Below are 144,179 nucleotides of genomic sequence, written 5' to 3'. Positions count from 1 at the left end.
GTAAATATTCTGTTCATATCCTCTCTCCATTTTGGAATACCAAAAGATATATAAGATGGAGCTCCCTCTTGAAGATGAATATGCAAAAAAGGAAATGGGAAGTAGAGTTCTGTATAACAAAACTATTCTGCATAATTATCTAATAGGCCACAAGCCACTGTCGTCTTCTAGAAAGTTCCTTCTACATGTTTAAATGTCTTATTTCCTTTTGAGATTACTATTACTAACTTGGGGGATGAGAAGATAGTACATTAATGGAGCACAATTATGCAGGTGTCCCTATATGATGGACACAGGCTCAAACCTAGGTCTTCACTCTACCAGTTGAACTGTCTCCCAGCCCCATAGTTGTTCTTCTTTCACTTTAGACTTAAAGGCTCAGATTTTCTTATCTCCTTGAATGTCTGTAATTACACAAAATGGATAAGCTATATTGCACGAGGCTAAAGTCAGTGTTGAAAGTGTGAAGTGATGTGGGAGAGGGGTTACATATTCAGTTGGTGGATTTGTTGGAGCAACCAGGCTTTCACATAAGGGTTAAGAGCCAATCATAAATGGATACGGAAAAAAATTACTGAAAATATTGCTCTAAGTATTAAAAACCTGTTCATACTGTCACTGTTCACTTCTTGATTTCAACACTTTTTTCTGAGAATCATATTGTATTACAGAACTATTGGATATCATTAATCTACAATACCCATAAATTGTTAGGGTTGATCACCATGGAGTTATTATCATCACAAAGAAATATTTAGTAAATCATTGCATGCAGGAGTCTTGAAATGGTCTGAATGATATACTAAACAAATTAGGAAGATCCTAACATCCAGGACTCTACAGTTTGAAATAATCGCTGATGTCAAATGGAACTGCACAGAGAACAGCAAACTTTTTTTTTATTATCTTTTTTTTTTAATTTACTTACTGGATAGAGACAGCCAGAAATCAAAAGGGAGGGGGTGATAGAGAGGGAGAGAGACCAAGAGACACCTGCCACACTGCTTCACCACTTGTAAAGCTTTCCCCCTGCAGGTGGGGACCAGGGTCTGGAACCCAGGTCCTTGAGCATGACAACATGTACACTCATGTGCGCCACCATCTGGCCCCAGAGAACAGCAAACTTGACAAGCTTACTACTTGAATACAGCAGTAAAAAACAGATGGTTCAAAGCTCTCTAAAAAATATAGTCATTCTCTACTTCAAGAGATGTATTTGAATGTTTACAGGATTCTTGCTAAAATAAGGCTAAGTCCTTTGCAGACACAAAGTTCAATAGTTAAATCCCTTTATAATGCTATTTTTACAGATAAACAGCCACATGGTAACTTTTTAAGAACTGTAGAAAGGCATGTAAAACAGTGTTATTTGTCTTTGTTACAATGCAATTAACTTGTTTATAAATCAAACCTGCAGTTGAGATCCCTGAATGATTAGACCTACATCTTAATTCTGTTTTCCCCTTTTGACCTCATTGTATTATAGGGGCCTCACTCCAGGGCTTCGCATCCTAAGCAGATGCCTCAGGAAAGAGTGAAACAAAATTGACAGAATTGCTGCTGAGTCACAGATGTTTTTAAAGTTTTAACAAACAATATATGGCTGTGCTAAACAGCTAACACCCATCACAGTTGGTTTTACAATCCTATACTTAGGCTGTAGGTTTATCACACTGAAATTATAGGTTCTTGTGAACTGGCACCATCATTAATAATACATTTTGTAGTTGTGTTGCCATGTTCATTTAAGGTTTTTTGTTTGTTTGTTTGTTTGTTTTCTTCTCATCACCACAACTTCACTACTCCAGGGTGACTTTTAGATAAAGAGACAGACAGACCAAGAGAGAAGGACTGACCACAGAACCATAAGCTTCCAACATCACTATAGTAGTCCTTTGTGATATATTGGGAACTGGGTCACCCACATGGCCCTGCAGGCACCCTATCATATGAGAGAGCTCATTAGTTCTCGTTTTAAGGAATTTTAAGCAAGTATCAACATTTGTACAATGAACATCATCACACATGATTCCAGTTCCTGCCAAAAAATACATAACCAAAAATGCCATTATTGATCTGTCAGTTGAACAGGGGAGTATTGGGATTGTCATATCAAACATAAAATGTTGATCAAGCAATTAACTACACTTCATTGCTCACTTTAGCAAGAATGAAATAGGTTAACTATACTATATACTGTATTAAAAGCTTATAAGGACATTCCTGGAGTTAAGGAAACAATTTGAACTAACATATAAAACCACTGGAATATATTTCAGAATGAAAGAGGAATCTTGCAAACTTGCAAAATTAACTTTAAAAAGCACAGTCATATATATGTGATATTTAATATGAAATTTTGCCATGTAATGCAGAGGAGGTATTTTCATAACTGAGAGTTAAATCAATTAAATATGATATAAAATATTATGCATCCAGAACTGAAAATTCTTAAGTGCATTTTTCTAAGCAAGACCAGCAAAGGATAAATGGATACACAGGAGTATTGACAGACTGGTAAAGAGAACCAACATTTGTTAATGTTCAAGCAACACTGTCCAAGACAAATGGGTCCCTTATTCCAAAAATGTACTCTTCCAATTCCTACAGGAGACAAACTCTTATACAAAAACTCTGAACTGTCCTTACTAAAGAGCAGTTGTCTAACAACCGACTAAATGAACTCAAGGCATGCAGACATTATTACTTTTTAATTAGTGATTTAATATTGACTTACAAAATGATAAGAATAATTTTACACTTCATTGCTCACTTTAGCAATTACACTACACTTCATTGCTCATTCAGCAAGAAATTAAATAGCTTAACTATATTATATACTCTGTCTTACAAGTTTGTAAAGACATTCCTGGAGTTAAGGAAACAATAATTTGAACTAACATATAAAACCATATAAGTCTGCACCTTTCCCACCACCGGAGTTCTGTGTCCCCATTCCCTCCACTGGAAACTGCACTAGTACTCACAAGGTCACAGATAAGGTTGACTATTATTTCTTTAACTATCTGTCTATATTTATATATGTTTGCCTTTTTTCCTATGATCTTTCTCTTCTTTTCTTTTTTTTTAATTTATTTTTTATTTAAGAAAGGATAAAATAACAAAACCATAGAGTAGGAGGGGTACAACTCCACACAATTCCCACCACCCAATCTCCATATCCCATCCCCTCCCCTGACCTTCTCTTCCTTCCTAAGTCACACCTACTACTTGTGAGAATACTTCCCTTACTTTTTTCCTTTTCTCTCTCCAGGTCCTGATGGAATTCAGAGTTCAGAGCCCTCTGATCATCTTCCCCTAACATTTACCCCTCTTGGAGTATGGGCCAAAATTCTTTATGAGATGTAGAAGGTAGGAGTTCTGGCTTCTACAATCATTTCTCTGCTGACATGGGTATTGACAGGTCGATCCATACCCCCCAGCATGTTTCTACCTTGTCTTAGTGGGTATGCAGACATCTTTGGCAGTTGTATATCTCAATATGAATTGCAAGTCTCAAATTGGTCTTTAAGTTCTATAGCACGATTTCCTTTGGTTTGAATAGTGTAAGCCTCCTCTATGGGAGGCAAGTCTGAGATAAAGCATGTGTATTGATCAGGACAGGAGTAGAACAGTCAACTGATTCCCCCGGGCAACACTTCTATGAATACCCAACATTAACAGCTACGAAAATTTAATGACCCTGTCATAATTTTAGATTTCTTCATGCATTCAACCATACAAATGAAAAGTAAATATAAAATCACTTTGAAAGATATTATCAACAATCTTGTATAATATAATCATAAATTTTATATGCCAAAATTATAAATCTGGCCCTCCTAAAGATTGGCAACTTTATAGGTCTAGTAAAATACCTTTTGTAAGTATGTTTCCATTGCTTACAGCACCATTTCCCTTCGTAATAAAATGTTTGCACATGTTTTGAATGATAATGCCTAACCTTAAGTAGCACTTAACTGTTAAAAAAGCAAACTATGTTGATCTCAGAGTGGATCTGATTTTGAGGAACAGTGAAAAGTCATTTAGAAGTATGCTCAAGAGGAGTATGGGATGATCCCACTCATAAACAGAAACTGAGAAAGAAGAATAGAAAAGGAAATGCAAGCATAATTTGACTGAGTTTGGAATATTGTACCAAAGTAAAATATTCTGGATGGGGTGAGAAGGGTAGATCAACGACTGCCACCTCTCCAGATTCAAAGGAGGTCTCAAAACTTTACATCAGGCTCAACCTGACACTGTTGACTGGTTACAGAAGAAGGGCAAACGCTAGAAGAAGAAGAACTGAAAGGTGGTAGGGGGAGGGACACAGGCCTTTGGTGGTAGGAATGGTGTTAAGACACACCTGGAGTTAAGGATCCCGGTTCGAGCCCCTGGCTCCCCACCTGCAAGGAAGTCGCTTCACAGGCTGTGAAGCAGGTCTGTAGATGTCTATATTTCTCTCCCCCCTCTGTCTTCCCCTCCCCTTTCCATTTCTATCCTATCCAACAATGATGACATCAATAATAACTACAATAAAAAAGATACACTCCTATTAATTTATAGTCTTACAATTAACTATTTAATCAATATGAGAGGAGAAAATAGATTGAATATCTCAAACTTTTTTATGCAATAGACCCCAGTTCTGAGTATATATTCCTTTAATCTAAGCACTTAGTCTTCAAATTGGTAACCTGATTGAATTTTAATTGTGGACTTAAATTGCTAATACAGTTCCAATAATGAGTTTTTGGTTGTTTTTTTTTTTTTCAAAATAGTAAATTAACTATAATCTTGGATGTGAGAGCCCAGAAGCAAGGAGCTGAGTCACTATATTAGATAGCTATTTACATATGTAAATAGCATCAAATGACATAAATCATGGTGAGGTCTTGTACGATACAGAAAATCCTAACAATGGGACTTTCAAAGTCAATTAAATTCCCAAATAACTTGGTTATAATAATAACTATCTACTGCATTCTTAAATCCTCAGACAGCAAGAACTCTCTCCATTATTCATAAAACCCATATTCCTCCCAGTCCTGGAACCTCTGGGCTGTAGCTTGTTTTTCTTGACCCATACCAATTGGTACTGCATCTGCTGATCTCAACCTAATCAATGCAACCAGTACCACCTCTACCTGTTTCACTTCAGACCGTGTCCACAGACAATAGGCCTGCGATATCAACCCTTCAGCTCCAGTACTCTGACACCAAGTTGAAGATGCTACCAAGAAGCCAACCTGACTCCCCTAGGCAGATAACCTCATCAATGTACCCTGGAAATCCATCTCTCTGGAGCCCTGTCCCACTAGGGAAAGACAGAAACAGGCTGGGAGTATGGGCCAACCAGCCAGCACCCATGTTCAACGGAGAAGCAATTATAGAAGCCAGACGTTCCACCTTCTGCACCCCATGATCCTGAGTCCATACTCCCAGGGAGATAAAGGATAGGAAAGCTTCCAGTGGATGGGGATGGGATATGGAAGTCTAGTGGTGGGAAATGTGTGGAATTTCACCCCTTTTATCCTATGGTTTCGTCGATATTTTCTATTTTTTATAAATAAACTAAATAAATTTAAAAAAAAAATTTTAAGTATGTTCAAGTGACCAGACTGGTTATACGATTTTTGTTGTTGTTGTCGTGTCTCCAGGGTTATTGCTGGGTCTCGGTGCCTGCACTACAAATCCACTGCTCCTGGAGGCTATTTTTTTTTCCCTTTTGTTGCCCTTGTTCATCATTGTTGCTGTCGTTGTTGGATAGAACAAAAAGAAATCAAGAGAGAGGTGGGGAAGACAGAGAAGGGGAGAGAAAGACAGACAGCTGCAGACCTGCTTCACCACCTGTGAAGCAACCCCCCTGCAGATGGAGACCCAGGGGCTCAAACCAGGATCCTTATACCAGTCCTTGTGCTTCGCGCCATGTGTGTTAACCCACTGTGCTACTGCCTGGCCCTCAGTAATACGATTTTTAATCAAAAAGCTATGACTGAAAAATACATACTACAAACATGTCTTACTTAATCTGCAAATGTTTAACCTTATAAAAGTTGCACAAAGCACCTATTTTTACCAAAGTGTGTTTAACAATGAGGACTCCAGTATCCTTTCTCTTCTTCTATAGGTGACACTGTTTCCTAACATCATGGCAGGTGTAACTGCTAAATATAAAACATTAACAAGGAAGTAGTAAATACAAGAGAGTGAGATATTAAACCTGATGGCAGACCAAGTATCTTCTCTGAAGATATATTTAATAAGTGGTTGACTTATTAAAAACTCATTCTAGACTCCATTGTGAAGTAGGGTCCTCCCTTATTAGATTGCCATGCTGCTTGGTTTACAGGCATTATCAGCTCCCATTACCTTAGAATATATGTTGTAGAAGACCATTTTCATGAAGTTATCACAAAAAGTTATACCCATAAAAAAGGGGTAAAAATTCCAGGGCATAGGACCTGGAGCAACCCATTGTTTGAATAGAAGTTACAAAATCTGTATAAGAATATTAATCTAAAATATTTTACTCTTGAGTGTGACTAACAGACAGCATTAGAATTTACTAAAAGAAGATCTAATCAATAGAAAATTAATGATCAGTCAATTTGATCTTTACCACTTTAGCAGGAATTATAAGAACCCCATAAATTATGTCAATGGCTCTTATAGGTATTATCAGAGGAATCAATCCCTTAGATCCAAATACAATAAAGAAGTAAATGTTCTTTCTAAAAAAAATTATCCTTTTTATTTCAAATCATCTTACTATGGAAATTATAATTTACAAGACAGTTGAAGACAGTTGTCACATGGACACAATTCCTCTTTGTTGTTTTGGTGGTTTTTTATTTGTTTTTGTTTTGGAGGTTGCAATGGAGTTTATTGTGTCATTAATATTAACCTAAGTCAAAGGAAATCTAAGACTAAATACAGAAATAGCGGCAAGGTCAGCTATAGAAACACAGGAACAATGTCATATGAGAGTGAAGTATTTGTCTATATGGAAAGGAAATACATATTCAATAGCAAATTAGTCGAATCAAACCCACGATTTAGGGTGATTAGCAAGAAGTTTCAAAATGTTCTGATGGGTAGCAATATAAGAAGCAATATATGAAACATCCATTACCTCATCCGAGGAATGTTAAGAAGAAAAAATATAGACAAAATCCAGAAAATATGACAAGAAGAAAAGCATTATCTCATGACTCTAAGATATGAAATTGCATGTAAGAGACTTGGTAGTAATAGTCACTGATTGTCAAAAATGTAAAGAAAGACAACAATTCCTGTGATAATGTTATACATCAGAAAGAACAGTAACAATAAATGCTGGAGAGAGTGTAGGGGTTAGTGAGTTGCACTGTTAGTGAAAATGTAAACTGATTTAACCCCCTGTAGAGAGCAATCTGGAAAATGTTCAGAATGCTAGAAATGAACCTACCCTATGACCCTGCAATCCCTTTCCTAGGCATATATTCTAAGGAGTCAAATACACACATAACAAAAAGATCTGTTCAGAGAAGCATAACTTGTGATCAAAACCTGGAAGCAACATTTGGTATCCAACACCAGATGAGTGGCTAAGGAAGTTGTGGTATATATACTACTACTCATCTATTAAGAACAAGAAAAGAAAAAAAAAGAACGATGAATTCACCTTCGTCACCCCATCTTGGATGGAGCTTGAAGGAATCATGTTAAGTAAGACAAGTCAGAAAGAGAAGGATGAATATGAAATTATCTCAGTCATGGACAGAAGTTGAGAAATAAGGGAAAAGACAAAGTAGAATTTGGACTTAGTTTGGTGTATTGCACTAAAGTAAAAAACTCAGGCAGTGGGGGAGGAGGCTCAGATCAGGTACAAAATAGTGGAGGAGGACCTAGGCTGGGCGTGAAAGTGTTCTGGAGAACTGAGAAATTTTACATGTGTACCAGTAACTGTATTTACTAACTAAATCATTAACTGCCCCCCCAAAAAAATAATTGTATTCCATTACAAAGATAATATTTTAAAGATTCTGATGTGCTAAAAGTTCTCTAGTCTAATTTGATCTGATAAGGTCTATTACTCTATATTTTATTTTGATTATCACTTATTTCAGATACAACTTCTTATCATCTCATGATAGGTATCTGCACACCATTCCTCCACCAACTTAAGTCTTCCTTCAGCATAGCACTATACATAAAAACTACAGGTCAGTCAAAACACAAGTAGATACAGAAGCCTTAAATTCCCTGCATGAACATTTAGGAAAATCACAGCTTAATTCTATGACTACTTATTAAACAAAGAAACATAACTTTTCACATAATGGATGTATAAAGCATTATTAATGCACGTATCCTGTGTTAAACAGTTAAAATTTTGCCAGAAAAGACCCTACCAGTCTTTTTTTTTTGAAGGAATTTTATACAACTCTCACAAAGTCCTCATCTTGAGTACATATATAACCGATAATACACTTATTTTCCTATTTAAGTTTATGACCAATAATTCATGTAATAGGAAATAAGATTATTTTAGAAAATAAGATTTACTAGAAAACCTTGTTAGCACAAGTCAAATTCTTGATTCCTTCATGCCTATGTGCACTAGGGAATTATGAGATAGTATATATAAACTGTAAGTTTCCCTATTTTGAAAACTTGACTTCATGAAGACTTGTAAGTCAAGTTACAGGTGTAAACATTCAAAGATGTAATATGATTGTCTGAACTGATGTACACCTATTGAAGTCTTGAAAGTCTGCCCAGGAAAGAAAAATAGAAAGACAGAACTATTTGAATACCACATTGCATACTGCTGCCTGTTCTCCAAGGGACAGTGGCCAGGCATTCAGATATGCATCTGGTGGTTAATATCTGAGGCATATCACATAGTCTTGCTGCTCTGTTTCTGAATTCTTTTTCAGGGGACAGTTAATATATCTGCCAGCTTTTGGCTAATAGTTGGTGGTTTCACCCCATGTCCCACCTTGCTTTGATCCCCACCTGTTGGTTAGCTATAGCTGAGCTGATGACAGAGACTCTATTCCCCAGGAAGTACCCACCTACATTAGGACTTCTTTCCCTCCCTGCAATTGTCATTTGCTTTCATTTGTGTGATATTTAATAAATAAATCTACTGGCAACATGGAAAGGAGGAAATATATGTATAACCTGAGCAAAAGCTTGAGTTTGCACTCACAACACATCCACTCTTACGTATAAGTTCTAAAGCATTTTGTCTTTAATCTTTCATTATTTTGTGTTTCATAATTACAAAAGTATCTTAAACTATATTTATATTTATTTATATTTATATTATGTAATTATTTGCTGAATATTCACCTTGGATTCCAACATTATTTAATCTTCAGCCTTACTTGAGAGTACCTGTATAGTTTATCCAGGGGCTCTATATCCAGTCTTATAAGAGATCTATGACACTGCACACTTAGATTGTGGGGGTGGAAGGGTGAGGGGGCTTCAATTTTTATATATACATATAGGCTACTGGTACAGATGCCATGATTAAAATTCAAACTGTGTCATCTGACACATGGTTTTATGGACAATCTAACAGCTAAACAACATGTGGGAAATTCAGGCCCTGGGAGAAAAGAAAAAAAGAAAGAAAGAAAGAAAGAAAGAAAGAAAGAAAGAAAGAAAGAAAGAAAGAAACTGAATAACTACTTTACAAGCTATCAGAAAAAGAAAAAAGAAAAAAAAGACCTGGGAAAATGCTCAAAACTGGAAAGTATAATTTACTGATAAACAATTTTAAATCAGTCCCACTGATATTCATACCACAAATTCTCTGCAAATTTCACACCTCTAGTTTAAAAGTATCCTCCTAACTCATAAGGCTTTAAGTTAATATACTTACTTTCCATGATGTTAATAAAATATTTTATTTTGTTGTAAAATTCTCTTCTAGATTATATATATATATATTTAATATATAAACTTGCATATGTAACATATTTACATATGCATTGTGACAACTAAGATGTTGTGCTTGATGTGAATGGAACTCATGCAAAATTAAGAAATTACTTAAATTTTCCCAAACTTTATTAACTTGAAGTGCCTAAAAAAGAATTTTTCTAGAAGCCAGCTGGTGACACAACTAGCTGAGTACATGCATGAGGACCAAGTTTCAAGTTTCAAGCTTCAAGATTCAAGCAGTGTTGCATGTGTCTCTCCTTTCTGTCTCTCTCCCCCTCTCTCTTTCACCTTCTATTAAACATAGAATAAAAGAGTAAAAATGTTTTTAATATTTGAAATACACTTTCGAATAACAATACCTAAACTTAAATATTATCTGGCTACTAACAAAGCAAATTATGCTAACAATATATTGATATCTCCAGGGTCAAATCTGATTTTGAGGCACAATCAATAGAAGTGAATTTATCATTTATCAATAGAAGTGAATTCATATGACTTAAAAGAGACAGTGGGTGTGGTCCGGGAGGTGGTACAGTGAACAAAGCATGAGGTCCTCAATTCAATCCCCAGCAGCACATGTACCAGAGTGATGTCTGGATCTTTCTCTCTCCTTCTATGTTTCTCATAAATAAATAAATAAATACTTAAAAAAAAAAAAAAAAAAGAGACAGTGGGTAAGATAAATTCAAAACCCAAACTGTAACATTGTTATTCTGTTATGTCTCTGAAACTATAAGGTTCATATTCAGAAAGGTAACCTCTAAGGCAGTTAGAATGTTGCATATTTATGCATCTAATAACTTTGGATTTCCTTACTTTGCAAACATATAAATGAAATGTAAATATAAAATCTCTGTGATGGATTTTTCAGCAAAATAATTTGTATTATAAATGCATTCCTCCTCAAAACTGTCATCTTTATGGATCTTTCACAGCTTGAAACAGATAATATCCATTAAATATGGATCTCAATTTCATTAACATATTTTTCCATGTATCTGCTAAGAACATGCTAGGTGAGAGTAAACCTAAGCTAAATTTACACACAGACTTATTTATTGCATCACGACTAATAGTCACAAAAATTACATTCAACAAACATGAGTTGAATATCTTACAAGGTGAATGGTAAATAGAAAAAATGCAAAAATATGATGATTGCAATAATAAACAGCAGATAATATTTACTGAACCAAATACTTCAAATGTATTTTCTCAACAGATTGACCCCTATGGCATAGGACCTATTTTAAAGTCTTTAAAAAGTCAAGTCACACAGAGATGTTCACTCAGAATCCAAAGCCAAATGCCCTGAACTACTTAGCAGCACTGTTTAACCTAAGGCAAAAAATAAGCTTCTTATGCTCTTAGAATTGGAACCCAAAAGGAAGTTTCTAATCACTGGTACTCTGGGAGATTGTCAGTTCCTATAAATAGAAAGAACTTGACTTTTTTTAAAATATACCTATTCTTAGAGTAACTTATTATGAAGTGTTTTGAAGAACAAGAATGAGTGTACTCTTAACAAGTTTGGTGGCCCTTATAATACATATTCCTTAAAAATCAATCCAAGAGTATTTTTAAAATATACTAAAATTTCTGAGATGGTCTTTTTAAAAGTCTTTGATCAACACTGACCTAATTTAAATCAATAACTAACTTAAAGTTAGTATTTATAATTTAGTAGTAGCAATGAAACATTCATTATGTTTAGATTGATAAGCATTTAGATTTCTCAAAGCACTCTGCCAGTTAGCATTCTGATTTTCTAATTAGTAGGAATATGGATCAATAAGCAATTCAGTTCTCATTGATGGAGTAGCAAAATGTGCTTTAAAATCAACACTAGCAGTGATTCCAAAGTAAATTATCCCATCCACAGGGAGGAGCTCTCTTCTATGGCCTCTAGTTAGCACCTGAGTTCTGTGCTCACTGATCATCTATGATAAAACATAGAAAAGCTACAAAAGCCCAATCCTTCCCTGTACACACATAGGTATATTTATAATAGATTTGGCTTTTCTGATACCTAAGTATGCTGATTCACTGGATAATTATGAGTCAAGTAAAATCCCATGAGAGTTTAACTATTCATTCATCCACACAAGTATAACAGGAGCAAAGTACTGTATCCAAAGAACACTTCAAATATGATGTACTACATCTAATTACACTTTGCTTAAGACTGAATTTAGACTCTATTTTTAATTTTTTTATCACATGAAGCTTGCAAGTTTTTATGACTTGATACATGCATAATGGGGAAAGGTACAATTGTTAAATATCAGACAAATATAACTTCAATATCAATTCCCACTGATTTCTCTTTTCCACGATAATCCTGAGAGTCTCCTTTTCCATGTATAGCTTATAAAATGGGCAGTTTTTAAAGGCAGATATTTCAAAGGATTTGCTTTCATGGAAAAAAAATGAAGAGTATTGTATTGAACATGTGGTATATACTTGCTATTGTTATACTTGCTATATTGTTTCTGAATATTATAAGAGTAAATATTTCATTTACCTACTTCACCCTCTCGCTAAAAAAAAGTTCAAAATTTAGTCAACAAGTGAGCACCCATGTGTGTCAAGAAGACATTTGAATTTCCAAGGCATAAGGTGGGAAAATAGCAAGCCAAACTAAAGTATCTGTTATTAACAAGTTTATAATTGATAATTTATTAGAAAAAAAAAACTAATGAAAGAACTGCAAGATAGTTCATTTTGGGTCTCGCGAGTACGGCTTCCATTGCAAGAAGTCTTAATTTCAAACAATTAGCTCTACTGTAACCTCTTTTTTTCTCTCCTTAATGTTTTCTAATTTATGCCACAATTTCGAATTCTCGACTATAACAATGAATGATAGAGCATCTTTTCTTATTCTTTTCTTTCTCCCTCCCCCCTTTTTTTTTAAACTATTCCTCTTTCCCCAAAACCCAGCCCATACACACGCTTTCCTCCTCCTTCTTGGGCACGTGTCCTTCCAAAGCTCGGCCGCAGACACTCTCTCACCTGAAAAAAAGTTTGGAGATGACGCTGGCCTTTTCCAGAGGCGACCTCTGCATGGTCACTGGAGGGGGCCGGGGTCCCTGCTGGGGCAGGCTGGGCTCCAGTTCCTAATTCCAAACTTCCTACTCGTCTCCGTGCATGCCTCTCGCCCCTTTTTCTCTGACCTGCTATGATGTCACTCATCCACCCCCCCTACCCTACAGACCTCCCCTTTTCTCCAGCTTTTTCCCCGCCTCCCCCGCCCAGGTTAAAAGCCTGGCGTTGCCTGGTCCGGGTTTTGTTCTGACTGCTCTCTCCAGCACCCTCCGCACCCCAAAAGCTCTCTCCCTCCCTGCGAGCCCTGCGCCTCCTTTCCCAATTCTGATTCCCACTTCCTTTCTCGCCCAGCGCTCTCCCCAAATCCGTGTGTTCTTACCTGACAGCCCCAGCCCAGCCTGCAGATGGGGACAGTCGCGGTTGCTCTCCAGGTACAACGCCCCGGAGCTCGAGATCAGAAGAGCCGTGGCAGGAGCAGAGTCAGCCCCCGAGCAGCGGGCCTGGTTCCTGGGGACCCGGAGCTCGCCCCCGCCCGGAGCTCGCCGCCGCCAGCAGCTTCCAGGAGACTTCTCCTGTTTCTTTTTCTTTTCTTTCTTTTTTTTTTTTTCCGAGTTTCTAGCCAGGTTTCACGTTTGTTAAGTTTGCAAGGTGTGTTTGGAAACGGAAACGCAAATATGTCTCTCCTATATCAAAATGCAGCCTTAGCCAGAAAGTCTAGAGGCGGCTTGTGAGGTTTGCACCTTGCGCTGGTTTCAGGCTTCCTAGTGTGGCGTAGACCCCTTAGGGACCCGGGAGGTGAGGTGCACTAGAGGTTGGGGCTGGTGGGAGTGGGGTGTGGAGACCCCCTAGGAGAAGATAAGAAGAGGCACTGCTTTCTCCTTTATCAAGCCAAGACTTGGTATTGTGGCCCTAAGTTTTTCAGACTTTGAGTTTTTCACGGAAGGCTTTTGTGTTAGCAATGTTGATGACAAGTGAAAGATGGTGTGTAAACTAACCCGCCCTCCTATAGATTTCCTAGTCTCAGTCTCGGCAAAACATCTTGACTAATACACTGAAAGGAATTCAAGCACTCTTTAGAGTGAAGGAAGCATGTTAACTCTGGCCTGACTCATAAAAACGCCATCTTCGACTCTCTGGAGGGTCATCTAAGCTTTCCTAGGTGTGGACGCCTTAGCCTTGAAGGTTCTGGTGCTTGGATTGTGTGCCTTAATTGTTGTTAAAGAGCCAGGCCCTTAAGTTCTTAAATACGAGTGTGTACAACTAAGTGCACTTTGAGTTTGAATTGTAAAGACTCAAATGAAAGTAATAAATTTAGTCTGATTATTTTATTGCCTCTATCTCCAAGGCAAAGGTAGTTGAATTTCTTTACAGTTAACTAACTTGTGGTCACCCAAACGTAGTACAAAATAGCCATACATTCAGAATAAAGAGACAGGAACATGTATTTAAATTAGTGAATTCTGTAAAAACAAATAGCTCTAATTTGCATTTCAATGTCAACTTTTTTTTCACTATCATAAAATGGTTTCTATCAACACTTAGATTTCATTATGTTAAAGTTTGACAGTAGATAAAATATAGCAAAAAGATATACCAAATTACATAAAGTTAAAGACTAAGAAAGAACCTCAGAATTTCTAACTTGGGATCTGTTGCTTTAAATCTTGTCTCTGTTTTCCTCACTCTAGTATGACATAAAATTTGAGACACTGTCTTCATTATTGACTTTTCCCAGGTATGTGATTGAGCTCACTCCATCCTCTTCCCCACCCCACATTCTGTTTACTTTTATAACTGCTAGTGTTGCCCATCAAATATAACACACACATTTTTTAATTAATCTATAGTCAGTTCCTCTATTATCAAAGAGCAAGTGGCCACAAAAGAATTAAGTTATTTAAAAAGATCTTAGAAGCTGACCAAATTATATGGTAAAAGAGACATCAAATATTTGGCAATCACCTTCCTTGGGAAAAAAATAAATGAATGATATTTTTTAATTCTTATTTGCCAGGTATTATCTATATAAACTTCATTACAACTCTGTGTGTGTGTGTGTGTGTGTGTGTGTGTGTGTGTGTGTGTGTTATTCTTCTTAATTTTCAATTGGAAGATTCAAGCTCAGGTTTAATTCTAAACCATCATTCCTATCAGTTTGTAGTACTGACTGTAATTAAGCCATCCCTTATGTATTCATATACTGTCATTTGCATACCAAACCCATCTCTCTTCACATAAGTTTCTTGAAACCATAACTGCTAGATCTGTTCAAGAATGATACAGAGGAGTGGGTGGTGGCACACCTGGTAGAGCACATACATTACCATGTGCAAGGACTCAGCTTCAAATCCCCAGTCCCCTCTTGCAGGAGGAAGATATGGAGCAGTGCTGCAGGTCTCTCTCTCCCTGTCCGTCTCCTCCATGCCCCATCTCATTTCTCACTGTCTATCAGAAAAGGAAAGAAAAAAGAAGGGAAGAAATGGGCCCTGGAGTGGTAGTCTTGTGTAGACACCAAAACCCAGGAATAAATAAATGAATAAAATTAATAATAGAAAAATGAATGAGAGATCTTAAAATCAGGTGGGTGCTGGAATTCTATACATTTTAATAAATGATGTAATACTCTATTACACACACACATATATATATATGTGCACATATATGCACATTTCTCTCTTAGATTTTCCTTATAAAACATTACATCCCAAATTTGTTCTTAGCATAAGGAAGACTTCATCATTATTCAGGATGTTAACATAATTTATGTTTATTCCATGAAATCATTAGGAAATTCCATAAGGGAACTACATGTGGTGGTTAAATTTATGGGTTCTGCCATAAAGTAAACATAATTGAGCTAGTTGATAAAGTCAAGACTTTTTTCTATCTATCGATATTTATTGTGAACATGTAGAAACTGAAGTGCAGAAAGCTAAGCAATTTTTCCCAAACAAGTTACACATTTAATAATAACAGAAGACTTGGGTAGTGACACACCCAAAGTGTGAGAACCTAGCTTCAAGTCCCAAGGTCCCACCTGCAGGGGGAAAGTATTGCAAGCTGTGTTGAAGTGTGGCAAGTATCTCTTGTCCCTCTCTGTGTCAACTCTATAAAAAAAAAAAAATTCTTCAAGAAGAAAAAAATGGCTACCAGAAAAGGTAGAGCCATTTAGACACCAAGCCCCAAGGATAAACCGAATGGCAAAATGAAAATAACAACAAAGAAAGGCAAAATGTGAATCTCAATAGTCTAATGGAAGAACCCATAAATTTAACCACCACATGTAGTTCCCTTATGGAATTTCCTAATGATTTAGTGGAATAAACATAAATATAGAAGATTAAGTGGCCATTTGTGTGAAATTATTTTTATGGTAATATAACACAATATTGATAATCTTAATTGTACAGTGATATTAAATATATTCACATTTGATGTACAACTAGCACTGTAATCTATCCTTTTCATTAATTCTTTTCGTTAATAAAATTGCAACTCAGTACCTATTATACAATAACTCATCATACTGCCCTTCCCACAGTAACTGGAAACCACCATTATACTTTCTGTCTCTGATACTGAACACTCCAAATACCTATATAAGTGGACAGTATGTCTTTCTGTAACTAATTTCACTTACTATAATATCTTCAAAGTTCATCAGTGTTGTAATGCATTCCAGAATTGCTTTCCTTTTTAAAATTGTGTAACATTTATTTTATATATACTATGCTTTGTTTAGCCAGTCATATATCATGGTTACCCCAGTTTCTACTGTCATAGATAATGCTGCTCTTGAACATAAATGTGCACATTTTATTACATAATTTTAAAGGTATATGAAAAGCAAAAAGATTAAAAGGAGAAAGAGAAAGGGAGCAACTATTGAGTACCTACAATGTATTTGATTATGTACTTCTTACAGTTGCTCTCAATAGAAACAGCCATCCTGTCATGAATTTCTGAATCTGTCAGGTAAGAGATGAAGCTTCACCACTACATATCACTAGACAGGATGGCTGTTGACTGTAAAACATTAATCCCCCAATAAAGAAATAAAAAATAAAATAACCGTTATGAATGGAAAAAAATTGAAATTCCACTTTCAACACTATTTGGCCCCTAGTTTGCTGAGGGGTGAAAAAAAAAATTGCTCCAGAATCACTGAGGAACATCAATCAAATTTGATACCTAAAGCAAACACAAAGGTCTGATAACTTGATAAGCATTCTACAAATTTTAGAAATGATCATAAGTATCACTGGTGATAATTCAGAAATCATTGTAATGAAAAATGAGTGCTACAGTAAATTTAACCTAAAGGCTGTCATAATTCTCAGGGACATTGCTTGCACTTAATCTAGGTAAAAGGAGAAATTTAAGTACCCTTTCAGTTGTAAGATAATTTTAATTTAAAAGCAGAAATACGTATATTTTGGATATATATATATTATATGTATTTTGGGGGGTACATCTTTACTCATACAACAAAATGGAATCAGAGCCCTCTATTTTTCAGTTCCTCTAGTTATCAGCTCAACCCCAGTGATAGATTCTTAACAACTGTGTCCAGGGGGAATTTGGCATCCTGATAAGCTTTCTGTAACTTCAAAGTACTTCTTCATAAGGAAATCTTAAAGATCCTCAATCTGTACAAAATAGAGGCCTATTAATGCTACTGGCAAATTGAAATGATTATGAATAGTACTGAGAATATAACTTGCATGAGTATAAAAGCTAATTATGTGAGGTTTTCTGAAACTGCTGTTCATGAAATGTTTTATTATTTATATTCAACCTCTTTCCATTTTCCTACTGTTTTGTTGCTGTTTTAGAAACAAGAGAATTCCACAATACTAGTTTAAATTTTCATTGGTGATTTCATGCTGAAATCCAGCTGCTAGCTACAGACTCAGTTTTTTTTTTTTATTCCCTTTTGTTGCCCTTGTTGTTTTATTGTTGTAGTTATTATTGTTGTTGTTGTTGTTGGATAGGACAGAGAGAAGTGGAGAGTGGAGGGGAAGACAGAGAGGAGGAGAGAAAGATAGACACCTGCAGACCTGCTTCACCACCTGTGAAGCGACTCCCCTGCAGGTGGGGAGCTGGGGTTTGAACCGGGATCCTTATGCCGGTCCGCTGCGCTACAGCCCGACTCCCCAGACTCAGTTTTATGTATTTGAACTCTATGAAAAAATAGTGGTGGTATTTTAGCCTCAGATGAATTCTATAGTGATTTAGATGCTACAGAGAAGAGTTACATAGGAAGACACACAGTGAGTACAACAGCTAGATATTTACTTATTCATATTGCTACTTCCCTAAAAAATTATAGTTTATAATCAATAATAAGAGGAACAGGATGGGAAATTTTTGTCAAGCCATTATTTATGGTTAATAGTGGTTTATAAAATAATAGTTCTCACAGTCTTAAAGACTATTTGCTTCTGTTTTGGTTATTGTTGTGTTTTTTTGGTTTTTGTTTTTGTTTTTGCAAGTTCATGTATTTTAGTACTCGAGATTCCACACATGAGTGAAATAAATGGGAACTTTTTATTGCACCTGCAAACTAGAAATAATTGTTAATAAGATTATCTTAAAAGTGCAATTTACAGGGCCCGGGTGGTAAGCACAAGGATTGGCTTAAGGATCCTGGTTTGAGCCCCTGGCTCCCCACCTGCAGGGGGGGGTCGCTTCACAAGTGGTGAAGCAGGTCTGCAGGTGTCTTTTTCTCCCCCTCTGTCTTCCCCTCCTCTCCGTATTTCTCTCTGTCCTATCCAACAACAACAGCTATAACAACAATAACAATAACAACCAAAACAAGGGCAAAAAAATGGGGGAAATAGCGTCAAGGAGCAGCGGATTTGTAGTGCTGACACAGAGTCCCAGCGATAAGCCTGGAGGGGAAAAAGAAAAGGAAAAAAAAAAAAGTTCAATTTACGTAAACTTCATAGCCTAATATTTGATAGAAGGTAATATATAAGTACACCTAGAAAGACAAGCAATCCTCCCCTCCACCTCAGTTGCAAAAGAATTTGCCATTTTTAATGTCTTACTGAATTATCACTAAATGATATCTTGGATAGTGTTTTGGATTATAGTTTTCTCAGAAATATTTATTTAGTCATTTCTTGTACCAACCTATGATTAAAGGCAAGGGGACAACAGTTGTCAAGGAAGGCTGTGACCTGGGAAACCAGAATTTGAGAGTTCCCAGGGTCACAGTTTCCTTTCTGACTTATTTTAACCTGTTGGCATAGATAAATTATAAAATATGTTGTTTTAGGACACTCTGCTAGCCAGCTATTGATCTTTACGTTCAAAGTGATCAGTGCAACTATGGTGATTAATCCATATGGTTAAAAGGGCAACCCATTCCTGCTTTAGTGACCGTGGCTTATTGTCCTCCATAGCCTGTGTCTCTGTCTCTCAGGGTGACTACAGTTCCTCATTTCAAAAACTGTTGAAAGGTAGCACCAATGAAATAGTGGGGTGGGGGGCGGGGGAGAATTGAACTCCCATTTATACATTCAAAAATTTAGTTTAAAGACACATAAAAAGGATCTACATCCTTTTTTGAATAAGGTACAACATGCTAGTTAAAAGAAAATCAAATTGGGAGTCGGGCAGTAGAGCAGTTGAGCGCAAATGGCGCAAAGCGCAAAGGCCGGCTTAAGAATCCCGGTTGGAGCCCCTGGCTCCCCACCTGCAGGAGGTTGCTTTACAAGCGGTGAAGCAGGTCTGCAGGTGTCTATCTTTTTCTCCTCCTCTCTGTCTTTCCCTGCTCTCTCCATTTCTCTGTCCTATCCAACAACAACAGCTATGACAACAATAACAGCTACAACAACATGCGCAACAAAATGGGAAAAATAGCCTCCAGGAGCAGTGGATTCTTAGTGCAGGCACAGAGCCCCAGCAATAACCCTGGAGGCAAAAAAAAAAAAAAAAAAAGAAAGAAAATCAGATTAACAAACATGGTCTATGATTTTCTCTAATTAAATTTGACCAACACAAAGTTCTTAAAATTACAAAAATTGTAATTTTATGATGGCAAATTAAGTTTAGCATGACCAGTCTTTGTACATACATGTTTGTTGCATAGTTTACATTGTATCCTCTGAAAGAAAACAAAGTTGGGTGGGAGTAGAGAGCATAATGGTTATGCAAAAAGACTCTCATGCCTGAGGTTCCAAAGCCTCAGATTCAGTCACAGCACCACCCTAAATCAAAGCTAATCAGTGCTTTGGTTTAAAAAAAAAAAAAAAAAAGGCTGGAGTCGATTGACCAATGGTTATGCAAACAGACTCATGCCTGAGGCTCCGAAGTCCCAGGTTCAATCTTCCGCACCACTATAAGCCAGAGCTGGGCAGTGCTCTGGTGTTTCTCTCTCTCTCTCTCTCTCTCTCTCTCTCTATCTATCTATCTATCTATCTATCTATCTCTATCTCTCTCAAAAATAAAATAAAACAATATATATATATATAAGACACAGAAAGGAAATGGACTATTTTTTCCTATCGCTGGGGTTCCGTGCCTCTGCACCACGAATCCACTGCTCCTGTGACTATTTTTCGATTTTTTTTTTGATAGGAAAAAGAGAAATTGAGAGGGGAGGGGAAGATAGGGAGAGAGAAAGACACCTGCAGACCTGTTTCACTGCTTGTGAAGAGACTTCCTTGCAGGTGGGGGGGTGGGGGTGGGGGTGCTCGAACCGAGAACCTTGCAGGGATCCTTGTGCTTCTGCTTCCTACTATGTGCCACCACTCTGCACCAAAGTCGATTTATTTTTTATTTTCACTGTCATTCCATTTTGAAAATGAAAAAACTGAAGTACAGAAGATTAAATACACGTACAATTTCAAGAAGAGGAGCCAGAACCAGAATGAATTTAGTATAGGTCAAGAGGCTGATACTGAATCACTGTGCTCTGTGTTTAATTGAGCCATATAGAAATTTTGTTTGTTTAACCAAGAGAAACTGCCTTTTTATATATTGTTCACTTGTTCCTCTGATTAGGTAAAAATAGATCCTATTAAGAAGTTTTGCTCTTGTCCCTTATCAAAATCTTTTGAGTGGACTCTTTGTAGTAGGAATATAAAGCTGGGAGGAGGTATTTATGGGGAGAGAAGGAATGAACAAAATCTTTTCCATATATTTTTTAAACATCAGAGATTGATAAACTGTCTTTTTTTTTTTTTTTTTTGGCCTCCAGGGTTATTACTGGGGCTCAGTGCCTGCACCATGAATCCACTGCTCCTGGAGGCCATTTTTTTCCCTTTTGTTGCCCTTGTTGTTTTTATTATTGTTGTGGTTATTATTATTGTCACTGATGATGTTGTTTTTGGACAGGACAGACAGAAATGGAGAGAGGAGGGGAAGACAGAGAGGGGGAGAGAAAGACACCTGCAGATCTGCTTCACAGCTTGTGAAGCCACCCCCCTTCAGATGGGGAGCCAGGGGCTCAAACTGGGATCCTTACGCCTGTCCTTGAGTTTCAAGTCAAGTACGCTTAACCTACTGTGCTGCCACCAGACCCCCAAGATCTTTTCTTCCTTTTTAATGATGTTCAACATAGTTAAAATCTGTTTATGGACTGAGATAAACTAAATACTCAGATATGAACACCAAGTGGTCTCAAAGGCAACACAACACACCCTGAGATGAAAGGTTTAATGTTAATGTCTACCACTTGGGGGGAAGACAGGTCTCTACAGCAGGAACTGGGAAGCTCTTCTTTAGCTTCCCATGATGGGATGCTATAGAAACTACTAAAGTAACATCAGAAACCTAAGTGTAAGGTGCTACTGGCTGAGACTAATGCTAAGGGAATGAACTTCAGCTTTCTTTATCTCATCTGCTATAGTCTTCCCTTTAGGTTCCTGCTTATTAAATGATATGTTCTGCTTTATATCTTAATGCTTTTCAGCCATCAAGTTGCAGATGCTACCATGATGCCAACCCCATTTCCCTAGGCAGGTGACCTCAACAGTGTGTCTTGGAACCCCACCTCCCCAATGCCCTACCTTACTAGGGAAAGATAGAAACAGAGTATAGATCAACCTATCAACACCCATGTCCAATGGAGAAGCAATTACAGAAGCCAGACCTTCCACCTTCTGCATTCCATAAAGATCTTTGGTCCATACTCCCAGAGAGATAAAAAATAGGGAAGCTTCTAATGGAGGGGGTGGAATATGGAATCTGATGGTGGGAATTATATGTAATTGTACCCTTCATATCCATCAGTTTTATCGATCATTATTAAATCACTAGTAAAAAAATAAAAATAAAAAGTGGTGGTTGGGTTCTGGCACACATGGTTGAGTACACATGTTACAATGTTCAAGGACCCAAGTTCAAGCCCCCAATCCTCATCTACAGGAGGAAAGCTTCACGAGTGGTGAAGCCGTGTTATAGGTATCTTTCTGCCTCTCTCCCTTTCTGTCTCTCCCTTCCTCTCGATTTCTCACTGTCTCTGTCCAATAAATAAATAAAGTTAATAAAAAATTAAAAAATTAAAAAGAAATTACTATGACCTGCACAGAGGTATTTCCAACAGTGTGCTAATCACAGAAATGAAGAAATATGTGTTAGATTTTATGATGATGCCAATTTTCTTCCAATTTTTTTCTAATAATGGGTAAAAGACAGAGATAGGAAGGGAGAGAGACAGAGACAAAGAGAGACACTTGTAACATTGCTCCACAGCTTGTGAAGCTTCCCCCTAAAGGTGGGGAATATTGGTTTAAACTTGGATCCTAGCACATGGTAACATTTACACTGTACTGAGTATGCTGATGCTTGAACCTGTGTGCTTGGTGATAAAAAGGAAGGGGGGGTTGGGTTGTAACACAGTGGGTTAAGCACACATGGCGCAAAGCACAAGGACCAGTTGTTGAAGGATCCCGGTTCGAGCTCCCCACCTGCAGGGTAGTCACTTCACAGGAAGCAAGTCTGCAGGTGTCTATCTTTCTCTCCCTCTCTCTGTCTTCCCCTCCTCTCTCGATTTCTCTCTGTCCTATCCAACAACGAATGACATCAACAACAACAATTGCCGGGCTAGCTTCGCGGGTGGGAGAGAAAGACCACCAGGGACTCATGGCTGAGTGGTAGGCAGTTCAGTCTTTATTCATGTGGAACGCAGCACAATCTAAGCTATTTCTAATCACAATCTTGTCCTTATACATACTGAGGCTGAAGAGTCAGGTCCGAAGAGGATGTACTAGGATAGGGGATGGGGAGAAGGAAAAAGCATGCAAAACAGCAAGGATTAAACCAATGCTCTGGAGGCAGGGCGGTGCTTAGTTAACAGTGGTTATGTAAATAGAATACAGTGTTAAGCAGGGGGGATTAAACCAATGAAACAGAAGGGGTGTAAGAAGCAGAATTTAGAAGCATTCCAACTAACAGTAATAACCACAACAAGGCTACAACAACAAGGGCAACAAAAAAAGAGAGAGAGAGAGAGAGAGAGGCAGTAGACTATATCTAAGACTATTCCTGGTAACCTTTCAGGAGCACAGAACTTTAGTGGGTATGGTGTGAAACTATTCCCTTGTAATGTTATAATCTTGTAAAGCACCATTAAATAACTAATACAAATTAAAAATAAATAAAATAGATACTTCAACCAGACAAGTGATTCAATGGGTAGAGTATAGGACTTGCATGTATGAGTCCTAGATTTGTTCTCTGGCTCCACATACACCAGAGCAGAACACTGGCCTCTAATTCTATCAATAAATATAAACAAACAAACAAACAAAATCTGTGACTTTATTTGTATCCCAAGAAGTAGAATCTTATATATGTATGTTTGCAGTCGGACTGAGCAAAGACTAAATGATATACGTTATAGTCATCTTATGCAGTTCATTTTGAAACTATTCTTTTTTCAAAATCAAAAAAGAAATTCATCCTTTAAAGTTAAATGACTGTTTCTACTCCACAAAAAAAATTTTTTTTGAAAAGCATATATCATTTCAGATCTATCTCAGGAAAAGAAAAAAAAAAGTAAGACAGAAGTCTGCTACAACTTTTAATAAGGTTTCTTTGATCGAAGTTGTTACTAAGACTAAAAAAAAAAAAAAAAAAATCAAAACACTAGTTGCCTGAACCCAAAGGAAATTGCCAGGATCAGTGTCTCTTTGATTCTACTTTTCAGTAGTCTGCAAAATATTACAATGACTCCAAAGTCTCCTTCAGCTACTTTCTTTTGCTCCCACCTCAAACCTGCTTCTTTCCCCCATAGCTAATTCTAGGATTGAAAACAAAATAGTATTATATAAAGTCATAAAGATGCCCTGCTTGAGGAGAAAAAAACAAAAACTTCTATCAGGTAGCATTAAACATTTGATCCAAGTGGGAGTAGATAGCATAATAGTTATACAAAGAAATTCTCATGCCTGGGGCTCCAAAGTTCCAGGTTTTATGCCCATGCCACCATAAGCCAGAGCTGAGCAGTGCTCTGGTAATAAATAAATAAATAAATAAATAAATAAATATTAAACATTTGGCCCATAGCCTGCTATCTCCACCTAGACTAGTTTGTTAGAAATTAATATTCTCATAAGTCCTCTGAGTTTTAACTATGTGCACTGCCACACACTGCATCTCATTTTTTGTGTCCTAAAAGCATAAGCTACTAAAGTGTCAAGTCTTTTAATAAGGTCTGGTGGTTTTTTGCACCCAGTTGAGTACACATATTAGTATGTGCAAGGACTCAAGTTCAAACCCCTGGTCTCCTACACCTGCAGGGGGGAAGCTTCACAAGTGATAAAGCAGTGCCTGCAGGTGTCTCTTTCTCCATTTCTATCTCTATCTTCCCTCTCAATTTCTCTCCATCCCATCAGATAAAAGAACGGGGAGATATCCTTTAAAAAGACACAACTTTTAGAACTTTAGCGTGACAATCTTTTCCTTAAAACAAAACAAAACAAAAACTAGACATCTCCAAAACAGAAGTGTCTTAGTACTCTATTTTTCCAAAAGGCCCTATGAACTTACTGCAGTCTCACAGTTGAGACAGAGGGGTATGAGGAGTCATGCAGGTCCTGCCATACCCCTCAAGGCAGTGTCCTCGACCACAAATAAAGGAGGAGCTTCACTCCTCCTGCTCCTCAGGGCCTACATGGGTGCTGGGCTTATTTCCTGTGGCATGACCTGCATTCCCTCAACAAAACTGGCGAACAGAAACTTTGAACCTTCCTGCACCTGGCTAGTGCTTGGCACTGTGGGAACCCAGAGACTGACAGCTCCCTGGAGGAGATCCAGGTTGGTGGAACACCCAGTCCCCTGCTGCCTGTTCATTGCCAGGCTCCCAGACAGCCGTCAGCTATGATTACTCTGCTTTGTTTTTCAAGACCAGTTTGGTCATGATTCTAATTATCTTCAGGAATCCCGTTCTTACTATCTATTAAATAAAAAAGCAAGTTATTCCTGGAAACTTTTTTTTGTCTGATGTAAATATGGAGCAGGAAAAAAGAAACAGCCTGTTTGATTATTACATCTTATTTTCAAGAAAGTTCCCCAAAATCCTGAAGTAAAATAAATGTATATGTAAAAATATGGGGGAAATTAGACCTCAGGGCTGGGAAATAGATCACCTGATAGTGTGATTAGAGTCCTGGTACTACATGGGAGCACTGAGGACTACATCAAGGAAGGGAGCTTCATGGGTGGTGGAATCTCTCTTTCTTCTCTCTCTTATCTCTTTTCGAACAAAGAATATAAAATTGAATTGGGAGGTTAAGCATTTGTAGTAAAAAGGAGGAGGAGGAAGAAGAGGGTAAGGAGGAAGAGGAAAAGGAGGAGAAGGAGAAGGAGGAGGAGGAGGAAAACGAGGAGAAGGAGAAAGAGAAGAAGAAGAAGAAAAAGAAGAAGAAGCAGCAGCTGCAGAAGAAGAAGGAGGAGGAGGAGGAGGAAGAGGAGGAGGAGAAGGAGGAAAACGAGGAGAAGGAGAAAGAGAAGAAGATAAAGCAGCAGCAGCAGCAGCAGAAGAAGAAGAAGAAGAAGAAGAAGAAGAAGAAGAAGAAGAAGAAGAAGGAGAAGGAGAAGGAGAAGGAGAAGGAGAAGGAGAAGGAGAAGGAGAAGGAGAAGGAGAAGGAGAAGAGAAGGAGAAGGAGATGAAGAAGAATGGAAAAAATAAATCTGGGGGCTGGGTGGTAGTGCACATTGAGTGCACATAGTATGAAGTGCAAGTACCCATACAAGGATCCCGGTTCGAGCCCCCAGTTCCACACCTGCAGAGAGGTCACTTCACAAGAGGTGAAGCAGGTCTGCAGGTGTCTCACTGTCTCTCTTGCTCTCTATCTTCCCTTCCCCTCCCCTTTCAACTTCTCTCTGTCCTATGAAAAAAAAATTTTTTTTTTAATTGGCCACAGGAGCAGAGGATTCCTAGTGCAGGCATCAAGCCTCAACAATAAACTGGAAGCAAAAGGAAAAAATCTGAGCATAAACTAGACTAAAGAAGATATAAAGATGGATTTAGCAAAAAACATGTGAAAAGCTGCTCATTTTTGGCATAGCTAGAATTCCAGATGATTATGAATTTTGGTGAAAGTACAAAATGGTATAGGAATTTTGGAATACAGACAGTTTTTTACAAAAGCACAGTCTTAGCATGAAATCTGGCAATCAGATTTTAGATATTTATGAAACAGACTAGAAAATTTCAGCCCACAATAAAATATCTGTGTTTCTGTTGCAGTTTTATTAGTAATTGTAAAAACTTACAAGTCCATAAGATCTACTTCAGTCAGTGAGTAGAGGATCAGACCTTAGCTCATGTATAAAATTAAATACTATTTCATAAAAATGAAGTGTCAAGCCATGAAAAGCTATGGATGAATCTTAAATGCATGCTGCTAATCAAGCCATGTGAAATCTCTCTGCTGTGTGACTGTCATTATATGTACTCTGAACAGGTTACAACTATACAGAGATTGAAGGAGCTAAAGATTTAAATAAATGAAACGCAAAGATGATTTTTAAACTCATTATGCTATTTAGTAAAATATTATAATGGTTCATCAAAACCCATAGAACGTTATAGTACAATGAATAAACTGCATATTATTTTTTAATATTTTATTCATTTATTATAGAGACATAGAAAAATTGAGAGGAGGGGGGAGGTTGAGAAGGCAAGTGACAAAGAAACACCTATTTGTGAAACATCCCCCCTGTAGGTGGGGACCAGGAGCTTGAACCTGTATCTTTTTGCACTGTAATGTGTACACTTAATCAAGTGCACCACCTCCTGGTCCCCTTGCATATTAATTTTTTAATCACTTAAGATACCAGGGGTAAAAGAAAAATACCGACACCAAGATTAATTTCAGTATAGATCAAAATAATCTAACTCTCCTATAAATGTATACATCAAAATGGCTGAAATGAGTATTTCATATTAATTAGTTTTAGAAATGTCCAGTCTATAAAAGTAAAAATGAAAGGGTAGGGCGGTAGTTCAGCAGGTTAGGAGCACATGGCACAGAGTGCAAGGACCCACTTAAAGATCCAAGTTAGAGTCCCCTGGCTCCCCACCTACAGGGGGGGTCGCTTCACTGGCGATGAAGCAGGAATTTCATGTTCATTGCATGACAATTTTTTCTTATAAGCTGGTTTTTAAATTTGTGATTAATATTAGTTTACAAGATTGTAAGATTATAGGGTTTTGTTCCACAGGCTGCAGGTGTCTCTCTGTCTCCCCTCCTCTCTCCATTTCTCTCTGCCCTATCCAACAGCAGCAACAGCAATGACAACAATTGTTGGGAACATGTGTAGGCCTGATAGAGCTTAGGGAGAACCACCCCCATCTTTGGATGGAGGTCTGAGAAGATAACCTCTTGGTAAGTCTCTCTCAACCGAGGTGAGCATAAGGGGGGAAACTCAGACTTGGTTCTTTCCTTCTTGACTCTCAGGCCCACAGATACCCCAGTACTTCCCTCCATTAACCACAAGCCACATGGCTGCAGATTCACTTATTCAAAGTCACCTTCTGATCACAGAAGAACACACCTTATCACACACTTCATCACACACCTCAGACCCCAGACAAGAGAAATTCCAAACTATACGGCCTTTTGATATCCATCTTCTTTCTGTCTCACCCTACAGGTTTAACCCCTGTGCTTCTCTCAAATACCTTTGGATAATTAAGTTGCTGTGTTAATGGAGAATAACTGTCTTGTATCTCATCAATTCCTGTCATACCAGCCCTCTACCTTAGGGGCATGCTGACTGTTAAGAAACCTGTAATTTCTGTCATATTTCAACAATAATTGACTTCATTGCTTTTCTATTTAACTCATGTCCACTTTGATAATAAACGGACTCTAGGATTCTGGGACTCTAGGACTCAGATTCTAGGCACGCTAAGAGTCCCCTGGTGTCTTTTACTTCGTGTCACCCCTGTCGTGAGCAAGCAAGAACCAGCCCGTTACCTTTCCCCTGGAGACCACCCCCCCGGAGAGAGGGAGAGAGATACCCCCAAAACCAATAATAATAACAACAACAACAAGGGTGAAAACAAAGGCAACAAAATGAAAAAAATGGCCTCCAGGAGCAGTGAATTCATGGTGCAGGCACCGAGTCCCAGCAATAACCCTGGAGGCAAAAAAATTAAAAAGTGAAAAAGACTATGTAGACACTACTCTAGCCAATAAAGTTTTATCTTTTTTTTTTTTAACAAATGTTTTGTTTCATTTCATTTTTTAAAATTTCTTTATTGGGGGACTAATGTTTTACTCTCAACAGTAAATACAATAGTTTGTATATGCATAACATTTCCCAGTTTTCCACATACAACCCCCACTAGGTCCTCTGCCATCATGTTTCAGGACCTGAACATTCCCACCCAACCCACCCCAGAGTCTTTTACTTTGGTGCAATACACCAACTCCAGTTCAAGTTCTGCTTAGTGTTTTCTCTTCTGATCTTGTTTTTCAACTCTGCCTGAGAATGAGATCATCCCATATTCATCCTTCTGTTTCTGACTTATTTCACTTAACATGAATTTTTCAAGGTCCTTCCAAGATCAGCTGAAAATGGTGAAGTCACCATTTTTAATAGTTGAGTAGTATTCCATTGTGCATATGTACCACAACTTGCTCAACCACTCATCTGTTGTTGGACACCTAGGTTGCTTCCAGGTTTCAGCTATTACAAATTGTGCCGATATGAAAATAAGGTACACAAATCTTTTTGGATGGGTATGTTTGGTTCCTTAGGATATATCCCCAGGAAGAGAACTGCAGGGTCATAGGGTAGGTCCATTTCTAGCCTTCTGAGAGTTCTCCAGACAGCTCTCCATAGGTGTTGGACCAATTGACATTCCCACCAGCAGTGCAGGAGGGCTCCTTTGTCCCCACAACCTCTCCAGCATTTGTTGTTGCTACCTTTTCTCATGTATGACATTCTCATAGGAGTGAAGTGGTATCTCACTGTTGTCTTTATTTGCATTTCTCTGATAATCAATGACTTGGAGCATTTTTACATGTTTGTTGGCCTTTGGGATCTCTTCTGTGGTGAATATTCTGTCCATATCCTCTCCCCATTTTGGATGGGGTCATTTGTTTTCTTATTACCTAACTTGATGAACTCTTTATATATTTTGGTTATTAGCTTCTTGTCTGATATATGGCATGTAAAGATCTTCTCCCACTCTGTGGGAGTTATCTTTGATTGGCTAGTGGTTTCTTTTGCTGTGCAGAAGCTTTTTAATTTGATGTAGTCCCACTGGTTTATTTTTATTGTAGTCTTCTTTGTAATTGGATTCACTTCATTGAATATGTCTTTAAAATTTATGTGGAAAAGAATTCTGCCAATATTTTCCTCTAAGTATCTGATAGTTTCTGGTTAAACATCCAAGTCCTTGATCCACTTGGAATTTACTTTTGTGTCTGGTGAAATATAGTAGTAAGTTCCATTCTTCTGCAGGTTTAACCCATTTTTTCCAACACCATTTGTTGAAGGGACTGACATTGTTGTGAAATTACTGTAGTTCCAAACACTTCAAAAATTACAACAAAGATTTAAATTTTATTCATTTATTGAAAAAATAACATTTGGGGTGGTGGGTGGTGGCACACCTGGTTGAGTGCACATATTACAAGGCACAAGGACCCAGGTTCAAGCCCCCAGTCCCCACCTGGAGGGGGAAAGCTTTGCAAGTGGTGAAGCAAGGCTGCAGGTATCTTTCTGTCTCTTTCCTTCTCTATCTCCCCCTCTCAATTTCTGACTGCTTCTATCCAACAAATATAGTTTAAAAAAAAAAGAGAAAGAAGATTATTTTAAAAAAAGAAAAGAAAAATAACATTTATTTATTTTAAAAACAAAAAGAGAAGAAGTGTTGAGATGATACATTTCATACCTCAGGCTCTGAAGTCCCAGGTTCAGTACCCAGCAGCACCATATGCTAGAGCTGAGTAGTGCTCTGGTGAAAATACATAATACTTACACAATACATAGTATATAATACCTATATGCAAATGGTTTTAAACAATAGGGAGAGAATCAGATTGTCATTCTGGTGTATACAGTGCCTAAGAGAAAACTCATAACCTACAAGCCCTGCATGCTACCAGTTGTTTTAATTTAGAAAACTGTAAATTTTCTGCATCCCACAATGATCTGGGTCCACACTCCCAGAGGGTTAAAGAATAGGAAAGCTACCAGGGGAGGGATGGGATACGAAGTTCTGGTGGTGGGAATTGTGTGGAGTTGTACCCATCTTATCCCAAGGTTTTGTCAGTGTTTCCTTTTTATAAATAAAATTTTAAAAAAGAAAAAAAAGAAAACTGTAAATTTATGTATTTTGTGAAATGTTATGAATTAAAGCCCAGCTTTTTTATTTACAAAGACCTGATGGAATTTCATGTTCATTGCATGACTTTATTTTTTCTTATAAGTTGTTTTTTAAATTTGTGATTAATATTAGTTTACAAGATTGTAAGATTATAGGGTATTATTCCACATCACATCCAATACCAAACTATGCCCCTACCCTCTAAAGTATATTACTTCCCAAACCTATAATTTATCCTTTACTGCTGATGCCAAGCACAGCCCTAAACAGTGATTTCAGCTCTGACTCGAACTTTTGGGTAAGATGTATCACATCATTTGGATTTTTTTCTGAGAGTGGGAAGGCTATGAGAGTGATGTTCCTTAGCATTCTCCTTTTACCCTTTGCTCTGTAACATGGACCTCTTGGGACTCACAGACTTCTTTGCCTAATGCCAAAAGTCAGTTAAATTGTACAGTTCAAATGATTTCATTGACATTACATAGATGGTAGCTTTCAAAAAGCTTGATCACTGAAAATCTATTAACCATGTAGGAAACTAATTTTTACAGTTTTCATTCTCTATCATTTTGAACTGGGTAATGTCTTACACAACAATGTAGTGAAAGAGAGTAGTCTTAGAATTAAATCTAATTTAGGACCTCCTATATTAGAATAAGGGTATAGATTCTTTTGAATCATATTTTACTCAAGAATAAAATGGGAGATCAACTATTATCTTATGATAACAATAGAATTAAATGTTGACAGGATCACATAAAAAAACTTAGCACATTAAGGATTCAATACTAATTAATTTCCTGTGTTAACTTACTCTAGATACACAGTAGGTTTGATTTAGACTGGGAAAAAATAATGTCAAATGAGGAAAAATGATACATGCTTTTTTGTGCCTTAGTGTGAAAATACTTATTTGTTCAGCAAAGAAAATATTTGGTTTTCAAAATACATTTTACTACACTTTCCCCGATAGAAATGTAAAAATGTTGACTGTAATTTCTAACTAGTTTCCAAATATCTTTCTTGAGTGAATCTATGATAACTTATTCTTAGTTAGAGGACTGCCAGGTAAACGTTTAAAGCTAAAAGTAATGTTAAGTAAAGAAGAGAGAAGACTGAATAGAGAGATAGAAAGGGAATCAATCAGATAGTATATCGTTATTTAAATAAAATATTTTCCTAGGGAAAAATGATCAGTATAGTACTAAGGTTGAATCTATTTTAATTCAATATTTTTCTGGAATATGATTTTTTTTGTAATCTAATGGATTAGAAATATGTCACAATACTGTGGTTAAATCTGCTTTTTTCATACAAGTTTTATAGCAAGCAGATAGTATTAACTTGAAATTTTATCAAATTTTATAATGTTTGATGTATTCTATCTTCTTAATTTTAGATGCAGATTATTGGATAATTGCAGTTTAATTTGAGTCTAGTTTGATGGTCCTGAGTTGACCAGGGAATATTAAGATTATTTTGTTTGTTAGTTTTTTACCTGAGCATTGCTCAGCTCTGGTTTATCTGGGACCTTGGAATCTCAGGCATGAGAGTCTCTTTGCATAACCTTTATGCTACCTATCCACCACCCCTAAAATTGTGGGTTTTTTTTTCTTCTTCTGAATTTTCTTAAGATCAAAAAATTAGTAGGCTTTGCTTTATTTAAAAACAATACTCTTTGACTATTTTTCCCCCCTGTGATTTATCTCCCAATGGGTTTAGAAAGTTTTTTTAAGGTCATAGAGTGACCCAATTTGAAGCTAGTTTTTTCAAACTTACGCAGCTCATGCTCTAAGGCCTAGATCTGAAGGCAACTCTTGCAAGAGAAATAATTAGAGAACATAAGTGCTAAAATTATTGATTTTTAAAATATTAAGCACAAGATGACAGAATCTGATTAGCTTTGCTAAATAATTATTAAGGATTGTTGAAGGTTTAATTTCAAGTTTTTTGTAATTTTCATAGAAAATGTAACAAAGATTAGTAAATTTTTTTCTTATTTTTATTTTAATGTGCATTTTATTAAAAATATATTCTTAGATTTACAAGAAAAATTGTGAAGAAGCTCTATAAGCCCCACACTCAGGTCCCCTATTATTAACTTCCTATCTTAATAGAATATATTCGCCACTCTTAATGAACCAGTATTAAGATATTATTCATTGTTAAAAAGTTTTCTTATTGCCACCAGAGTTATTGCTGGGGCTCAGTATCTGCAAGATTAATTCACCACTTCCAGTGGTCTTTTATTTTTCTTCTTTCTTTCACTTGTAGGAAAACAAAACAAAACAAGCAAACAAAGAAACAAAATATGTCTGATGTGTGTGTGTGTGATTTTGCTAGGGTTATTTGTTCTTGTGGGTATGTGGTGGGCTGGGGGGAGGAACACAGACATAAAGTGCCATTTTCATCATATAATGTGTGTGTGTGTGTGTGTGTGTGTGTGTGTGTGTGTGTGTGTGTGTAGTTAAAGTAACCTCTTAAAATAAAGTGAATTGTGACTGGATGGTGGTGAGCCTGGTTAAGCACACATATTATAGTGTGCAAGGACCCAAGTTCGAGTGGTGAAGCAGGGCTGCAGGTGTCTCTCTGTCTCTCTCCCTCCCTATCATCCCCTTCCCTCTCAATTTCTGCCTGTCTCTATCCAATAAATAAATAAAGATAATTTTAAAAAATTAAAAAAATTAGAATGTCTTCAAGAGGAGATGCCACTGAAGGTCTTGAAGACAGCTGTTGACTATCAGAGGTGAGTGAAAAGATATGAGATGAGAGGTAACATACTTTGAAGGAATAGCTCTTTGTTATGTGAAAATGAGGAACGTGAAAAACAAGATTGAAACCATATAGTTGATACTTAGTCATAAATGGGATGGTGAAGATTCCTACTCCTATTATCTTTGGCAAAAAGAAATTGCAGCACTACATTGTATTATAGGAAAATAAAACGGGAATTAATACACAGTCACCAGGTGGAAAAAGAAGAGATATTTAATCAATGAGGAGGCTGTCAAAGCCACACTAAACCTGAAGAATAGCTGCTCAGTCTTGAATGATAAGAATTCCTTTTTTCTACCATGGGAGGGGGTGGGTTATGGGGATTGGGTGTTGGGAATTGTGCGGAGTTGTACCCCTCCTACCTTATGCTTTTGTTCACTAATCCTTTCTTAAATAAAAAATTAAAAAAAAAAAAAAAAGAATTCCTTTTTTCTTCAGTCATGAAGACCCCACTCCTTGTATTCTTTCTCCTCTCATTGTTCAGGCTATAAGCTTACCTTCAAGGGAGTGATAAAAAATTCTTTTTTAGTCCAGTATTATTGTAACATACCTTGTTAAGATGAAGCAGTTCCCTCTTCAAAGATAAAATCTCTTTTTCTCATCCAGCTTGGTCCCTTTAAAAGGACTAGGTCTTACCCTATCTCACATTCATTAAACATAGGTAGGGAATTCAATACAGATTCACAATACGAGGAAGCATTCAGATGAAGATAATTAAGTGACATGTTTTACTGTTCTCATTTACTCAGTAAAGTTAAGTGTAAAGAGTTACTCAAGTCAAAGTATTTTTTCCCTTTGTAGATATGGAGAATGGAGTTATATGTTCTGAAAATGAGGATATTTTTCTAGTTTTTACTTTGACTGGAGAATAATTTTTATTATTATTATAGATTACCCCTTAGGCTAGTTTGAACAAATGGACTACATTTAAATATAACACCCACTATATGAAGTGGTATAGTAGTTAGTATATAAACTAAGCACTATACATACCTGCTTGACAGTTGAAAAAAGGGGAAAAGGTTTTGTAGACAAGAGGGGGAAATACTTTTGCAGGACAGGTCTACAGTAAGAAGACTAATGCTTGGATAAGTACTGTGGAGATTTATGTTTCTAATGATATATACTATTTTTGTTACTTCAAGAAGAAAGACATTATTTCAAGTACAGAAGACCAAAACCAAGCCATCACTGCACTTTACATTTAGCAAAGCTACACATAAGATGCCCTGAGCTGTTGAATTACATATTTTATCATATTATCTAATGTTATGAAAAGAATATGTTAGTATTTATCCAATAAATTTACTGTCACAGAAGCAAACATCTCAATATACCCACTAAAACTGTATTTAAATAATGGTGGGTCAGAGATAGCTTCCAAGTAGGTAACATGCTTTGCCATGCGTGCAGGCAAGGTATGAATGCCAGTACCATACAGAGTGTCAAGGTGATGCCAAGGGAAGCTCTGGTGCTATAGTGTCTGTCTGTCCATCTTCATATCTAGCTAATTAAATACTCAGCTTGGTAGTGGTTCCAATTTTATGATAGAGAAAGAATGAGAGAGAATCAGGATGGTGGTGCCGCTGGTTGAGCGCACATGTTACAATGCACAAAGACCTGGGTTTGAGCCCCCAGTCCCCACCAGCAGGGGGAAAGCTTTTTGAGTGGTGAAACAGTGTTGCAGGTATCTCTCTGTCTCTCTCCTACTCTATAAATCCATTCCCTCTCTATTTCTGGCTGTCTTTATTCAATAAATAAATAAATAAAGATAACTTGAAAAGTTTTAAAGAGAGTGGAAGGAAAAAATCTGTATTACATTGCACTTGAACTTCCTTCTGTTTGGCACAGCTATATACAAATAATATTAAAGGACATAAATTATGGTGATGTTGTGTATGATACAGAAAATCCTAACAAAGGGATTTTTCAAAGTTAACACATATGCCAAATAATTTGATTATAGCAATAACTATCTATTGCCTTCTTAAACTCTAAGACAGCAGGAACCTCTCACTTCATCTGTAGAGCCTATATTTCCCCAGTCCTGGAACCTCTAGAGTGAGGCTCGCTTTCTTGCATGATTTTCTCAATTCATACCAAATGATATTGCATCTGCTGATACTAACCAACGCGACGAGTACCTTGGTATGTATGCTTCACTTCAGACTGTGTCCAGAGACTTCAGGTCTGGAATGTCAGCCCTTCAGCCTCATTACTTGGGTGAGACCTTTCCTTTCATAGGATTTTCTAATTCCTTTCCAGGTGGTTCACTTCCTAACAAGGTCCCAAAACATAGATATAGATCAGGTTCTATGAGATAGAGCTATGTTCACATGTATCCATAAATTAGGGCAAAATATATACTTGAAAGCAAAAGTACACAATAGTCTGCAGTGAGTCAGTATAAACTTCATAATGAAATAGTGTCTACTTAGACTTAGATATCCTCCTCAACCATTTCTTATTGTACTTCCTTCACTCACTCCCAAGCTATTCTTATCAAAGCAAGGACTGCAAAAGCTGAATAAGGGCAAGAGACTGGCATACTTTAATGATGACTCTTTAGTCACTATCAGGCCACCCCATTAGCTGGGGCCCTATTCAGGGAGTCCTGAGATCCCCAAACAGACATGATGGGCCTAGACCTCAAATAATTCCTTCTCTCCATTGTTACCGGTCCTCTTTATCAGGAAAAACAAAATAGTCCCCTTTGTGGGCCCCCCATAGGACCTTGCCCACAACTTGGATCAACAGCAGTAGAGAATGTTCCATTCTCCGAAGGGAGGTTGGACAATATACTCTGTGCTACACCTGAGGAAAATAGGTCCTGATATTGGGGCAGCTTGGAATGTTCCTACTGATGATCACAGAATGTGAGGTCAGATCTACAGGGATACAGAGGTCACATAGGCTCCTAAGCTGAATATGGGCGCCAGATCAGATCACATCAAATCCATGGGGTTTACAGTCAACAGTTCTTATATAGCTTTCCCATATTTGGGAGCTACTCTCTTCCCTAATCCAGCTTTCTTGTCCTTTTTCTAGCCATGACATCATCTCCCCAGATAATAGCTAGCATCTGCATATCAGATTTCAGTCTCAGGGGAAAAAAAAATAGTGTAGCTACAGGCCCTTTGAAATATAACTAAAATATGCCTACTAGCTATCTACAGAACGGAGACCTCCCCCCCCCAACTCTTCATCTGCACTATTCCAGCCTTTAGGTTCATGATTAGTCAACAACTTGTTTGGCTTTGTATGTTAACTCTCTTTTCAGCCACCAGGTTCCAGATGTTAGCATGATGCCAACCAGACTTCCTGGACAGACAATCCCACCAATGTGTTCTGGAGCTCCAATTCCTCAGAACCCCACCCTACTAGGGAGAGAGACAGGCTTGGAGTATGGATCAACTTGTCAATACCCATGTTCAGCAGGGAAGCAATTATAGAAGCCAGACCTTCCACCTTCCGCATCCCACAATGACCTTGGATCCATACTCCCAGAGAGTTTAAGAATAGGAAAGCTATGAAGGGAGGGGATCAGATATGGAGTTCTGGTGGTGGGAATTGTGTGGAGCTGTACCCCTCTTATCCTATGGTTTTGTCAGTGTTTCCTTTTTATAAATAAATTTAAAAAATTGATAAATAGGGACCGGGTGGTGGTACACCTGGTTGAGTACACATGTTACAGTGCTCAAGGACCTGGGTTCAAGCCCCGGTCCCCACCTGCAGGGGGAAAGCTTTGCAAGTGGTGAAGCAGGGCTGCAGGTGTCTCTCTCTTTCCCTATCTATCTCCCCTACCCTCTCATTCTGGTTGTCTCTATGCAATAAATAAAGATAATAAATTTTAAAAAAAACCTGATAAGTATTGTTGGGATATTGTAAAGATGTGGATGAGTTAGGCAGGACTCACAAACCACCATATTTCGATGCGAGTATTATTATTTACTTATCAATCTTCTGCCTTGTTTTAAAAATGACTCCTCTGCCACCACATTACCCCCTTAGGGTTATCGCCCATTCCTGCTAGCTAAAAAACTATAGCAACCATTGCTATGGAAGCTTTCTACCTTCCCAGAGTGCCTTGTTTTCTCCACCCTCTCTCCTAGCCAATTCTGTCCCGACTTGCCACTTCTGGAATTCTCCTATAAAAGTCACTCCTATTTCCACTCTTTTTTTTCTGTTCCGCATCCCGACCTGGAGAAGGGCTGGCGTGCATAGCAGGAGGCAGCCATTTTGCTAGTTCCACATGGCCTAAACCAGCTGTGCTCACACCCGACTCAGGGGCATCCGCATCAATAAAGAACTGTATTACTATACAGTCACAAGTTCCTCGTCTCTCCCTCCAGCGAAGCAAGCCCAGCAAAGTATGCTAAGCATACTGAAATAATAGCCATTTTCTCTTTCTTATATTTGATAGGACATAGAGAAATTCAGAGGGGTGGGTGAAAAAGATATCTGCATCACTGCTCCACTACTCCGGAAGCTTCCTCCCTGCAAGTAGGGGCCAGGGGCTTGAACCTTGGTACTTGAGTATGGTAACACCTGTGCTTAACCACATGAACTAACACCTGATTCCTTAATAATCAAATAGCTGTATTGAGGTATATATGGAAAAATATCCTCATACATATATCTATAATTGAATTTGAAAACCAAGATGGGGTGAGGAGATAGCATATGGCTATGCCAAAAATTTTCATGCCTGAGACTCTGAGGTCCATGGTTCAAAACCACTGTGAGCTAGAAGTATGCAGTATCCCAACCTCTCTGTATCTCTATCTTTCTCTCTATCAATAAACAAATACATATTTTAAAAAAAAAGTATTTAAAAAAAGAAGTGGACTGGGGAAACAGCATAGTGGTTATGCAAAAGACTTTCATACCTGATACTCTGAGATCCCAGGTTCAGTCCCCAGTACCACCATAAGGTAGAGCTGAGCAGTACTCTGGTCTCTGTGTATCTTTGCCTCTATATGTTCTCATTAAAATATTTTTTAATTATTAAAAATAAAAAGGAGTGAAATTAATCAGAATTATTCAGAATGAGAGTAGTCATTTTACATGCAGAACTCAAAATATTGAGACTAATTTTAATATAATCACTAATTTATAAATCATTAAAATTCAATATCAAATTTCATGTACAATTATTTAATTCAAATGCATCAGTAAACATTAAAATTATACTTAAATAAGTTATCTTTAAAACAGAATAGTTAAAAATAAATAACTTCGTTTATAAATATTTCAGAAAAGTGTTTTGTTTGAATTCAAGACTAGGCAGTTGCCTTTTTCTTTTCTCTTTCTTCATCTGCCCTCTGCTGGCCAAATATAACATTGTATATTTCACTTGCTCAAAAATGAAGATAATGTATGCTTTTGTTATTGATGTATAAAGCTGCAGATAGAAGTAGAAACTGTTGTATCTATCCTTTAGCCAACTCATCCAGTTTTAAGACTGTGACTACAAAATGTCCTATGGGACAGTATAATTATTCTTTATTCCATTTTTCTAAAGAAGTTAGAATTGCACTCTAATGTAATGTTATTTTTCTCTTACAGAACTCATGAATCCCTATAAAATCTTATCCGCAATAATTTATATTTCCTGTCTCTGTGGATCTACTTTTTAGATAGCAAAGTAATTTTATCAACTTGAATTTTTCATTTTGAAAGTTTTAGGGAAATTTTCTACTTCTAATATTCCAGAATTCTTCAGATAGCATTCTACTTATTCTAAATATAGCCTACGAAATTTAACTCCAGTCCTTTCCCTTTCTACTTTTATATAGTTACTATAATTCTCTTACTAAGATAATTAACTGCTAAACTTTTTATTCTACATAAATAAATGTACTGACCTACTGTTACTGGTTTCTAAGTCAATTCCCAAATTTTTTTTTCCTCTTGGGATGTATGTGTATGCATTGGAGTTGTGATATGTGAGTAACGTGATAGGACACTAAGAGAAAAGGAACACTTTGTCAAAGGTATTTTCTCTACTGTTAATAAGTTACAGCTTCTGGTTCCTCTTTTTGCAAAAACCTATTTATCATTTCAATGAACTCAACTTGATTGGATGGCATGGTTTCCCATTACGTAAAGCATACTGTTCATTTACAAATAGATCAAGTTTATTTAAATGTTTAACTATTGTACCATTCATTACAAATTCAATTACAAATTATCAGCTTCCATGACCTTGAAACAAAAGTAAGCCATTTATAACCAAAAGGGACCTCCAGTGGAATGTTTTGTCTGGATCAATAATACAGAAGTTATTCATAATGATAAGATGTAGTCATCCAGTGGTAGTAAGTAAATATGTGCTTAGCAAAAAGAGGTCTTTCATTAGCAGCACCAAGTGAAATCATCTTTCTTCTGAACCTACTTTAGTATTTATTTCAGTTCCAGGTCAGAAATCTTATAATGTGTCCTTACTTTTCACACTTTAAAAATCTGAACATTTAGGAGATTTTGTTCACAAAAACTATATGTTACTTTTAATACTACATTGAAAAAATCTAGGATAGAGGTGAAGCGGGTTAAGCGCACGTGGAGCGAAGCATAAGGACAGGACGGGTCTAAAGATCCCAGTTCCAGCCCCCCCACACCCACCCCCCGTTTCCCACCTGTAGGGGGTGGGAGAGGGGTCGATTCACAAGTGGTGAAGCAGGTCTGCAGGTGTCTATCTTTCTCTCCCCCTCTCAGTCTTATCCTCTTCTCTCGATTTCTTTCTCTCCTATCCAACAATAACAATAACAAAGGCAACAAAAAAATGGGGATAATGGCCTCCAGAAGCAGTAGATTCATAGTGCAGGCACTGAGCTCCAGTCATAATCCCAGAGGCAAAAAGAAAAAGTGGGGGAGGATTCATTCTCTTCCATAGAACCAAATTTTTCTGTTAATACAAAGTACTGCAATTTTGTTCTTAATGAAGCAATTTTTATTAATATAAAAAGTACTATATTAAGCCTAATTCTATCAAAAAGAATAAATTCTTAAATATTCACTGGACATCTGTGGGCTAGCAGTTCACATAGATGATTACAAAATGTATGTATCTTCAGGCTTAAAAAATCTCAGTATTAAGAGCATAGTATATGTATAGTGTAAATTTTTTTATTTAGTTATTAATGAGACAGAGAGAGAGAAAGACAGTAGGAGGAGAGTGAGAACCAGAGCAACCCTCAGGCACATGTGATGCTAGGGATTGAACTTTGGACTTCATGCTTGAGAATCCAACACTTTATCCACTATTCCAATTCCCTGGCCACAAACATAGTATATTATCATGCAGTCAATACAGGTCTGACCTAGTCCTCACTATCCTGAAGGTAAAATAAGTGCTGTGGTGTGCTGCTCATTGTCTCTGTCTTTCTATCTGGAAAAAAGTCACCTTGGGGTGTCTGGCTGCAATGCTGAGGAGAGAGAGAGAGGAGATCCGGAGTGGAGAGGGAATACAATTCTTTATTCACGCGGGCATCTCAGAGTTGGGTGAGAACGCAGCAGTTCAGGCCATGTGGAGCTAGCCAAAATGGCTGCCTCCTGCTACACGCCACACCCTTCCATTCACCAATATGAAAAATGGGCAAGAGAGTGAGGGGCAGAAGAAGAAGGGCTTTATAGGGCAAAAACCAGGAGTGACAATCCGGGACAGGATTGGTTGGGAAAGGCACTCCGAGAATGTCCCAACTCTCTTGGGAACTGGCAATAGCCTGAGGGGACAACATGGCAGATGTGACTGCATCTGCACAATTTCCCAGCATCTCCCCCTTATATCTATCTAATGGACACAGTATAGGAAATTTAGAGTGGAGCAGGCTTAAATGTTTTTAAGAAATGCCATGCTCAGGTGGGAAGATGTAGGATGTTTCTGTGGGGGAGGGAAGACTTATATGGCTGCCAACCTTGTGAGATTTATGTGTTACCCCTGTGCTCAACCCCTCTGTAGAGAGAGAGAGACTTACCTGGAGGGACTCATCTCATAGGTTAAACTCTGCCAGGCTCTACCATCTCCTCACAATATTTCTATATCTTTCCCTATCTTTCTATCTAGTCATTGCATTAAGATGGGTCAATGTCTGTAAAAGACTCCATCTGTGACAGAGGAATAGTAGTGTAGGGGTGAGCAGAAACCTTTTGGGCATAAACCTGAATGATAAAACAGGAAGGGACAAGTAGGGGAGCAGTAAGAGCCAGTGTAATGCCAAGGGAAGGCTGTTGGGCAAGGGGGCGTTTCCTGTCTCTGGGGGCATCTCCTGCCTCTGGAGGCAGGACCTAGTAATGAGGGAAGGGCATTTCCTGCCTCAAAGGACAGGACCTGCAGGCGGAAGGACGTGGCCTGCCAAGCGGAGGGGCTATTTAGCGTTGTATAGTCCTCAAGGCAACAGTCTGCAAAGTCCATGAACTACTCCAGGTCAGTCTTTGAAAAAACAGCAGCACGAAGGGAAGGAAGCTGCTGTAAAACTGTGTAAAGTGTCCAAAGGATATACCAGCAAGTCTGATAGAAGTCTCAGTCCAAAGTAGGCAACTAGGGGAAGAAATGCCAGGGGATGAAATGCTACACGCCTATCTACATGGGGAAGGTCAGCCACTGGAATTCTGCTTTACTGTAGAGATTGAGCTGGAACTGCCAAAACGTGACAGGCAAAGCAGAAGCAGGAAGGGCAGACAGGCAGTAAGAAAGTTCTGTCCTTGGAGTCTGTGAATCAGGTTCTTCAGATCATGTCAGGTTATGTCATGGGTTTCAGGGGGTGTGCCACTGTAGTCATGCCGTCTAGTGGGCAATGTCAGAGTGTGCAGGGGTCCAGATGGTTTTCAGGATTCCCTGACTAGGGGGGCCCCAGATGATGGGGTGGCCTGGTAGTGACCAAAGGAGTCATCATTAAGGTATGCTGGTCTCCTGCCTTTATCCAGCTTTTGTAGGCCTTACCTTGTCTGACAAGGTTAACCTTGGGGTGATTGAAGGAAGTGCAATAAGAAGTAGGTGAGGAGAGTATCTAGGTCTAAGTAAAATTATTTGATTTATGTAATTTATGGTATCCTTTCTAGGTCTTTCTACTTGCTTGCTGCACTTACTGAGTCAGTGCAAACTCTTTTACTTTGAATTTTCCTACACAAGAAATTGAGAGAGGGTGGGGGAAAAAGAGAGGGAGGGAGAAAGATAGACACCTGCATACCTGTTCCACTGCTTGTGAAGAGATCCTTCCCTCTGCAGGTGGGGTGCCAGGGGCTCCTACTGGGATCCTTGCACCTGTCCTTATGGTTCCTATTAAGTGTGCTTAACCCATTGTGCCACTGCCCAGGCCCCCACAAGAACACATTCCTCCTCAGTCTTTTCAAATCATCACTCTACTACCATGACCTCTGTGCTCCTTTTGTTCAAGCATCTTCCTCTGCTGCATTTTTCACTGTACTATTAAGTGCTTTCTGTAAGCTGATATTTTTTTTAGGTCACTCATATTTACATGTAAATAAGTTAAAGATTATTATGTCTGCCTGTCATTAACAAATAATAGTTTCTTTTTTATTTTGCAAATAATAGCTTCTCTTTACTTTCTAAAGACAGAAAATGTAGTGACTGTATTCCAACCAATATTTTAAAATATATTTAAATACATTACAGCAAAATGTTAAAGATTACTCCTTTATGTGTCTCAAAGTCTATTTGGACAGTTAAGACTTCAAGTCCAAGTTCTGATGTAGAGTTTCTGGTAGAAAGTCAATAAATTTGGTGAGCCTCCATGCAAAATGGTGCTGACGCATAGTTCTCAGAGTGGTTTTCCAACCTAAATTAATAGTTTAAAAAAGGCCACACACCACAGGTGCTCAGTGGAAATTCCATTTTCATTTCAAATAGATTATTTTATGCTGTTGCTTTTGACTTATCTGAGTTACAATACTTCAGCACGAGTTTATGAAGTTTCAGAAAAACTATTATTTAGCATAATGCATATTAATAACTCACTATTATTTAGCATAATGCATATTAATAACTCACAAAGACCTGGTCAACTTGGGTATTATAGCAACATCAGTAAATAGTCATAAAGTAAATATATAATTGTTTTTCTCTTTCTGAATAATTTAATTATCTTTCAAATAGCCACTATTTAAAGATGTGCTTTTTTTCTCAAATAACAAATTATATGAGCTACATTTCTAAAGTTTTTCTTGCAGTTCAATGTGACAATTCCATACACAGTTCTAAGCAAACATATTCAGGTCATAACACACACATATAAATAATTTAAAAGCTAAAATAGTATTGCAAGAGGTTATTTTCTATAAGTTCATAGTAATTATTTTGTGAACATTCTAGGGCAGCAATGATAAAATAAATTTGTTTTTAGAGTTAAATTGACATTTTCTATATTCTTGTAACAACTGGCAAAGGAAAACTTTATCACGGTAGCATACAAACAAGTCTAGTAAATGGTAATATTCATCTCAAATTTTATTTTACTTACAAAATTTTAAAAAATTAAATCAATATTGTCTGTTAGAATAGAAAGAAATAATAAGGAAGAAAACTGTATAATTTGATTATAATAATATTTTTTTAATTAGGTGTGACTATGGAGTAGAAACCACTTCATACTGAGCTTCTGATAAACAAGAAACAGCCACGAAAAATCACCTGAAAACTCACAAAATACAACCAGAATATCTCTAGAAGCTCACTACACTATAGCCACTAGGTTGCGGATGCTATCACAATTTCATCCTGAACTCCTGGGCAGATGACCTCACCAATGTGTCCCAGAACCTCACCTCTCCAGAAATCTACCCAACTAGGGAAAGACAAAAACGTGATGGGAGTATGGATAGACCTACCAAGGACCTGGTCCAGCAGAGAAGCAATAACAGAAGCTTCCACCTTCTGCACCCCATTAACACACACACACACACACACACACACACACACACACACACACACACACACACCTGCAGGGGGAGTCGCTTCCCAGGTGGTGAAGCAGGTCTGCAGGTGTCTATATTTCTCTCCCCCTCTGTCTTCCCCTCCTCTCTCCATTTCTCTCTGTCCTAATAAGGACAACATCAATAACAACAATAATAACTATAACAATAAAAACAAGGGTAACAAAAGGGAAAATAAAAATTTTAAAATAATAAAAAATAAAAAACATGGGCAAATATATGTAAATTTAGATAGTTACAGAAATAAGTCAACTCATATCTGTGATCTTGTAGTTTTTAATGGAGGGGGATGGGAACACAGAACTCTGGTGGTGAGAAAGGTGTGGAATTATACCCCTGTTATTTTAAATTTTTAGAAATCAATATTAAGTCACTAATAAATTTTTAAAAGATTTTAAAATATCAAATAGAAAAGCATACATGATGTAAAAGAGTTTTTAATTTCTTTCAAGCAGTAATAATGAAATGTAAAATTCATTTCTTCCACAGAATTTGTAATTACTTGGGGTATTACATGACATAAAATTGTGTCAGAATTTCAAGTAACTATTTAACTAGTTTTCATAAAGTATAGTACCTCAGAGACATTAGAAAATAAATTCTTAATGTATATTTAATAGCTCAGTTATAAAGCTTTAGGCTTTTTCTATGTGGGACATTTTGTAATGTAACACCAGTTTCAACACTTTTGTACATTTAATTAAAATTTATACCAAAGTAAAAACATTTATAGTTGCAGGTGTCTAATGAAATAAGAATGACTCTATAAACATCTGAGTTTGAATCTTGGATCAATTCTGACAAAAATCTTAATCTAGTATTACCAGTTATCAAAAATAAATGATCACCTTTACCTCTATTTCAGAGTTTATGAAGAACGACAGATAACAAGGTTTGTGTGGAAAACAGACTTCTTTGAAAGAGTGGCTTTACAAGTTTGAGTTAACTGTGTTGTTTTTAAATATTGTTTTAATAATATAAGGACAAAGCAAACTAGTATTTGATTTTGAGGAAATACATTGCCACTATAATAAATGTTGTACCATCCTAGAGAATATCAGAAAGCTATGTGAAAGACCCCTTGCAGAAGAAAGCAAAATGTTAAATCTGTCTAAGGCTTTACTTCAATACTGTAGTGGAGTGGGTGTGAAGTGAGTAGACTCAAGGCAGAAAACCTGAGTTAATTCCTAGCTGAATTTTCTTTTCATTTTTCAACCTGGGTTCATGTTTCATAACTGCTCTTTTATATTTTTTACATTTTTTGTTTATTATCTTTACTTATTTGATAGAGCCAGAAATCAAAGGGTGGGGGATTTATAAAGGGGGGGGGGGAGACACATGCAGCCCTGCTTTACCATTCATGAAGATTTCCCCTTGTAGGTGAGGACTGGAGGCTTGAACCCAAGTCCTTGACATTGTAACATGTATACTCAACCAGGTGCACCACCACGCAGCCCCTGTTGCATAGCTTCTCTAAGTAATTTTTCCCTATTAGATAAAATGGTGATAAACAGTGATATCAATTTAGAAATGTTTTCATAAGATTTACATGAGTCTGTGCCAATTATGTTCACTGTCTTACCCAATAAGAAAATACCTTCTTTTACTGTCTCTTAGTCTGCTATAAAAAAAAATCAGAAACTGGATTCCACAATTTCTCTTGCAACTTGGGGTCCTAGGTGGCATTGTCAGCATAGGAGACAAAAGTAGACATCAGTTGGAATTTCTGATAAAGTTTAAACAGACATATCTGTCTAGGACTATCCCTTCAATCTTTTTTCTAGCCTTCAACACAAATAAGACTACTTGGAGCAGACAGAAATACCTTGCAAGTAAGAGAACTAAGCTAAGAAATAATGAGCTTGAATTGTAAGTTATTAGTTTCTTTCCTTTTCTCTCTTCTTTTTTTCTCACTATGGTTATTGATTCGGTTTGGGGCCTATGACACCAAATTTTCCAGTCGCCATTTTTTTTTTCTTTTGACAGAGAGTGAAAAACAGAGAGAGACTTGGGGAAAGAGAGATGAGAAAAAGAAAAAATAAAGAGATATACCTATAGCCCTGTTTCACTACTAATGAAGCCTCTTTCCTGCGTGTGGGGACCAGAAGCTTGAACCCATGTCCTTGCACATGGTAATCTGTTCATTTGACTGGGTGAGCCTCACCCAGCCCAAGTGCTAGCTTCTAGTAATTTAATGTTGCAAGCAGTCAATTTAACATTCATTAATCTGTAATATGTATATGATTTACATATTTTTTTTTATAATTTCAATATAAAGTTATAGTATTGTTTTAAATAACAGTATATTTTAATACATGATAAATTTGTCATTTATAGCAGCAGTTGGTCTGTCTGGAAGCTCATCATTTTCTGTTTCAAGAGTCCATTAAATCTGCTGGGCCCCTTTCAGTATTCATCAAGGAAATTTTGTTTTAATTTCTTTTGGCAATGCCAGGGTGTCCCAAACATATTGTCACCACAGGTCCTTTTTTTTATTCTTAAACAAATTTTTCAGATAATGAATTCCACACATGGAGTTCCACTGGTACAGTTCATGGTATCCCGATTAGATGACAAGACTCAAACTCAGGACCTGTTGCTTGGCAAGGTGCACGTTCTAACCAGTAAGCTATTTCCTAGCCTATGTTAAGTAAATTTTGAAAACAGTGTCTGGAATTTCAGTTTAATTTTTATTTTAAAAAAACCTATTCGTGATATGTTTAACAGACACAGAAGTTTATTTATGAGTTACTACTACATTCCAGCAGTCTTCAACTACAGTGCTTTTAAAAAATTTTTATTTGTGATAGTAGTGGATTTACAAGATTGTTCGATTACAGTGTATAGCCCCATACCACACCTCCACCTATAGTGCTCTGTTTTAAAGTGTAAACATTCTCCCTAAAGCACTCTATTCCTCCCTATCTTCTCTGCAATGCAGTCAGTAGCTCTGTGAGTAGACGTTAAACAAATCTAGAAGGAAAAACAAAAAAATTACATGGATGATAAAAAAAAAAATACAGAAAGTATGCCTCCTTTGTAAGTAAAGTAAATAACTGAGTAATTACTTTAATTAATGCAATTAAGAAAATGATATAAAATCAAAGAAAACTATTCCAGGAAATTCATCATCCAATTGTGAACTTATATCTAACTATCTACTTAACATCTCATTTAATAGTACCTTAGCATAAATGAATAACTAAATAAAGTACATGAGCACCATGATAGAACTTATCACTACTTAACACTTAGTTATACATGTGTTTGTTTATCTTGCAATCAGTACTCTGAGGTGAAGGATCTTGCCATTCTTCTTTATAACTTCATCCTTTATGCCAAGTGAACATAATAAGAGCACATTAATTTCTCCTCTTTCTCTTCAGCCTTCTTTTGTCATTGCCAGTGTTTCACTGTTCTAGGAAAACATTTTCAGGTACGTAGAGAAAAAGAAAAACAGAGAAAGAGGGAATGACACCATAGTCACCAAGCCTCCCACAGTGCAGTGAGGGCCAAGTTGAAACCTAAGCTATACCCATGGCAAACCACACATATTCCCAGGTGAGCTGTTTTGCTTGCTCAGCTCAGAATACACTGATTATTTGTGGACTAAATAACGGTGCCCTTTTTTTTTTCCACTTTTTCCCTTTTTATAATTTTTATTAATGGTGTACTTTTAATTGCTTATCTATTCCCCTTAACTATATTGTGCTGATGAACTTTAATAGCTGAAATATTTACCATTTATATGCCTTCAAGAGTGATTGATTGGATAGAATCAGAGAGAAATCAAGAGGGAAGGGGGTGTTGGAGAATATGGAATGTCAAACGTGGCATGAGTACAGAGAAATGGGATGAAGAAAATGGCAGACTGTACATTCTTGCAAACAAGGAACCTGAACATAAGCCACTCTTGCTTTTGCATTATTCCTAGATGTTCCTTAAATTACTATCACAAAAAAAAAACATCTGCTTCCTGTGTCCCTGAGTAAAGTAGTATATTCTTGGAAAGACATATTTGAACCCTTGGGCAACCATTATCCCAGTCACAGTCCCTTGATTATACACTCAATAAATATGCGTTGACGGCAGTCTTTTGGGCCAGTCTCAGTAGGAGATTGTGGACCTTTGTCTCCCCATTTGTACTCTCTCTTGTGTCTTGGTCTCTTTTTCTCAATTATTGTCACTCTCTCTAAGGCTCCTTCTCCTTTGCAGTACAAGACAGCATGGTAGTATAAGGAGGGATAGAGTGGAAGAGGAAGAGAGACACCTGTGGCACTGTTTCACCATGCATGAAGCTTCTTTCTTGCACATGAGGTCTGGAGCTTAAACCAAGGACCTCGCACATGGTAATGCTTGCACTCTAGTCAGTGCTGAATTGCTGGGCCCACCCTCTAAGATTATTTCTTTTTCTTTCTTTTTTTCTTCTTTTTCTCTTTTTCTCTCCAGGGTCATTGCTAGGGCTCAGTGCCCGCACTGTTAAGTCTACTGCTTCTGGAGGCCATTTTTCCCATTTTTGTTGTTCTAAGATTTCTAAACTACATTAGTTAACTAGATCCTAGACACAATTAAAAAAGATTCCAGTATAATTTTTCAGTCATTGAAAATAATATCATATGTATCATTAGAGAAAATATGCAGCAACTATAAAAACATAACACTAAATTTAAAACAAGTCCCCCACAAAATACAGGGTCATCATGTGTAATGGTAAAGTGAGCTGTATTAGTTCATCATGACTAATATATGACTCAACACTTACAAATTGAAAGAAAAAAAAATCCAAGAAGTAGGGAAAACCTAAATTTGAGTAATATTTATTTTTGAGATTCAATTGGTTTCTTGCCCTCTTCCATTTACCAATTTCCTGTCATCAGTGAACCAAGCAGAACACTGAAGTCATTAACAAAGTGAGTAGGTGGCTTTGTGACCCACTCCAGGAAGTCATCCTGGGGGAATTCCCAAATCCTTTCAGACAAAACCAAATTACCTATTCTTATCTGGTCCGGAATAAAGCTTATGGTTTACCTGTAAATGAGTCAAAGTTTGTTTTGAGTTTTTCTTGAATCTACTTGGGAAAGGAGGGCTTTAGAGTCAGGGTGAGAGGGAAACATACTGGAGAAACAAGGATCCTCTGAAGAGAAAGTGCTTTGTTGTTCATTAATTTCAGAATTAAACCTGAGCCCCATTCTGGATTTGGGGGGGGGGGGGGCTGCTGTGAAGCCTGACCTTCCCACTTGCAGTCAAAAATCACAGGCAGTTCAAACAAGCTTTCAGTTCTTCAGTCTCCTCATGTGTAAGATGGAGATAATGACAGAACTTACCTCAAAAAGTTAGAAAGGGTTTCATGAATTAGTTGATGCAAAGTGCTTGAAAAATGTCACTTAAATGTGATATGGGTTAGTACAGTTGAAACATGAGTTGCAAAGTTACCTGTTTCCTGTAGTTTTAGCCCCAGCCCTACTAAGTAGAGGTTCCTTGCTCAGGTGGTTTTGTGTCTCTATTTCCTCTTCTGTAAAATTGAAGTTGTGTTTACTGTAATAGTATTGTATGAGTATTAAGGAACTTAATATAAGTGAAACTCTAAGAATGATTGGCAGGTAGGCAGTACCATAAAATAAATTTGTCTCATTTTTGCCATTATTGTTATATTAAATTACAATTCAGTGCAAGGTATTTATTTATTTTATATAAAGACAGAAAAGGGGGGGGGGAAGAAATCACAGTACTGAAGCTTCTTTCAATGCAATAGGAGTCAGGCTTAAACCTTGGTCATGAACATGGCAAAGCAGTAGTACACTAAGTGGGCTGTTTTGCTGCAAGATTTTTGGGACACTGATCTCTTCTAGATCTTGGTCTCTCTCTCTATATATATATATGTATATATGTATATATATGTGTGTGTGTGTGTGTGTGTGTGTGTGTGTCTCTGTGTGTGTGTGTGTGTGTGTGTATGTGTATTCCTTATTTAAAAATATATGTTGAGCTCAACCAAAACAATGCAACCAGCACCACCTGGACACATTTCCCCTTGGATTGTATCAAAAAAATGCCAGGAATGGAATGTCAACCCTTCAGCTCTAGTACTCTAGTGAGACCATTCCTAGCTCCTAAGACTCCTCAATTCCATATCGGGTGCAGCCTAGAATATTCTTAGCTATGATTACAGAATGTGAGCTCAGACCTACAGGGATGCAGAGGTTACACAGGCTCCTGTGCTGAATATGGGTCCTTGATCAAAGTAATGGGATTAGCAGTTAACAACATGTACATACTTTCCCTATATTTGGTAGCTTTTCTTGTCCCTGATACAGTTTTCTAGTCCCATTTCCAACTCTGACATCATCTCCCCAGACAATACCTTTAGCCCACCTGCATGTTAGCTGTCAGGCTCAGGCAAAAAGTAGTAAAGTCATGGGACCCTTGGAATACGCCTAAAATAGACCCATTTACTTGCTTTTTTTTTTCCCCAAAATGGAGACCCCAAATCTCATCTGCTAGTCTTACCTTTAGATTCCTGATTATTAAACAATTTGTCCTGCTTTATGTCTTAATGCTTTTTCAGGCACCAAGTTACAGATGCTACATGATGCCTACTTGACTTCACTGGACAGATGACCTCACCTATGTGTCCTGGAACCCCACCTCTCCAGAGCCCTGCCCCACTAGGGAAAGATGGAAACAGGCTGCGAGCATGGATCAACCTGTCAACATCCATGTCTAGTGGAGAAACAATTACAGAAGCCAGACCTTCCCCTTTCTGCACCCCACAATGATCCTGGGTCCCTGCTCCCAGAGGGATAAAGACTAAGAAAGCTTCCAATGGAGAGGATGGGATATGGAGTTCTGGGGGTGGGAACTGTGTGGAGTTGTTGCCGTCTTATCCTATGGTCTTGTTGATAATTATTAAATAAATTAAAATATATATATTGAAATACATTGGTTTTTGACAATATGTATTGACAGATTTTTAGGTACAATCTCTGTATACTACTTTGTTATCACCACCAAAAAATCTAGTTATCATTCTGCGCCATACATATAACTGGACTCATTTACCAGATTTATTCAAACTCACTTCCTTTTTCCATCCAGTGATACTATTTTACATTCATGGTCTAACATTTTGGATATGTTTTATTTATTCATTACTCTAATTTCTTCATCCTGCACATCTAAGTAAAATCATATGATATTTGTCTACTTGACTTATTTCACTTAACATAATTCCCTCTAGGTTCATCCTGTAAATAATAGAATTTTATATTTTATTAATTTTTATTGTTTTGCCAACAGGATTATCTCCTGGGGCTCAGTACTTGCATGACTCTACCTTTGCTGGGTCATGTTTTTGTTTTGTTTTGCTTTTTTTGTTTGTTTGCATTTCTGAAAGAGAATGAAAGGCAGAGAAAGAGAGAAGAGAGACACCGCAACACTCCATTGATCCTGAAGCAACTCCCCTGCAGACACTTTGATGTTATGGTTAGGGAATTAAACTCAGATAACTGTATTGGCCTATGGTATCTAAAAGTCCATAAGGTCCTTTTGTCACACACTCTTTGCCTCACAGCGTGCCAATCTCAGACCTCCTTACTGGCCCATGCAGAGAAAATATGAACGTAAAGTAAATGAGGTGTTCAGAATGTAAGGCTCAGTAAGTACATCTTTAAATCTTCTGCCCTAGGACCAGGTGGTGCTCACACATTGCCATGCTCAAGGCTCTGATCCCCACCTGCAGAGGTGAAGCAGTGCTTCAGATGTCTCTCTCTTTCCCTCTCTATCCCCCCCCCCACTCGAATTCCTCTCTGCCCTATCAAATAAAAGAAAAAAAGGGGTGGGGGCTAGCTGCTGGGATCAGTGGACTTGTGAAGACACTGAGCTCCAGTGATAATCCTCTTGGCAACAAAAATAGTGTTCTAAGAATCTAACTTGCCCCACTCTAATGCTAGTCCTACACCCATGTTTTCCCCTCCCCTTCTCTTCCACTCCCCTGCACTCCCTTTCTTTTCCTTTCCTTCTTTTTTAATTGATAGAAACAGAGATGCAGACATAGAGGGTGAAAGAAACCACTGCTTCCTTATTTTTTTGGCTCCCTTATTTCTTTGGCTTCGCTGGGACTCGGTGCCTGCACTAGGAATCCACTGCTCCTGGAGACCATTTTTCTCATTTTTTGTTGCCCGTGTTCTTGTTGTTATTGCTGCCATTGCTATTATTGTTGCTGGATAGGACAGAGAGAAATGGAGAGAGAAGGGGAAGACAGAGAGGGGGAGAGAAAGATAGACACCTGGAGACCTCCTTCACTGCTTGTGAAGCAACCCTACCCACTGTAGGTGGGGAGCCGGGGGCTCCTTATGCTGGTCCTTGCACTTTGTGCCATATGCACTTTGCCCACTAGCTACTTAACTAGACACTTTTCTTAATTTAGGGCCTTGTTGTGAGACATCTCTTCTGCAAAGAAAGGTCTGTTCTTCCACTTTTTATGCCAGACTCTTCTGCTCTATTGTCCTATCAAAACTAGCATGAACAGTAGTAGCAGAAATGGGTTTATTTACCTCTTACATTGAAAAAGGCCCTACTCCAAATCCATTGTTTTATTTAATCTTTCCAGTGACCCAATTTAGTGGATGCTATCTTCATTTTAAGATAAAGAAACAGCTGTGTAAGAAAGAGGTCCAAGGTCACACAGCTACTAGTGGTAAGTGAATTAGCTAAGAAAGAAGTCAAATGACTTGATTTCAGAAACTGAGGGTATTTACTTACATTGGGGTAGCTACAATCTGCAAATGTCTTATTTGTTTATATTCTTTTAGCATTTAAATGTTAGCTCCACAGAGGAAGTTTGGTTTGTCTTTGATGTTGTTTCCTCAAACCTAGTTTTGCCTGGCTGTGCTTAGTGATTCATAGCATTTATTAAATGAATACATCGGGGCTTGCCCATAAATACTAAGCTATTTAAAAAAATTCATGTCTTGGTAAGTTTCTTTTTTAAAAAAATATTTTACCTTTTTAAAGTATTTATTTAGTTACTTGATAGAAAAGAGAGAAATTAAGAGGGGAAGGGGCAATAGAGTGGGGAAAGAAAAGGACACCTACAGCACTGCTTCACCACTAGTGGGAACTGGGGGCATGAACCTGAGTCCCTGTGCATTGTAATGTGTGTACTAAACCAGGTGCGCCACTGCCCAGCTCTAAGTTTCTTTCTCTTTCTTTCTTTCTTTCTTTCTTTCTTTTCTTTCTTTCTAATTATTTATTTTATTGTATTTATTTACCTGTTGGATCAAGACAGCCAGAAATCTGGGGGTCAGGTGTTGGCGCACCAGGTTAAGCGCACATAGTACAAAGAACAAGAGTCCAGGTTGGAATGGATCCCTGATCCGAAGAGGGTTGGGGTCATTTCACAAGTGGTGAAGCAGCTCTTCAGGTATCTATCCTTCTCCCCCAACTCCTACTTTCCCCTCACTTCTCAATTTCTTTCTGTTCTATCAAAAAAAAAAAAAAAAAGAATAGAAAAAAAAAAAGAAACGAAGAGAGAGAGAGAAATATCCAGAAATAGAGGGGAGGGGATAGAGAGGGAGAGAGACGGGCTGGGTACTAGCACATCTCACTGAGCACACATGTTATAGTGCATAAGGACCTGAGTTGGAACCCCTGGTCCCCACTTCCAGGCGAAAACTCTACAAGTGGTGCAGGTGTCCCTCTGTCTCTCTCCCTCTCTCACTTTTTAATAATGACTTTTATTAATACTTCTTAAATTTCTTATGTTTTATTTATAATTGGATAGAGACAGAGAGAAAATGAGAAGGAAGTGGAGATGGAGAGGGAAAGGGAGAGGGACACCTGCAGCCCTGCTTCACCACTTGTGAAGCTTTCCCCCTACAGGTGGAACCAAGGGCTTGAACCTGGATCCTTGTGCACTATAATGTGTGCACTTAACCAGATGTGTAACCACCTGGCCCCTCTCTCTCCCCTTCCTTTCTCAATTTCTGGCTGTCTCTGTCAAATAAATAAATACACTTTTTAAAAAAGTAAAAAAGAGAGAGTGAGAGTGAGACACCTACACTCCCTGTGCAGGTGAGAACTGTGGGCTTTGACCTGGGGGTCCTTGTGCATTGTCATATGTGTGCTCAACCAGGTGCATCACCACATGGTTCCCAGCCCTAAGTTTCTTAAGTAAATAATTTCAAACTTTTCAAAGAAACCCTGAGTAAAAAAATTATTGCAAATACATTCAAAGAACAGTGATGTCTTTTCTATAATTATCTTAAGGTATACAAACATACTCTGTTTTTGAAGGATCTGCTTGTTTGGGGGGGGGGAAATTGTTGTGATGGGCATGGCAATTAGTGTGTTACCAATACATATTTTTATTTTATTTATAAAAAGGAAACATGGACAAAACCATAGAATAAAAGGGGTACAACTCCACGCAATTCCCACCATCAGAACTCCCTATCTCATTCCCTTCCTAGTTTTCCTATTCTTAAACCCACTGGGAGTATGGACCCTAGGTCATTGTGGGATATAGAAGATGGAAGGTCTGGGTTCTGTAATTGCTTCTCCACTAGACATGGGCATTGACAGGTTGATCCATGCTCCCAGCCTGTTTCCATCTTTCCCTAGTGAGACAGGATTCTGGGAAATCGGAGCTCCAAGACACATTGGGGGTTGTCTGTCCAGGGAAATCTAGTGGGCATCATGCTAGCACCTGGAACCTGGTGGCTGAAAAGAGAGTTAACATACAAAGCCAAGCAAATTGTTGACCAGTCATGAACCTAAAGGCTGGAAAGTGCAGATGAAGAGTTGGGGTGGTGGTGGTCTCTGTTTTGTAGATAGCTAGTAGGCATATTTTAATTATATTCCAAAAGGCCTGTGGCTATACTAGTTTGTTTTTTTTTTTCCTCCTGAGCCATGAGGTCATGGCTAGAAAAAGGACCAGAAAGCTGCAACAGGGAAGAGAGTAGCTCCCAAATATGGGAAAGCTATATAAATATTGTTGACTGTAAACCCCATGGATTTGATGTGATCTGATCTGGGGCCCATATTCAGCTTAGGAGCCTATGTGACCTCTGCATCCCTGTAGATCTGAGCTCACATTCTGTGGTCATCAGTAGGAACATTCCAAGCTGACCCAATATCAGGACCCGTCTTCCTTATATTTGGAAGATAAAGTATGTTGTCCAGCCTCCCTTTGGAGAATGGAACATTCTGTACTGTTATTGGGGGTAAGGTCCAAGTTGAGGGTAAGGTCCTATGGGGGGCCCACAAAGGGGACTATCTTTTTGTTCCTGATAGAGATGACTGCTAATAATGGAGAGAGGGATATATTTGAGGTCTAGGCCCATCATGTCTGTTTGTGGCCGAATAGGGCCCCAGCTGATGGTGTGGCCTGATAGTGACTAAAGAGTCATCATTAAAGTATGCCAGTCTCTTGCCCTTATTCAGTTTTTGCAGTCCTTGCTTTGATAAGCACAGCTTGGGAGTGAGGGAAGTATAATAGGAAGTAGGTGAGGAGGGTATCTAAGTCTAAGTAGACACTATTTCATTATAAACTTTATGCTGACTCATTGCAGACTATTGTGTACTTTTGCTTTCAAGTATATATTTTGCCCTAATTTATGGATACATGTGAACATATGCTCTATCTCATGGGACCTGTTCTATACCTAGGTTTTGGAACTTTGTTAGGAAGTGAATCACCTGAAATGGAATTAAGAATCCTATGAAAGGAAAGGTCTCACCCAAGTAATGAGGCTGAAGGGTTGACATTCCAGACCTGAAGTCTCTGGCCACAGTCTGAAGTGAAGCATGATGAGGTGGTACTTGTTGCATTGATTAGGTTGGGATTGGTGGATGCAATATCATTTGGTATGAATTGAGAGAAGCATGCAGGAAAGTGAACCCTACCCTTGAGGTTCCAGAACTGGGGGAAATATAGGCTCTATAGAGGAAGCAGGAGGTTCCTGCTGTCTTAGTATTTAAGAAAGCAATAGATAGTTATTGCTATAATCACATTATCAGCAAATGGGTTAACTTTGAAAAATCCCTTTGTTAGGATTTCCTATATCATACACAACTGTCGTATGCTTTACATTGGTTTGTTCTAGCCCTCCCCCCGCTAAGAGAATTGGATCAGGCCTGCTAATTTCGCGGGCCCGCTTGGCCCCGCCCCAAGGAACCCCGGGAGAGGGTTCCTGAGTTCGAGAGTGCCAGAGTTCCTGAGTTCTGGAGTTCGAGAGTTTCAGGGTTACAGAGTAAGAGAGAGTTCCACAGTGGAAGAGTTTCAGAGGGTTCCCCAGAACGAGAGTTCCAGAGTTCCAGAGTTGGAGAGTTCCTGAGTTCGAGAGTAAGGGAGAGGGTTCCTGAGTTCTAGAGAAAAAGAAAGAGTGCTTGCGCCACCGCAAAGAGACAGCCGAGTTCTGTTTGGTGATTAGTTTGTCTTAGTTTATGAATCGTTGTTCCTGAATAAAGAAATACAGCTGCCCTGCCCAGCCGTTGTCTCCGCGTCTCTGTTACCCGCCGTGAAGCAAGCCAGCCCGGCAAGAGCTACCGAATTTTAACAACACACAACATCACCATAATTTATGTCCTTTGACATTATTTGCTTATAGATGTGTTACCGGTTGTTTCTGTACTCCTTGGTCTAAGCTTTTAAGAGGGTCAACATATCAAAGACTCGGCCTACGGTCTGTGCGTTAAGTAGTTTGAGACATTCAATCAAGTTTTCCCCTTTCATATTAATTAAATAGTGATATATATTACTACAAATTAATAGGAGTGTACATAAACATCACTCACATCACCAAAAAACTATGTCCCATCCCATCCTCCCCCTCTGCCCTGTGAAGACAAACATCCATCCCTCACCCTCAACCCAAGGTTTTTACTTTAGTTCCCTATTCCAATTCCAATCAAATCCTGCTTTGAGTTTCCCTTTTTGTTCTTCTTTCTAAACTTCTGTTTATGAATGGGATCATCCCATACTTGTCTTTATCTTTCTGACTTAGCTCACTTAACATAATTCCTTCTAGCTCCATCCAAGATGAATCAGAGAAGGTGCGTTCATTGTTCTTAATAGCTGCACAGTATTCCATTGTGTATATATACCACAGCTTTCTCAGCCACTCATCTGTTGTTGGGCACCTGGGTTGCTTCCAGGTTTTAGCTATTATGAATTGTGCTGCTATGAACATAGGTGTACACATTTCATTTTGGTAGGGTGTTATGGAGTCCTTGGGGTATATCCCTAGGAGAGGAATTACTAGGTCATATGTAAGGTCCATGTCTATCCTTGTAAGAGTTCTCCAGACTGCTCTTCACAGAGTTTGGACCAATTTACATTCCCACCAGCAGTGCAGGAGAGTTCCTTTTTCCCCACAGCCTCTCCAGCATTTGTTGCTGCTGTCCTTTTTGATGTATGCCATTCTCACAGGGGGTGAGGTGGTATCTCAATGCTGTCTTTACTTGCAATCTCTAACCATCAGTGACCTGGAGCAATTTTTCATGTGTTTGTTAGCCTTTTGGATCTCTTCTGTAGTGAATGTTCTCTTCATATCACTTACCATTTTTGAACAGGGTCATTTGCTTTTTTGTTGCTAAGTTTGCTGAGCTCTTTGTATATTTTGGTGATTAGTCTCTTGTCAGATGAATGGCATGTGAAGATCTCCCATTTTGTGAGGGGGGGTCTCGTTGTTTGTGTGATAGTTTCTTTGACTATGCAGAAGCTTATGAATTTGATGTAGTCCCACTGATTTGTTTCTGCTTTAGTCTTCCTTGCAATTGGGTTTGTATCATCAAAGATGATCTTGAGGTTTAGGTGGGAAAATGTTCCACCAATATGTTCCTCTAAGTATTTGATAGTTGCTGGTCTAATATCCAGGTCCTTGATCCATCTGGATTTGACTTTAGTTTCTGGTGAGATAAAGTGGTTCAGTTTCATTCTTCTGCATTTTCAACCCAGTTTTCTCAACACCATTTATTGAATTTTCTCCATTTAATACTGTGACCCCCCTTATCGAAGAATAGATGTCCATATGTGTGGGGGTTTATTTCTGGTCTTTCAATTCTGTTCCACTGGTCTGTGTGCCTATTTTTCTTCCAGTACCAGGTTGTTTTGATGATGATGGCCTTATAATATAGTTTGAGATCTGGGAGTGTGATGCCTTCATTTCTATATCTTTTCCTCAAGATTGTTTTGACAATTCTAGGTGTTTTCTGGTTCCAGTCAAATGATTATAGCTTTCGTTCTATTCTCTTAAAGAAGCTTGGTGGGACTTTGATGGGTATTGCATTATATTTGTATATGGCTCTGGGGAGAATATTCATTTTGATGATAATTAATTCTTATAGGAATGTTACTTCTTTTAAGATCATCCCATATGTCTCTTGTTGTTGTTTTCATTGTCTCTTAAGCTCTTTTTTAGCTATTATCTCTTTCTTACTTTTCTCTAGGTCATCCTTTCTCTGGCTAATTCTGTTTTCTGCTTCTGTTAATTTGCTTTCCCTTCCCTCAGCTTCTTTCTTCAGTTCAGTTATAGTATTAGCTTGTGCTTCTAATTGGCCTTTTAGCTCAGCTATTTCAGCTTTCAGGTCTCTAATTACCTTGAGGTAGCTATTATTTTCCCTGAGGGTCTCATCTGTTGTTTCCCTAATTCTGATAGCCCTTTCCTTCATAGTTGTCTTCATTTATGTGATTATTAGGTTTACTATTGCTTGCAAACTTTTCTTATCTATTGTTACTTCTGACTGATTTGGAGTTTTTTCTGGCTTCCTGTCCTGATTCATTGTGGTAGCAATTTTATTCGCTCTTGATTTAACCATTTTTTTTATTGATGTGGTTTTTATTTTTCTGTTCTATTGTTCTTCAGTTGTTGTGTTTTGAGTACAAGCCACACTATACTAAAGACCTTTCACAAATGCAGTCACCAACCTCAGAAATTACAATAGCAACTGAAGCAAGGATTGATGCAGTTCAACTACTAATAGTTAGCCAAACAACACCTCCTGCCCAAGAAAAATATAGCAACCAAAACCAAAAGAAAGAATAAGGAAAAGGGAAAGCAAGAATAAACAATTATGCAAATCTACTGTCCACTACAGATTCTAGGGATAGCAAGAGGAGAAAGAGAAGTAGAAAAGAGAGACACACACACAGAGTCCACTCTGAGTCAGATTTCTTCCCCAAAATAATTAACAAATGAGTATCAGTGAATTCAGAAAGCAAAAGAAGGAAGAAGGAAGAAAATTAAAAAAAAAAAAAGGGCAGTGAAAGAAGGTTTTTTTTTTTTTTTTAATTAGCTAGGAGGATGATAAAAGGAGGGAAGTGGGAGAGAGAAACAAGTTCCTCTCACAACAGATAGGACACCCAGTCACCTATCAATGGAGAAAACAACAAAAGTTAATTTTGGTCAACCTGAAGAAGGGGGAGGGAAAAAGGACACATGTATGTAATAATAAAATAAAATAGAGTAAACAACCCTAACAATCAGTCAGTCCGCTGCTTGGACCACTCCAGATTGGCTGCAGACAGCCTGAGCAATGCCAGCCAAGGTTGAGGATCTGATTGGTCAGGTATTTTGTCACTCAAATTAGAAGTCCAGCCAACTAAGGAAAAAAAAAAAAAAAAGGGAGTCAGGGTGTAGCACAGCAGGTAAAGTGCAGGTGGCGCAAAGCGGAAGGACCAGAGTAAGGATCCGGGTTAGAACCCCTGCCTCCCCATCTGCAGGGGAGTCACTTCACAAGTGGTGAAGCAGGTCTGCAGGTGTCTATCTTTCTCTCCCCACTCTGTCTTCCCCTTCTCTCTCCATATCTCTCTGCCCTATCCAATAAGGATGACATGAACAACAACAACAATAATAACTATAACAATAAAAAAGGCAACAAATGGGAATAAATAAATAAAAGAAAAAAGGCTTTGAATGACATCCCTGGTGAGCCAGAAATCTTGGTAAAGAAAATAACTCAGCCGGAAGCCTTCTAGGAGTGGCTGTCCACCCCTTGGGGCTGGTTCTATGGTAGGGGTGAAGGGTGAATTCAGAACTAATCAAGCCAAAGATTTCTTTTTTTGTCCTCCTGGCCTCCATTTGTCAGCCCAAGAGTGGGTCATAGGACTCTTCCTTGGTGTCACCCTGACCACCCCTTGTCCAACTTCCCACTGACGGTCCAGTATCTTACCCTATCCAGAGAATCCCAGGTCTCAAGCTGCTTTTTTTTGATGCTCATGCCAGCTGCTGCTTCCAAGTTGCCATCTTGGCTCCGCCCCATTACCAATATTCTATGTAGCAGTCAGACACAGGGGCATAAGTTTGAGCTCAGGGTGCTTTTACCTGGAGTGGCTTGTATAAGTAGTCATTTAGCCCACACCTCTCTTCTGAGGAAGTTCCAAAGGATACTTGCCAAGCTTGCAGTAGATGGATCTGCAGCCTCACAGTACCCATCTCCTAATATGGTGTCTCTGCTATTGCAAACAACCTTACAATAAAGTTCATTTTATAAACAGTAAGAAAGTAACAGTAATAACAACATATAGCACTACACTGTGAGTTTAGTGAATATGTGTTTTCTCTCAAAATAACTTAGGCATATATATTCAAACAGCAGTTGATAAGCGTAACTGAAATGACTAAAAGCAGAATTGGAAATAAGGAGGTTAAGATTGTATTTATTTGCTTTCTGAATGTTAACGCTCTGTCATAAACTCTTTCCACCCACTCTTTCGCTCTTTTCCTTAATGTTTTCTTTGGGGACATTTACACTATATAGCATTTTCTCTTAAGTTTCCAAATTCAAGCTGAGATTTGAAATCACAGGAAAGTTAAAGAAAGAATTCCTTGGGAATACTTCTGGATCCTTCCTTAAAACCTCATTTCCTGATAGCTCCTGGAGTATGAGACTCTCCTCAGGGGTGCATTCTGGCTAATACTTTTTCCCTATGCGGAAGGACTAGTTGACCCTGGTTTGGCAGGAGAGCCAAAGAAGGAGGTGTAGGCGAAAGTCTAGTATTTCTCAGGGTGAAATCTCTATTTGATCGTGGCCACAAACGGGGCATTTCTTGAAAAGCGAGAAATTTATCAAATACTTTCAAAGGAATGAAGGGCAAGCCCTCAAAAGGAATTAGAAACACCTGTTACTAATTTAGCAGACAACGCTAATCAGCCAGAACAACGTTGCCAACGACACAAAACCTTCCAACTTTTCACCTTCCAGGACTGGGTCCTGGGATAAGGAAGCAGCCTGTTGTAAGGCGCCTGCGCTCTGAGGCCTGAAGCCCCCGCTCTAACCCCACCCTTGGAGGCTCCACTTCCTGCGCAGCTTTTCCCGCGCTCTTCCACTGCGCAGGCGCACAGAGCTGGTAGCGCGGTGCCCTGTGGGTAGAGAGAGAGACGCACAGTGAGCATGGCGGCGGGCACAATACGTGGCCTAGCTGTAGCCGGCGGAGGCGAGAGCAGTGACAGCGACGATGATGGCTGGGAGATTGGGTATCTGGATCGGGCAGCTCAGGTACTGCAGGAGTACTTGTCTGGACTATCCTTGGGCAAGCCTCCTCTGTGTTTCTAAGCAGACATACTGTCCTTTGGACGACACACGCAGCAACACTTATTTCCCTCGATTCCCAGTTGTGCTGCTTTAGATCCTTGGTGTAGCGCTGGGTTTGACCAGCCAACCCCCGTCCAATTCAAAGTTAATTTTAGACTGAATTCTTTACGAGCTTTGTGTGTTGCCTTCTTTCTCCCGATGACGTATCTGCTGTCAAGCATTGTTTTCTGATGCAGTAGAAATGAATCGAGAGTTTTGTTGTTGTTTAACATTCTCCTTTTTTTTTTTTTAAAGAAATTGAGAGGTCCCTTACCCACTGAAGAAAAGAATGAAACGTTTAAGAAAGCATTGACCACAGGAGATATTTCATTGGTCCAGGAACTCCTGGATTCTGGTGAGAGATGAGGATAATGGCAAGCTAACATAGTTTTCTTTCAGTTCACCGGATTCTTTATTTTTAAAAGGTTTGAGTTGATTTTCTAAGTGCAAATAATACCACTTTATCAGAGAGCTGGCACTGTTTGCGTTTTCACTGCCTTGTTTTCTTCCTCTATTCCCAATTTTGAAGTGTAATCTCAATTACCTTTTGTGAGTTCTACCTCCAAGAAGTTTTCTCTGAATGACCCTATTCCACTGGTACTTCCTTTTTATCTTTTTTTTTTCTTTTTCCTTTGAACAGTGACAGAGAAATTGAGAAAGGAGGGATAGATAGAGAAGGAGAAAGCTACCTTCTGTACTGCTTCTGAAGCTTGTTCCCTTCAGGTGGGGCCAAGGACTTGAACCTGGGTCCAGAGCATGATCATGTTTCTGCTCAACTGGATGCACCACTACCCAGCCCCCACTGATGATTCTTTAACACCAAATAATGTAGAAATATTGTATATAGCACAGTGGGATGGGGGCAAGTCTGGAGCCTGGGTGCATGCATAACAAAGCATTGTACTATCCAAATGAGCTATTTTATTGGTCCTATTACTGATTTTTATACTGGAGGGGAGATAGCATAATGGTTATGCAAACAGACACTCATGCCTGTGGCTCCAAGGTCCCAAGTTCAACCCCTTGTGCACCACCATAAGCCAGAGCTAAATAGTATTCTGGTAAAAAAAATAATAATAATGATTTTTATACTAAATGACTCAGGCAGCTTAGTAGGTAGGTAGAGCAAATGATTTGCATGATATCACTGAGCAGTATCTCCAGTCCAACCATTAGTCTATATTTTTAAGATAAGGAGAAAGGGAAAGAGAGGAAAGTACAGGGGCCAGCCAATGATGAACTCAGTTTACCTCACATGATACTATGTGCAAGGACCCAGTTCGAGCCCATGCAGTGGGGTGTTTCATGAGCAGTGAAGCAGGTCTACAGGTGTCTTTCTCTTTTCCTCTCCATTTCCAGCCCCCATCTCAGTTTCTGTCTGCACAGAGTAAAATAGAAAAACAAAAATTTAAAAAGAAAAGACAGAAAAAAAATGGCCTCTGGGACCAGTGGATTAGTAGTAGCACAAGCACCGAGCCCCAGTGATAACGCTGGAGACATAGAAGCACCATACACTTTACCATCTCTTAGCACCCAAACTGTATTCAACTATATTTATAATTGTACCCTGACATACCTTTTGACCCTATGTGTTTAACCAACCATTCATGGGTAAGTTATGTGTTGAGAAGAAAGTTATGGGAACCTTAGGAATGTATGTTGTATTTGTCAATAAAAGGTATGTATGACGATATTCTCATTTCAAAGACACTATTTCTGTGAAACATTTCTAATTCCTCTAGAGAAACATGCTAAACCAGTTCTAATATAGATATTTTAAACAACATACATAAAGTATCAGTCAAATCTGGCCTCTTAGAACATTAGTATCTGCTTTGAAACTAAACAGGGGCCAGTCGGTGGAGCACCTAGTTAAGCACACACACATTTCAGTGCACAAGGTCCTGGTTCAAGCCCCTGGTCCCTGCCTGTAGAGGGAAAGCTTCACAAGTGGTGAAGTAGGGCTGCAGGTGTGTCTCTGTCTTCCTCTTGCTGTCTCCCCAACTCCTCTCAATTTCTCTCTATCTCTATCCAATAATAAATAAATAAATAAGCTAAAGTTAACTATTAAAGATAGTACCTTTCTTATTTTTGTAAAGCCATCATTATGGCATTTTGTTCTGGTGAAAGTGCATGGTGATGTCATTATGCATAGTATTTTCCACATATTGAGTTAACAGTGATTTGGAGTGGGTAACACTTTTTAAAAGCTTGTTTTTATATTGACAGGCATTAGTGTGGATACCAGCTTTCGATATGGATGGACTCCCCTTATGTATGCAGCTAACGTTGCCAATGTAGAAATGGTTCAAGTCCTTTTGGATAGGGGTGCTAATGCAAGCTTTAGTAAGGGTAAGATGTTTCTTTATTAATTTTTTTATTGAGAGGATTAATAGTTCACAGTAAATACAGTTGTTGGTACATGTATAAAATTTTCTCAATTTTGGTGGCTGGGCGGTAGCACAGTGGCTTAAGTGCATAGGGTGTGAAGTACAAGGACTGGCGCAAGGAGCCCTGTTCCAGCCCCTAGCTCCCCACCTGCAGGGTGGTCGTTTCACAAGCAGTGAAGCAGGTCTGCAGGTGTCTTTCTCTCCCCAACTCTGTCTTCCCCTTTTCTCTCAATTTCTCTCTGTCTTCCCCTTCTCTCTCGATTTCTCTCTGTCCTGTCCAACAGCAATGACAACAATAACAATAGCAATAAAAACAAGGGCAAAAAAAAATGGGGAAAAAAGGCCTCCAGGAGCAGTGGATTCATAGTGTAGGCACTGAGCCCCAATGATAACCGTGGAGGCGAAACCAATTTTTTTTTCTCAATTTCCTGCAAAACTCTCACCTGAGCTTCCCTCATGCCCCCCCTTTTCTTTGGTGCAATATACCAGACCCAGTCCAATTATTTTAAATAGCATATATGAAAATTTACTTGTATATTTATGTATATATCTGTTTCTGTTTATATCTTCAAGTTTATAATTTCTGTACACTATTTTCACAACTCACTTTTGTTCTTGAAAAAAGTAAGGGTAAGATGCCTGAAATAACTAATTGTGTTTAATATTACTTTATTAATTCCCAAGTTGTCATTCCAGAAAGTGACAAATATTAAAGCAGTTTTTCAAAAAAAACTTCCTGTCATTGAATCATGGTAATTAAATACAGAATTTAATTTAAAGTGGTAGTTATTTTGAAAAAAATTCAGAGATTTCACTTATATTATTTTTAAAACTCGTTATATTGTTAGATACCTTTCATTTCTATACTAGAGAGCTTAGATAATTTTTTTTAATATTTTTATTATTTATTCCCTTTTGTTGCCTTTGTTGTTTTATTGTTGTAGTTACTATTAATGTCGTTGTTGGATAGGACAGAGAGAAATGGAAAGAGGAGGGAAAGACAGAGGGGGAGAGAAAGATAGACACCTGCAGACCTGCTTCACCACTTGTGAAGCGATTCCCCTGCAGGTGGGGAGCCGGGGACTCGAACCAGGATCCTTATGCTGGTCCTTGCGCTTTGCGGCATGTGCGCTTAACCCACTGCACTACCACCCTACTCCCTTAGATCATTTTTGAAGGAAAATAAGTTTAATGGAAGTATCAGAAAACTAATTTTGTGAAAAATTAACCGTTGTAGTTTAATTCCCAATTCTGAAATGTATCAATTAAAGTTATTTCAAAGATAGTTTATTAACTCATTTTTCTATCCTGTGCTTAAGTGCTTTTGAAAAGCTAGAGTGTACATAAAAACAATTGAATTACTATATTGAATTAGTGCTTGTGTATTTTAATAGACTTCCACTAGACAATTAATTTAATAATTTCTATTAGATTTTATTTTAGATTTAATATTCACATTAATTTTATATATCTTTTTATAAAATAAATGTATATAGTCTATCCTCATTTCTTTGTTTTTTATATAAATTCCCACTTATTAACAGTTTTACTTTTTAATCTGCTATTGCAAAGGGGTCTTTTGACTATGTGAAATATGTTTAATGTTCTATTTAGGAATGAGATTTTTAAAAGTGTTTAAAAATTCTGTGGGGATGGAGGGGTGGCACACCAGGTTAAGCACACATAGTACAAAGTGCAAGGATACAGGCTCTAGCCCCCTTCCCCCGCCCCCAGCTCCCCACCTGCAGGGGGTTTGCTTCACAAGTGATGATGCAGGTCTATAGGTGTCACTCTTGTCTCTTTCCCTATCTCCCCATCTCTCTCAAGTTCTCTCTGTCCTATTCAATAAAAATGAAAAATGGCCTCTAGGTACAGTGGATTTGTAGTACAGGCACCCACCGAGCCCCAGGGATAACCCTGGAGTCAATAAATAAAGAAAGATAAATTCTCCCTATTATTAATATTTTTATGCTTGTAAACAAAGGAATACATTATGATCATAACACACTGTATTTTCTTTTTTTTTAATTTATTCCTTTTTGTTGCCCTTGTTGTTTATTGTTGTAGTTGTTATTGATGTTGTCGTTGTTGGATAGGACAGAGAGAAATGGAGAAAGGAGGGGAAGACAGAGAGGGAGAGAGAAAGATAGACACCTGCAGACCTGCTTCACCTCCTGTGAAGCGACTCCCCTGCAGGTGGGGAGCCGGAGGCTCGAACCAGGATCCTTACTCCGGCCCTTGCACTTTGTGCCATGTGCGCTTAACCTGCTGCGCTACTGCCCGACTCCCAATACACTGTATTTTCACACATGTTCATGAAAAAATTTTATGTACCCACCTACAATACATAGGGGGTCAGTAATATGTAAATTATATCTACTAATTAAGATATATGTGTATGCATATATGCATATCATTATGATATAACTGGAGTCACAATTTATCAGTGACCACACTGGGATTAGGATTTTTATTTTACACTCTTGTCAGTCTTACTCTGTATCACCAATATATCCCAGGGCTACCATGACCAATTTAGAATTTCAGGTATTATCTAAGTATTTTTTAATACCCTGATTTCTAGTGGTACCACAAGATCTAAAATCTTAACCACTTTCCTATTATAAAGAAATGGTGAAACAATTAAAAATGAATTAATAGTTATGTTTTGGAGGGGCATTAATTTCTGATCTTCCTCTCTCTCTCTCTTTTTCTCCCTTCCTCCACCCTTCCTGGAACATAGTGTTGTATACTAAAAACAAGATGTCTTTTTTGGGGATATGCTACAGAATTTTATTAGAGTATACTAAATTTATAGTATCTCTTGTATTGTGAAAAAAGGTGTGTTTCCTGATACGTTTTTCACATTTCTATTTATTATAGACAAGCAAACAATTTTGATAAGTGCATGTTCTGCTCGTGGTACAGAGCAACAGATTCTAAAGTGTGTAGACCTGTTACTTTCAAGAAATGCTGATCCAAATATGGCTTGTAGGTAAGTCTTCCTGTCTCCTCAAAAATTGAAGGCATTTGTCTTTCTCAGCCTGTTAAATGTTTTATTTTATGTTTTTCTTTTAAAAGGACGTTTGTGTGACTATATAATTGAAGGAAAATAGGTCATAAAATTATGGTTCCAATTGTAATTGTACAGGTTTATATTTTTTCCACCTCCTTCATTCATGTGTTAGTTCCCATATTTATCCCTGCAATCTCTTGGTACTTTGTACAGGAAACTAAAGCCACTTAAAAAAAGAGATGATTTACTTTATTAAAAAATTTTAATTCCTTTATTTGGGATTGATGTTTTGCACTCAATAGTAAATACAGTAGTTTATACATGCATAACATTTCTCAGTTTTCCAAATAACAGTACAACCCCCACTAGGTCCTCTGCCATCCTTCTTGGACCTGTATTCTCCCCCCCACCCCACTCCTGAGCCTTTTATTTTGGTGCAATATACCAACTCCAATTCATATTCTACTTGTGTTTTCTCTTCTGATCTTGTTTTTCAACTTCTGCCTGAGAGAGAGATCATCCCATATTCATCCTTCTGTTTCTGACTTATTTCATTTAACACGATTCCTTCAAGCTCCATCCAAGATGGGCTGAAAATGGTGAAATCACCATTTTTAATAGTTGTGTATTATTCCATTGTGTATATATACCACAACTTGCTCAACCACTCATCTGTTGTTAGATACCTGGGTTGCTTCCAGGTTTTGGCTATTACAGATTGTGCTGCCAAGAATATATGTGTACATAAATCTTTTTGGGTGGTTATGTTTGGTTTCTTAGGATGTATCACTGGGAGAGGAATTGCCAGATCAAAGGGTAGGTACATTTCTAGCCTTCTGAGAGTTCTCCAGACTATTCTCCACAGAGGTTGGACCCATTTACATTCCCACCAGCAGTGCAGGAAGGTTCCTTTTACCCCAGAACCTGTCCAGTAATTGTTACTGCTACCTTTTCTCATGTATGACATTCTCACAGGAGTGAAGTGGTATCTCATTGTTGTCTTTATTTGTATTTCTCTGACAATCAGTGACTTGGAGCATTTTTTCATGTATTTCTCGGCCTTTTGGATCTGTTCTGTGGTCACTATTCTGTCCATGTCCTCTCCCCATTTTTGGATGGGGTCATTTGTTTCCTTGTTCTTGAGTTAGGCAAGCTCTTTATATATTGTGGTTATTAAACTTTTGTCTGATGTATGGCATATAAAGATCTTCTCCCATTATGTGAGGGGTCTCTTGGTTTGGATAGTGGTTTTTTTTGCTGTGCAGAAGCTTTTTAATTTGATGTAGTCCCATAGGTTTGTACTTGCCTTAGTCTTCTTTTTAATTGGATTAGTTTCATTGAAGATGTCTTTAGAAAATTTTTGTGGAAAAGAATTCTGCCAATATTTTCCTCTAAGTATCTGGTCTAACATCCAAGTCCTTGATCCACTTGGGATTTACTTTTGTATTTGGTGAAATATAGTGGTTCAGTTTCATTCTTCTGCATGTTTCAACCCATTTTTTCCAACACCACTTGTTCAAGGGACTCATCTTTCCCCATCTAATAGTCTGGGCCCCTTTGTCAAAGATTAGATGTCCATAGGTGTGGGGGCTTATTTCTGGGATCTCAGTTCTATTCCACTAGTCAGTATGTCTATTTATGTTCCAGTACCAAGCAGTTTTGATGACAATGGCCCTATAGTACAGTTTGAGGTCTGGGAGTGTGATGCCTCCAGTTCTGTTCTTTCTTTTCAAAATTGTTTAGGCAGTTCTAGATCTTTTCTGGTTCCAGATAAACATGCGTAGCATTTGTTCTATTCTCTGAAAAAATGTGGTTGGGATCTTGATGGGGATAGAATTAAATTTATAGATGGCTCTGAGTAATATATTGATTTTAATGATGTAACTTCTGACCTATGAACATGGAATGTCTTTCCACTTCTTTGTGTCTTTTTCTCTTCCCTTGAGTAGTGACTTATAATTTTCAGTATACAAGTCTTTCACTTCTTTGGTTAGGTTTATTCCTAGATATTTTATTGCTTCTGTTGCTATAGTAAAAGGAATTGCTTTCTGGATTTTATGTTCTTCTAACTTCTAACTTTCTGGATTTTATCTTCTTCTAACTTCCCCTTCTATGACTGTGTTGCTGTTAATATATTGCTGTAGCTCTTTTAGTAGATGTTTGATGTATTTATATGGCTTCTCATTGGTTGCATAGATGTTAATAATTGTTAAGTCCTCTTGACTGACTGGTCCTCTAATCATTAAGTAATGTCCATCCTATCATTTTTAATTTTATTTATTTTAAAGGTGATTGTGTCAGATATGAGAATAACTGTTCCTGCACTTTTTGTGGGCTTATATGATAGTTTTCCTTTCACTTGGAGTCTGTGTTTGTCTTATGAGTTAGGTGAGTTTTTTGTAGACAGCATATTGTTGGGTTGTGTTTTCTGATCCATCTTCCAACTCTGTGTCTTTTAATAGGTGAATTCAGGCCATTGACATTTACTGATATCATAGATTGAAGGTATTTTAACACCATCCTTGTATGTTTTTAGAGTGTTCTGATATATGGCATATTTATGGTGGTCTGACTCTTTTTAGGAGACCTTTCAGAACTTCTTTCAGGGCAGGCTTGGCAATAGTTGATTCTTTAAACTGTTGCTTGTCTGAGAAGGTTTTTTTCTTTTTTTTTTTTCTTTTTTCCTCCTCCAGGGTTATTGCTGGGCTCGGTGCCTGCACCATGAATCCACCGCTCCTGGAAGCCATTTTTTTCCCCCTTTTGTTGCCCTTGTTGTAGCTTCGTTGTGGCTATTATTATTGCCCTTGTTGACGCAATTCGTTGTTGGATAGGACAGAGAGAAATGGAGAGAGGAGGGGAAGACAGAGAAGGGGAGAGAAAGATAGACACCTGCAGACCTGCTTCACTGCCTGTGAAGTGACTCCCCTGCAGGTGGGGAGCCGGGGGCTCGAACCGGGATCCTTATGCCGGGTCCCTGCGCTTTGCGCCACATGCGCTTAACCCACTGCGCCACCGCCCGACCCCCGAGAAGGTTTTTATGTCTCCATCTAGTCTTAATGACAGTCTAGCAGGATACAGTAGTCTTGGTTGAAAGCCTTTCTCATTGAGCACTTGATAAATATCTTGCCATTCTCTTCTGGCCTGTGGTGTTTGTGTGGAGAAGTCTGCTACTAATCTTACGGGTTTTCCTCTATAGGTGACTGTTTTTCTCTTGCAGCTTTCAGGATCCTCTTTTATCCTTATTCCTTTCCATTCTAAATATGATGTGTCTTGGTTTCTTTAAGTCTGGGTTAATTTTGTTTGGGACCCTCTGGGCTTCTTAAATCTTTATGTCTTTGATGTTGTCTAGACTAGAGAAGTTCTCAGCTGTTCTGTCCTGAAGAATACTTTCTTTCCCTCCCTCTCTTTCTTCCTCTGGTAAACCAATATATATATAACACATATATATATAACCAATATATATATAACACCAATGTATATATAACACATATATTATTTCTTTTGAATTCATCCCATATGTCTGTTATTGTTTTCAGTATCTCTTAATCACATTTTGAGATCTCTTACTTTTTTGATGTCTCTAATTAGTCCTCGATCTTGCTATCTCTTTCTTCAGCCTCATTGATTCTATTCTCTGCCCTCTACTGTTTTCTGGAGTTCATCTATTTTGTTACCCTGTTCTGATACTGTTTTAGCTTGTTCAGCTAGTTGTGTTCTTAGCTCAGCTATTTCAGCTTTCAGCTCTCTAATAACCTTGAGATAATTAGTGTTTTCTTCCAGAGTCTCATTTGTTGTTCCTGTATTTCTGATTACAATTCTTTCAAACTCTTTACTCACTCCTGTGATTATTTCCTTAGCTAGTGTTTGGATGTTGACCTCATTATTTTGTGCTTCAACCTTTGTGGGGCTTTTAGCTGGACTCTTGTCCTGGTTCATTTCTCCAATATTTCTTCTTGTTGGTTAAACCTTTCTATATAGTATGTTATGAGATCCCTCTCTCAGTACTTTTATTTCTTTTTTTTAAATTTATTTCTTTATTGGGGAATTAATGTTTTACATTCAACAGTAAATACAATAGTTTGTACATGCATAACATTCCCCAGTTTCCCATTTAACAATATACCCCCACTATGTCATTTATCATCCTTCATGGACCTGTATTCTCCCCACCCACCCACCCACCCCAGAGTCTTTTACATGGGGGCAATATGCCAATTCATTTCAGGTTCTACTTGTGTTTTCTTTTCTGATCTTGTTTTTCAACTTCTGCCTGAGAGTGAGATCATCCCATATTCATCTTTCTGTTTCTGACTTATTTCACTCAACATGATTTTTTCAAGGTCCATCCAAGATCGGCTGAAAACGGTGAAGTCACCATTTTTTACAGCTGAGTAGTATTCCATTGTGTATATATGCCACAACTTGCTCAGCCACTCATCTGTTGTTGGACACCTGGGTTGCTTCCAGGTTTTGGCTATTACAGATTGCTGCCAAAAACATATGTGTACACAGATCTTTTTGGATGCATGTGTTGAGTTCCTTAGGATATATACCCAGGAGAGGGATTGCAGGGTCATAGGGTAGGTCCATTTCTAGCCTTCTGAGAGTTCTCCAGACTGTTCTCCACAGAGGTTGGACTCATTTACATTCCCACCAGCAGTGCAGGAGGGTTCCTTTGACCCCACACTGTCTCCAGCATTTGCTGCTGTTACCTTTTCTGATGTATGACATTCTGACAGGAGTGAAGTGATATCTCATTGTTGTCTTTATTTGCATTTCTCTGACAATCAGAGACTTGGAGCATTTTTTCATGTGTTTCTTAGCCTTTTGGATCTCTTCTGTGGTGAATATTCTGTCCAAGTCCTCCCCCCATTTTTGGATGGGGTTATTTGTTGTCTTGTTGTTGAGTCTGGCAAGCTCTTTATATATGTTGGTTATTAAACTCTTATCTGATGTATGACATGTGAAGAGCTTCTCCCATCCTGTGAGGGGTCTCTTGGTTTGGGTAGTGGTTTCTTTTGCTGTGCAGAAGCTTTCTAATTTGATGTAGTCCCATAGGTTTGTACTTGCTTTAGTCTTCTTTGTAATTGGATTCGTTTAATTGAAAATGTCTTTATAATTTATGTGGAAAGGAGTTCTGCCAATATTTTCCTCTAAGTATTTGATAGTTTGTGGTCTAACATCCAAGTCCTTGATCCACTTGGAATTTACTTTTGTATTTGGTGAAATAGAATGTTTCAGTTTCATTCTTCTGCATGTTTCAACCCATTGTTTCCAACACCATTTGTTGAAGAGACTCTGCTTTCCCCATGTAATAGTCTGGGCCCCTTTGTCAAAGATTAGATGTCCATAGGTGTGGGGCCTCATTTCTGGGCTCTCAATTCTATTCCACTGGTCAGTGTGTCTATTCATGTTCCGGTACCAAGCAGTTTTGATGACAATGGCCCTATAATACAGTTTGAGATCTGGGAGTGTGATGCCTCCAGTTCTTTTTTCTCAAGATTGTTTTGGCAATTCTAGGTCTTTTCTGGTTCTAGATAAACATTTGTAGCATTTGTTCTATTCTCCTAAAAAATGTGCTTGGGATCTTGATGGGGATAGCATTAAATTTATAGATGGCTCTGGGTAATATATTCATTTTGATGATGTTAATTCTTCCAACCCATGAACATGGAATATCTTTCCACTTCTTTGTGTCTTTTTCAATTTCTTTGAGTAGTGACTTATAATTTTCAGTATACAAATCTTTCACTTCTTTGGTTAGGTTTACTCCTAGATATTTTATTGTTTTTGTTGCTATAGAAAAAGGAATTGATTTCTGGATTTCAATTTCTTCTAACTTAGTGTTTGCATAGAGGAATGCCACTGACTTTTGAATGTTAATTTTGTAGCCTGACACCTTACTGTATTGCCTGATGATTTCCAAAAGCTTCTTGCTGGATTCCTTTAGGATTTTCCATGTATACTATCATGTCATCTGCAAATAAGGAGAGTTTGATTTCTTCTCTTCCAATCTGTATCCCTTTAATTCCTTGTTCCTGCCTGATTGCTATGGCAAGAACTTCCAACACTATGTTGAATAGTAATGGTGATAGTGGGCAGCCCTGTCTAGTACCTGATCTGAGTGGAAATGCTTCCAGTTTTTCACCATTGAGTATGATGTTGGCTGTAGGTTTGCTATATATAGACTCCACTATCTTCAGGAATTTTCCATCTATTCCCATTTTTTGTAGTGTTTTGATCATAAAGGGATGTTGTATTTTGTCAAAGGCTTTCTCTGCATCTATTGATATGACCATGTGGTTTTTGGTCTTGCTTTTGTTGATATGGTGGATCACATTGATTGATTTACATATATTAAACCAACCTTGCATGCCTGGGATAAACCCCACTTGGTCATGATGAACAATCTTTTTGATATACTGTTGTATCCGGTTGGCTAGAATTTTGTTCAGTATTTTCACATCTATGTTCATCAGAGATATTGGTCTGTAGTTTTCTTTTTTGGTTGTGTCCCTGTCTGCTTTTGGTATCAGGGTGATGTTGGCTTCATAGAAGCTGGCAGGGAGTATTCTTCAATCTTCTGGAAGACTTTTTAAAATAGAGGTATTAGTTCTTCTTTGAAGGTTTTGTAAAATTCATTTGTAAAACCATCTGGTCCAGGACTTTTATTTTTGGGGAGATTTTTGATAACTGTTTCAATTTCATTAGCTGTGATGGGCCAGTTCATGTTATCCACTTCCTCTTTACTTAGTTTTGGAAGTTGGTAGGTATCTAGGAAATCATCCATTTCTTCCAGGTTCTCTAGCTTGGTGGCATATAGTTGTTCATAGAAGCCTCGCATGATATGTTGAATTTCTCAGGTGTCTGTTTTGATATCTCCTCTTTCATTTACTATCCGATTTATTTGGGTCTTCTCCCTTTTTTGTTTTGTGAGTCTGGCTAAAGGTTTGTCAATTTTGTTTACTCTTTCGAAGAACCAACATTTACTTTCGTTGATCTTTTGTATGGTTTTCCTATTCTCAATGTTATTGATTTCTGCCCTAACTTTAGTGATTTCTGTCCTTCTAGTTGCTTTAGGGTTCCTTTGTTGTTCTTCATCTAGGTCTTTAATATGTGCAATCAGGCTGTTTATTTGTGCTTTTTCTTGTTTCCTAATGTGTGCTTGTATAGCTATGAACTTCCCTCTTAGTACTGCTTTAGCTGTGTACTTTTCAAACTACTGACCACTCTTGCCTGGATTGACTTGTATCTAAGTAAGGTACTTAAAGAGTTCACAGTTACAGGAATTTACGGTTATTTCAACATTATTTTAATCCCTGAGTTGGAGTACAGTGGCTGTTAAAACCTCTTTTGTTCTTTTTCTTCCCTGTAGGCTATGAGAGCCTCAGGTCTTTAAAACTATAAGTAGGCTTCTTAGCTTAATCCCTCACTCCTGGCCAAGAGATAAAGCAGGGTGGGGGAGAGATAGCACAGTGGTTATGCAAAGAAACTCCCTCACCCCAAGGATCCAAAGCTCTGAGCTCAATTCAGTTTCTCAGCCAAACTAGGCAGCACTGCTGGGCCCTATGAGTTTCTAAACAAGTGCTGTTTATAGTCTGTATGTTCTGAGGCAATTATACATCATGTTCTCATCGGGAGAACAATATGGAAAGGCTCCTACTCTACAGCCCCACTGCTAGCCCACCCTCCTGAGTTTACGTGTCAGGTCTCTGTCCCAGTATGTCAGCACAGGGCTCCCCTCTTGTTGCTCCAGCCTCTGAGGGCAGTAGCAGTGGAGAGTCACAGTTGCATTTGGTGAGTCTTAGCAAAGTCCTCTCCTCTCTTAAGAAGTCTTTTTATTGGTAAAACAGATTGGAGGTGGTGCCTCAACCGGTAAACTGTCGGATTGTTACCAGCTGCTCAATCTCTCCTTAGGCTCCTCTGTCCATGAGCCACATGTGTTTGCACTTACCGATGATTTTGGTGGGTTCCTGAAGTCGTTCTAGTCCTGCCTTGTTGCGGTCCCAGGTGATCTCCTTTGGTATTCCTAGTTGACCTGGGAGAGGAGAGAAGAGAAACACAGTTGCTCAATGATTTATTTTCAAACTACTGGCATAACCTCTTTTGTTGAACAGGTACTTGCAAAGCACCATAACTTTGAAGAAAAAGATCCAAGGGAAAAATTGACCATAAAATTTATAAATGGTTAGTGTTTAAAAATCTAATTAGTCATATACTGTACAGGTGCTTCCCATTAGATTACTTATTAATTTACTTATTTTGCCACTAGAGTTATCACTAGGGCTTGCTACCATAGGATTTCACTGATCTTGGAAGCCCTCATTCCCTTTTTTCCTAGTAAATTAGAGAAGGAGAAAGAGAAGTAAGAAAAAGAGACACTGTTCAACTACTTATAGTTTTCATCTTGCAGGTGCTCCCATGGAGCTTGAACCTGTTCATTCATGGCAGTTTGTACACTCTACCAGGTGAACCACATCCCAGATTCACTGGCTCATTAGATTTTAAAGTTACTTATAGGAATAATGATGAGGCCAAGGATGATCTATCAGAGAGGGTTTGCTTATATATTTATAAAAGGTGTCTTAAGGGAGTGTCAGTCTAGGACTCATAACCTAAATTTAGGTATTGAAGTTTCTTAGACCATTTTTGTGATGTAAAGGATTAAAAAAAAACTAGTTTACTTATTGTATGCTCTTATCCTAGAGATTGAGTCCTTTGGCATTTCTTGAGAAAGATTTAGTAAATTCTTTAAATATTGTTCTTCTTGATATTTAATTCCACCAGAGTCACAGCTCTTTTTCTCATTAAGTTCTTCTGGACTGTCAAACACCATTATGATAAAAGTGACCTTATAGGCTGAGTTTATTTACCTCCTTGATATTTTACTATCTAGGCTTTTGTCCAATATCTTATTAGTCTTTGATTTAAAAAACAAATTTGAAATACTTGTTATCTAACTTACATGCCATTAAAACTATGGGTTCAATTTAGTGTAGTTTGTCATTGCCAGAAATGAAATAAGGATCTTCCGATTCTTTTTCAATCTAATTATCAGTTTGTCTGTTTTAAGGAAATGTTGGTTGGCAGAATTGTTGTCACAGATACACATCTATACACCTCACCCTCCACCAAATAGTAATCCTCCTCTCCTCTACTGTAGACCACCAGATTCCCAGCCCATCCAGAGCATTTAATTTCTGTTTATTGGATCGGAGTACTACTCAATTATGTCTTGTGCTAGGGATTGAACCTAGGAATTTAGTTAAGTCAGGCCTTAAGTCTGTTTTGCATAACCATTATTCTACCTCCCCAACCCCCAAGCAGGATCCTTAGGACTCAGATGTAGAAGACATTTTAATTTTACAGGATGGGAAATGGGGAAATAGCATTGAAGGCTTTGAATATAATCTATTGTAATGTATTGAATGTAATCAGAAATCTATTAAGAGAATCTATAGTAGTTTAATCCAAACACAATCCTCTATGGGAATGTATTTATATTCATAATCTATGGTGTCTTTTCTGATTATTGCAAAGCACATTTGTATTAAGCTTCTTTATTATCTGTGCTTTTTCCTTTACCTCCAAATTACTATAAGTAGCCAAATATTTTCATTTAAAACTTACACATATTGCAAAGGGTAGTATGTAAAAAAATGTTACAACCTTAACTTAGCTGACTATGGCCTGCAATCATATTAATTAGAACTTAACACTTATGCCATAGTATGAACTTAGTCATTTTTCTTTTTATATTGATGGTACTGTAAATTATAACAATCTAGATTACTGGATTCTTGATAACATTTGAAAATTTTTTTCCAATTTACTCTTAAATTAGGAATTGGCATCTTTAAAAAAAAAGGAATTGGCATCTTCATTATTAGAGTAGTTATATGCCTTTAAGAAGCATGTGTAAAATTCTTTAGGAATCCTGCAGGTTTATTCCCAGTTTGATTAAACACTTTATTTTTAATTGAAATTTATTTTAATGAAAGAGAGAGAGATCAGCCAACTAGAACACTGTTCAGTTCAGGTCTGTTATCCCCTGATTAAACCTACAACCTTAGAGCTTCAGGCAGAAAAATTTTCTTATATTAAATAATTTTTTTTTAAATTTTTTATTTAAGAAAGGATTAGTGAACAAAAGCATAGGTAGGAGGGGTACAACTCCACACAATTCCCACCACCCAATCCCCATAACCCACCCTCTCCCATGATAGCCTTCCCATTCTCTAGCCCTCTGGGAGCATGGACCCAGGGTCGTTGAGGGTTGCAGAAGGTAGAGGGTCTGGCTTCTGTAATTGCTTCCCCGCTGAACATGGGCGTTGACTGGTCGGTCCATACTCCCAGTCTGCCTCTCTCTTTCCCTAGTAAGGTGTGTCTCTGGGGAAGCTGAGCTCCAGGACACATTGGTGGGGTCTTCAATCCAGGGAAGCCTAGCCAGCATCCTGGTGGCATCTGGAACCTGGTGATTGAAAAGAGAGTTAACATACAAAGCCGAACAATTTGTTGAGCAATCATGGATCCCAAGTTTGGAATAGTGGAGAGGAAGTGTTAGGGAGGTACTCACTGCAAACTCTAGTGTAATCTTGCTTTCAGGTATATATTTTGCAGTAGTTTATGGATACGTGTGCACATACGCTCTCTCTCACAGAAACTGGTGTATGTCTAGGTTATGGGACTTTGTTAGAAAGTGAACTACCTGAGATGAAATTAGAGTGTACTATAAAAGGAAAGGTCTCACCCGAGTAATGAAGCTGAAGGGTTGTCATTCCACACGTGAAGTCTCTGGATACACTCTGAGGTGAAGCATGTTGAGATGGCAATCGTTGCTTTGGATATTAAATAATTTTTTAAAAGGTATGTTTTATTTACATATATGAGGCATTTTTTTCTGTCAAAAGATCTTTCCATGTTCAGACATACAGGCGTGAGATAAGTGTTTTGTAAAATGATGTGACATTTTAATTTCAATAGATGTTTTATTGCTGTTGATAAGACAGTACACATTAACTAGTGTCCAAGGTTTTGACGTAATCACTGTGTGAGTTTTTACATGTTGAATGTTATTGCCTATTTTAATAAACAGAAAATGCTCTGGGAAAAATGTTTTCTTGCTCAGCATTATAAATTTAGTTGTAAATGTCACTGGGGCAATTTAAGTGTGGCTTTGCAGTACAGTATTACCTCATTCTCTTGTAAGTATGTGAAATATCTTTACTTTGAAAACAGGATCAAGTCACAAAAGTATTTTCTGAAAAAAAAAGTATATTTTTATTTAGACCACATTACTAGAAGTTACTATTTAAGGTGGTTTTTCATATATATATCTTTCCCAATCTTATGCTCATCTTTTTTATTTAACTTTTCTTTTTTTTATTTTTTTTATTTTTTTTTTATTTTTTTTATTTTTTATTTTTTTTTTATTTTATTTTTTTATTTATTTAAATTTTTAATTTAAGAAAGGATTAGTGAACAAAAGCATAAGATAGGAGGGGTACAACTCCACACAATTCCCACCACCCAATCCCCATAACCCACCCTCTCCCATGATAGCCTTCCCATTCTCTAGCCCTCTGGGAGCATGGACCCAGGGTCGTTGAGGGTTGCAGAAGGTAGAGGGTCTGGCTTCTGTAATTGCTTCCCCGCTGAACATGGGCGTTGACTGGTCGGTCCATACTCCCAGTCTGCCTCTCTCTTTCCCCAGTAAGGTGTGTCTCTGGGGAAGCTGAGCTCCAGGACGCATTGGTGGGGTCTTCAATCCAGGGAAGCCTAGCCAGCATCCTGGTGGCATCTGGAACCTGGTGATTGAAAAGAGAGTTAACATACAAAGCCAAACAATTTGTTGAGCAAACATGGATCCCAAGATTGGAATAGTGGAGAGGAAGTGTTGGGGAGGTACTCACTGCAAACTCTAGTGTAATCCTGCTTTCAGGTATATATTTTGCAGTAGTTTATGGATACGTGTGCGCATACGCTCTCTCTCACAGAAACTGGTGTATGTCTAGGTTATGGGACTTTGTTAGAAAGTGAACTACCTGAGATGAAATTAGAGTGTACTATAAAAGGAAAGGTCTCACCCGAGTAATGAAGCTGAAGGGTTGTCATTCCACACGTGAAGTCTCTGGATACACTCTGAGGTGAAGCATGTTGAGATGGCAATCGTTGCTTTGGTTAGGTTGTGATCGGCGGATGCAATATTATTTGGTATGGATTGGGAGAAGCATACGGGAAAGTGAGCCCTATCCATGGGTGCCAGGACTGGGGGAAGTAGGGGCTCTATAGTGAAGATGTGAGGTTCCTGCTGTCTTAGGGTTCAAAAAGACAATCAATAGTTAATATTATCATCACATTATTTGTTAATTGGGTTAACTTTGAAAAGTCCCTTTGTTATGGTTTGCTGTACAGTACCCAGTATCTTGTATATAGCTGTGCTATTGGAAGCCTCCAATCTACTTGGTCTAGGCTTTTGAGAGAGTCCGCATATCAAATACGTAGCCTATCTATTAAAAAGATTCAGTTTGTCTCCTGAGAACCTTTGAGACATACAATTGATTTCCCCCTCTCATATTAATTAACTACTGATTTATATGTCTACATTTTGCTAGGAGTGTACATAAACACCATTCCCATCACCAAAGGACCGTGACCCATCCCTCCCGCCCATTCCCACCCCCCACTGGCCCAGAAAGCTACATGTCTACCCCTCACCACTGGGTTTTTTCTTTGGTGCCCTACTTACAATTTGATCAGGTCCTGCTTTTAGTTTCCCTTTCAGATCTTCTAAGTCAGCTTCTGTTGATGAGTGGGATCATCCCATACTCATCTTTAACTTTCTGACTCAGTTCACTTAACATAATTCCTTCTAGCTCTGTCCAAGATGGGTCAGAGAAGGTGGGTTCATTGTTCTTGATAGCTGCATAGTATTCCATTGTGTATATATACCACAGCTTTCTCAGCCATTCATCTGTTGTTGGGCACCTGGGTTGCTTCCAGGTTTTAGCTATTATGAATTGTGCTGCTATGAACATAGGAGTACACACCTCTTTTTGGTTGGGTGTTATGGAGTCCTTGGGGTATAACCCCAGGAGAGGAATTATTGGGTCATATGGAAGGTCCATGTCTAGCCTTCTGAGGGTTTTCCAGACTGCTCTCCACAGAGGCTGTACCAATTTACATTCCCACCAGCAATGTAAAAGGGTTCCTCTGTCCCCACATCCTCTCCAGCATTTGTTGCTGCTGTCCTTTTTGATGTATGCCATTCTTACAGGAGTGAGGTGGTATCTTAGTGTTGTCTTAATTTGCATTTCTCTGACAATCAGTGACCTAGAGCAGCTTTTCATATGTTTGTTAGCCTTTTGGATCTCCTCTGTGGTGAGTGTTTTGTTCATTTCCTCTGCCCATTTTTGGATGGGGTCATTTGCTTTTTTGCGGCTAAGTTTGCTGAGCTCTTTATATATTTTGGTGATTAGTTTCTTGTCTGATGTCTGGCATGTGAAGATCTTCTCCCATTCTGTGAGGGGTCTCTCTGTTTGTTTAATTGTTTCTTTGGATGTGCAGAAGCTTTTCAATTTGATGTAGTCCCATTGGTTTGTTTCTACTTTGGTCTTCCTTGCAATTGGGTTTGATTCATCAAAGATATCCTTGAGGTGTAGATGGGAAAGTGTTTTACCAATGTTTTCCTCTAAGTATTTGATTGTTTCTGGTCTGACATCTAGGTCTTTGATCCATTTGGAGTTGATTTTTGTTTCTGGTGAGATAAAGTGGTTCAATTTCATTCTTCTGCATGTTTCAACCCAGTTTTCCCAGCACCATTTATTGAAGAGAGCCTCCTTCTTCCATTTAATCCTTTGGGCCCCCTTATCAAAGATTAGATGCCCATAGGTGTTGGGATTTACTTCTGGGCTTTCAATTCTGTTCCACTGGTCTGTGTGCCTATTTTTGTTCCAGTACCATGCTGTTTTGATGATGATGGCTTTATAATATAGTTTAAGGTCTGGGAGTGTGATGCCTCCATTTCTGTTTCTTTTCCTCAAGATGGTTTTGGCAATTCTAGGTGTTTTCAGGTTCCAGATAAATGATTGTAGTGTTTGTTCTATTCTCTTAAAGAAGCTTGGTGGAACTTTGATGGGTATTGCATTAAATTTGTATATGACTCTGGGGAGAATGTTCATTTTGATGATATTTATTCTTCCAATCCATGAGCATGGGATATCTTTCCATTTCTTGGTATCAGTTTCTATCTCCTTGAGTAGCGACTCATAGTTTTCAGCATACAAGTCTTTCACTTCTTTGGTCAACTTTATTCCTAGGTATTTGATTGATTTTGCTGAAACAGTGAATGGGAGTGATTTCTGGATGTCTTCTTCTTCAGATTTAGTGTTTGCATAAAGAAATGCCACTGATTTTTGTACATTGATTTTGTAGCCTGATACCTTGCTATATTGCCTAACAACTTCCAGTAATTTTCTACTGGATTCTTTAGGTCTTTCTATGTATACTATCATATCATCTGCAAATAGTGAGAGCTTGACTTCTTCCCTTCCAATCTGTATCCCTTTGATTTCTTTCTCTTGCCTGATTGCTATGGCAAGAACTTCCAATACTATGTTGAAGAGTAACGGTGACAGTGGGCAGCCCTGTCTAGTCCCTGATCTGAGGGGGAATGCTTTCAGCTTCTCTCCATTGAGTATGATGTTGGCTGTAGGTTTGCTATATATAGACTCCACTATCTTGAGGAATTTCCCATCTATTCCCATTTTTTGTAGAGTTTTGAGCATGAATGGGTGTTGGATTTTGTCAAAGGCTTTCTCTGCATCTATTGAGATAATCATGTGGTTTTTGGCTTTGCTTTTATTGATGTGATGAATGACATTGATTGATTTACGGATGTTGAACCAGCCTTGCATTCCTGGGATGAATCCCACTTGGTCATGATGAACAATCTTTTTGATGTGTTGCTGTATCCGGTTGGCCAAGATCTTGTTTAATATTTTGGCATCTATGTTCATCAGAGATATTGGTCTGTAGTTTTCCTTTTTTGTTCTGTCCCTATCAGCTTTTGGTATCAGGGTGATGTTGGCTTCATAAAAGGTGGAAGGGAGTATTCCTGTTTCTTCAATCTTATGGAATAGCTTAAGAAGTATGGGTATTAACTGTTTCCTGAAAGTTTTGTAGAATTCGTTTGTGAAGCCATCTGGTCCAGGACTTTTGTTGTTGGGGAGATTCTTAATAACGGTTTCAATTTCTTTGTCTGTGATTGGTGCATTTAGATTTTGTAGTTCTTCTTGGTTCAGTTTTGGAAGTGCATAGGTTTCTAGGAATTGTTCCATTTCTTCCAGATTCTCTAGCTTGGTGGCATATAGTTCTTTATAGAAGTTTCGCAGAATTCTCTGGATTTCTGTGGTGTCAGTTGTGATATCTCCTGTATCGTTGACAATTCTATTAATTTGAGTCTTCTCTCTTTTTTGTTTGGTGAGTCTGGCTAGGGGTTTGTCAATTTTGTTTAATCTTTCAAAGAACCAACATTTGGCTTCATTGATCTTTTGTATGGTTCTTTTATTTTCGATGTTGTTTATTTCTGCTCTAACTTTAGTGATTTCTGTCCTTCTGGTTGCTTTAGGGTTCCTTTGTTCCTCTTCCTCTAAGTCCTTGAGGTGTGTAGTAAGTTCGTTCATTTGGGCTTCTTCTTGGTGTTTAATATGTGATTGTATAGCTATAAGTTTCCCTCTCAGTACTGCTTTAGCTGTGTCCCAAATATTTTGATAGGTTGTGTCTTCATTTTCATTAGTTTCCAGGAACATTTGAATTTCCTGTTTGAGTGAGTGTCTGACCCAGTGGTTCTTAAGGAGCATGTTGTTTAGTTTCCAAATTCTATGTCTTTTAATAATTTTCTGTTTGTTGTTAAAAGTTAGTTTTACTCCACTGTGGTCTGAGAAGATACTTGGGATGATTTCAATGCTCTTGAATTTATTGATGCTGTCTTTGTGACCTAACATGTGGTCTATCCTTGAGTATGTGTTGTGTGGATTTGAAAAGAAGGTGTATTCCAGTTTTTTGGGGTGGAGGAGTCTGAAAATGTCCAAGAGGTCTAGTCTGTCAATCTCTTCATTCAATTCTCTTATATCTTTATTGGTTCTCTTCTTTGTTGATCTGTCTAAGTGTGAGAGTGGGGTATTGAAGTCTCCCACTATTATTGTATTACTATTGATGTATTTTTGAAATTCTTTCAATAGGTGTTTAATGTATTTAGATGGTCCCTCGTTGGGTGCATAGATGTTAATAATTGTTAAGTCTTCTTGGCTGATTGATCCTCTTATCATTATGTAATGTCCTTGCCTATCTTTTATTACTTTATTTAATTTAAAATCTATCGTGTCTGAGATGAGAATGGCTGTTCCTGCCCTTTTTTGTGGACCGTTAGCCTGTATGATAGTTTTCCATCCTTTCACTTTAAGTCTGTGTTTATCTTGTTGTGACAGATGGGATTCTTGCAAGCAGCATATGGTTGGGTTATGTTTTCTGATCCATCCCCCCACCCTGTGCCTTTTGATGGGTGAGTTTAAGCCATTGACATTTATTGATATTATGGATTTAATGTATTGTAGTGCCATTGTTCTAAAAAACAATTTGTTTGCTCTGATATATTACAAGTATTATAGTGATGTTCTTGTTTATAAGAGGTCTTTTAATACCTCTTTCAGGGCCGGCTTGGTGATAGTTGCCTCCTTTAACTGTTGTTTGTCTAAGAAGGTTTTGATCCCTCCATCTAGCTTGAATGAAAGTCTAGCAGGATATATAATCCTTGGTTGAAACCCTTTTTCATTCAGGGCTCGATAGATATCTTGCCACTCCCTTCTGGCTTTTAGAGTTTGAGTTGAAAAATCTGCAGAAAGTCTTATGGGTTTTCCCCTGTATGTGACTTTTTGTTTCTCTCTTGCAGCCTTTAGGATCCTTTCTTTATCCTTACTTCTTCTCATTGTGACTATGATGTGTCTTGGTGTTTTCAGGTCTGGGTTGATTCTGTTTGGTACTCTCTGGGCCTCTTGCACCTTGATATCCTTTCTGTTATTCAGGTCTGGGAAATTTTCTTGTATTATTTCCTCTAGGATGTTTGCTTCCCCTTCCTCTCTTTCTTCCTCTGGCAGGCCAATTATACGAATGTTACTTCTTTTGAGATCATCCCATATGTCTCTGTTGTTGTTTTCAGTGTCTCTCAATCTCTTTTTAAGCTCTTTCACCTCTTTCTTAGTTTTCTCTAACTCATCCTCTGTCTGACTAATTCTGTTTTCTGCTTCTGTTAGTCTGCTTTCCCTTGCCTCAGCTTCTTTCTTCATTACAGCTATTTCAGCTTTCAGTTCTCTAATTGTCTCAAGATAATCAGTATTTTCCTTGGGGGTCTCAACTGTTGTTTCCCTAATACTGCCATTTCTTTCCTCCAATGTTGTTTTCATTTCTGTGATTAATAAGTTTATTATTGCTTGCATACTTTTCTTATCTATGGTTACTTCTGACTGATTTGTGGTTTCTTCTGGGCTCTTGTCTTCATTCATTGGGGTAGCAGTTTTATTTGTTTTTAATCTACCCATTTTTTTTTAATTTATGTGTTTCTCTCTTTTTTTTTTTTTTTTTTAATGTTCTGTTGTTCCTCAGTTGTTGTGTTTTGAGCACAAGTAACACTGTACTAAATACCTTTATGACAATTGCACTCACCAACCTCCGGAATAACCGTAGCAACTGAAGTAAGTATTGAAGGAGTTTAATCGTTACCAGTTAGCCAAACAATTTCTCCAGTCCGTGAAAAAATAGTAACCAAATCCCAGTGAAGAAAGAGAAAAGGAAGAGAGGATAGCAAGAATAGACAGTTATGCAAATTTACTATCCAGTGTATATTCTAAGGGTAACAAGAGTGTAAAGGGAACTAGAGCAGAGATACACACATAGAGAGTTCACTCTGGGTCAGATTTCTTCCCCAAAGTAATTCACAAATTCAGAAAGTCAAAGAAGAAAGAAGTGTATGACAAGATTAAAAAAAAAAAAAAAAAAAAAAAAAAGAGAGATTGAGAGAGATAAGAGAGAGAAAAGGGAGAAGATAGGAAGAAGAGTTGTAATTAAAGAGCAGTGCGAGGAACTTCCCAAATGTGTATCAGTGAATTAACAAAAAAAAAAAAAAAAAAAAAAAAAAAAAAAAAAAAAAAAAAACCCTGTTTGGTGGTATGGGGTATCCTGCTAGTAGCTGGTCCCAGGCACTGCTTATGGGGGGAGGGGGGGCGGGCGGCGGGAAGGATGTATGCTTGAAAATTAAAAGGAAGAAAAAAGAATTTTTTCCCCCTACTCTAATTCTTAACCCAAATTAAGTTATAGAAACATCCTTGGTATGACCGTTATGGCCCCTTATTGGATGGCCTGCTAAAGGCAGAAAATCCTATTGTTTACACGAGATGTGTCCGGAGCTCAAAGGCTGGCCGCTTCTGCTTCTCCGGGCGCCATTTTCCGGGAAACCCCGCCCTCCAGACTTTTTTAAAGGATTTCTCAAAAATGAAAACTAGCTCCAAGTCCTTTGATCCAATGAGAGCTATACTCAAGAAGTCTTTGGATCCACCCTCAGGGTCGCGGTGGACCCTGGCAACTCCCAAGAGGCAGCCCCCGAGCTAAAGTGCTCTCTCCGGGTCCTCTGCCCGCCGCGCTCTGCAACCGGCGGAGGAGCCGCCTTCCCGGGCGGGCGGAGGACAATGCCCGGCGCACTCGCCTTGCCTGGCGCCGCCTGGGAATTCTGGCGCCCCGCTAGTCCGTGTCACCTTTGCTCTAATTGTTAACCCAAATTAAACTGTAATAACTTCTTTGGTGCCCCCCCCCCCTTATTGACTGGCCTGCTAAAGGCAGAAAATCCTACCTTTGCCGACGATGCTATCAGAGCACTCGCTGTTAGCAACTTCTCAGGCCGTCGCCATATTACCTCCCCCTTTATTTAACTTTTCTTTATCTTCATATAAGAGCTAATCATTTTTAATAATTTTATTTATTTTAGATATCTTTGGTAAACCTAAGATAAAGATAAGACTATATTTAAAAAATATAATTTCACACCTCTTCAAAATGTAATACTATTCATGCCATACCTACCACTGAAATATCAATATCCCTCCGTAAAACTCTTACGGCACCCAGCCCCCAAATCCCCCTCTGTGGTAAACTCAGTTCTATAATAGGAGTTCTAAGGCTTGTCTTTATTTGCCTCTGTTTATTCATTTGCTTTGTTTATTTACTCCATAAGAGTGAGATCATTCAGTATTTTCTTCTTCTGTAGGTCCCTTTAATATTTTTATAGGGCTCATTTAGTGGCAATGAATACCTTTAATTGTTGCCAAAAACCGCTGGAGCTCTCCTTAAAAACTGACTGATAATCCAAACAGAGTATTCATTTGTGTGGAAGGGTATTCTTGTGTGGAGTTATTTTTCCATTCAGAACTTTGAGTATACCTTCTAGTCCTTTCTAGAATTTTGAGTTTATATTGAGAAATCCACTAATAGTCTTATGGGAATTCCTTTATAAGTGACTTTTGCTTTTCTCTTTATGCCCTTTATTTTTCCCATTTTAATTATTATATGTCCTGGTAAACTCAATTTAGATTTATTTTGTTTGGAATTCTTCAAGTAACATTGTGGATCTAAGGCTGTATTTTCTTATCAGTTTGGAGAAATTCTGGGTTAATAGTTCTTCAGATAAGAATACTGTCCCTTTGCCAGCAAAATAGATCACTTAGGTAGTGTGCCTGCTCTGCCATACATATGGCCCAGGTTTGAGTCTGAAATTACCCCACTGCATTGGAGGAAGTTTCTGTCCTTTGTTATATCTCTTCCCGTTTCTCCCTCTCCTTTCCTTCCTCCCTTCTGTTCATTATCAGAAAAATGTTAAAACCAAAAAACAACAAAAAATGCTCTCTCTCTCTTTGTCTCTGTCTCCCTCTCCCCCTCCCTCTCCCTCTCCCCCTCCCTCCCTCCCTCCCTCCCTCTCTCCCTCTCTCCTTTCTCCTGTCACCCTAATGGTGCAAATGTTCCTTATTTTGTTGCCCCATAACTCTTATGTTAGCTCTTTTGCTGTTTTATTTCCCCCCACAATTTCCTCTACTCTATTCACCAGCTCAACACTTTCACCTTTGGCTTCTGACTTTCTGCTGGTGCATACTTACACTGTATTTTATAGCCCAGCTGCTGTATTCTTGATCTCTGGTTTCTGTCATGACTCCTCATACTTTCTCTGATTATGTTGAAGTTTTCATTCGTGTGTGTGTGCATAAATTCATAATCAATAAAAGTTGCTCTTTCTCCCTCCCCGCCCACACTGGGACTTTGTGTCTGCTTGATTTCATCACTCCAGGAAGATTATTTTAGTTCTCTGTCTTTCTTTTATTTATTATTTATTTATTTATTATTTATTTTAAAAAGGAGACATTAACTAAACCATAGGATAGGAGGGGTACAACTCCACACAATTCCCACCACCCGATCTCTATATCCCATCCCCTTCCCTGATAGCTTTCCTATTCTTTATCCCTCTGGGAGTATGGACCCAGGGTGGTTGTGGGTTGCAGAAGGTGGAAGGTCTGGCTTCTATAATTGCTTCCCCGCTGAACATGGGCATTGACTGGTCGATCCATACTCCCAGCCTGCCTAGTAGGGTGGGTCTCTGGGGAAGCGGAGCTCCAGGACACACTGGTTGGGTCATCTGTCCAGGGAAGTCTGATCGGCATCATGCTGACATCTGGAACCTGGTGGCTGAAAAGAGAGTTAACATACAAAGCCAAACAAATTGTTGAACAATTATGGACCTAAAAGCTGGAATAGTGCAAATGAAGTGTTGGGGGGTACTCACTGCAGACTATTGTGTACTTTTGCTTTCAGGTATATATTTTGCCCTAGTTTATGGATACGTGTGAACATATGCTCTGTCTCAGGGTATTTGGTCTATATCTATATATATTTTGGTCTATATATATTTTTTGGGACTTTGTTAGGAAGTGAACCACCTGGAGTGGAATTAGAGAATACTATGAAAGGGAAGGTCTCACCTGAGTAATGAAGCTGAAGGGTTGTCATTCCATACCTGAAGTCTCTGGACACAGTCTGAAGTGGAGCATGCTGAGGTGGCACTCACTGCATTGATTAGGTTGTGATCGACAGATGCAATATTATTTGATATGAAAGCTTGAGAGAAGCATGCAGGAAAGTGGGCTCCACCCTGTTTCCAGGACTGGGACATATATAGGCTCTATAGTGGAGATGTGAGGTTCCTGCTATCTTAGGGTTCAAGAAGACAATGGATAGTTATTGTTATCATCGCATTATTTGGTGATTTCATGTGGTATTTATCAAGTAATTCTTTTTATTCTTATTTATATAAAGGAAACATTGACAAAACCATAGGATAAAAGGGTTACAGCTTCGCACAATTCCCACCACCAGACCTCTGTATACCATCCCCTCTCCTGATAGCTTTCCTCTCTATCCCTCTGGGAGCATGGACCCAGGGTCATTGTGGGTTGCAGAAGGAGGAAGGTCTGGCTTCTGTAATTGCTTCCCCGCTGAACATGGGCGTTGACAGGTTAGTCCATACTCCCAGCCTGTCTCTCTCTTTCCCTAGTGTTGGTCTGCTTCTAATTCTGTTTCTAAGACCCCTTCTGTTTTAATCATTGCATTAGGTTAGCTTGCATTGCTTAGCGCTGCGGTCTGTTTGCATGGTCATTGCTTTGCCTGAGACCCACCCTGCCTACAGGGCATAGGTTTGATCCCCACTGGTTACATACAAGCTTGATACATGAGTTTTTTCCTTCTCCCTACCAGGTATCCTATGTATTTCCTCTTCCAACCTGACACTTCTGCCTCAGGAGATATAAAGGACAGGATTTTCTAATGAAGAGAGATTAGATAGATTGCACTGCATTCCTGCTCATCAATAAAGATTGAACTGTGTTCCCAGCTCAGCCACGAGTCCCTGGTCGTCTGTCTCCCGCCTGCAAAGCTAGCCTGGCACCCTAGTGGGGAAGGGATGTGGGAAAGCAGAGCTCCAAGTCACATTGGTGGGTTTTTCTGTCCAGGGAAGTCTTGTTGACATCCTGCTAGCATCTGGAACCTGGTGGTTGAAAAGAGAGTTAATATACAAAGCCAAACAAATTGTTGAACAATCATGGACCTAAAGGCTGGAATAGTGCAGATGAACTGTTGGGAGGGGGTCCTCCATTTTGTAGATAGCTAGTAGGCATATTTAAGTTATATTTCAAAGGGCCTGTAGCTGTATTAGTGTTTTTTGTTTTTGCCTGAGCCTGAAATCTGATATGCAGGTGGATCCAAGTTATTGTCTGAGGAAATGATGTCATGGCTGGGAAAAGGACCAGAAAGCTGGATCAGGGAAGAGAGTAGCTCCCTAATATGGGGAAGGGGTATAAATATTACTGTAAACTCTATCGATTTGATGTGATCTATGGCCCATAATTAACTTAGGAGCCTGTGTGACCTCTAAATCCCTCTAGATCTGAGCTCACATTCTGTGGTCATGAGTAGGAACATTTCATGATGCCCCAGTATCAACCCATCTTCCTCAGGTGTAGCATGGAGTATGTTGTCCATCCTCCCTTCAGAGGATGGAACGTTCTCTACCAATGTTCATCCAGGCTGAGGGCAAGGTCCTGTGGGGGCCCACAAAGGGGTCTTATTTCGTTGTTCCTGATATATCAAGTAATTCTTAAGCTTAATAAGTTTGAAGTAGAATGATTATTTTTCTGTTTGTAAATCAGCTGAAACATATAACCTATGAAGTAATTAGTGTTTTATTCCATTTATACCTCAAAGTATAAAGCCCAGCTTTAGTACCAAAAGACCTGGGTCAAAATACCTTCTCAATTCCCTGTCCAAATGACCTGAATCTCTTTGAAAGCCTTCTTGTATCACTATTATGCTACCTCTCCCACCCTTAAGTCTTTTTCAAATCTTTAAGGCTCTGCACTTCCCTGATTGATAGATATGATGTCTAGATAACTAATAGAATACCTATGTTTATTAAAATAAAATAATGGATGTGGAGCCATTTAGAGAGCCCACCAGGTGAACATTATGACCCGTACTCTTTAATGGTCTGTGTTTGATTTTTGATGAGATCTCAGACACCATATAGCTTTTCACAGAACTGAAATGAAAGGTAAATCTCATGTATTCTGAAGCATACTGCTTTCACATATTAGCACCCCAGAGGTTGGTTTGCCTCCTAAAATGGTGTCTTCTTGGACCCAACAAATCATAGTAGATTTTTTGCTTAACTATTTTCAGTAGTCTCATCTTAGTTAGACTTTTGTGTTCAGAGATGTTCATTGGTGCTACAAGTGAACAATATAAAAAGGAAATTTTAATCTTTTTTTAAATTCTTTTATTACCTTTATTTATTTTATAGAGACCGAAATGGAAATGGGAGAGATAGAGAGGGAGACAGAGAGACGCCTGCAACACTGCTTCACCACTTGCAAAGCTTTCCCCTTGCAGGTGGGGACCAGGGGCTCGAACGTAGATCTTTGCTCATTGTAGCATGCATACTCAACCAGGTGCACCACCACCTAGTCCCAATTTTAATCTCTTTATGGCTACATACATTCAAACTTTTTTCTTCTTTTTTTATATTTACATTTTATCTTTTTTCCCCTTTATTTATTTATTCTTAGTGGAGCAATTTTATTTAATTTTTTAATTTTAATTTATTTATAAAAAGAAAACATTGGCAAAACCATAGGATAAGAGGGGTACAACTCCACACAATTTCCACCCAGAACTCCGTATCCCATCCCCTCCCCTGATAACTTTCCTATTCTTTAATCCTCTGGGAGTATGGACCCAGGGTCATTGTGGGATGCGGAAGGTTGAAGGTCTGGCTTCTGTAATTGCCTCCCTGTTGAACATGGGCGTTGAAAGGTTGATCCATACTCCCAGCCTGCCTCTCACTTTCCCTGGGGCAGGGGGGATCAGAGCTCCAGGATACATTGATGGGGTTGTCTATCCAGGGAAGTCTGTTTGCTATCTTCTTTTATTGATAGAGATAGAGAAAAGTTAAGAGAGGGGAAGGAGATAAGGAGAGACCTCTGCAGCATTGTTGCGCAGTTTGTGAAGCTTTCCCATAGCAAGTAGGGGGCTAGGGCCTTGAACCCAAGTCCTAGTACATGGTAGTATGTGCACTCAAACTTTTTTAATAAATATTTTTCAGCATTTTCTATAAAATAGGTTGATGTCTGTATATTTTTATCTTATACTAAAAATTTGTTAGCATAATTACAGATACAAGTAAGAGGTAAAGAAGGCCAGCAAGATAGCACACTTGGATAGTACACTTGCTTTGTTGTGGTCAAACAACAGGTTTGAGCCCAGTACCCACCATGTGGGAGGAACCCTTAGTGCTGTGGTGTTTTTTTTTTTTTCAGTTTCTTTCTCTCTCTCTCTCTCCCTCTCTGTGTGTCTGAAAAAGTTTGCCTGAAATAGTGATGATGACCAAAATAAATAAATAGACTTTCTCATTATACTACTTTTATGTGTATTTATTCTCATTATTAAGAAACATAGTTTGACAATTGTATTTTCTTTTCGAAAAATGTCTCAACCTGTTTTCAAGGTTTATTTATTAACATGACAGAGAAAGAGAACCAAAGCATGTATGGTACTAAAGATTGACTGTGTGGTCTCACACTTGGCCAAGCCCTGAGATCTGCCAATATATTACCACCTGAACTGATTTTTCTCCCCATATCCTAAGACTATGGCAATAGCTTCATAAACATGTGTACATAGAACTGAGTCTACTCTTGCTGGAAAAGTTTAACATCTACTACTATGTCTCTGTGGAATTGTGCAATAGTTAGAACCTTTATTTGTTTAAGAGTTTATTTTCTGTTTGTCATTCACTTGTTTTTCACTTTTCAATCCAGGTTGATTAATATTAGTTTTTTGTTGTTGTTGTTAGAATATTGAGTTGGTTTTTTTTGTTGTTGTTTAGAGTTTATATTGCTGTATTTGTTTTAGTTGGTGCTTTATTTCAAAGATTGAGATTAATCTTATTATTCATTTTTATCTTGCTAGTTACTTGTTTTATTTTTATTTTATTTATTTATTAATGAGAAAGGAGGAACGAGAGAAAGAACCAGACATCACTCTGATACATGTGCTGCCAAGGATGTATCATGCTTGAGAGTCCAATGCTTTATCCACTGCGCCACCTCCTGGACCACCTAGTTACTTGTTTTATTCTTCAACAGATCCTAACATTTCTTTTTCTCCCCCCCCCCCCCCCCCATGCTCCCAATCAGGATATCTTTGGGGCTTGGAGCCAACACTATGAATCTACTACTCCTGGAGGGCATTTTTTCCCTTCTTTAGTCTTTCCTTCCTTCCTTCCTTCCTTCCTTCCTTCCTTCCTTCCTTCCTTCCTTTCTTCTTTCTTTCTTTTCTATTGTCAAATGATAGGGCAAAGAGAAACTGAGAAGAAATGGGGGTGGTAGAGAGGGAAAGAGAGAAAGAGGAAGACAGTTATAGAGTGGATTCACTGTTTGCCCCCTACAGGTGGGGAGCTGGAGGCTGGAACTGCATGCCCTTGTGCGTGGTAATGTGTGCATTCAAGCAGCAGATGAGCCACCATCTGGCCCCATCAATCATTCCTTATGTCCACTATAATTTAGTACTTTACCAATTTGAGCACAGTGGCTATAATTCATGTTCTTTTTTTTTTTTTTGCCTCTATGGTTATTGCTGGGGTTCCGTGCCTGTACTGAATCCACTGCTCCTGGAGGCCTTCCTCCCCCCACCCCCATTTTGGTGCCCTTGTTATCATTATTACTGTTATTGTTGCCATTGATGATGTTTTTTGTTGTTGTTGTTGGATAAGACAGAGAGAAATCGAGAGAGGAGGGTAAGAGGGGGGGTGGGGGGAGAGAAAGATAGACACCTGAAGACCTTCTTCACCACCTGTGAAGCAACCCTCCTGCAGGTGGGGAGTCTGGGGCTCCAGCGGGATCCTTACATTGGTCCTTGCGCTTTGCACCACGTATGCTTAACCCATAGCACTGCCGCCCGGCCCCCTACAATTTATGTTCTTACTGTCATATGTTTTAAGTCTGTTTGAATCTTAAACCTCATAATACATTATTCATCATCATTTATACTTATCTGTTATGTTGTTATTATCAAGCTTCAATTAGATTTACTCTCTTTTCATCCTTTTTGGTATTCTTCACTCCATTCTGGTTTTTGTTTGTTTTCTTTAATATTTCAGTGAGGTATCATTTTTATTCTTAGATGTTTTTCACCAGCTGGTTTTAGTTTATTTTTGTTTAAGAACACTTCTTTGTGGCTGTGGACACAACATAATGGTTATGCAAAAAAAGACTTTCATGCCTCAAGTACCAAAAGTCCCTGTTCAGTTCCTAGCACAGCCATATCCCGGAACTGAGCAGCACTGGTTTAAAAAATGTGTCTGTTTTGTTTGTATTTCATTGTAATTTTGACGGTAGTTTTTATTGAACATTGAATCTAGTTATAAGTGATTTATTTGGTATTTTGAAGCTAACATTTTGTTGTTCATATCCCATGTAGCTTCTATTAAAAAAAATACAGGTTATTCTTCATGTTGATCCTTTGAAGATATTTATTCTATCTTCCTTTAATATTTTCTGTCTTTTGTTTTAGACAACTTTCCTGTGCTATTACCTGGTTATACTTTTTCTTTGAACTTAGGATTCAAAGAACTTCTGGAAGCTGTTGTTTGATATATTTCATTATATGGGAAATTTTTTATCCTTTTTCCATAGGTATTTAATCCCAGCCTATCTTCCAGGTTACTAGTCCTCTTCTATTTTAACTAATTTGCTGTTAAACCCAGCTATTAAATTCTTGGTTTCATTAATCTTGTTTTCCAATCTTAAATTTCTGCTCATCCATTTTTTTATTATTAAATTTAGATCTCTGGTTAAATTTCCCCTTTTGTCTTCTATTTTCTTGAGCATTTTAGTCACACTGCTTTAAAGTATTTTACTGATAACATCTATAAACTTCATCTTACCTCCTTTTGGCCACTTGGTTCTGTCTCCTTAAATGCCTGTTTTCTTTTCTATCTCCGCCCCCCCCCCCCACTACCACCAGGATTATTGTCGGAACTCAGTGCCTTCATGATTGCACAGCTCTCAATGGCCTTTTTTTTTTTTTCTTTCCTCTAAATAGAGGGTTAGAAATGGAGAGACATAGAGAGAAGGAAAAACATTACAGCATCATTCCACTACTTATGTAGCTCCCCCATTACAGGCATTCATTTCCATGTGGTGGCTCGGTTTCTTGCATATAGTGATGTGTGCTATTCTGTATGAAGTACCTGTGGACCCCATGCCTAGTAATGCTTGATTATCTGTTGAAGGTTACATGTAAACAGTGACGTATAGGCCTGTGTAGTTCCAGAAAATATTTACTTTTCTTCTGATAAGCTGTTAATAGAGAACTGATCACATTGCCAAAATCAGGTATTTAAGATCACACAAAGCTGGGTTGGGTTTCAGGACTAGTGTGTTTCTCCTACATCCTTGAGTTGTCAGAGCTCCAATCAGAGATGTGGTTCTGAGTCATTTTCCCTCTGAAGTTATAAATATCAATATTTGTTTCCTCTGCTATATGGGAATGTCAAAAAGTTCATCATAGTTTTTGTTTTTTTTTTAACTCAATATGTAGTTGCTGTTTCCTCTCTCTCCACACAGTGTGTGTCTTAGAAAGCTAAAGAGGCCTTGAAGGCAGTAGACATTTAGATCATGCAGAGTCAATTTTACATTATTTCATTTTTTTCTAGATTTTTTTTTTTCTTTTTAGAAATGGAGCTTCTTGTGCAATTTCACCACTCAACTGCTTTTTCATTGATCAGGAGGGAGGGGATAACGCTAATGCTCCTTCTAGTGGCAACTCTCATGTGAGTCTGGAGCTCAAATGTAGGTTGCTTGTGTGGCATGGCAAGTACTCTACCTGGGGAGCAATCTCTGTTGCTCTTTTATTGACTCTTATGCTTGAAGTTCTCAAAAGCCCTGAAATGGTGTACGTGTGTGGTGTGTGTGTGTGTGTGTGTGTGTGTGTGTGTGTGTGTGTGTGTGTGTCTGGCACCATAAGAATCCCTTGGTACTACTTCTTCTGTTAACCCAGGAGTCAACAAATGTCCCAAGGGTAAAAGTAACAGTGCACACAGGACTTAATTCAGCAAATGTTATTTTTTTCCCACTGTAGCTGTAGTTAATAATACTGTTTCAGCAGTATGACTTGACATTTCCTCAAGTGGTGTCTTAACATACCACACCCACTACCAAAGTACCTATCAGTATTCCTCCACCACACTCCCATTCATTGGATTCTCCCTGCCCTTTCAGCCTACTCTGCCCCTGTCCCCTCTGTATTCTCGGTTCTATAGTGTGAGTCTGAAGTCTAGGATTTATTTTCATTTGACTCTTTTTTTCCTTCAAGGACTTGGATCCTTATATTCTAGCTGTCTTGACTTTTATACAGTTTTTTCAGACACATTTTGTGCTTTATTGACTTTTGTAGGCATTATTAGTTGGAGAGTTGATCTAATAAAACTGCTCTGGATACCTGGAAACTGATGTCCCATTTATGGGGTTTTAACAATGTTAAAATCTCTTTGGTCATAGTTGTTTCATTAATTTGCCCAGCAGAAATATTATTGTATTAAGCAGATTAAAAGCCAGTAAATATGCTTAACTGTAATGTGAAAAATGGCATAAAGACAAACCAGTTGTTTCACCTTTCATGCATTTCTTCTGTCAGACTTAATAGTATTGTTTCTTTTTGTGTGTATGTGAGTATCAGGAACAAGAGTTCCTCTACCTTTAATATTTAAAATTTTTTTTTTAATTTATAAAAAGGAAACATTGACACACCATAGGACAAGAGGGGTACAACTCGCACAATTCCCACCACCAGACCTCTGAATCCCATACCCTAGAAGTATTGTTTCTATCAATGCTTTTCCTGGCATGCCCTCTAGTGGAGATTTTATTGAAATAAAATAACTGAGGTCAAAAAGTATCATCCAGAAAAAAATAATTTTGGTCACGTAATATAATTAGACTTTATTCTTTGTAGTGAGTTCTTAATCATTAATACTTATACGAAATTTGGTAGAAGAAATGTCAATATCACTAGTAAATTTAACTGGCTTTGTTATATAATATATGGGAAATATGAAATGAAAGAACCAGTCCATGTCAAACTGACATTATAGTAGAAGAAATTAAAGGACATGCTTTTTCCTTGTAGTAAGATTATAGGTACTAATAGGTATCACTCAGTAAAAATCAGGAGACTTTAGCTGTGGTAAAAATGATGCATGGAAGCTTCCTAGAAGCTTTCTAGAAGGTATCTTTTTGGTACCAGTAAGAATGAATAGGTGTCAACCACCTAAAGAAGAAAAAATACTCTATGTGGAAGGAAGTGCTTTTCATCCAGGTAATTGTAAGATATATAGCTAGACCATATGAAACCAGAATAGAAAATTATTCAGAATTTAACAGTGTCAAGTAGTATCCTGTGTATTGTAAATTATACAAACCTGCTATAAATGCCAGGCTCTATCCCTGGCACCAACGTAAGCCAAAGCAAAGCAGTGCTCAGGAAAAAAGAAAATGGGGAATTCAGGTTCAAGCCTGGATTCCACCACATTGGAGGAATTTTTGATATTATAGTGCCTCTCTTTTCTGGCTCTCTCTGGAAAATTTCAGAATGGTGAAGCCCTGGTGTTGACAATAATAAATAAAATTCATAAATTTTACCCTAAACACTATTAACACACTTGAATAAAATGAACACAATAATAGTCTATAAAGGTTATTATGATACCAGATTAAGGATGGATTGAAATTGTGCTTTCCAGTTACACTGTTGCTTATGTCAGAATTATAGATCAGGCATTCAGAATTAAAAATAGTAAATAATTTCACCTGGACTTAAAACTCAGTTTTGAGATAGTTTTCTAATTTAATTTTATTAAAAAGTTCTGATTTTTAAAAGTTCCTACTTATGATATGGAGATTGGGCGGTGGGAATTGTGTGGAGTTGTACCCCTCCTACCCTATGGTTTTGTTAATTAATCCTTTCTTAAATAAAAAAAAATTAAAAAAAAGAAAATTAAAAAAATAAATAAATAAAAAATAAAAATAAAAAATAAAAAAAAGTTCCTACTTAGTTTAATTTTTAAAAAATAGACTTTAGAAAAATATTTTCCATACTGTGCATTGTTTTCCCTACTCTGTTGCAGAATCTATAACAAGTGTTAGCTTTTCCTTTGTTTTTTATATAAAATATACTGCATTTCAGTTGACTTTAACTGAAGTGTTTCATAGACACTGTACCTGCCAGTGTGTATAGATATACAGTATTTTTTCTCTTTATAATTACAGCACCATCATCCACTGTATGGATATAGTAACTATAGAACCTTATGATTTATCAAGTTACACAGTTTCATAGTGTTGCCAGACAATACTACAGTGAACAACTCTAAAACATGAATAGTTTTTTTTTTAACACATTCCTAAAATAGAGGAGTTGGGTCAAAGGTAATGCTTTTACTCTTTTTTTCCCCCTTGATTCCATTGGTGATTATGATTCTTCATGTTTCCAGATAAACTTCTATAGTATTCTATCAGAAAATATTTTATAGAGATTGCTTTGGGGACCCGGCAGTAGAACACCCGATTAAGTGCAAGGACCCCCACAAAGACCCAGGTTCGAGCTCCCTCTCCCCACCTGCATGGGTGACTACCCAGTTGTGGAGCAGGTCTGCAGGTGTTTATCTTTCTCTCTCCTTATCTATCCCCCTTTCCCTCTCAAGTTCTCTCTGTTCTATCCAATAAAATAGAAAAAATGGCCATTTTTTTCTATTTTAGAAGCAGTGGATTTATAGTGCTGACAGTGAGCCCCAGTGATAAACCTGGAGGCAAAGAGAGGAGGGGGGAGAAAGAGATAGGAGATTGTATTGAATCTGTCAATGAAATATGGATAAAAGACTAGGTGTTAGACCAGAGACCATGACTACAAAGAAGAAAACACTGGCAGAACAATACATGGTCTCTGGTTTAGAAATGTCTTCTGTAACTTGAGCCCAGTGTCTAGGAAAATAGAACCAGGAATAAACCAGTGAGGTTCAATCAAACTGAAAAAGCTTCTGCACAGCAAAAGGAAACATAATCAAAACATAATGACATGCTATTGAATAGGAAGAGATAGTCACATGCCATATATCAGGCGAAGGACGAATTATTGAAATATATAGTGTACTTCCAAAACTTAGTAACAAATAAAACAATCCCATTAAAAATAAGACTTAAGAACTGAACAGACTCTTCACTAAAGAGGATATTCTGGCATTAAAAGTCAGAAGGGCAAATAATAGATAATCTCACTCATAGATAGAATCTAAGAAACAAAGCACGGAGTAACAATAATAGAGTGAAACTTCAGTGGACTATGGTCTGTCACAGAAAATTTAGGAGCTTAGAGGAAAGAGAGGAGAAGTTGAGAACCCAATACCCAATGGTAGAACAGGATGAAAGTTGTTAGAAGTTGAGATATGACCTGTATCTTAGGGAAATGTTTAAAAATATTTTTATTATATTTATTTATTGGATAGAGACAGCCAGAAATCGAGAAGGAAGGGGATGATAGAGAAGGGGAGAGACGGAGAGACACCTGCAGCCCTGCTTCCGCACTCACAAAGCTTTCCTCCTGCAGGTGTGAACTGGGGGCTCAAACCTGGGTCCTTGCACATTGTAATGTGTGCGCTCACCCAGGTGCGCCACCACCCTCCTTGGGGGAAATGTTTAAATGCACCCTTGAGGCAACAACAATCCTCTAAATTGGCATTTCCTCAATAAAGCGATAGTGGAGCTGAGAAAAATATTTTCTGGGGGCGGGCAGTGGTGCACCATATTAAGTGCACATAGTACTAATTAAAGACCAGTGCAAGGATCCCGGTTCCAGCTCCCAGATTCTCCACCTGCAGGGGGATGGATCGCTTCACAAGTAGTGAAGCAGGTCTGCAGGTATCTGTCCTCTCTCCCTCTCTCTCTCTATCTTCCCCATCTCTCTCAATTTCTCTCTGTCCTATACAAAAATGGGAAAAAATATTTTCATATATATATATATATTTAAAATTATCCTTACTATAGGTACTACCATTATTTTCAATAAGATTATACTTTGGTTTCAAGGATGTTAGTATCCCTGACACTCAACCTGTCAAATGCCAGTAATTCCCTCCTTTAGTTTTTATGAACTAAAAATTATACATTTTATAATATTGCACAGAAAAGTGTTCTTTGTCAAAAACCACTTTTTTTACTTTTTTGTGACCCCAGGTTTTATTGTCAACTTCAGATTAGTGTTGGGCTTAGAGAGGTTAGGCATGGCTTAAGACATTAAGTCACATTATGTGTATTTTTTTAATTCACCAGCCCATACCTTTATAAACTGAGTCTTTTTCTTTAACATGGTATCATTGTATAGATGCTTTAATTTCTCTCTTTAGTTATACTATATTTCCATCATAACATTTTTAATATTGAATAGCTGGGGAAAGAATGAAGCAAAATATATTTTATAGTTGTTAGCTTTGATCTTTGTTAAGTTATAATATGACTAAGTGTTGGAAGATGGGAAGGGAAAAGGATTTAAAGGTAAGCAAAAAAGTAAAGATCAATGTGGAGGAGATTGTGTAGAGAAGATAAAATAGTTCTTAATCAGTCTGACAAGGTTGAAAGAAAACATGGAAGCAAGTACATACAGTGGAAGCATGGTAAATAAAAGCACAGAATTGGGGAGTCAGGCGGTAGCGCAGCGGGTTAAGCATACATGGCACAAAGCGCAAAGACCAGTGTAAGGATCTGGGTTCGAGCCCCAGGCTCCCCCCCTGCAGGGGGGAGTCACCTCACAAGCAGTGAAACAGGTCTGCAGGTGTCTTTCTCTCCCCCGTCTGTCTTCCCCTTCTCTCTCCATTTCTCTCTGTCCTAGCCAACAACAATAATAACTATAACAATAAATAAATAATTTTTTTAAAAAAGCACAGAATTTTGTCAGTAATAAGTCCAACCATATTAATGAAAGAAAAAGGTGTAAAAATTGATAAAGTTCACTAATTGAAATATGTTAACTGTCAGGCCGGGTAGTGGCACACCAGTAGAGCACATACCTTACATGTGTGAGGACCTGGGTTTAAGCCACTGGTCCCCACCTTGAGGGGGAAGCTTTGCAAGTGGTAGAGCAGTGGTGTGTGTGTGTGTGTGTGTGTGTGTGTGTGTGTGTGTGTGTGTGTGTGTGTGTGTTTTGTGTGTGTGTTTCATTATCTATCAGAAAAGAAAGAAATGGCCACTGGGAATGGTAGAGTTATACACTGACCAAGTTACAACAGTAGCTTAAAGAAAAGTAAAAATAAACAGTTAACTCCAGTTAACTCTTTTAAATTAAATATTGTCTATTTTTATTATATTTATTTATTTATTGGATAGAGACAGCCAGAAATTGAGATGAAGGGGGAGATAGGGAGAGAGACAGAAAGACACCTGTAGCCCTGCCTTACCACTTGTGAAGCTTTCCCCCTGGAAGTAGGGACCAGTAGCTTGAACCATGGTCCTTGGCATTATAACATGTGTACTCATCCAGGTATGCACCACCTAGCCCCAACAATTAATTCATAGTGGCTAAAATCAAAACCCAAGGTAGTCCACTGTGGAATAAAATATTACATTATGGTTTAGAATAAAATGATTAAAATAAGTCACTTATTTATCAAATAGAGTTTAATAGATACCAAGACTAAAGTAAAGCGTTGGGGAAGTAAATTAGGAGAGCAAAAAGGAGTTCATATTAAAAGTATAAAGTTTGTAAGATAATTTATACATATGTGGCTAAAATATGAAAAAATAAAATTATAATTAATAATAGAAACCCTATAATTAAATTTCAAAAGTAATATTGAAAAACTAGATGGGTTGAATGGTGATACACCTGATTATATGTATACAACACATTACAGTGTACGAGGACCCAGGTTCAGGCCTCTAGTCCCCACTGCAGAGGGGAAGTTTCATGATTGGTGGTAAAGCAGTTCTGCAGATGTCTGTCTGTCTCTCCCTCTTTATCTCCCTTTCTCAATTTCTCCGGCTCTACCAAAAATTTAAAAAAATTAAAAATAACAAAAAGATTAGCAAAAAGAAAATATGGGTGATTCAGGTAACAATCAGTTAGTGTATCAAATCAATATTAGAATTCTGGTTCAACATAATTTATACTTACAAATTCTTTTCAAATACACATGGATTGTTTTTAAAATATGGTCATGTACGAGGCCACATTTAATTCATTTTATAAAAGAGTGAAGGGGACCCACTGGGCAATAGCATAGGGGTATTAATACTTTGGAATGGGCATGATGTAGTAAGACATTTTGAAAAGATAAGTAGTCATTCCACTAAAGACACAATTTTGTAAATCAAGGTTATCTCACAAAGGATTTTTTGTAGGATTCTTGTCAGTAATCACATTGTGATGAGTTCATGATTTAATAACAGCCCTCCCAGTGCAAAAAAAAAGAGTATGTTTAAAAATTTATATATTAAGAACCTCTGGATTAAAGAGATTAAAATAGAAATGTTAATTTTTAACTCAATGTGAAAGATACATCTTTGATTATAAAAATTTATGAAGACTTCTGCCATCAAAAGCATTTCTCATTGTATACATTGCATATGCCTTTATAATTTTAAATTAAATGATATTAAAAAATAAAAAGGAATAAATTAACAATGAGATGTAGGTCCTAAAGAGGAAACAGAATAATGTCACAATAGTCTGGAGAATTTTTAGAACATTAGATACTAATATGTTCAATTTACTGAGGTTTTTAAATAACATTCAGCCCATTAGTATGTAGAGTTCTGTGAAAAAGTACATGTGTGAATTTAGTAGGTTTTTTTTTTTTATAAATGTCTTGTTAAAAAAGAAGAGCAATGGTCAAATTTCTTTTATTAAAAATAAATCACAATAATGTAAACTCTGGTACCAGTGGAAGGAGCTGTTGCTAATCTGTAGTATTTAAACAAAAAAGAAAATCTAGGATGCAATTCAAGAATAAATGAAATTGTCATTTGTAACTAATGTGACATTTCAGACTAGCAGGGAGAAAGTGAGTCATTATTTTGGTACTATGTATTAGAAATGGATCTACCTTATGAGACCTGGCCCTAAAGAGGAAACAGAATAATGTCACAATAGTCTGGAGAATTTTCAGAACATTAGAAATGGATCTACCTTATGCCCCAGCAATATCTCTCCTGGGGATTTATCCAAAGGAATCAAAAACACCAATTTAAAATGATCTGTGTACACCAATATTAATAGCAACAGAATTCCCAATAGAAGCAGCCCAGATGTTGATATGAGTGACTAAGAAAGTTGTGGGGTATATATACACAATGGAATACTGCTCAGCTGGTTAAAAAAGAAATAAGTGTCATCTTGGATGGCTCTTAGCGGAGTTGTATTAAGTGAGATAAGCCATAAAAAGAAGGACAAATACTGAATGATCTCACAGGTGGGATTTAAGAAAACAAGGGCATGGGGCCTGGGCAGTAGCGCAGTGGGATAAGTGTACATGGCGCAAAGCGCAAGGACTGGCGTAAGGATCTGGGTTGGAGCCCCCGGGTCCCTACCTGCAGGGGAGGTTGCTTCACAGGCGGTGAAGCAGATCTGCAGGTGTTTTTCCTCCTCTCTGTCTTCCCCTCCTCTCTTGATTTCTCTCTGTCCTATCCAACAACAACAGCTACAATAACAATAACAACCACAACAAGGGCAACAACAACAAAATGGAAAAAATAGCCTCTAGGAGCAGTGGATATGTAGTGTTGGCACCGAGCCCCAGCAATAACCCTGAAGACAAAAATAAATAAATAAATAAATAAAGAGGGAAAGAAAGAAAGGAAAGAAAGAAAAAGAAAAGAAGGAAGGAAGGAAGGAAGGAAGGAAGGAAGGAAGGAAGGAAGGAAGGAAGGAAGGAAGGAAGGAGGGTATAAAGGGAAAACACAAAGCAGAACATTGGCTGAGTATGGTATTTTGTACCAAAGCGAAGGACTCTGGTGAAGCAGGGAAAAAGAGAGTGTTGGGTCCTTTTCTAAACTGTAATATGCTTTTCAGGAAGAAAGATGTTTAAGGATATGTAAGAACTCAAAAATATATTACTCAAAATCCACATCTGAAAAAAAAAGCACCTAAGAATCTAATCAAACTACAAACAAACCAGAGCAAGGCTCTCTTGAAGACAGAGAATAATAAGAGGAAGCAGTGAAGACAGATTAACCTTCATAAATGTGTTTAATGGATAATACTAGACTAGAAGTGCTAATTTAGGGTTCTGGAAAAACCCAAGACAAAATATAAGTTAAAAATAAAGTCCCAACAAAATATGAAGAGTAAGGGACCATCTGGTTAAGCACACACATTATGGTGCACAAGGACAGGATTCAGCCCCTGGTCTCTACCTGCAGAGGAAAAACTTCATAAGTTATGAAACAGGGCTACAGGTGTCTCTCTCTTACCCCCTCTATCTTCCCCTCCCTTCTCAATTTATCTCATAAATAAATAAAAATAAAAAATATATATTGAGCTATAGGGTGCAGTGAGCAGGGAGCTTCCACTGTAAAATGGGGAGTAAATCAAAATATCTTACCCTCTTAGACTGAAGTCAGAACTATGGCATGGTGCTATATAGGATTTTAGTCTCCAGCAGGCGGTGGTGCACCTGTTTAAGCGCACACATTACAGTGCACAAGAACCCAGATTCAGACTCCTTGTCCTCATCTTGAAGGGGAAAAGCTTCACAAGTGGTGAAGCAGGGCTGTAGGTGTCTCTCTTTCTCCATCTCAGCCTCCCCTTTCCCTCTAAATTTGTCTGTCTCTATGTAATAAAATATTTCAGAATCCTAGTCTCATTAGGAGAATTAGGCCTTTGCCTGATTATGCACAATACAGGCAGGTACATTTTAGTGATAGGAGAAAAAATATATAATATTTAATAGTTTGGGGGTGTCAGAGTCTGGGCCTTGGACTCTTCTTTCTGCCCAGCTTTTTTTCATTCAGATAGAAGAACAGTGTGATTGGGGACAGACACCATAACACCAGAACTTCCTGCAGTGTTGTGATACTCTCATATGATGCTGGGGCTTTCATCAGGGCTACACATGGCAAGGTGAATATATACAGTCTATCTGGTGAGTTACCTCGCTGGCCCTTAATGACTTTCCCCCCTCCCCGTTTTGTTGCCCTTGTTGTTGTTGTCATTATTGTTATTGTTGCCATTGATGATGTTGGACAAGACAGAGGAATCAAGAGATGAGGAGAAACAGAGGGGGAGAGAAGGATAGACACCTGCAGACCTGCTTCACCAGCAGTGAAGCGACCCCCCGCAGGTGGAGAACCAGGATCCTTCCGCCAGTCCTTGCACTTCTCACCATGTGCACTTAACCCACTGAGCTACTGCCCGAACCCCTCTTAATGACTTCTTAAAAGAAAATGCAGAGTCATATTGTGAAGGGGCGGGATGTAGCAAATAGTAATTTTATCGAACCAACAAAAACAGAAAAGTCTTTACATTAAATGTGAATGGAATGAACTTATCAGCTGAGGTAATGGCTTTTAAAAATAAAAGATAATTAAATTATATTTATAAGAATCTCTCTCTTGGGGCTGAGCTGTGGCACACTGGAGTTAAATGCACATAGTGCAACGTTCAAGGACCCAGGTAAGGATCCCAGTGCAAGCCCCTGGCTCACCATTTGCGGGGTGGGTGGGGATGTCACATCACAAGCAATGAAACACATTTGCCAATGTCTTATCTTTCCCTCTCCGTATCTTCCCCTCTCCTCTCCTCCCCTTCCCTCTCAATTTCTGTCTTTTGAAAAAAAAAAAAAAGAAAGAAAAACAATCAACAAATCTTTCACAATAAAAGACCAGATAAACACTCTAGCATATATGATACTGAAGATTAATTCTAGGAACTCATGCTTACAAGTCCCAAGCCATACCCCTCTGACATCTCCCAGGTTATAAATCTTCAAAATGAATGAGCTGGTGGGAGTCACAGGAACTTTGGTGATAATTGCACAGTGAATTATACACACACATTAGTAAGAAACTATCTGAAAATCTTAGAGTTTTTATAAAGTAGTGCTAAATTCCTAGTAATATGTTTTAAAGTAAATAGATTAAATAAGGAGTGATTACTCTAAAGTATTGTATTTAGTTTGATCTAGGAGGTGGTGTAATGGGTAGAGTAATGGGTCTTTCGTAGATTTATCCTCAGCACAACATATGTCAAGAGTGATATTCGCGTTCTTTCTCTCTCCCTCCTCCTTCTATCTGGTTAATAAAATACATATTTTTACTTGGTTATAATAAAATACTGTGGGGCTGGGTGGTGGCTCACCTGGTTGAGCACACATGCTGCAATGCACAAGGACCCAGGTTCGAGCCCCCAGCCCTGACCTGCAAGGGAAAAGCTTTGTGAGTGGTGAAGTAGTGTTGTAGGTGTCTCTCTGCCTCTCACCCTATCATAGCCTTCCCTCTTGATTTTTGGCTGTTTCTATGCAATAAATAAATATTTTTTTAAAAAGTTAAAATACTTGTTACTTTGGGTAATTGACTAAAGGTTAATGTAATCTAGGACTATATGAATATATACTTACATAGGAAATACTTAACGGAGTTTTGTTAAACTTGTTTAGATTACTCTAATCTTCTTCTTACAGATTTTATAATATCCATGGTAGAAGAGACAGTGATTTACAACTACCTTATATAATTTCCAATAAAACATTCACATTGTAATACACTAAGAAATAAAAGATGTATAAGCCTGTGAATATTTTTGTGCATAAGACACTGGTGTAAAATAATCAATCTCAGGATCTGCCTTATATTAACCAGCCCTAGGAAAATGAATCTATTTATAGGTTGTATATGTAATGTTAATAACTCTTAATGGGATAAAAACAAAATTCTGATATTATTTAATATATTCTTCCTTTGTAAATATTTTATATAAATTATATATTCAGTTCAACACAGAAAGACTGAACCTAAAGTCCCAGACCTCTCTTAATCAGACCATCATGCTGAGTTCAGCTCAAGAGAACTGATATAATCTTCCTGTTGTCCTTTGTAATAGGTCCAGGAGCTGACTAGCTTCCAGGAATAGAGGGATTGGATCTCTAATTTGGGAAAATGATACAATCAAGAGAAACCACTACACTTTCCCCAAAAATACTTTTAGAGAATCTGGTTAAACTATTGAACTGATCTCTTTTTTGATTAGAGTGAACCTCAAAGTTAGGGTCAAGTTCTTCCCATCTTAAAGTAGAGTAATAGAAGAACATATTAAAACAAGCTTTACTCTCATGTCTGAGGCTCCAAAGTCTCAAGTTCAATCCCCTGCCCCACCGCAAGCCACAGCTGAGCAGTGCTCTGGTTAAAACAGAAGAAGAAAAAAAGAAGCAAGCTGAAACTTGCTTCTTATTTCAGCACTCAAAGTTCAGTAAGCATTTTGTATGAACTAAATCCTGTAGTACAGTACCTTACAGTGTCTTTCATCATTATTCCCAGCATGAGATTTTTAGTGGATACACTGATATTTTTGACATGAAAATAGAATTAATGAAATTTTGGAAAGCATAGCTTTAGTGATTTTTAATACACTTCTTCACTAGAGGGTGCTGTGTAAGCATTCAATACATTTAAAATGTCACCTCACATACTGAAAGATAGGGCTTTAAATCATGTAATTTAGTAGGAACTTACATTCTATTATTATTATTATTATTTTGCTTTCAGAGCAGTACTATTTGTGTATCTGGTTAAGTTCAGGAGGAAGAGAGTTCAATGGGTTGTGAAAGGGGAAGGTTACAGCCTATTAGTATGTGTGGTGTGACAACACAGTTGGGAGAGATGTAAAATCATGCACTGTCTTGTGAGCTGTTACCTCAATAAAAATGATACTTTAAAAAAATTCATAAAATAAAATAGTTGTGGCAGCATCAGCACATACCTGCCTTATCTTCCTCCTCTAGGAGACTGATGACTCCAGTCATGTATGCAGCACGAAATGGTCATCCTCAGGTTGTTGCTCTCCTTGTTGCTCATGGAGCAGATGTTAATGCCCAAGATGAGAATGGTTATACTGTAAGAATCACTGTTACAATGTTTCTTTCTTTTTTTATATATTTATTTATTCCCTTTTGTTGCCCTTGTTGTTTTATTGTTGAGTTATTATTGTTGTCGTTGTTGGATAGGACAGAGAGAAATGGAGAGATGAGGAGAAGACAGTGGGGAGAGAAAGACAGACACCTGCAGACCTGCTTCACCGCTTGTGAAGCAACTCCCCTGCAGGTGGGGAGCCGGGGCTCGAACTGGGACCCTCACACTGATCCTTGAGCTTAACGCCACTCGCTGCGCTACCACCGGACTCCCTACAATGTTTCTTTATATTTATAAGCCGTTGGTATCTTGTTACTCTTATCAATGATCCATAACAAGTGTTAAGAGAAAATATTACAAAACGGTTGTTATATAACCGCTGTTTAATGAATAAAAACAAATGAAATAGAATGAAGGAATTATCTGACTCTTTTGGCCCTTGCCTTTGTATAGGAAGCTGTAAAACACAAGGAAGCCTATGCTCTAGAATACACATAGAATTTTTCTTGTAAGGTTTATAACAAGTGAGATAGCACAAAGTTAGTTTACCAAATTTTCATGCTTGAGGCTGAAGTCACAAGATCTCCAGTACCATCATATGCCAGAACTGTGTTGGTCTGGTCTCTTTCCTTTCTCTCTCTCTCTCTCTCTCTTTTTCTCTCTCTTTCTCTCTCAATCTCTCTCTCTCCCTCCCCCGCCCTTCCCTCCCTGTTTCTCTTTCTCTCAAATAAAAATCTTAAAGTTAACTGATTAACTGCATTCTATAATAACCCTTGACTAAGTAGAACATTATTTGGCTTTATGAAATTTGTGAGCATAGATACTCTTGCTCCACAATTACAATTTTGGAAACCTGCTTATGTGAAATGAACAAATTGCATCATCCCATTAATTGCGTTCACTGTTTACAGTTGTTCCATAAATATTGTTGAAAAGTTTTCCTTTCTGTCTCATGTACATCCTGCCCCTTTAAACAGTCTTTTCTCTACTTACAGGCTTTAACATGGGCAGCGCGTCAGGGTCATAAACATGTCGTTTTGAAGTTGCTTGAACTTGGAGCTAATAAAATGATACAAACCAAAGATGGGAAGACACCAAGTGAAATTGCAAAAAGAAATAAACATGTAGAGGTATACTTCTGTAAATTAAGCTTATTTTCTATGGCATGTTACATTATAATTCTTAGAATTTGTGCATCATTTTGTTAGAATTCAGAACTGTAATAATAGTACATACTATTATTATTCAATATTAAAACATGTATTTAATTTTCCATTGAAAATTAATTAAATATTTTAATAAATAATGTTATTTAAAAATTACACAAGCAGTGAAGCAGGTCTGTCTCTCTACCTCACCCCTCCCCTCTCAATTTCTCTCTGTCCTATCCAATAAAAATATTTGGGGGAGTTGGGTAGTAGCACAGTGGGTTAAGCACAGGTGGCACAAAGCGCAAGGACCGGATTAAGGATCCCGGTTTGAGCCCCTGGCTCTCCACCTGCAGGGGAGTCGCTTCATAAGCGGTGAAGCAGGTCTGCAAGTGTCTTATCTTTCTCTCCCCCTCTCTTCCCCTCCTCTCTCCATTTCTTTCTGTCTTCTCCAACAACGACAACAATTATAGCTACAACAATAAAACAAGGGCAACAAAAGGGAATAAGTAAATATTTAAAAGAATAAATAAAATTAAAAATGACTGCCAGGAGCAGTGGGTTCGTAGTGCCAACACTGAACCCCTGTGGTAGTCCTGGAGGCAAATACACACATAAATACATACATGCATACATACATGAATACATACATGCATAAAATAAGAACTGTGTAATATGATGTCTTGTCCTGACTAAAAAACAAAATTGATATAAACTATTTAGGAGCATTTCAAACAGGACACAATTTTTTTAAATTAATAGATGTATTGAGAAGTTAGTACATTTTCAAAATTTAGACATGGTTTTGAACATTTATTCCTATGTATATGTTTATAATAAATTGAGAAGTATATAATCTGCTATCCTTCTGATATTAAAGTTGATAATATTTGCTATATATTAAATTACTGACACAAACTTTTGGTCCAAATATTAAGTCTTTTGACCAAAGATTTGTTATTTTTACACAAGGATCAAATGTATGTAATACAGTTGTGAACCTAAGACCTTTTTAGAACTAAGTCTCTGAATTTGTCAGTATATGGGATTCAAAAATTCCATTGTATAGCAATCAGACTATGCCATTTTGTATGTAAAATAACTTTTTAAACAATCTGATAGATAGGTCATTTTCTAAATAAAAATTACTGTTGAAAAATTATTATAGAGTACTTGCTAATCACTAAAGCTCTGAAACTTCAGAAAGAAAATTAGATTTTTTCTAATGTTTCATAAACTTGAAGACTTTAAGTTAGTTTACTGTATTATTAAGTTTAGGGTAAATGCCACTAAATTTGATATATTAAAAACATTTGAACATAGGAAACAAGAAAAAAACTCAAAAAAATAAAACCTGGCTATATACTTCAAGAACTTAGAAGAAGAAAGTCCAAGGAACGCTAAAATAAGCTGAATTAGTGAAATAATTAAAATTAGGGTAGAAGTAAATAACATTGAAAATCAGAGAACCATATAAAAGATCAGTGAAGCTATGTGTTGGTTCTTTGAAAGAGTAAACAAAATTTACAAACCCTTAGTGAAACTCACTTAAAAAAAGGGGGACCAGGGGGAGAAGACTTAGATAAATAGGATTGTAATAGACACCACAGAAATCCAAAGTATCATGTAAGTCTTCAATGAAAAACTGTATGCCACCAAGCTAGAGAACCTGGAAGAAATGGAAAAGTTTCTAGAAGAAACACATAACCTTCCAAAACTAGACCCAGAAGAACTAAAAAACATCAACAGGCCAATTACAACCAAAGAAATTGAAACAGTTGTCAAGAATTTTCCCAACAATAAAAGTCTAGGCCCAGGTAGTTTTACAAATGAATTCTACAAAACTTTCAAGGAAGAGTTAATACTATACTTCTTAAACTCTTCTAAAATATTGAAGACATGGGAATACTCCCTTCTACCTCCTTTAAAGCCAACATCACCCTGACACCAAAAGCAGACAGGAACACAACAAAGAAAACTACATAGATGATAAACACACATGCTAAAATATTGAACAAAATTATAGCCAACCAGATATGTCAGTATATTAAAAAGACTGTATATTATGAACAAGTGGGATTTACCTCAGGGATGCAAGGTTGGTTCGATATATGTAAGTCAATAATGAGATCCACCATGTGAATAAAAGAAAAATCAAAAACCACATGATTATCTCAACAGAGGCAGAGAAATACTTTGATAAAAAAGTGCTCAAGGACCCAGGTTTGATCCTCTGGTCCCCACCTGCAGGAGGAAAGCTTTGTGAGTGGTGAAGCAGGACTGCAGGTGTCTCTGTATTTCTCTCCCTTTCTAACTCCTCCTTCCTTCTCGATTTCTGCCTATGTCTATCCAATAAATAAAGATAATTTTAAAAAGTTCTTTAACTTAGTGGGGGTCCATATATAGCATACCTACAGCCAACATCATAAGGTGAGAAACTAGAAGCATTCTCACTCATATCAGGTACTAGGCAGGTCTACCCACTCACCATTACTATTCAACATAGTGTTGGAAGTTCTTGCCATAGCAGTTAGGCAGGAGAAACGTATTAAATGTTGGAAGAGAAGAAGCCAAACTCAATATTTGCAGACAGTATGATAGTATACATAGAAAAAAAATCGAGCAGGAAGCTCCTAGAAGTTATCAAGCAATATAGTAAGGTGTCAGGCTACAGAATTAATGTAAAAATGTTGGTGGCATTCCCTTATGCAGACACTAGTTTAGAAGAGGAAGAAATCAGTTTCACTCACTATAGCAACAAGGACAATAAAATATCTAGGAATAAACCTAACAAAATGAGGGGAGGGCTTGTATTCTGTAAAATATAAATCACTATTCAAGGAAATAAAAAAGATACAAAGAAGTGGAAAGATAGCCTATGCTCGCAGAATGGAAGAATTAACATCAAAATGACTATACCCAGAGTCATAAACAAATTCAATGCAAACCTTATCAAAGTGCCACCATATTTCTTTTAGAGAATAGAATAAAGGCTACAAAAGTTTATCTGGAATTAGAAAATACCTGGAATCACAAAAGAAATATTGAGATAAAGAATAGAACTGGAGGCATCATGCTTCCATGTCTCAAGCTATATTCTAGGGCCATTGTAATAAAAAGTGCCTGGCACTGGAACAAAAATTGACATACTGATAACTGGAATAGAATTGAGAACCCAGAAATAAGCCTATGGGAATCTAATTCTAAATCTAATCTAAAAAAGGAGATATTAACAAAACCATAGTATAAGAGGGGTACAACTCCACACAATTCCCACCACCAGATCTCCATATCCCATCCCCTCCCCTGACAGCTTTCCTATTCTTTATTGCTCTGGGAGTATGGACCCAAGGTCATTGTGAGATGCAAAAGGTGAAAGGTCTAGCTTCTATAATTGCTTCCCCACTGAACATGGCATTGACTGGTAGATCCATACTCCCAGCCTGCCTCTCTCTTTCCCTAGTAGGGTGAGGCTCTGGGGAAGGGGAGCTCCAGGACACATTGGTGGGGTTGTCTGTCCAGGGAAATCTGCTTGGCATCATTCTAGCATCTGGAACCTGGGAGCTGAAAAGAGAGTTAACATACAAAGCCAAACAAATTATTGAATAATCATGCACCTAAAGGCTGGAATAGTGCAGATGGAGTGTTGGGGGGTCCTCCATTTTGTAGATAACTAGTAGTCATATTTTAGTTCTATTTCAAGGCCTGTAGCTATGCTAGTTTTTTTTTTTTTCTCTGAGCCTGAAATCTGATATGCAGATGGATCCAAGTTATTGTCTGGGGAGGTGATCTCATGTCTGGAAAAGGGACAGAAAGCTGCATCAGGGAAGAGAGTAGCTCCCTAATATGGGGAAGGGGTATAAATATTTTTGAATGTAAACCCCATCGATTTGATTTGGTCTGGGGCCCATATTCAGCTTAGGAGCCTATGTGACCTCTACATCCCTGTAGATCTGAGCTCACATTCTGTGGTCATGAGTAGGAACATTCCAAGCTACCCCAATATCGACCCATCTTCCTCAGGTGTAGCATAGAGTATGTTGTCCATCCTCCCTTTGGAGGATGGAATATTCTCTACTGTTGTTGATCCAAGTTGAGGGCAAGGTCCTATGTGCACCTATGGGAATCTAATTTTTTACAAGGGGGCCAAAAGAGATTCCTTAAAGAATGAGAGAAGATGTTTACATGACATACATCAGACTATGTATGGCTAATAACCAAAATATATAAAGAGCTTCAAATTCAACATCAAGGAAAAAAGATCCCATCCAAAATAGGAAGAAAATATGAACAGATTAGTCACCATATAAGGTATCCAATAGCCTACAGACATGAAAAAAAAATGCTCCAAGACATTGTTAGGAAAATACAAATAAAAACAGCAATGGGATATCGCTTCACTTGAAGAATAGTAACAATATATGCTGGAGAGGTTGCCAGGATTAAATGAACATTTTTGTAATAGTGGGAATGTAAATTGATCCAATCCCTGTGGAGAGCAGTCTGGAGAACTCTTGGAAGGCTACAAATTAACCTACCCTATGACCCTGCAATTCCTCTCCTAGGAATATATTCTAAAGGAACCAAACACACCCATCCAAAAATATCTGTGTGTACCTGTGTTCAAGGTAGCACAACAAATGTAGCCAATGCCTGGAAGTAACCCAGGTGTTCAACAACAAATGAGTGGCTAAGAAAGTTGTGGTGTATATACACAAGAGAAAACTACTCAGCTATTAAGAATGATAAATTCACCTTCACCTCCTCTTAGATGGAGCTTGGAGGAATCATGTTAAGTGAGGTAATCCAGATAGAGGAGGCTGAATTATGGGATGATCTTATTCGTAGACAGAAGTTGAGAAACAAGAACATAAAGGGGAACACAAAGTAGAACTTGGATTGTGTTTGGTTTAAAGGACTCTGGGAGAGAGGGGAGGAAAGGGGTTTTCAGCTCTTAGTGTGTGTTAGTGGAGGAGGAACTAGGTTGGGGGTGAGAGTATTTTGCAAAAAACAAATTTTATACATGTACCAAGTGTATTTCACTGTAAACCATTAATCCCCCCAATAAAAAGTATAAACATTACAAAGATAATACTGAGCCATAATTTATTCTGAAAGTGAGATTTTATTTTGTATTTGTATGTGACATAATCTTGACTTAGCTAAAAATTAGATTCTTAAGTTAAGAAACTTCAACTAGGTAAAATATTACCTCAGTACTTTATCTTTCTGAATCATACAAAATGAAGCTTGAAATTCTGTCTCACAGAAAATAATAATTCACCATCTTTAATCTTTACTTTTTTACTTTGTTGAATTCCATATGCTTTATCCCTTTCTGATTATTAATTTAGATTGATGAGCTAGTTACTTTATTTTATAGAAGTTCTCAGGGTAGGAAGTTATGAAAATTCTCTCTAAACCTTACTAAACTATATGTATTGTCTTAAGTATATTTTTTAAAGTATATAGTAACTTTAAATATGTTTGATTGGCTTATTAACATTTTTTCAGATCTTCAACTTCCTTTCTTTGACTTTAAATCCATTGGAAGGAAAGCTTCAGCAACTGACCAAAGAAGAGACTATTTGTAAACTATTGACAACAGAGTCTGATAAGGAAAAAGATCACATATTTAGGTAACATGTTCAGCAGAATACTTAGAAATTTTTGTGGTGTTTGTTATTTTAGTGAATATAATGACTTAATTAAAATATGTGTTATTTTAATGTTTACCAGCATTTTAAAATATCACTTCCAAGGGGTGGAAAGAAAGTTCATTTGGAAGAGTACCTACTTTGTCAGGAGGGATCCAGAACCTTATTAAGCCTATGCTCTACCACATGGGATGTGGGTGGGGTGAACTTTGGAGCTGTGGTATTTTTTATGCTCTCCTTCTGTCTATTTTCTCTTTCTGCCTGAAAAATTCAGCCCAAAGTAGTGAAACCTGGTGACAATAAATGAATGAATAAAACATTACTTCAGAATATCTGGATATCTAGTGATATATTCTCCAGAATTTTAGAAATTTTTACTTTAAGGGTAAAATTAAAACTTTTATTTCCAAAATATCCTAAGATTTCATTTTATTAAAGTTTAGACTCTACTGAACTTGCTTTCTATTTCTTTATATTTTGATTTTATTAAGCTAAAATGTAGTATTTTTTCCTAAACACGAAATTGTCCTCTACCTATGAAAATTTAAAGTTGTTATATTTTTAATGTGAGAAATTAAAAGAGATTTTCATGTAGAGGTATCTTACAATGAATACATATTAGCAGATGTTTTCATTTTTAGGGAAAGAAAATGACCATTTCTTTCTTTGCTTTTATCTTCACTCAAGAATCTTCCCAGGCTGGGAAGATAGTGTAATTTAGGTTATGCAAAAGACCTTGATGCCTGAGGCTCCAAAGTTTCCGGTTCAGTCCTCAGCACCACCATAAACTAGAGCTGAGCAGTACTCTGGGTGGAGTCAGTCTCTCTCTCCCTTTCTCTCTTTCTCTCTCTCTCTCTCTCCCTCTCTCCCTCTGTACCCTCACTCTTCCCCTCATCTTTTTTCTGTATCTCTGATTAAACCAAAACTATTTCCCATAATTTTGATATAATAGAGGTCTTGCGTCTAAATTTGAAAATGTATGCTCAGTGTATTTTTTTTATTAATTCTTATTCTCTGCACTATAGTTACATATTGCTGTACATTTATATAGTCTGTTATGAAATTGACATTTCTATAAATATATCTAGTTCATATACAGCATTTGGAGATCTGGAAATATTTTTACATGGTCTTGGACTTGAACATATGACAGATTTATTAAAGGTAAGACATTTTATAAACTGCAGTGAATTATATGTATGTTTGTTGGTTATTTAATATTACATTAAATATTAACTTAAGATCATGCTTATGAGATAAAAACAGTTTTATTTATAGTATAATTCCTTTTATATTCATAATCAGTATTTGAAAACTGACTCTAAAAAACATGATTCCAGAATTGTATATAAATTAGAAAATAGTTAAACAGCTGTTACCTGCTGTCTAAAGTTTCAGTTGATGGTCTTGTTTAATTATGAAGCAAAGAAATCTGATATCAGATTTCTATTTTAATTATTATTTATTGAAATATATAATTTAAATCTATATTTCTCTAAGTCTAGTGTAGAGCTGTCATGAAGATTAAATTACATGATAAGCCAAATACTACTGTAAATATTTTTTATATATTACGGGATTTGAGTAAATGACAACTATCAGTCATTTGATACTCTTAACAGTAAAACTTTACTTAAGACAGGATCACCTAGGAATTCACAAAATCTGTTTAAGAAGATCAGGATGAGTTTCACTGTAAAATTTTGAAATGTCAGTGGCCGGGGTGGTGGCACACCAGGTTAAGAGCACACAGTAAGAAGCTTAAGCACCCTTGCAAGGATCCCGGTTGTAGCCCCCAGCTCCCCATCTGCAAGGGCCCTAGTTACTTCACAAAGGTGAAGCAGGTCTGCAGGCGTCTCTCTCTCTCTCTCTTCCTCTCTCTTCCTCCTTTCCCCTCTCAATTTCTCTCTGTCCTATCCAGTGAAAATGAAAAGTCACCTCCACTAACAGTGGATTCATGATGCTGGCACCGAGCCCCAGCAATAAACCTAGAAGAAAAAAAAAATTGAAATGTCTTCCTATTTGAGAAATACTGAGTAAAATTAAATTTTACTGATTATTTAATGTGATGCAATTATAAATTAAACTGTCATGTTACAGATTTTAAAAAATTATTTTTTATTTATGTTTTGAGTCCAGGGTTATCGCTTGGGCTCAGTGCTTCCACTATGAATCCATTGCTCCTGGAGGCCATTTTTCCCATTTTGTTGCCCTTGTTGTAGTTGTTATAGTTGTCGTTGGATAGAACAGAGAGAAATGGAGAAAGGAGGGCAAGTCAGAGATGGGGAGAGAAAGACACCTGCAGACCTGCTTCACCACATTCGAAGTGGTCCTCTGCAGGTAGGTCACTGGGGGTTCGAAGCAGGATCCTTATGTGGCCCTTGCGCTTAAATTTTTAGTTTTATATAAGCACATATGAATGGCAATCACTTTCTTTGAATCTAGAAAACTAGTATATATACAGTTTTAGCTAGTAAGATGTGTTGTGATACCCACTACTGTCTGCCCATTACTGTTTCTATCCCTTCATATTCTGTCACCTTCAGATAGTTGCAGGAAGTTTGAGGTAGCACATAACTAAAACATGTACTTGCCTATTTCCACGTCTGTTTTATTTATATTGAAAGCTAGTGTTTTTCTTCTACAGGAAAGAGATATTACTTTAAGACACCTTTTAACTATGAGGAAAGATGAATTTGCAAAGGTCAGTATCAATTTAAAAGTATGCAGAGCCAGTGAAGTGGCTCATGGGTAGGAGGCATGTCTTGCTGTGCACGTAGCCAGGTTAGAGCCTCAGCACCACATAGGAAGTATGGTGGCATTGGAGGAAACTCCAGTGCTTTGGTATCTTTCTCTCTGCTTTTCTCTGTACTTATCTGGATGAAAAAAGTAGCCCAAAATAGGGAAATCACACATGCACAAGACCCCAACAGTTCTTCAGAAAGAGAAAGAAAGGAAGGAGAGGAGAGAGGGAGAGAGGAAGGGGCCAGAAGATAACTCATACAGCAGAACATATACTTTACCATGTGTAAGGACCCAGGTTCAAGCCCAAAGGGAAATCTTAATGAGCAGTGCATGTTGTGCTATTTATCCTGTTCATGTCTCTCACCCTCTATCTGGAAAAAAGAAAAAAAAAAGATTCTACCAAAAGTGGTAGGGTTATACATATAAAGCACTAGCAACAAAAAAAAATAATTAAAGGTCATATATATATATATATATATATATATATATATATATGTATATATATTACCAGAGCACTGCTCATCTCTGGTGGAATGGGTGATTGAACCTGAGACTTTGAAGTCTCAAGCATTAGAGTCTTTTTGCATAACCATCCTCTACCTATCGTTTCTATTTTTAATTGTGAATTATTTTCTCTTGCTATTAAAATTTGGTATTACATAAAATACTAAAGTTATAGACTGATGGATTTTTTTTCTAGAATCTTTGTAAGATTCTTGGTTAGATGAGATTATGAAGAACCATCTCAAGAACCATCTCTGACATTTATTTGCAATATAATGATGCAATAAAAGCATTTTAGGATTTAAAATTATTTTATTCTGACTATTGTGACATCTCTATTAAAAACTAGTATTTCATTTTAAATGTGAAATATATTTATAAAACTACATAATTCAAGTTATAAACAAATATAAGATTTTTTTATATGAGGATATAAATACTTGTTTTACTATGCCTCTGGATTCTTCCCCTTTTTTTTTTTTTTTTAAGATAATCTATTAAGGGGCACAACAGTGTTGCATCTGGTTAAGTGCACACATTATAGCACACAAGGACCCAGGTTCAAGTCCCTTGTCCTCACCTGCAGGGGGAGAGCTTCACAAGTGCTCTCTGTCTCTCGCCCTCTCTATTTCTCCATCCCTCCCAGTTTTTCTCTGTATATGTCTAGTAAATAAGTTTTTTTTAAATATTGTGTATTAGAATCAAATAATGTGTTTTTTATAGAGTCCATCACTAATGTTATCTATTAAAAATTTGAATATATTCATTCGTGATTTTAATGATGTGACCTTGTAAGTCACAGTTAGAAGAAAACTATATGATTTTACTATTTTTGTTATTTTTCAGTATCTATTTATTAAAAATGAATCAATTAAAAAACTTCTTTATTTTGAATATTATACTCAGTGTAACTATGTTCATTTTACCTTAAAATTATTCCTGCCTAGAATGGGATTACCAGTAGAGATCAGCAGAAAATTCTGGCTGCTCTTAAAGAACTAGAGGTTGAAGAAATAAAGTTTGGAGAGTTACCTGAAGTGGCAAAGTTGGAAATCAGGTAAAGTAACTGGATAGTTTATACTTGAGCCAGAGGTTCCTCTTTCCCCCCAGGGAAATGATAGTTCATTTTATTATTATGTGGTGCTGGGCTCTCACACACCACTAAGCACCTTATCTAGGGCTATATTTTATTTTGGAGTAAGGGGAAAGGCGAGGCAGAGAGGGGAGAAAGAGAAAGGAAAAACCATAGCACAGTTTCACATCCATGGACTCTTCACATTGCTACCTATGGTAGTGCAAAGGCTCGAACACAGGATCTCGTGCATCCCAAGGCATGTGGTACATCAGTTGTCTTGTCTTCTGAATTCCTGTCAAGTCAGTTTTTAAAAAATTAATCAAGCAGCAAAGCTAATAGAGACTACATCAAAACTTGCATTGATCCTAGTAACATAGTTTCTCATATATAATAAATATACTAATCCATACACAGAGATGTCTCTTCAAGTGTTAGGGGTTTTATTATTTTATTAGCATTTTTAATTTTTACTACACAGATTTTGTACGTATTTTATTTACATCTAATTATTTAATATTTTTACAGTTGTCAGTTGTCAGAACTTTTAATTTCTGTTCCATATTGCCTTTTTTCAAATCATTTTATTGTGGGTATACTGGTTTATAGTACAGTTGTTGACACCTGGGTACAATTACCTCATCTCCCTTGTTAGGTGTCTACGAAACACTCTTAACTTCTAACTTAATTCCTTTCTCGTATCACGCATCCAGGCTCTAAAATCCTACTCACCCCCTCCCATCATCTCCTTCCATGGAGTTCTTTGTTTTGGTGCAGTAGACCAACCCAGTCCGCTTTCACCTTGTGTTTTCTCTTTCTTTTTCTGATTTCTTAAGTTGTACTTGTGAGATCACCTGGTATTCATCTTTCTCTTTCTGGCTTATCTTACTTAACATGATTCCTTCAGGCTCCATCCAAGATGAGGCAGAGGTGATGACTTCATCATTTTTAACAGCTGAATAGCATTCCATTGTGTAGCTATACTGCAGCTTAACGACTCTTCTTGGATATCTGAGTTGCTTCCAGATTTCAGCTATTACAGATTGTGCTGGTGTGGCATAGGTGTATGTAAATCTCTTTGGAGAGGTATTTTTACTTCCTTTGGATAAATGTCTAGGAGAGTAATTGCTAGGTCATAGGATAGATACAATTTTAGTGTTTTGAGGAATCTCCAAACTGTTTTCTGGGCAGGGGGTGGGGGTGGACCAGTTCACAGTGCCACTAGCTGTATAGAAGAGTTCTCCCCCACCTCACCCCACCCCTCCACCCCCGCCCAGTATCCTCCACCGACACTTTTTCTTTCCTTTCTAGTGTATGGCATTCTCACAGGTGTAAAGTAGTATCTTATTGATTGTCTATGTTTGCATTTCTCTGATAATTGATGACTGGACACTTTTTCATATATCTGTTGGCCTCTGGTTTCCTGGAAGAGATTACATAGAATTGGAGATAATTCCTTTCTTTTCTTTTCTTTCTTTCTTTTTTTTTTTTTTCTCTTTGTGCATCTCTTTTTGTAAAACATATGAGCCTGGAGATTTCTTCCCTGAGGGCTGTTTAATTACAAAACAAGTTTCTTAAACAGTTACAGTATATTTCATCTTAACTGAAGGTTGGTGATTTGTGGTTTTTGAGCTATTGGTTCATTTCAGTTTATGAGGATGAAGTTGTTCTGAATGTTCTGTTATTCTTTCAATCATGGTGTGAATGCTGTACTGCTCCATTATTGGCAATTTCTGTATCTTTTTAATCTGTTGGTTTTGATAAAGGTTTATTTTATTGAATTTTTTCAGAGAGTTAATTTTTGATTTTAGTAATGTTCTTTTGTTGTTTTTGCTTCTAATTCTTGATTTCTGCTTTATTTTTTTTTTTTTTGTATTTTCCTTTTTCTGCTCTTCTTTTTCTAAATTCTTTTTTTTGGGGGGGAGGCATACTTTTTTATTGATTTAATAATGATCAACAAAGCCATAGGATAAGAGAGTACAGTTCTATACAGTTCTCACTGCCAGAGTTCTGTATCCCATCCCTTCCATGGGAAGTTTTATATTCTTTATCCCTTGGGGAGTATGGACCCAGTATCATTATGGGGTGCGGAGGGTGGGAAGTCTGACTTCTGTAATTTCTTCTCCACTGGACATGGTCATTGGCAGGTCAATCCATTCCTTAAGATGGAAGACTACATTATTTATTTAGGATGTTTTCCTTTTTCCTATGTAAGCTGATACAGTTCCCTCTCGGCACTGTTTTAATTGTATTCCATGTAGTTTTATTTGTTGTAATGGTCATATTTATTCATAAATTTATTTAATTTTTTTCTTTGAGACTTCCTTTTTGACTTGTGGAAATATATTTTTCAGTTTTTAAGTGGAGAAGTTTTTCAGTTATTTTTATCCTTTTGATTTCTAGTTAGAGATGTTACATAATGTAATTTCATAGACTCAATTAAGCACATCACATGTAGCTAGTGGCAGGATTTTAAAGGCTTTGGCAAATTAGAGCAAACTCTGCAAATTTTTATAAAGAGCAATGGGAAATTATTACTGTAGGGTAGATGGGCTATAACCTGAAGAATAGCTAAATCACTTTGAGTTGATTACCAACACAGGTTGAAATTAATTATCATATTAATAGAAATGTAATATTCAGAGTAATATGATAGTTTCATTATATCTAATACACATATCTAGGATTTTTTTTTGCTCATAGAAGGAATTCACACATACAATAGGATAAAAAACCTTTAATGTCTCTTCTGCCTCTGTAAGGTACATTGTCTTTTTTAAATTTTATTAGTGGTTTAATAATGTTTTACCAAACTGCAAGATATTAGGGCTACAATTCCACACCAGTCCCACCAGCAACTATATTTTTCTAATTATTCAGTATTTTCATAAATATTGAAAATACACATTTCCTATATTAAAACATCTCAACATAAAAATACAGAATAACTCATAAAAATTGTTTTCCTTTTATAAGCAGAACCTGGACAGGAGTTGATATATTGCACAAAATTAAAAGACTGTGGGGTGGGTAGGGAAGGAAAGTGAAAGATGACAGAGGACCTAGCGGAGTTTGTATTGTTATATAGAAAACTGAGAAATGTTATGAACGTACAAACTATTGTATTTCCTGGTAACTATAAAACATTAATCCCCCAATAAAGGAAAAAGCTTAAAGTAATAATAGTATAATAAATATATATGCTAATATAGTTTTCTTCCTATGCATCTGTGTAATTTTGAACTTCTCTCACACTATTTGATAATGAGCCTGTACAGATAACCTTACAACGGCTTTTCTCCCATTTGAGAGAGAATTATATATCAAATAAGTTTTCTTTCACCCTCTGTCCTTCATTGTACTTAGATCAATTCTTTGTTAAGAAATCATTTTTTTCTTATGAAAGCGTCTCTGTTTTTAATTTTACTGGGGTGGGGGTTAATGGTTTACAATATGGTCTTTAACACATAGGCACAACCTCCTCTCTAGGAGGCACAGCAGGATCCCAATGTCTCTTCTTCTTTCCCCAGAGTCCTTTGCTTTAGTATACCATGCCACATCCAGTCCAAGTTTCACCTCACGTTTTCTTTCTTATTGATCTTTGTTCTTAAGTTCCACCTATAAGTGAGATTATTTTGTATTGGCCTTTCTCTTTCTAGCTTGCCTCACTCAACATGATGCCTGCCTGCCTGCCTTTCTTCCTGCCTTCCTTCTTTCCTTCTTTCCTTCCTTCCTTTCTTTCTCTTTGATTTATTTATAAAATGGAAACACTGACAAAACCATAGGATTAAGAGGGGTACAACTCCACACAGTGCCCACTCCAGAACTCTGTATCCAATCCCCTCCCTTGATAGCTTCCCTATTCTTTAACCCTCTGGGAGAATAGACCCATAATCATTATGGGGTTCAGAAGGTGGAAGGTCTGGCTTCTGTAATTGCTTCCTCACTGAACACGGGCATTGGCAGGTTGATCCATACTCCCAGGCTGTCTCTCTCTTTCCCCATTGGAGCAGGGATCTGGGGAGGCGGGACTCTAGGACACATTGGGGTCATCTGCCCAGGGAAGTCAGGTTGGCATCATGGTATTAACTGGAACCTGGTGGCTGAAAAAAGAGTTAAGATAGAAAGCAGAACAAATTGTTGACTAGTCATGAACTTTTAAAAGGCAAGAATATTGCAGATGAAGATTTGTGGTCTCTGTTTTGGAAAAAGCTAGTAGATCTATTTTAGGTATATTCCAAGGGGCCCATGACTTTACTAGTTTTTGCCTGAGCCTGACAGCTAATATGCTCATGGACCCAAGTTATCTCATGTTTACCAGCTGCATAGTACTTCATTGTGCATTTGTACCATAATCTCCTTAGTCATTCATCTGTCAGTGGGTATCTGGGTTGCTCCAAGTTTGGGGTAGTACAAATTGTACTGCAAGGAACATTAGTCTGCATAGGTCTTTTCAGAAAGCATCTCTTCTTAACTAATTCTCCCTGCTTACATTTTTAAAACTATGTATTTTGTCATATATTTATTTATTGAATAGATACAAAAATATTGATAGGACCAAGTGGAGGTGCACCTGGTGACCATACCATGTTACACTGTGCAAGCACCCAGGTTCAAACCCCGGTCCCCAACTGCAGGGGTAAAGTTTTGTTGAGTGGTCAAGCAGGACTGCAGGTCTCTCTCTCTCTCTCTCTCTTTCCCTCTCTATCCCCCCCATGCCTTTCAATTTCAGCTGCCTCTTTGCAATAAACAAAGATATTAAAAATTATATAAATAAAGAAATTAAGAGGGAAGGAGAAGATAAAAAGGGGCACTTGCATGCACTGCTTCACCACTCATGAAATTTTCCTCCTGTGAGTGGGGATTTGGCGCGTTACCTGAGTCCTTGAGCACTGTAAACATACTCTACCAGATGTCCTATACCACCTGCCCCCCCTCTCCTTACTCAGTATGGTTAGGGAACTCTTCCCCTGCTTACATTTTATTTGGGTTAAAAAGTAACAGTTATAAGGAGTAATGTCTGTGTAAAGGAAAAAATTGGGGTGGGGGGGCAGTGGTGCACCAGGTTAAGCACACATAGTATGAAGTGCAAGGACCAATGACCAGCACAAGGATCCGGGTTTGAGCCCCAGGCTTCCCACCTGCAGGAGGAGGTCACATCATAAGTGGTGAGGCAGGACTGCAGATGTCTATCTTTCTCTCTCTCTAGCTTCCCCTCCCCTCTCAACTTCTCTTTGTCCTATCCAAAAAATCAAAAGAGAAAAACAGGAACAATGGATTCGTAAGTGCAAACACCAAGCCCCAGTGATAACCCTAGAGGCAAAATAAATAAATAAATAAATAAATAAAAATTCAAAAAGGACAAATTCAACTTTGTTCTCCAGAACTCTGAAAAATACAAGTTCCTTTTCCCCAAATTTCTAAGTATTATAAAATCTTACTTTCAGTACCCTCTTAGTATTATCTTTTATTTATTTTTTTTTTACAATTCCCACCACCCAATCTCCATATCCCACCCCCTCCCCTGATAGCTTTCCCATTCTCTATCCCTCTGGGAGCATGGACCCAGGGTCATTGAGGGTTGCAGAAGGTAGAAGGTCTGGCTTCTGTAATTGCTTCCTCGCTGAACATGGGCGTTGACTGGTCGGTCCATACTCCCAGTTTGCCTCTCTCTTTCCCTAGTAGGATGGGTCTCTGGGGAAGCTGAGCTCCAGGACACATTGGTGGTGTCTTCAATCCAGGGAAATCTGGCCGGCATCCTGATGACACCTGGAACCTGGTGACTAAAAAGAGAGTTAACATACAAAGCCAAACAAATTGTTGAGCAATCATGGACCCAAAGCTTGGAAAAGTGGAGAGGAAGTATTAGGGAGGTACTCACTGCAAACTCTAGTATACTTCTGCTTTCTTACTTTGGTGCCATACTCCAAACTCAGTCAATTTCTGCTTTGCGTTTCTACTTCTTTTTTTTTTTTACATGCATAACATTCCCCAGATTCCCATTTAGCAATACAACCCCCACTATTTCATTCATCATTTTTCATGGACCTGTATTCTCCCCACCCACCCCAGAGTCTTTTACTTTGATGTAATACTCCAATTCCATTTCAGGTTCGACTTGTGTTTTCTTTTCTAATCTTGTTTTTCAACTTCGGCCTGAGAGTGAGATCACCCCATATTCATCCTTCTGTTTCTGACTTATTTCACTCAACATGATTTTTTCAAGGTCCATCCAAGATCGGCTGAAAACGGTGAAGTCACCATTTTTTACAGCTGAGTAGTATTCCATTGTGTATATATACCACAGCTTGCTCAGCCACTCATCTGTTGTTGGACACCTGGGTTGCTTCCAGGTTTTGGCTATTACAAATTGTGCTGCCAAGAACATATGTGTACACAGATCTTTTTGGATGGATGTGTTGGGTTCCTTAGGATATATCCCCAGGAGGGGAATTGCAGGGTCATAGGGTAGGTCCATTTCTAGCCTTCTGAGAGTTCTCCAGACTGTTCTCCACAGAGGTTGGACCAACTGACATTCCCACCAGCAGTGCAGGAGGGTTCCTTTGACCCCACACCTTCTCCAGCATTTGCTGCTGTTACCTTTTCTGATGTATGACATTCTCACAGGAGTGAAGTGATATCTCATTGTTGTCTTGATTTGCATTTCTCTGACAATCAGAGACTTGGAGCATTTTTTCATGTGTTTCTCGGCCTTTTGGATCTCTTCTGTGGTGAATATTCTGTCCAATTCCTCCCCCCATTTTTGGATGGGGTTATTTGTTGTCTTGTTATTGAGTCTGGTAAGCTCTTTATATATGTTGGTTATTAAACTCTTATCTGATGTATGGCATGTAAAGATCTTCTCCCATTCTGTGAGGGGTCTCTTGATTTGGGTAGTGGTTTCTTTTGCTGTGAAGAAGCTTTTTAATTTGATGTAGTCCCATAGGTTTATACTTGCCTTAGTCTTCCTTGTAATTGGATTCGTTTCATTGAAAATGTCTTTAAAATTTATGTGGAAGAAAGTTCTTCCAATATTTTCCTCTAAGTATCTGATAGTTTCTGGTCTAACATCCAAGTCCTTGATCCACTTGGAATTTACTTTTGTATTTGGTGAAATACAGTGATTCAGCTTCATTCTTCTGCATGTTTCAACCCATTGTTTCCAACACCATTTGTTGAAGAGACTCTGCTTTCCCCATGTAATAGTCTGGGCCCCTTTGTCAAAGATTAGATGTCCATAGGTGTGGGGCCTCATTTCTGGGCTCTCAATTCTATTCCACTGGTCAGTGTGTCTGTTCATGTTCCAGTACCAAGCAGTTTTGATGACAATGGCCCTATAATATAGTTTGAGATCTGGCAGTGTGATGCCTCCGGTTCTGTTCTTTTTTCTCAAGATTGTTTTGGCAATTCTAGGTCTTTTCTGGTTCCAGATAAACATTTGTAGCATTTGTTCTATTCTCCTAAAAAATGTGCTTGGGATCTTGATGGGGATAGCATTAAATTTGTAGATGGCTCTGGGTAATATATTCATTTTGATGATGTTAATTCTTCCAACCCATGAGCATGGAATATCTTTCCATTTCTTTGTGTCTTTTTCAATTTCTTTGAGTAGTGACTCATAATTTTCAGTATACAAGTCTTTCACTTCTTTGGTTAGGTTTATTCCTAGATATTTTATTGTTTTTGTTGCTATAGAAAAAGGAACTGATTTCTGGATTTCAATTTCTTCTAACTTAGTGTTTGCATAGAGGAATGCCACTGACTTTTGAATGTTAATTTTATAACCTGACACATTACTGTATTGCCTGATGATTTCCAAAAGCTTCTTGCTAGATTCCTTAGGTTTTTCCATGTATACTATCATGTCATCTGCAAATAAGGAGAGTTTGACTTCTTCTCTTCCAATCTGTATTCCTTTAATTCCTTGCTCCTGCCTGATTGCTATGGCAAGAACTTCCAACACTATGTTGAATAGTAATGGTGATAGTGGGCAGCCCTGTCTAGTACCTGATCTGAGGGGAAATGCTTCCAGTTTTTCACCATTGAGTATGATGTTGGCTGTAGGTTTGCTATATATAGACTCCACTATCTTCAGGAATTTTCCATCTATTCCTATTTTTTGTAGTGTTTTGATCATAAAGGGATGTTGTATTTTGTCAAAGGCTTTCTCTGCATCTATTGATATGACCATGTGGTTTTTGGTCTTGCTTTTGTTGATGTGGTGGATCACATTGATTGATTTACGTATACTAAACCAACCTTGCATGCCTGGGATAAACCCCACTTGGTCATGATGGACAATCTTTTTGATATACTGCTGTATCCGGTTGGCTAGAATTTTGTTCAATATTTTCGCATCTATGTTCATCAGAGATATTGGTCTGTAGTTTTCTTTTTTGGTTGTGTCCCTGTCTGCTTTTGGTATCAGGGTGATGTTGGCTTCATAGAAGCTGGCAGGGAGTATTCCAGTGTCTTCAATCTTCTGGAAGACTTTTAAAAGTAGAGGTATTAGTTCTTCTTTGAAAGTTTTGTAGAATTCATTTGTAAAACCATCTGGTCCAGGACTTTTATTTTTGGGAAGATTTTTGATAACTGTTTCAATTTCATTAGCTGTGATGGGCCTGTTCATGTTATCCACTTCCTCTTTACTTAGTTTTGGAAGTTGGTAGGTATCTAGGAAATCATTCATTTCTTCCAGGTTCTCTAACTTGGTGGCATATAGTTGTTCATAGAAGCCTCGCATGATATGTTGAATTTCTGCAGTGTCTGTTGTGATATCTCCTCTTTCATTTACTATCCGATTTATTTGGGTCTTCTCCCTTTTTTGTTTTGTGAGTCTGGCTAAAGGTTTGTCGATTTTGTTTACTCTTTCGAAGAACCAACATTTACTTTCATTGATCTTTTGTATGGTTTTCCTATTCTCAATGTTATTTATTTCTGCCCTAACTTTAGTAATTTCTGTCCTTCTGGTTGCTTTAGTGTTCCTTTGTTGTTCTTCTTCTAGGTCTTTAAGATGTGCAATCAGGCTGTTTATTTGTGCCTTTTCTTGTTTCCTAATGTGTGCTTGTATAGCTATGAACTTCCCTCTTAGGACTGCTTTAGCTGTGTCCCAAATATTTTGATAGCTTGTGTCTTCATTTTCATTGAACTCTTGAAACATTTTGATTTCTTCCTTGATTTCCTCTTTGAACCAGAAGTTGTTAAGAAGTGTACTGTTGAGCTTCCACATTTTGGCACTGTTACTAATCTTTTGTTGATTGTTAAGTGTTAGTTTAATTCCACTGTGGTCTGAGAAGATGCTTGGGATGATTTCAGTGCTCTTGAATAGGCTGATGCTGTCTTTGTGGCCTAACATATGGTCTATCCTTGAGAATGATCCATGTGGATTTGAGTAAAATGTGTATTCCAGTTTCTTGGGATGAATGACTCTGAAAATGTCCAATAGTTCTAGTTTATCTATCTCTTCATTTAGCTCCCTTATGTCTTTACTGATTTTCTGCCTGGATGATCTGTCAAGTTGAGATAGTGGGGTGTTGAAGTCCCCTACTATGATTGTGTTACTGTTAATATATTGCTGTAGCTCTTTCAGTAGAAGTTTGATGTATTTAGATGGCTTCTCATTGGGTGCATAGATATTAATAATTGTTAAGTCCTCTTGATTGACTGATCCTCTGAGCATTAAGTAGTGTCCATTCCTATCTTTTTTAATCTTATCTATTTTAAAGTCTATCATGTCAGATATGAGAATAGCTGTTCCTGCCCTTTTTTGTGGGCCATTGGCTTGAATGATAGTTTTCCATCCTTTCACTTTAAGTCTGTGTTTGTCTTGTTGCGTTAGGTGAGTTTCCTGTAGACAACATATTGTTGGGTTGTGTTTTCTGATCCATCTTCCTACTCTGTGTCTTTTAATAGGTGAATTCAGGCCATTCACATTTATTGATATCAAAGAGTGAAGATATTTTAACGCCATTCTTGTAGAGTTTTAGAGTGTTTTGATATATGTAGTATTATCTTTTAATTTCTCTCTTATTTCAATATTTTGTCTTGCCTTGCCTTGCCTTTCTCTCTCTTTCTCTCTCTCTCTCTCTCTCTCTCTTCTCTCTCTCTCTTTCTCTCTCTCTCTTTCTCTCTCTGTTTCTTTTTCTCATCACCACAATTTCACTGCTCCAGGCTGACTTTTTCATGTGTTACTTGTATGGCAAAGCAGATGCACTATACAAGGGAGCTACTTTAATGGCCCCTAATTATTCTTTATAACTCATCAAGAGTGTGACAATTTCATTTTCTACTGGCAATACAGATACTGTTCACACATAAAATAATTTTTTAGTTGGATTTTTGTCCCAGATAAGATGCTGTAAATGAGAATTGGTTACCTAGGTAAGGCAAAAGTGGTATACATACCACTGAAAAATTGGTTTCTACATATTATTTTCTGCTTATTATGTATATGAGAATTTATAACCAAGATACAGACTTATGGTTGCCATAGGTGACTACTATATTATCAGAATCCTTGAGGTACTTTAATATATGTTAGCCATATTCTCAATAGCCTATGATAAATGGATAAATGAACCAGCTAGTTTTAATATCCATAAGATAATATTTATAAATGCAAATATGACAACATGCTGTAGTCTTCCTAAAACTAGCACAACAGTTGTGGTATGTGTTAATTTTTTTAATTTATTTTTTATTTAAGAAAGGATAAATTAACAAAACCATAGGGTAGGAGGGGTACAGTTCCACACAATTCCCACCACCCAATCCTCTCGCCAATAGCTTTCCCATTCTCTATCCCTCTGGGAGCATGGACCCAGGGTCCTTGTGGGTTGCAGAAGGTGGAAGGTCTGGCTTCTGTAATTGCTTCCCCACTGAACATGGGCGTTGACTGGTCAGTCCATACTCCCAGTCTGCCTCTTTCTTTCCCTAGTAGGGTGGGTCTCTGGGGAAGTAGAGCTCCAGGACACATTGGTGGGGTCTTCAGTCCAGGGAAGCCTGGCCGGCATCCTGATGGCATCTGGAACCTGGTGGCTGAAAAGCGAGTTAACATACAAAGCCAAACAAATTGTTGAGCAATCATGGACCCAAAGGTTGGAATAGTGGAGAGGAAGTGTTGGGGGAGGGGGGGTGCTCACTGCAAACTCTAGTGTACTTCTGCTTTCAGGTATATATTTTGCACTTGTTTATGGATACATGTGAACATATGCTCTCTCTCACAGAACCTGGTGTATATCTAGGTTTTGGGATTTTGTTAGAAAGTGATCCACCTGGGGTGGAATTAGAGAATGCTATGAAAGGAAAGGTCTCACCCGAGTAATGAAGCTGAAGGGTTGTCATTCCCCACGTGAAGTCTCTGAACACAGTCTGAGGTGAAGCATGTTGAGGTGGCAATCGTTGCGTTGATTATGTTGCGAATCAGCAGATGCAATATTATTTGATATGGATTGGTAGAGGCATGCGGGAAAGTGGGCCCTATCCTAAGGTTCCAGGACTGGGAGAAATATAGGCTGTATAGTGGAGATGTGAGGTTCCTGCTGCCTTAGGGTTCAAAAAGACAATGGATAGTTAATGTTATCATCACATTATTTGGTAATTGGGTTAACTTTGAAAAGTCCTTTTGTTAGGGTTTGCTGTATAATACCCAGTATCTTGTAAATAGCTGTGCCACTGGTTGCCTCTGATCTACTTGGTCTAGGCTTTTGAGAGAGTCCACATATCAAATACACAGCCTATATATTAAGAAGACTCAGTCTGTGTTTTAAAAACTTCAAGACATACAATTAATTTTTCCCCTCATTAATTAACTAGTGATTTATATGACTACACTTTACTAGAAGTGTACATAAACACCATTCCCACCACCAAAAGACTGTGTCCCATCCCACCCACCCATCCCCACCCCCCACTGGCCCAGGAAGCTGCATGTCTACCCCTCACCACAGGGTTTTTACTTTGGTGCTCTACTTTCATTTTAGAGATAATATAATTTCAAAATTCCTTGCCATTTTAGAATTTAACAAGTCTTTCTTCCCAGAGATACTTTAAATGTTCCAGAGTTTTTGAAAACTAGATTGCAAAGTTACATTAATTCTCATTATCTTGATGGATCTTTTTATAAAAGTAGTTAAAGTCAAACTTTATAGCTATACAACATTATAGTTCTTAAGTATTTTAAATGTATTGTGAAGGATCTCAGTTGTAAGGATTTAGAATCAGCAAACCTACAATATTTCTTTCCATGTTTATTGTTTCTGTGAAGAGATAGTTTAAGTTCTACATATCTGACTTACAAATTAAGTTTTTATTTTAACTTACGTGTATGGAGCTAGGGATGCCTTGTGAGTTTACTTTGTGGGATTTAATATACTAAAGAAGGTGTAAATTTGGCTGGTGCATTTACTTAAGATGCTGAGTATTTTAAAAAAATTAAATGAAAAGACATAAATTTCAGGAATTTGACCTTATTATTAAATCACAGACTTTGTTTACATGCTGTTATGGAAAAGGTTTTACTTCCCATTTGTTCAAAGTCAATCTTTAAAGAAGAAATTAGTCATTAAGTCATAAGAAAACTAACAGCAGGAAAAGCTTAACTGATTGATTATAATCTTTTAGTAATGTGATTTCAACAGTTTAGCTACCAATTTATTTTAAGATACTTTTTGCCTTATGTGTTAAATTTTCCAAAATGGTCTGTTACAAGAACACATATGCAGAATACATTTGCTTTTCCTATACTTAGCCATAACATGTTTATAGAATTAGATAACTACTGCATGATTTCACTCATATGTGGAATATAGATAACTAAAGTAAATAAACTTGCAAAAATAATAGTAACCAAATGTCTCTTAGACTTCGTGAGAATTATGGAGGTTATCAGAGGGATAAGGAGCATAGGACTTTGGTGGAGGGTGAAGTGACTTACATATGTAAGGGTATGATATCCCTGAAATCTTACTATTTTATAGATCAATGTTAAGTTGCTAGTTATTAAAAAATTGTTTAAAAATTAAGGCAAAAAAGGAAGTAATCTGACAGAAGATGACTTAGTTGTTTCTATAATAAATACATTTAAACTATTGCTACTTTGAGATATTTTGAACATAAATAGTAAATTTTCATCCATGTCTTGAAAATTGTCAACAATTTCTACCCCAACTTTTTCTCTGTGCCTACACAATTTATATGTTACTGTTATCAGAGATATTAAAAAATTATATCCAGTAAGGAAGCCACCTGTCCTTCAAAAGGAAAAATTAGTATAGATACAAAACTCTTTAAAAAAATAGTTGTTCATGGGAGTTGGGCAGTGGCGCAGTGGGTTAAGTGCACGTGGTGCAAAGCACAAGGACCGGCATAAGGATCCCGGTTTGAGCCCCGGCTCCCCACCTGCAGGGGCATTGCTTCACAAGTGAAGCAGGTCTGCAGTTGTCTGTCTTTCTCTCCCCCTCTCTGTCTTCCCTTCCTCTCTCCATTTCTCTCTGTCCTATCCAATAACAATGACATCAATAACCACAATAATGTTAAAAAACAAGGCAACAAAAGGGAAAATAAATAAATGTAAATAAATATTTTTAAAAATTTAAAAATAGTTGTTCATACATAATATTTATAAATATTGAAATTGAAAACTAAATATTTAAACAAAGATATTTGAATTATAATGCTTTAGTATATTTTATCAGTAAAAATATTGTAAGACAGTGTCATCAAAGTGTTCATAAACTTAAAAGACAATATAAAATGAATTATGCAGAATAATACCAGTTGTAAATATGTATTACAAAATACTGGAAGGAACATGTTCTGTAAAAGAATATTAGGAGGGAAATAGTATCAATTATTATATTCAGACACTTTTAAATTATCAGATTTTCTACAGTAAGTACTTCGTACTTTTATTTGGAGTACATTCATTAGAGTAAAAATTTCATCCTAGGTTTGACTTCTTTTTTTTTTAATGTTTATTTATTTTCCCTTTTTGTTGCCCTTGTTTTTATTGTTGTAGTTATTATTGTTGTTGTTCTTGATGCCATCGTTGTTGTATAGGACAGAGAGAAATGGAGAGAGCAGGGGAAGACAGAGAGGGGGAGAGAAAGATAGACACCTGCAGACCTGCTTCACCGCCTGTGAAGCGACTCCCCTGCAGGTGGGGAGCCAGGGACTTGAACCGGGATCCTTGAGCTTAACCCACTGCGCTACTGCCCGATTCCCAGGTTTTGACTTCTTAAAGCTTCTGTTTAAAAGTTACACAGTTACTTTTGTACTTTTTATATTTTTATTTAATCTATTAGTGACTTGATAACTGTTACAAGATCACAGGATTACAGGGATATACTCGAACAGTTCCATACTGCACCCCACCCATGACCACAGTTCTGTGTCCCCCTCAACCTCATGCCTCCTCCCCTGCCAACCCCACCAAGGATTACTAACATAGTTTTCACAAAGTCTTAGCAACAGTTTGACTCTTTGTTTGTTTGTTTGTTTGTTTTGTTGCCTCTTATTATCACTGGGGCTTGGTGCTGGCACTACAAATCCATAGTTCCTGGCAGTCATTTTTTTTTTCTTTCTATTCCATAGAAAAAGAGAAATCTGGACCTTTAGATAGCGATTTTCCTTTCTTTACCAGAAATGCCAGCGGTTCTCTGATTAAATTCTTGAGTTGTTTTGTTGTAATATTTGTTTTCTGAGGGACAGCCGACTTTTCTGTGACTAGATCACCATAACTCTGCCCTGAAAGTGTGCTTTCTGTAATGTTTCATATGCATAGTGTGGCCTCATGGTATTAGAAAATGAAGCAAAATCTTCTAGCAGATGGAGATCTACTGCTTATTTATATCAGTAGAAAAGACATGGTAATTTGTCTTATTATTTTATTACCTATGCCATATGTTTAAATAAGTATAAAATTATCAGAGCTTCCATATAAAATTTTATAAGTTATACATAAAGTGGCTGCATTGTACACGTCATTGATTTGAGGTGGAAAGTGATATGTACATGTCATCTATGATATATGAACTATATTCCTTTTTATAAGTTATTCATATTCAGTAGCTCTGAGAATATTTTACAAGAAAACTATATTTTGCATTTATTGAAACTGCACTTTTATTAATAATGTTACTTGCTTATTTGAACTGAGTTATCATTTTTAATTTCTTCTGAATAAGAGTTTTATTAGTTTGTTTCTACATCACAGTGTTTGCAAATTGTATAGAATAACAAATCACTTATCAATTTAGTTTTAATTTTTATTGAGGTAATACTGGTTTTACACATAAGTTTCAGTTGATTTGCATTATCAGTTGATATTCTGAATCATAATTCTCAATGGATATTTTCCTTGAGACCATTTGGTATATATATATAATGGCCTAAATAAGTTTATTGACTAGTTATTTCACTAGTCAATAAAATTTAAGAATTTAAAAAGCTATAAAAATCTGTCAATATAAATATTACATTGGAACAGAAAAAAACTATAGGTTGACTGCTATTTTATAATTGTACTCAGTTTTTGTTCTTTCTAGAGTAAATATAAGGAAAAATAAACTAAAGAACACAAATTTACTTGAAATGATTAAAAATACATCCCTGGCATTGGATATGCCATAGTAATATGCTAATTCTCATACTCATATTCATCCTCTCTTTTTCTCTCTATTCTACTATCTCATAAATAAAATAATTCTTTTTAAAACCAGTTGTATCTAGTCTTATTTTTTTACTTTCCTATGATAGTGTAAACCATGAGGACCTCCTACACCTGTGCCTCTCTCGCATACAGAATCCCTTCAGTTCCTCACATACCTGTCAAACTTATTCGTAAATTCTAGAATTAATTCAGATACCATCTCAGTGAAGTATTGTTAGTTATATCCCAGTTATGCTAAGTTCATAATACCTGAGATTTAGATATCTTACTATAAAACAGTATTAGAACATCTGCCTTAAAGGATTTATTAGGAGTATTAAAATAATCCATGTAAAATAACTAGTAAAAGTACTTTCATGTAATTGATACTAAAATATGTATTTACATTTTATTTATGATAAATAGGATAAGAGGGGTACAATCCACACAATTCCCAACACCAGAGTTCCCTATCCCATCCCCTTCCCTTGAAAGCTTTCCTGTTCTTTATCCCTCTGGGTGCATGGACCCAGGGTCATTATGGGATGCAGAACGTTGGAAGGTCTGGCTTCTATAATTGCTTCTCTGCTGAACATGGGCGTTGGCAAGTTGATCCATACTCCCGGTCTGTCCCTATGTGTGTAACATATTGAACTTGAACTATGAGGACCTGAAGATTGGATTTAGGCTTGTTTGTACTCAGTATCTGTTTCAATTTATTATGCATATTAACTATCCTGAAATATTTCTTAAAGAATCTAATAAATACTATGATTAGCCATTGATATACAAGCCCAATAGAATGTAGCTAATTGTTTATCTTAGTGATTCCTGTTTATTTCCTTTCTTTAGTGGTGATGAGTTCCTCAACTTTCTTCTGAAGTTAAGCAAACAATGTGGTCATTTGATAACAGCTGTACAGAATATTATTACTGAGTTGCCTGTAAATTCTCACAAGGTATGCTAAAAAGAAGGATATGAATACTGAAGAACATTCAAAATATGTTAATAATAATTCACCAAGTAGTACCTATGTATTAAAATTGAATCTACCTTCCACGAAGTTGTATAGCATCTAAATAAGTCAATTTGTTTAATTTTATCACCTTTGTATCCTAATAGTAAAAGGTTGGGTCCTAACTCTCAAGAAAAGGAAAATAAGTCAGAAAAAAACCCTTAAACTGCTCTGTATTTTGAAATTACCATTTGTTCTTAAAGGGAATTTGAGGGGGCCAGATAGTGTACCCAATTAAGTACATATACTGATATATGTTCAAGGCCTGGGTTCAATCCCCTATTCCCTACCTGCAGTGGGGATGCTTCACAGTGAAGCAGATGTCTTTCTCTCTCCCTTTCTACCTCCTCTTACCCTCTCAATTTCTCTCCCTCCTGTTGAATAAAATGGAAAAAATTAAAATAAAGAAGGAAAGAATGGCCACCAGCAGTGGTGGATTCATAGTGCTAGCACCAAGCCCCAGTAACTGGAGGGAGGAATAAAAGGAATTTGATTATATAAAACATAAAATGACAGGAGACCCTTTCCCTCCCCTTTCTCTCTCCTTTCCTCTCCTCTTTGTCTCTGTCTTTAAAAACAAATAATATTGTATAATTTTTGTGTGTATGAAGCTGTAAAATGATGCTCTCCATTCTTTAAAATGTAATTTTGAAAATATTAACAGATAGTCCTAGAATGGGCTTCTCCCAGGAATTTTACTTCAGTTTGTGAAGAACTCGTTAGTAATGTTGAAGATTTGAATGAAGAAGTCTGCAAACTAAAAGACTTGATCCAGAAGGTATATTTTTATCATTTTTAAAAGTAATTTATGGGCCAGATGGTGGCACACTTGGTTGAGCGTCCATGTTACAATGTTTAAAGACCTGGTTGGAGCCCCTGATCCCCCACATATAGGGGGAAAGCTTTGCAAGTGGTGAAGCAATGTTGCAGGTGCCTCTCTGTCTCTCTCCCTCTCTATCTTCCCCTTCCCTCTCAATTTCTGACTGTCTCTATCAAATAAAGATAATAAAAAATATGACAGAAATTTTAAAAGGAAAGTATTTATAGCACAATAAGACAGTGAAGCAATTCTGACAAGAGCAGATTAATAAGTTGTTGAAGGAATTTCCCCAAAAAAAGTGTGTGTACATATATTTATATTTCAGAGGTCAGGAGATAGCTTACCTGTAGAGTACACAGTTTACCATGTGTGATTACCCTGGGTTCAAGCCCTTGGCCATCACATGGGAGTACCTACATGGGAGAGGAGAGGTTGACAAAGTTTCCTGAGTGGTGAAGCTGTACTGTGCTTGTCTCTCTCTCTGTCTCCTTCCTTCTATTGAAAAAAAAATTTCATTCAGCTGTGGTATTGTGCAGGTATGGAGTCCCAGTGATAACTCTGATGACAACAATAATTGTGTGTGTTTTATATGTATATGTGTTGATGTATGTATATATATATAATATATATATCAACATTTGATTTAAAATGCATATTAGATGAACAATTTCTATATCATTTTCATTTCTTTATACTATCAGGGAAAATATATTACTCTATTTCTGGTTTTGAGTATACCAAACTCATATTCTCATGTGAGACTGATGGGACAATTCCTTTCAAAATCAGTATGGCCTGAGGAGATAGCATAATGGTTATGGTAAAAGACTTTCATGATTGGGGCACCAAAAGTCCCAAGTTAAATCCCCAGCACCACCATAAATCAGAGCTAAACTGTGTTCTTGTAAAAAATAAAAACAAGATATGTCAAGATTTTTAAAAATATTCATATCTTTTAATAATAGTTTAATAGTTCCAAAATTATCTGTACCATACCGTTTTATTTTAAGAGAATCATTTAAGTATGGTAACACATTTTATAATAAAATGCAGCCAATTGATAAAAATATTGTAAATCAAATATCAACTTGCTGAAGATATGAAATACTTGTTTGCATGTAAATATGCAAGAATTATAAACATAACATGTTTATTAGCTCTACTAATGACATAGGATTGTGGATAAATTACTTTTCAGGCTTTCTTTTTCTTTTATTTTGACTTTGCAGGCTTTCTATAATACATTTTATAATTTAACATTTAAAAGGAGAATGGATATTTTAATTCTTATTTATTTCTTTATATTTATTTATTTATTTACCAGAGCACTGCTCACCTCTGGCTTATTTATGGTGGTTCAGGAAATTGAACCTGGTACTTGAGAGCTTCAGACATGAAAGTCTGTTTGGACCTTGAATATAACCATTATGCTATCTCCCCCGCCTTTAATTCTTATTTCTATATTAACATAGAAGTATATATCTGGGAGTCAGGCAGTAGAGCAGCAGATTAACCACGCGTGCCAAAGCGCAAGCACCTGTGTAAGGATACGGGTTGGAGCCCCCGGCTCCCCACCTGCAGGGGAGTCGCTTCACAGGCGGTGAAGCAGATCTACAGGTGTCTATCTTTCTCTCCCCCCTCTATCTCCCCTCCTCTCTTTCTCTCTGTTCTATCTAACAGTGATGACATTAAGAACCACAACAACAATCAACAAGGGCAACAAAAGGGAAAATAAATAAAATTTAAAAATTAAAAAAAAAATTCACAATAAAAAAGTATATATCTTGAAGACAGTTTCCTCTTTTAGAAAAATGTCTAGGGCAGGGATAGATAGCATAATGGTTATGCAAAGAGACTTTCATGACTGAGATACCAACAGTCCCACTTTCATAAAGCAGAGCTGAGTAGTGCTCTGATAAGAAAGAAGGGAAGGCTGGAATAGTGCAGGTGAAGAGTTGGGGGGGCCCCTCCATTTTGTAGATAGCTAGTAGGCATGTTTTAGTTCTATTCCAAAAGACCTGTGGCTAAACTTGTTTGTTTTTTTTTCTTTTTCTTACATTTTTAGAGGGATAAAGAATAGGAAAGCTATCAGGGAGGGGATGGATGGGATACGGAGTTCTGGTGGTGGGAATTGTGTGGAGTTGTAGCCCTCTTATCCTATGGTTTTGTTAATATTTCCTTTTTATAAATAAAAAAAGAAAAGAAAGAAAGAAAAGAAAGAAAGAAAGAAAGAAAGAAAGAAAGAAAGAAAGAAAGAAAGAAAGAAAGAAAGAAAGGAGGGAAGGAATGAGGCTATAACAAAATTTAGTTTGCTGAAAAAGGAATGTTAGTTAAGGCAGGTAATAAGGGAAACACTTTTTACTCAGCTCAAGATGAAAGAATTCACATCAGAGTTCTTCAAATCTTTGTATTGCATTTGTTATCTGTAAAGATTTTTGTAAAATAGTTGATCTGAAAATGAGACTATGCATTACAGCTTTATAGTTTCAGTTTACTGGGTTGTTGGAAAAGTCATCACATACTATTTTTGTTTTTCTGTGCAGAGATACAACCTGACTTTTCTGATAATCTAATATGTCCTTTAGAAATATTTTGTTTGTGATTTAATAGTGGTTTACAAGGTTATAAAGTTACAGGGGTATAGTTCTATACAACACCTACCACCAAAGCTTTATGCCCTTCTCCCCAAGGGTAACTATCCTATTTATCACAGTTTGGCAACATATGTCATTTAATATTTTGCAAAAATTTTATCCAAAAAAATTATAAGGGTTGGAGAGAGCATTGAAGACTGAGTGCAAGATGGTAAAAAAAGAACTTTTAAGTTAGTGATAAGAATGGTGTGCAGACACATATCACAGGAAGATATGTGTTAACATGTCTTATAAAAACCATTATTTTCCCCCAATAAAATAATTTCTTAAATGTTTTCCTCAAAGTAAATTTCAGATGTTTCAGGTAATTTGTTATTCCAGCTACAAACCTATGTTAAATTATAATGAGTTTTTAATAGAACAGAAAAATATGAAGCAAATTCTATAAATAATAAAGAAATACACACATTTTAAATGGAGCAAATGAGCAATATATAAGCATTCTTACAGAGAGTAGTTGCTTTCCAGTGAAAGTCACCATAGAAGTTGTGCTGTTGCTGACCTTTACTCATTCAATAAGCCTAAGAGAGTGTTGCTATGCGCCAAGTAACTGCTGCATAGACCAGAGAGCCACATGAAAATCACAGCCAGCATCCTTCATCTCCCCTACTTCCATCTCATCTAGAACTCAAGGAAAATGTTACTGGATTTATTTATACCATATTGTTTTTCATTGAGATCCAGAAGAAATTCAGAAGGATTTAAATAAAGATATTCTTGAAAAGCATTATCCTCTAATGTTTAATGTTGAAAATCCTTCAGGATAGATCATTGTTTCACTTCTTTAAAATGAAAAATGTAGCTGGGAGGTGGGTGGTATGGATGATAGAGATGAAGCTAGAGATACCAGATTTTTCAAGCAATGAATTTAATCATTTGCTTTAAGTGTGGCTTAGACTTTAAAACATAAATAATTCAATCAGAGATTTATATAAATAAATATTTCAACTTTGCTTAAATGGAACATCTTTATTCTATGACCTATACCTAGGAGCTGTGTACATCTGTAAGACAAGCCTTCAAAACACATTGGTTATAATAGTGGTAGATATAGTTCTTTAGGCAGTATTTTGGAACAAGTTAATGAATGAGTTTTAATTTTCCATATGTCTTAAATAAGTAGTGATCAACATAATGAAATTTGATTTTGAGAATAATGTGGGCTTCCATACTTGGGAGTGTCTCTTATAGTTAGAATATTTTAGAGTTTGCCAATAATAACTAAAGGAACTTTTTTAAAGAAATACATGAAACAGAGGTAACAAAGAAAGAGAGAGGGTGGGAGAGGTCAAGGCTAGACTCTAACACCACATCACTCTCTTTCAAGCCGACACACCAACAGGCTCCTGTCAGAAAGGGTCATTCTAAGTAATTGATTAAGAAAAAGAATGACTGTCTCAGGATTCAGCAAATGGAGCATCAGTGTCAAAAAGGAATCTGTTGCTGAATGAAGCCATTTGGAAGTTAAGAAAAGGATAGCGTATTAATGATATTGTCATTGAAGTGCATTTTCTACTTTAATTTTGCAGACTTTTATAATTAAATACTTATATTGTAGATTTTAGAAGTGGTAATTCCTACTAATGTTGAAAATATTTGCATCACCAGTGCAGCACAGGATGTTTTTAGTAAATATCACTCTATAAATGTTCCTGATTCTTTTTTATCTTTCAAGTATCTTTTGGTTTCTGTCAGTTCTCTATCTTCTACCTTCCCCCAGCAACAATTGTGTGTTTCTCACTCTCACAAACACCTATACATACACAAGAAGCAGTTAATAATTATGGGATATTCTTTAGCAAAAAAAATTTTCTTTGAAAGCACCTTTGAAAACTGATTTCATATACTTTTATTACTGAGATTTTTTAATCTGTTTTTTATTTCTTTATTGGGGAATTAATGTTTTACATTCAATAGCATACAATAGTTTATACATGCATAACATTTCCCAGTTTTCCATATACAATACAACCCTCACTAGGTCCTCTTGTCATCCTTCTTGGACCTGTATACGTCAATTCCAGTTCAGGTTCTACTTTTTTTTTTTTCTGATCTTGTTTTTCAACTTCTGCCTGAGAGTGAGATCATCCCATACTAATCCTTCTGTTTCTGACTTATTTCACTTAACATGAATTTTTCAAGGTCCATCCAGGATTGGCTGGAAACGGTGAAGTCATCATTTTTTATAGCTGAGTAGTATTCCATTGTATGTATATATATTCATATATACCACAACTTGCTCAGCCACTCATCTATTATTGGACACCTGGGTTGCTTCCAGGTTTTGGCTATTACAGATTGTGCTGCCAAGAACATATGTGCACACAGATCATTTTGGATGGGTGTGTTGGGTTCCTTAGGATATATACCCAGGAGAGGGATTGCAGGGTCATAGGGTAGGTCCATTTCTAGCCTTCTGAGAGTTCTCCAGACTGTTCTCCACAGAGGTTGGACCAATTTACATTCCCACCAGCAGTGCAGGAGGGTTCCTTTGACCCCACACCCTCTCCAGCATTTGCTGCTGTTACCTTTTCTGATGTATGACATTCTCACAGGAGTGAAGTGGTATCTCGTTGTTGTCTTTATTTGCATTTCTCTGACAATCAAAAGACTTGGAGCATTTTTTCATGCGTTTCTCAGCCTTTTGGATCTCTTCTGTGGTGAATATTCTGACCATGTCCTCCCCCATTTTTGGATGAGGTTATTTGTTGTCTTGTTGTTGAGATCTGCAAGTTCTTTATATATTCTGGTTATTAGCCTCTTGTCTGATGTATGGCACGTAAAGATCTTCTCCCATTCTGTGAGGGGTCTCTTGGTTTGGGTAGTGGTTTCTTTAGCTGTGCAGAAGCTTTTTAATATGATATAGCCCCATAGGTTTATGCTTGTCTTAGTCTTCTTTGTAATTGGATTCGTTTCATTGAAGATGTCTTTAAAATTTATGCGGAAAAGAGTTCTGCCAATATTTTCCTCTAAGTATCTGATAGTTTGTGGTCTAACATCAAGTCCTTGATCCACTTGGGATTTACTTTTGTATTTGGTAAAATATAGTGGTTCAGTTTCATTCTTCTGCATGTTTCAACCCATTTTTTCCAACACCACTTGTTCAAGGGACTCATCTTTCCCCATCTAGTAGTCTGGGCACCTTTGTCAAAGATTAGATGTCCATAGGTGTGGATTACTGAGAATTTCTACAGAAAAAAAGAACCATGTAAGATTTTGTTGGCATTTGTTCTTGTAATTATGTTTAAATGAGGATTAAACATCTATGATGAGACTTGAATCTTCCCAGATTTATTAAATTTCATGTATTATAGATAAGCTTAAATAATGGTTAATTTTTTGCAAAAAATTAACTAGTTTAGAAATAGAAAGTTTTACATTAAAGTAAGTATCACATAACCATAAATGGCTTTAAAATGTAGTCTAGGAACATTTATTTTGTGAAAACTACTAATTAATTTATATGGGACCTCCACAAAATTCAAAATTTCTTTGTTTCTTTTTTTTATTTTTTATATATCATAATAGAGTAACGCCACCTGTTGCTTCTGTTCTCTGTGGTCTAAGCTTTTAGGAGAGTCAACATTTCAGACTCGGCCTATGGTCTGTGCATTAAAATAGAGCACTGCTCAGCATTGGTTGTGCCCTCAAGGATTAAAGTCTTGCCTAACCATTATACTATCTCCCCTACAAAAGACTGTCTTTCAAAATGTCTCTGTTTACTTAAAATCTTCATGGGATTGTTGAGTCAAATGGGAAAACATAAGGTGAAACTTGATCTGGTAGTGGTATATAAGATCAAAACAAAGGAGCCTGGGGAAGGAGGGAAGAACAAGATGAAGGGACGTTGGAGTCCTATTGTGTCTCCTAGACACTAGTCAAGGGGAGATGAAGAGGCTGTGCCTATGTATTAAAGACTATGCTGTAAACTATTAACCCTTCAGTAAAAAGAAAATCTTCCAGGGGCTGGGTGGTAGAGCTCCTGGTTGAGCACACATGTTACACTGCACAGTGATCCAGGTTCAAGCCCCTGGTCCCCACCTGCAGAGGGAAAGTTTCATGAGTGGTAAAGCAGGGTTGCAGGTGTCTCTGTCTCCCCCTTTCTCTTGATTTCTGGCTGTCTCCATCCAATAAATAAAGATAATAAAAATAAAAAATAAAATCTTCCATAGGAATCTGAATCAAGTGATTTAATATGGGTATTGTGGTATTTTTTTTTAAAGCAAAGGTGTCTTCAATTGTACTACATTTGTATTTTAAATTATTTTTTTCTTTTTCTCATACTAAATATTAGTTGCAAAATGAACGAGAAAATGATCCAACTCAAATACCATTAATAGAAGAAGTTTCTACTTGGAATAGTAGAATTTTGAAGAGGACAGCTATTACAGTATGTGGATTTGGATTTGTTCTTTTCATTTGCAAGCTAACTCTCCAGAGAAAATAGCTCTAATATTTGTTTTATGTAATGTATCTGTAACTTGTTCAGATTATATTTAAGTTTTGCTTTTAATCATTTGTGGCAAAATGTAACTGGATTCTATGCACAGTGCTTCTTAGGAAAATTATTATAGCATAAAAAAAGTTCTTCATAAAGTGATATAATTTGTTAAATTTTTGTTAATTTTGATCAAGCTGTAAATAAGAACTGATTAAGTTTTATCCTGACTATCACATTCAAAATAAAAGTTTTCCTATTACTTCTTGACATTTAAAATAAAAGTGTATTCATTTATCACAGTAAGTATCACAGAATATATGTATGGTGTCCTTAAATTAATAACTTTCCTTTGGTCTTTGTTGTTTCATTATTATGTACTAAGAAATTCTTATTTTTAATTAGATGACATTTTAGAACATTAATTTTGAAAGCATTCTAGATATTGAATACTACAAAAGACGAAGATAAAATGTGGAAGTTTTGAAACTTGAATGAAAAACCATACCAGCAAGATAGTTCACCTAGCTTCCTATGCACCCCAGGTTCAACCCTTAACTCCATCAGACTGGTGGAAGTTTTGGTGTGTCTTTCCACTCTATCTTTATGTGTCTTTCTATGAAAAAGTTGCTTAGAACAGTAAAGCCCTGTTGACAAGAAAAAAAG

The 144,179-nt window shown here is 37.4% G+C and overlaps 2 protein-coding genes across 3 annotated transcripts in view; one reads left to right on the top strand and one right to left on the bottom strand.

Annotated features, from left to right (window-relative positions):
• CFTR (CF transmembrane conductance regulator) overlaps positions 1–13,106 on the bottom strand; it is a 219,990-nt gene extending 206,884 nt beyond the window's left edge. Inside the window, exon 1 of the mRNA XM_060196479.1 lies at positions 12,961–13,106. Within this exon, the coding sequence (XP_060052462.1) occupies positions 12,961–13,013 (53 nt within the window). The 5' untranslated portion in view covers positions 13,014–13,106. The remainder of the gene's footprint in view (positions 1–12,960) is intronic.
• Positions 13,107–61,910: 48,804 nt separating this feature from the next.
• On the top strand, positions 61,911–143,783 carry ASZ1 (ankyrin repeat, SAM and basic leucine zipper domain containing 1). 2 transcript variants are annotated; one of them, XM_007525445.2, is made up of 13 exons: positions 61,911–62,020; positions 62,351–62,450; positions 64,325–64,447; positions 67,369–67,480; positions 107,685–107,796; positions 108,807–108,941; positions 114,474–114,598; positions 115,705–115,780; positions 117,264–117,320; positions 118,813–118,922; positions 135,439–135,544; positions 136,266–136,379; positions 143,370–143,783. In XM_007525445.2, the coding sequence occupies exons 1-13, from the start codon at positions 61,916–61,918 to the stop codon at positions 143,520–143,522; spliced, it is 1,428 nt and encodes a 475-aa protein (XP_007525507.1). In that variant the 5' UTR covers positions 61,911–61,915; the 3' UTR covers positions 143,523–143,783. The 2 variants fall into 2 exon arrangements, with proteins under 2 accessions (XP_007525507.1, XP_060051700.1); XM_060195717.1 differs by lacking the exon at positions 117,264–117,320.
• Positions 143,784–144,179: the final 396 nt, after the last annotated feature.

The sequence above is a fragment of the Erinaceus europaeus genome, chromosome 8 (genome assembly GCF_950295315.1).
Source record: "Erinaceus europaeus chromosome 8, mEriEur2.1, whole genome shotgun sequence".
Classification (NCBI taxonomy): domain Eukaryota; kingdom Metazoa; phylum Chordata; class Mammalia; order Eulipotyphla; family Erinaceidae; genus Erinaceus; species Erinaceus europaeus.
This window is presented reverse-complemented; position numbering and strand designations above follow the sequence as displayed.

What these genes read in the sequence shown, in the direction of transcription:
- ASZ1 (XM_007525445.2), top strand. Translation starts at nt 61,916, where the DNA reads ATGGCGGCGGGCACAATACGTGGCCTAGCTGTAGCCGGCGGAGGCGAG. An exon ending in GAAAAAGATCACATATTTAG is followed by an intron (nt 114,599 to 115,704) that starts GTAACATGTTCA and finishes AAATATATCTAG; the next exon opens with TTCATATACAGCATTTGGAG. An exon ending in ATATGACAGATTTATTAAAG is followed by an intron (nt 115,781 to 117,263) that starts GTAAGACATTTT and finishes TTTCTTCTACAG; the next exon opens with GAAAGAGATATTACTTTAAG.